The sequence below is a fragment of the Mustela erminea genome, chromosome 1 (assembly GCF_009829155.1).
Source record: "Mustela erminea isolate mMusErm1 chromosome 1, mMusErm1.Pri, whole genome shotgun sequence".
Classification (NCBI taxonomy): domain Eukaryota; kingdom Metazoa; phylum Chordata; class Mammalia; order Carnivora; family Mustelidae; genus Mustela; species Mustela erminea.
In genome coordinates this window covers 72,773,398-72,910,992 of record NC_045614.1, presented here as the reverse complement: position 1 = coordinate 72,910,992, position 137,595 = coordinate 72,773,398, and the positions used below count along the sequence as shown (strand labels likewise).

Genomic DNA, 137,595 nt, shown 5'->3' with positions numbered 1-137,595 from the left:
CTAAATTTTTCTATCTTTCTTTTTTTTTTAATTTTTTATTTTTTATAAACATCTATTTTTATCCCCGGGGGTACAGGTCTGTGAATCGCCAGGTTTACACACTTCACAGCACTCACTAAAGCACATACCCTTCCCAATGTCCATAACCCAACCAACCCCCCTTCTCCCAACCCTCCTCCTCCCAGCAACCCTCAGTTTGTTTTGTGAGATTAAGAGTCACTAATGGGGGCGCCTGGGTGGCTCAGTGGGTTAAGCCGCTGCCTTCGGCTCAGGTCATGATCTCAGGGTCCTGGGATCGAGTCCCGCATCAGGCTCTCTGCTCAGCAGGGAGCCTGCTTCCTTCTCTCTCTGCCTGCCTTTCTGCCTACTTGTGATCTCTGTCTGTCAAATAAATAAGTAAAATCTTAAAAAAAAAAAAAACATTCTATATAAAAAAAAAAAAAGAGTCACTAATGGTTTGTCTCCCTCCCAATCCCATCTTGTTTCATTTATTCTTCTCCTACCCACTTAAGCCCCCATGTTGCATCACCACTTCCTCATATCAGGGAGATCATATGATAGTTATCTTTCTCTGCATGATACACTCTAGTTCCATCCATGTTGACACAAATGGCAGGATTTCATTTCTTTTGATGGCTGCATAGTATTCTATTGTGTATATATACCACATCTTCTTGATCCTTTCATCTGTTGATGGACATCTAGGTTCTTTCCATAGTTTGGCTATTGTGGACATTGCTGCTATAAACATTCGGGTGCACGTGCCCCTTTGGATCACTACGTTTGTATCTTTAGGGTAAATACCCAGTAGTGCAATTGCTGGGTCATAGGGCAGTTCTATTTTCAACATTTTGAGGAACCCTAGTGGTTGCACCAGCTTGCATTCCCACCAACAGTGTAGGAGGGTTCCCCTTTCTCCACATCCTCGCCAGCATCTGTCATTTCCTGACTTGTTGATTTTAGCCATTCTGACTGGTGTGAGGTGATATCTCATTGAGGTTTTGATTTGGATTTCCCTGATGTCGAGTGATATGGAGCACTTTTTCATGTGTCTGTTGGCCATCTGGATGTCTTCTTTGCAGAAATGTCTGTTCATGTCCTCTGCCCATTTCTGCCCATTTCTTGATTGGATTATTTGTTCTTTGGGTGTTGAGTTTGCTAAGTTCTTTATAGATTTTGGACACTAGTCCTTTATCTGATATGTCGTTTGCAAATATCTTCTCCCATTCTGTCAGTTGTCTTTTGATTTTGTTCACTGTTTCCTTTGCTGTGCAAAAGCTTTTGATCTTGATGAAATCCCAATAGTTCATTTTTGCCCTTGCTTCCCTTGCCTTTGGCGATGTTCCTAGGAAGATGTTGCTGTGGCTGAGGTCGAAGAGGTTGCTGCCTGTGTTCTCCTCAAGGATTTTGATTTTTCTATCTTTCTTTAATGTGTTTAGTTCAAAAAAAAATGAGAAAATAATCAAAAATTGAATGTGTTCAGATTTCTTTTTTAAAAGATTTAATTTATTTAAATATTTATTTATTTATTTAAAGAGACAGCAAAAGACAGAGTATGAATGGGGAGAGGGACAGAGAGAGAGAGAGATTATTTCAAGCAGACTCCACGATGAGCGGGAGCCCAACACAAGACTTGATCCCAGGATCCTGGGATCATGACCTGAGCCAAAATCAAGAGTTGGACCCTTAACCAAAAGAGGCACCCATGTGCCCCAAATATGTTCCGATTTTAAGTAAGAGACACCTCTGCAAGAAATGGAGATAGCCTTTCAGATGTCATAATTTAGATTTTTCTCACAGCAACACAAGACCTTGTGCTTCTTCTTGTGCTTTTTCTGACAGAACTTTGGTGAGAATGGAATAACTTTCCCAATCCATTAGGCCATCTCGGGGTTTTGGAAATAACTAGCCACTGGGTCCTGGAAGTGGGCTCAGCCTTTTCATGATGGGTTTGCCACTTCTTCGGGTCCACCCTATAGGTGATGTCTTTGAACCTATCTCTCAGCCCAGACCTTACGTGACTCATGCTCAAGGAGGAGGACATACACACATTCTCTTTTACACACACATATGTAAATGGGGGGGGGGTGTCTCGATGTCAAATGTATTTCTAACTGTGAGTATAATCAAAGAGAGTTTTACTGAAAGTCACTATACTAAGCAATTTAACCACAACATGGCCAAATTAGAAATCTTCATTTCATTGACTTTCTTTCCTCTGAACTTCTAAAGATTTTCCTCCTCCATTTTCTCCATCTCAATCAATGGTACCATCAACCAACCCAGTTGCTTAAATCAAAGGCTAGAAGTTATCTTGGCTATCTTCCCTCATCTCTACATCCCAGCCCTCAGTTACAGAATAGATCATATATAATACATGCATGGCAAGTATTGGTTGGGAAACTTGTGTTTTGGACACATATACACATGCCCACACACGTAATGTGGACACTGAATTGCAATATGCTTTTATCTCCCTTTCCCTGAACAGGGAAAATGTTACAAAGAAGGTTTTTATACTCCACCCTCTTTAAGGAGCTTGGAAACATCTGGAGCGCATAGATTCTCACTCTCTTTTTTTGTATTTTTTAAATTGTTTGGTATCCTCCTTGTTCTGTTGTCTTTCCTTTTCTACTGCTATGAATCTACTCTTGTGATAAATAATTGATGGAAAGTAGGAGAAAAGAGAAAACACAGAAGAGACTGTATTTTGACTGTGTTATTTCTCTATCAATAGGTGTGAGGACCTAGTAGATAGTCCATTCTCCCCTCTGGATTTTGACAGCATTCCATTTACAGCACTTACCATTTTGACCTTGTGTTTCAACTACTGGAAAACAACTTTTAACCTTTCTAGTTATCTGTACCCTGGTTGGGGAGAATTCCTTCTATATTTTACCTCTGTGTTTCCACCCCACCCATCCCATCCCCCAAAAACCTAGCACAGTCCCTCAGAGAAAGTCTTTCGAGGGACTGCGTAATTGTAACTTCCTTTCCTCCCTCCCTTCCTTGTCTGCCTGCCTGTCTGCCTGCCTTTCCTCCACTCTTCCTCCTTTTATTTCTTAGTGAGCAGGAAAACTGCTTTAGAAACTCTGCTTTCAGCTGGAATTGGGTACAAAAGGGGCAAGACCTTTGGTACCTGCCATTGAATGGTCCGGTCAACTGGCCTGCAGAGAATGAAGTGCACAGTGGGCGTGAGCAAGCGGAAGAAAGGCCATGCTTACTTGTTCGGGTGCAAACAGAGTTTGTCAAGCGTCCTTGCCAGTGTTACAAAAGAAATCCCTTTATCGCATTCCCGTGGAGAAGTTTCTCTTCCAGTGAGTTTTGAATGGCTCTAATCTCCAACGTTATTTCCAACACCTATAAATTCGAGCAATGCCAACGTAATGCAGGTCCTGGAATCATGAATCAATGTTATGTGTTCGCAAAGGTCATTCATGTACCTTACTCCTCACAGGGAGTAGTTTCCTCTTAGAAAGTTCAACTTAACTGCTAAGGAACTAATACTTGTGGGAAGCGAGCCAATAAAAATAACGTGAAAGTGAATCATCTCACTCTAAACTGTGTCCATTCCCTAAAGGAGAAAACACTGGAGGTAGAGCCAGAGGAACCATATAGGAATGTATCGTTTTTATTTGCCAGATATAGGACTAAGGGCAGTGATTATGGCGTCTTTATGTCTCACATTACTCCAAGTACAACCACTGGCAACCAACAAATAATTTTTAATAATACTAATAACGTTATATCCGAGGGCAAGAAATACTCCAACACAGCCCATTAAAAGTAGCCTGTAAACCGTTTCTTGAAATTGCTTTCCAGCCAGTTTCAAACAGGACTCTATTAAACCATTATATGAAAGAGAAGACACTATGTCATAAAATGAGAATAAGTATTATGTCAAAGAAGGTTAGAGGCTAAATTTATAGTACCTAAATTTTCTTAAGAAAGCAAGTGATAAAATTCTACTAAGCACCACCCTTAAGTTACATAAAATATTCTCAGGTTAAAATCACATTTTGTCCAACAGCAATTCTTTATCTCCAGGGTGTGATAAGATTATATGAAATATTTTAACAGGGAAATAGAAAGATTGAAAATAATCGAGAACTGAAGTGAACTTCACCTACAAAAAAAAGTACAGTAAAAAGAAGTAAAATGTTTCATAAATGGAAAGTAAATGGGTTTGTCCTAGCTGAATTTATCTTTAGCTCACAGATGAAAATAAGATTGCTGTAATTTAGAACTTTTTTATTGTCATATGCTGGATATAATTTTTTAAGATGTAATTTGGGTCAGAAGCCTAATTCTATCTAAAAAATTTGGGGTTGTCTTCAATTGTTTAATCTGAAAGGCTCTGTATATACAAATGCTGATGTTACTAACTTTTTTTTTTTAAGTAGGCTGCACACCAAACATGGGGCTTGAACTCACAACCCCAAGGTCAAGAGTCAAGACTTGAATGCTCTTCCGACTGAGTCAACCAGGCACCCCTGAGGTTAGCAACTTTTAAAGGAAAATTGAGAGACAGACTCAATTTCTCTTAATATAGAAACTGCATAGGAATTGCATTTTCCCATAAGTAAGAGCAAAGAGTGAGAAATACAACATATAAATGCAACAGAAAAAAGAGTCTGAAATCTTAGAATTTTTCAGAACCCCTTGCAGATATAAGGGCAAGAGAAATCATGTTAAGAATTACTCCGTTAAGGGCACATGTGTGGCTTAGTCGGGTTGGGGTCTGCCTTTGGCTCTGGTCATGATCTTGGGGTCCTGGGATCGAGACCCATATTAAGTATTGGCGTTTTGGTTTTGGCTCAGGTCATGATCTCAGGTGCGTGAGATAGAGTCCCACATCAGGCTCACACTCAGTGGAAAGTCTGCTGGAGATTCTTCTTCTCCTTCTGTCCATCCCCCCACTTGTGCTCTCTCTCCTCCTCAAAACAAATACATATATCTAAAAAAAGAAAAAAAAAGAATTACTCTCTTAAAATCTTAAGGCAAGTCATATATTTTGTTTTGTGAAATAAGTTCCTTCTTGCATGACATTCCTCCCTTCTCACCCATACACACACACAAAAAAAAAAGCAGGAAAAGGAGAATGATGAAATTTTAGTTTCTTTACATTGAAATGTCGTCTAATCAGGACAGTTTCTTTGGTGAATATGAAAAGAAACAAAAACACAAGGTTTACTATATCTCCAATATTTAATTCTATTGAACAGCTGACTCAAGTTGAGTTAACACTAATAATTCCCATTTCTTTAATGTCTCTGAAAGAGAATTACATGTCAGCCTTCAACTCAATAGATTTATGTTTCAGATTCTTATTAACAGAACAGGAAAACCAATAGGAAAAATTACATCTGGCACACTCCCAAATAGACTCTCCATTAACACAGAATTTTCTAAGATAAGATTAGTTGTTGTTGGAGGTCCAGTGAAAGAAAATTCATGTCTTTACTCAAGAATATCCCATGTAACTTCTAGTAATAGCATAAAAAAAGCTATCTGAATTATTAATGCCTGTGGTCAGCAGTCATGTTTAGGGGCTTATCAAACCACAATTTACGGGGTTCCTAAAATAGTTATTTAGACTTAACACATTGTGTGTTACTGAACATGTCCCTTATTATTTCCAATACCCTGAAACAATTTGAAATGTATATTAAAGCTCAATGTTTTGTTTGTTTGTTTGTGGAGTCATTCTGGCCCAACCTGTCAAAATTTGAAGATCTTAAAAGCTGTTTCAATTCCAAGAAGGCTTTCAAATATCTGTATTAATCTTATAAGATTAATTTTCATCTTAACAGGAAGTCTCATTTTTTTTAGTGCCTAGAATTAATTAACTTGAACTTACATGATCCAGTAGAATTTAAAGTCTGGCAAACCATCGACACCAAGTCCTAAGGTTAAGAATTTAATTATAAAGTATCTGGCACCTAAAAGAGTACTCAATGAATACTTGTCAGAGGAGAGAATGGAGTGGAGGGGTACCTCCTGGCTAATAAAAGGGTGATATCGTTCTAATTGCAGCCAATGAATGCTCTGTTAGAAAATACCTAAGAATATTCAGATTCTCATTTCATTGTCAGCTATAAATGACATCAACTTCCATAGCTGGTGTAAAAAAGAGAAAGATTCCATTAAACCTCTTTGTACTATTTCTGATCGGTTTCACAGGACATTTAGCCCTGAGCAAGAAGATGAGCTGCCCTCAAGACAATAGGGCAATGAGCCTTTGTTACTATTGGATTTTCTTATTCTGTCTGTACCGCAAAAAAGAAACTTAAGCATTTTTATCAAACATAAATGTCTTCGACTCCAAAAGTTCAAAGGTTCTCCAAGAAAAGTATTCAATAATTACAGAGTCCAGTCAATTACAAGCTCTGGACCTAAAGAAGAATCAACACCAGGATTTCACAAGTGGTCAAGGACAACAATCATTATACTGCTTTCTGAGGAAACAAAAAACTTTCCTGTTCTGGATCCACACTGTGGAAGAGTCTTATTTGTCTCCAACGCAGTACCCAATACACGTAGTCAATCAGTTAACCTCGGTCAAGATACTGTATTTGCCAAGAGAGACCCTGTCAGTGTGAGTTCTGCATTGTTGAGCTTACAGCTGTATCTACACTGTGCCAGAGAGTTAGTTGCTATGAGAATGAACCTTCATCAGTGTATGGTCAGTCAGTTTAGAGGTACAAAAATTTATAAAACACATCAAAATAAACACAAGCTACACAGCTATTCCAGAACCCAAGAAAAAGAAGATATATAGATATAGATATAGATATCTGAATATGTATTCATATAGTCACAGAATGATAATGCTGGCAACAGGGAAGAATTTTAGTAGCTGACCATTGGGTTTTCTTGTAACTGCTACTGAGCTTGTTTTATGGAAGCTGTGGTATCTAGTGTCTATATTCAATCTCCTCAGATGCACAGCTAGTCACACCAGAGAGCATTTGCAGACAGGGAAGTGGGGATATACTGTAAAGGCATTTTCTAGAAAAAAATATGTTAAAATCTCACAACTCTGAAGGAATCAGACTGTCGTCTGTAAAGCAGGATCAGATACTGATTTTTTTTTAATAAAAATATTGAGAAAAACAATGTTTGGAAGCAATCTTAAGAGAATATCCACTCGTTTTTATCCCACAGCCTTCTGGCAGGAAAGGATCTTAAGCTATCAGCACAGATCTAAAAAAACAAAGAATAAGTGGTAAAGTCATAGAAACAGAAAGTAGAATAGAGTTAAAAATTTTATGTTATAAAATTTACCATTTTTAAGTGCACAGTCTTGTGACATGAGATACTTCCTTGTTGCTGTGCAGTCATCACCACCATCCACCTCCAGAACTTTTTTCATTTTCCAAAACTGAAACTATGCCCATTAAATACACACTCCCCAGCCCCTTCCCCTGGTTCCCGGCAACCACTGTTGTACTTTCTGTCTCTAGGAGTTGGACTACTCTAGGTATCTCATTATGTTATCTATATTTTACCACACAAATCTTTTTTCCCCTAGGGAAAAAATAGGAAAGTATTCATTCTTTTCCATTCCAGTTGCACTGCCCTGGCCAGGCCACCACTTTGTTTTCCGCGGATGACGATGGCAGCCTCCTAAATGGTCTCCGTCCCTGTGTCCCAACTCTGACCTATGGCCCACTCAACTCCTCTCTCCACACTGAAGTCAGCCAAGGGTTTCTAATTCCTATAGATCTAAATACAGAGTCCTTAGACTGCCTCCAGGCTAACATGGGGTAAAACACCAGCGTCCTTCCAACTCACTAAGATGCCACCTTGAAGGACTAAGGCCACCCACCAAAGTCCAAAAGATAGTCCCACTACGTGCCATGTGTTTGGACACTAACTGCAACTAATAGAAATACGTTCCTAATGATACACACTCAGGCTCAGAATGAAGGACAGCCGCAGACAAGGCTACCTGTCCTCATCCCGACCCGACAAGTAGGCAGAAGTCCTGCTCGAATGGGCAAGTTAGCTTCATCGAAATTGATCTGAACCAAAGTTGCGCCTCACCACTCCGCCCCCCCAGGAGCCGGCCTCATTTCTCTAACCATTCAACGACAACAACCACCATCGCTCGATACACCACTGCATCTTGGGAGAGGAGTCCCCCCCAGAACAGCAAATGTCTCCCGGGCACCCCATTTGGCTGAGAGAACGGGAGCTTCAGGCTCCCTTGGAGAGCTGGGCGGAGCAAGCAGGAGAGAGTCACGGCCCGTGGCTCCATTGCCCACTGCCGAGGCTCTCACTCCACTAGGCAGCTTGTTGGACTGGTTCTGCACTCGGAAAATCCTAGAATGTGAGCGCAGGGAAAAGTTCTGCTCCAGAAACGATTCTGTCAGCCTGAGAGGAGAAATCTGAGAGTTTCACTTCGGTGAAGGAGGGTTAGGACAGCGGGTCCCCTGCCCAGGGACCATCCCCAGCCTCTAACAAACCTCTCCTCATTCACAGAGGAGAGGATTTTTACATCCTAGGCAAAGATTCTATAGCTTTTAAGGGAAAGGAAGTGTCTGGAGGACTCAGAGAAAAAACACTGCTGGGACAATGTTTTTATAAAACAGCAAAAAAATTGTCTACAAAATATCTAAAAGGTATGGAGTGATATATCAGAGATAAGGGAGTTGTCCTGAGAGAGAGGTTCAGAGATTTGCAAAAGGTCCTCAAGTAGTCTGCAAGGTGCTGGTTTCTGTGTGCCTTAAGAGGGAGCTACCTGGGGGCGCCTGGGTGGCTCAGTGGGTTAAAGCCTCTGCCTTCAGCTCAGGTCATGATCCCAGGGTCCTGGGATCGAGCCCCACATGCATCGGGCTCTCTGCTCAGCGGGGAGCCTGCTTCCTCCTCTCTCTCTCTCTGCCTGCCTCTCTTCCTACTTGTGATCTCTGTCTGTCAAATAAATAAATAAAATCTTAAAAAAAAAAAAAAAAAGAGGGAGCTACCTGAATCTAAGAGATACCACCAGAAGGAGTAGGTAAACATATCTAAAACATCCGGGGGCACCTGGGTGGCTCCGGGGATTAAGTGTCTGAGTCTTGATTTCAGCTCAGGTCATGATCTCAGGGCTGTGAGATCGAGCCCTGCTCGGAGCCTGCTTAAGATACTCTCTCTCCCTCTGCCTCTCCCCACGAAAAAAATTTAAAAAATAAATAATAAAGCTTCAGAAGTACTGACATGTTGATAGCTCTCCAAAACGTGACGCTCTGTGGAAGAAGTCAGGCACCAAGGACCGTATATTATATGATTCTGTGACATGAAATGTCCAGAAACAGCTAGTCTATTGGCAAAGAAAGCAAACCAGTGGTTGCCGGGGACTGGAGCAGAGACTGAGGACTGAATATAAACAGGCATGGGGGGAGGTGGTCTTTTCATTCATTCATCCATTCATTCATTCATTTTCTTTTTAGTTGCCTTATTTATGGGGAAATATTATTATTATTATTATTATTATTATTATTATTATTATTATTTTAGATTCTTTGTTTGTTTGAGAGAGAGAGCAAGGGGGTGGGGAAGAAGGGCAGAGGGAGAGGGAGAAGCAGAATCCCCACTGAGAGGGAGCCCACTACAGGACTCCAGGATCCTGAGATCACGTGAGTGGAAGGGCCCTGCGCTGCTTTAACAGACTGAGCCACCCAGGCGCCCCTATGGGGAGATCTTTTCAGATAATAGAAATGTGTGGATTGTAGTGATGTGTGCACAACTCAGTACATTTACGGAGAAGCACTGAATTGGCTGTTTAACCATGGATAAATTTTACAGTAAGCTAAATCATAATTCAATAAAGCTGTCCAAACAAAACAAAACAAAAACAAATTCTAGGCAAGAAAAACAGAACAAATGGACAGAATGCCTTATCTAGAAGTTAAAATGGCCTAAAGGACTACTGCAAGTGAACTACAAAGAAAGAATAAAAAAATTATAATTGACAAACTGGAAAACAGTGAGGTTAATATAAAATTTTAGGAGCTATTGAAGACATTATAAAGAGATAAACCTATGAAAAAATGTAATTTAAAAAAATGTAATTTTAAGAAGGAAGACAAGCAAAACAGAAATTCTAAAGGAGATGTTAAAAGATAAATGGAGCATATTAACATCTTTAAGAGCTTGAGCAAAAATCAGTTTGAATCAGGCAACATCTGATGTAGCAGATAGGAAGGAACTCTGGGGATCTGTACAAAATGAAAGACTTCTACACCAGAAGGGAGATATGCTAGGCTAAAAAGTGGGTCTGCCATTGCAAGGCCTCTTCCCTTTAGTGGGGGTCAGTGGTCTATTGAGCAGATGACAGAACTAGTGTTGATCAGGTGACTCCTGACTGACTGGGTTAAGACTCCATGTCCGGGAGAGCTGAAACTGTTATTAAGTCTTGGTTTGGGGCGGGGGTTGTTTTTAGCATAAGCAATTGGGCTCTTATCTTGTTTTTTATATGCAGGATTTTTTTTTTTAATTTAAAAGAAAACAGAAGGAACACCCTCTCCTTAATGTTAACACTGATTCTCTCTCTCTCAGTTGATCATAAGTGGTTCTCATTTTCTCTCTTTTCCAAAGTTCTTACAATAACACAATCTTAATTATAAGACATCATCTGTGGGCATGTATTTTAAAAGGTAATGAATTTGAACATTTCAATGAAATGGATTATCTTCTAGAAAACAAAAATCAGCCAGAGTGTTTTAAGAAGAAACCACACACACACACACACACACACACACACACAATATGTAAATATAAAGTTTATAATTCAAAATGCTCTTATGTCTGTAACTATGTATTTTTTTTTAATTTTGGAGAAACAGGTCATTCCCGTAACATATAATGCTGCAGAGTACAGAAGAAAATGGGACACTAACCAACTTATGAAGATGACATAATCCTTTTACAAAAGCCTGGAAAGAGGGCACACAGAAGAAACATAGACCTGTTTCACTTATAGTGATCAATGAGAAAATCCTAACTAAAACCCTAACAGATCAAATTCAAGAGTATAGTAAAAGAATAATGGATCTTGGCCCAGGAAGGACATGGGCCAGCTGTGTGTTTGAAGGGCCCAGGATCAAGTGACTCCATCCCCACCACTTTCCACCTCCTAATTTAGTTGCCCCTCACCATCATCTCTTACCCCGATTTTGAAACCCTGACTGATAGGCTCTCTGTTACATTTTTGCCTACACTGTGTTAGTAACCTTTTTTTTTTTTTTTTAAGATTTTATTTATTTATTTGACAGAGAGAGAGATCACAAGTACACAGAGAGGCAGGCAGAGAAAGGGGGGAAGCAGGCTCCCGGCTGAGCAGAGAGCCCAATGCGGAGCTCGATCCCAGGACCCCGAGATCATGACCTGAGCCGAAGGCAGAGGCTTTAACCAACTGAGCCACCCAAGCACCCCTAGTAACCTTTTTTAAAGCACATCATATTCTATGTTGCAAACCCTTTTAAGCAGCACTTAGCTTTCGAAATAAATGCCAACTTTTCTGCCAAGTTGTCACAGGTTGTGTTTTAGGGAAGGCAGATGCTGAGATGGGTAGGCATGCAAAAGATTTCCTGGGGAGCAACACTGGCAAAAGAAAAAAGGGGAGGGAGCAGGATTGGGCATCAGTGACTGTGATGCAGACCTGACAAATTTCTACCAGTCCAACAGGGATCTTTGGAGCAAAGATTGCCTTAAGAGCAGAACTGCATAGGACAGAAACAGCCAAGATTTTCTACCACTGTCCTAGCCAGTCATTAGTCAGGGGGATGCCCCAGAAGCAGGGATCTCAATTTAGACGCTGAGGCAAGTATCCTGACTATATAAAGAACTCCTACAACTTAATAACAAAAAGACAATCTAATTTTAAAAACGGGCAAAGGACTTGAATAGACATTTAGCCAAAGCTACACAAATGGCCAGTGCAAAGAAAAGATGGTGAATATCAGTCATCAGATTCATCTTTTGTCATCAAAACCATAATGAGGGCGCCTGGGTGGCTCAGCCAGTTAAATGTCTGCCTTGAACTCCAGTCATGATCCCAGGGTCCTGGGATTAACTCCCACACAGGGCTCCTTGCTCAACAGGGAGTCTGCTTCTCCCTCTACCTCTCTACCCTGCTCATGATCTCTCTCACTCTCCCTCAAATAAATAAAATCAAATCTCTAAAAAAAAAAAAATAATAGAACAAAACAAAACCATAACGAAATACCATTCCACACCCACAGGTAAATAGTAAGGGCTAGTGAAGACGTGGAAACGTTGGAACCCTTACACACTGCTGGTGGAAACATCGAATGACACAGCCAGTGCAGAAAACAGTCTGGCGGTTTCCCAATACGTTAAGCATAAATAACTCTATGACCCAGCGATTCTATTCCCAAATTAATATACCCTCAAAGAATTGAAAACAGGTGTTCAAAGGAAACCTTGTACACAGATGTTCATGGCTATTCACAATAGCCAATGAACCAGCTTTGAAAACATGCTAAGTAAAAGAAACCAGGCCCAAGAGGCCGTGTATTCCTTTTATATGAAATGTGCAAACTAGGTAAATCCACAGGGCTTGGAGTTTGGTGGGGACTGGGGAGGGGGGCAAGAGGGATCAACTGCTTAATGAATAAGGGGTTTCCTTTTGTGGTGAAGAGAATGTTCTGGAACTAAGTAGGGTTGGTGGTTGTGATGAGGGAGCAGGAGGCTGACTGAAGACCAAGCAAAAGCTGGCATCTTGCACCCCCTCTCCACCCGTTCCCCCTCAGTAATATGTGTAGCATTCCTCAGGCACCCCTGACCTTATCAATAGCACAAATTTCCAGAGGCAAATAACTGAGTTCCTCAAACCCTAATGTCACCTTCCCCACCATAAATAAAACTGAAGGAGGCCCAGGTATAAGGGAACGTAAATATAGTTAAATCTCTTCTAAACCTAAATCTTACTAACAAAAACGATTGATAGCAGGATTGTGAAATCCCACCCCAAATCTCCCAACTATCTTGATGTTAACGGCTGGCCAAAAGACAACATTGAACAAGCCCCAAGGCCTCCGGTCGGGGCACCCTGTAGGCCCTCGTTAGAATATGAAAGTTCCATTAAAACTTCCCTTCCCCTCACCTTCCCCAACCAAAGAAGGGTACATAAGCTGCCATCCCTCACACCCCGGGGCAGCAGCTCTTCCTGCCCACGGGTCCTGTCCCCGTGCTTTAATAAACCATTTTGCACCAAAGATGTCCCAAGAATTCTTTCTTGGTCATTGGCTCTGGACCTCAGCCCACCAAACCTCACCTAAGTTCTAGAACGTCATGAGTTGTAAAATATCATGAGTGTCCTTAGGGCTGCTCTAAGTGTTCTGTCACTGATAGGAAATTTTATGTTATGTGTATTAAAAAAAAAAAAATTGCTGAGCCAGATTCAGAAAAGGCGAGAAGCAGGAAGCTGTCAGACAACCAGACACACTTCGCAGAGCCAGGCACCTGGCTCTTCCTTGAAGGGGGATCTTAGTGCACCTCTGTGTCTTCCCTTGGGTTTGTGATGATAATTGTTTCAATATATAAGAAGATCAGGGCGCCTGGGTGGCTCAGTCGGTTGAGTGTCCGCTTTCGGCTCAGGTCATGATCCCAGAGTCCTGGGAATGAGCATTAAGCATAGAGTTTCCTGCTCTGTGGGGAGCCTGCATCTCCCCTTCCCTCTGCCCCTCTCTCCCCTTCTCGTGCTCTTTCTCTCCTCTCTCTCAAATGAATACATAAAATTTTTTCAAAAAATAAAATAAAAGCGTAATTCAATGCAGCTCCTACGCTGCAGGGAAGGGAACCTAATTTTCAGAGCAAAAGAGAGTGAGGGGGCGCTGCCAGATTTAGAGGTTCTAGAGGGGAAGGGTCAGATTGTCACAGCCCAAGTGGAGGCCCCAAGGTCTCCAGTCTTAGAAATGTTTCAGCACAGGAATGAAACAAAGTAAGTAGACTGAGGAGAACCCAGACACACTCACAGAATTCCTGTAGCCCCAGAAAAGGGCAGGAGAGCAGCCACATTTTCCCTGTGTCCCAGGGAAGGGGACAGTTTTATCTGGAATAGAGTGGACCTCAAGGAGCCCTACAGTAAGGGACAGTGCAGCAGGACCCTGCTTGTGTCATCAACCCAGGACAAAATGGGTGCAGGCACATTGGGGCAGATGCCAGCTTGGACAGAAATGAGCAGAGAAGCAGCTCCCTCCCGTTGCAAATGCCCCAGAGGAAGGAAGAAGGAGGACTGAGCTCAGACCAGGCAGAATGGCAGAATTTTACCCCGGACGCAGATTTTCTCACACCCTGATGTAATTTCTCAAAAAAAAAAAAAAGTGACCTGACTTGTAAAAAAAAAAAACAGTTTTATTTCTTCCGTGACATATGGCTTAAGATAGGGTGCCTGCCGCAAAGGCAGGGAAGATTTTTCACACAATGGCCCCAGTCTACATTTATGGCCCTGCTGTCTGCCACTTTCTACCCCACACTTAATATTCCAGCAGTACCAGACCACCCCCTCCCTGCAAACACAAACAAGAAAGCTCTCATGCTTTCTTGGCATAGCTGTGACATTTTTTTCCCACTGGCCATTTGTCTTCCTATAAGAGGTCAGAGAGTCTATGTCACCTCTTGCAGAATCTGAGCAAGGCCCACCAGGGTCCCTTCTGTAGCCAATAGAATTTGGTGGAAGCAATACCATGTGACTCCCAAAGAAGCTTGTCAGAAAATACCTTGTAGCTCTTGCCTCATTGTCTGGGAACACTCCGCTTAGGAGCCCTGAGCTGACAAGTTAGGAACGCCACCATCCTGAGGCTGCCATGCTGTGCGGAAGACCAGGCCACAGGGAGAGGCCTCTGTTAGGCACTTCTGCTGATGGCCTAGCGGAGATCACATCCAATAGTCAGTGTCAATGGCCAGACTTGTGAGGGAAGATGCTTCCAGATAATTCCAGCTCCCAGTTGTGGGATCACCCCCACCCTCCAAGTCTTCCTAGTTGAGAAGCCAGATAGTATGATGCAGAGACAAACTGTCCCCCTTCTATTCAGGCTAAACGTGACCCACAGAATCTGTGAGCTTCATGAAATGATTAAGTTTTAAAACAGTTTAAGTTTTAGTACAGAGTAGTAGTAACTGGAATGTAGTCTTCTCCATTCTGAGGGATCAAAGTCCCTTTTTTTTTTTTTTTTTTTTTTTTTTAAGGTGGGGGAAAGGGATTGAGAGAATCTTAAGCAGGCTCCATGCCTTGAGGGGAGCTGACAAACCATGAGGTCATGACCTGAGCAGAAATCAAGAGCTGGACACTTCACTGACTTAGCCACCCAGTTGCCCTGAAGCCCTGTTTATTCTTGGCCCTGGCAAAAGCGTCCCCCGAACCCCACCACCGCCCCCAAAGTCCCTGCTCAGTTCCAGGGTCAAAATCAGTGCATTGGTCAGACTGTTGTAATATTCAGGTCCACACTGTTCTGCCTCTTCCCCCTCTAAAGTCAACACACGGTGTGAGCTGCCATTAGCGGCCAGGCCTGCCCAGAGTAGGAACTCAAAAGATACTTGCTCAAAAAGAATCTTATTCCTCAGCTTTACATGAAATACTAATTCAATGCATCCCCTGCTTGAAATTTGCAGGGAAGGAAACAGCTGTTTAAAGGACAAACCACGCCTACTTCGAAATGATCCCCTGGCTTTGAAAGGCTCCAGAGTAGCTGAGCTCTGTCTTTCTCCTAAAATGAAGTTGCAAGGGCAGAGAGCCTACAGCGTTTCTTGTCCCCGAGCCTGCATTTTGTTTGTTGCAAGTCTCCAAAGTACCAGAGGTTGTGCCTTTTCCAATGAGACAGTGTGGGTGGGGCCCTGAGCTGGTGTGGATGGTAAAGGGTCTGGACGGAGCTCAGAGTGGGTTTTTTTAAAAGGCAGTTCAGAGTATAGTTCCCATATGGCGCTGGCATTCTGCCAGAGAACATTCTGACCCCCTCTGAATGCCGCCTCTGCTGAGCTTCTTGCAGATGCAAGAAAGCACTTGTGAGCCACGACGAGCCAGATTACACTAATGTCAACTGTAAAAGTAAATTTTATAGCAGCTGTTATGGTGATTGTGATCAGAGTAAACTGGTAATTGAGTTTATGCTAACAGATCAATCTGCAAAAACACTGTGAGGACTGTTGGGAAAGAGAGTGTAAAAGGTGAAGCTCTGTGTACACAGCAATAGTCGTCAGGAAATAAAGGCAAGATCAATAATGGCACGCCTCTGAGCTTGACTTTCCACCCGAAGGCGTTCCAAACCGACAGCACTGAGCCCACAGTCCAAACTGACGAGCACTTTTATTTATTTTATTTTTAATTTTTTTAAGATTTTATTTATTCATTTGAGAGAGAGTGAACGAGAGAGAGAACACGAGCCCAGGGGGAAGGGGCAGAGGGAGAGGGAGAAAGCTGGCTTCCTGCTGAGCAGGGAGTCCAACATCCCGCTCAATCCCAGCACCCTGGGATCATCACCTGAGCCGAGGGCAGATGCTTAACCAACTGAGCCACCCAGGCGCTCCAACCAGCATTTTCAAATGTAAGGGCCTCTTTAGCCAGAGCAGCACCCCTTCGACTGAACAACCATTTTGTTGTTTATGCAGTAAAACTTACATTGACCCTGCCCCCCCCCCAGGGGAAATTACTTAAAAGCAAGTCCGGGAAACCAGTCCCAGGTAACAAAGCCCAAATACAAGGGTGGGTCAGGTCAGGTGGGGATCACAGCCAGAATGCAGGGATGAGTCGCGTCAGGTGGAGACATCCAATCAGTAGAGCCGCATACTGTCTCCCTAGCTAGCAAGGAGTATGGGCCCCGCCTTTTGGGCACCAATTCTGACCAAGGTGATAGGCGAGTTCAAATGTCTACTATAGGGTAAATTGTAATTCAGTTGATCACTTATGTGTGACCTAGCATGACTGTGCAGCTTTCTCGGTGTGTTACAATCTCATCGGCCACCTGGGTGTGGCCAGGCCCAACCCCATGGCCTTTGCTCTATAAAAGTTAGTCTGTGAGGCAGGGAGGGGTCGCCCTCTCTGTAAGGGGTGGGCCGGACTGGTCTGTGTGGCAGTAGGTTTGCTTCTTGATGCTTGGCACGAAGTAAAGCTGTGCTTGACCTTCACTTTGTATCAGTCTCACTCCTTTGACCATGGACCCATTATGGGGGGACCCAACACAAAGATAGTACTGTCCCCTCCTCCCCGACTTGAAAACAGCTCTCCCACAAAAATCTCCTAGAAGTGAGGGCTGGCTAACAATGTGAAACTAAGCTTCTATCTATTTTAGAGACAGAAAGAGAGGGCATGAGCAGGAGGAACAGAGGGAGAAGGAGAGAGAGAATCTCAAGCAGACTCCCCACTGAGCACAGAGTCCAATGCAGGGCTCCATCTCGTGACCCTGAGATCCAGGATCTGAGTGGAAACCAAGTCTTGGATGTTTAACTGATGGCACCACCTAGGCGCCCCTATTCCACGTTTTTTGGTTTGTTTTGTTTCATTTTTTCTTTTTCTTTTTTTTTTTTTTTTTAAGCAGAATCTTAGGTCTACTGTTTGTTCTGAACTCACTTGCCTAGTTTTTTACATTTCTTAGTTATTGTATGGAATATTTTTGTATTGCAAAAATAGGATGCTCCATATATAAAAATACTGCTTGCTTTAAAAAGCTGACACTCAGCAAAATCTGTTTTGGGTTTACTCATCTATTCCTTCTGTGTATCCCCTACCCCTAGGGGCTTTATACTCTCACCTTTAGTTTCCAGTCTTCTCTATCCTTCCTTTTGTTTTGATACAAAACAGAAAAGATCAGAGATCCTACCTGCACTGGAAAGGAAATCTTCTTACTCTGATACAGTAACTATCCCAGGCTTCTCCGAGTGAAACACTGTTCTTTTGCAAAGTAAGTGATGCAATTTCATATTAAAATAATATTTCTGCCACAGCAGGCAGATGAGAAAGTGGGGAGGATGGGGATGGGGGCATGAAGAAGTGGGGGGGGGGGAGTTTGAGAGAGAAAAACAAGAGATCTTCCCTGTAAATAAATTGTAAATGTCTAAGATTGGCCCCAAAGCTAAACCAATCAACCCCCCATCCATCCATTCTGTAAACCTTTGCCACACATCAACCAGGAAAAAAGAGATTCACTCTTATTTATATGAATTCATGTTTCTCACAAGAATAAAATGGGGTAAATACTGTTATCCTCCCCATTTTACAGATGAGGGAACTGAGGCACATTGAGATTCAGTGAAAAAAAAATGGATAGCTCATGAGTGCTCAAACAGGGACACGGACATAAGTGGTCTGAGCCTGTGTCTGCTCCTCTAACCATTGCACAGGGGAGCTGCTACCAATTTTCCTTCCTTTCCTTCTCCTTTTCCTTAGTCCTGGTAATTCTGCCTCCTATCTCTCTGCCCCAAATATCCACTGCTTCAAGGATCCAGAACCCATACTTATGCACTTCTCTCCTGGACACCATTACTGTAGGCTGGCTCTGTTCTCCACCCGTAAACCCCATCCCACTGCCCTTGGGACTAGCAATATCTGTTCTTCACTGCGTACCACATCATACCACATCAGACCTTCCAGCCCCCGCCCTGGGGGGAGGGGTAAAGGGACACATAGAGCCTGGGAAAGGGAGAGGGCCAAGCCTGAGAGAGAATCAGCTGAGACACACATACTTGGCTCTGGTGTCTGAGGAAGGGTAACTTATGCAAAGAAACTGGCAAGGGTGACACTGATCTTTGAGTGCATGGACTGACGTGGGTATCTCGGTAGGAATAATTCAAAACATTGAGAATTGATGGTGTTATCAGGAAATGAAAACACTGACATTCAAAACTTATCTACTAGTACTCTTAATTAAGATCTGTGCATTTCACTGCATAGCATTTTTACCTAAAAAAAAAAAAAAAATCCGTAAACAAACCTTGAATTCTAGTTAGTGATGTAACTGTGGATGTATTTAGGGATGAGATACTCTGAGGTCTGCAACTTTAAAGTCCTTTAAAAAAAAAAAAAGATAGTGGGACGCCTGGGTGGCTCAGTTGGTTGGACGACTGCCTTCGGCTCAGGTCATGATCCCAGAGTCCCGGGATCGAGTCCCGCATCGGGCTCCCAGCTGCATGGGGAGTCTGCTTCTCTCTCTGACCTTCTCCTCGCTCATGTTCTCTCTCACTGTCTCTCTCTCAAATAAATAAATAAAATCTAAAAAAAAAAAAAAAAAAGACTGTTTCTCTATCCCCCAAAAAAAGCTCTTTAAAAAAAAAAAAAGATAGTGATATAGGCTAAGTGGATAGATATGTGATAAAGGAGCTTCAGCAAAATGCTATCAACTACAGCATCTAGTCTGTGGGTAGATGGGCGGTCTTTGTGAGCTTTTGTTTGTTTGTTTTCTTTAGGTTTTTTTAAGTAGGTTCGAATTCACGACCTTGAGGTCAGGACTGGAGCTGAGATAAGAGTTGGATGCTTAACCGATGGAGCCACCCAGGTGCCCCAGGTATTTGTAGAATTCTTTCAACCTTTCTGAATGTTTGAATATTTTCATAATAAAACGTTGAGACAAAAATCTTGGTACAAATATGATTGTAGATAGCTAAAACATTTTTAGTGTTTTGACTATAGAAAAAGTCATATTTTCCAAACACACAAATGTATTTTGTGTGTCCTGATGACTTCTATATATTTTAACTGATTCCAAATTAGTAAGCATGCATGAAACAAACTTTTTGGGGTATTTGGTTATAACGTTCTACTCTACACATACAATTTCCACTTCGGGTAGCATGATATCTGCCCAGGCAGATACTCTTTGCTTGGCACCTTAAAAAAATGTACAAGAACTCAGAACTCAGGACATTAAAGGAAGACAGCAAAGAGAGACATCTCCGCAGTGAGGGGAGACTAAGAGTCCCAGTAAATTAAGGACATTAAAATGTATGGGAACTGTTAAAATGAGCACTGGTCTGATTAAAACAGAGAGTGAGTTTGGAGTATAAGAGATGTGACCAAATGACAAGGGAATGATTTGGGAGAGCCGATGGATGCTGAAAAGATAAAGAAGTCAAAAAGGAAATGATTTAAAGAATTAAATTTTAAGAAAACAACCAACACCTGATAGAAAAATGGGCAAAATATATAGGAACAGAAATTTCACCAGGTGAGGAATACAAAAGGCATTGAGTGACCTTGGGCCAGTGAGGGGAGCCAGCCCAGAGGATAAAGACAGCACCCCGTGGACTGCCCAGGAGAAAGGAGGGAAGAAGAGCCTCGGTAAGAGCTTTGAGCCATTACCTTAATCAGGGCTGGAACCGCTTGCTTCTAGACTTCCAAGTGAGATAATGAATGTCCTTACTGCTCAGGCAGCTTTTAGTTGGTACTTAGGTTACTTGCAGCTAGAAAACATCGCTGATATACTGGTACTATTTTGAGGTTATTTATGAAGACTTTATTGCCACATTGTCTGTGATAACAAATGATGGATACAACCGAAATACCAACTAGAAGGGATTGGTTAAATAAATTACGGTACATTCATAACTGGAGTAACACATAGTCATTTAAAAGGATGAGTCAACACAAGAGATTACATACTGTATGGTTCCATGCATATAAATTTTTAAAACAGGACAAATTAATCTAGGGTCAGCAAGGACTGTGGGTAGTGACTGGGAGGTGCATGAGGGAGTTTTGGGGGGATATGGTAGCATTCTGTGATCTCGATGTTGGTTACACAGATGTAAAGTTATCTTTGTGCAAAGTCAACGAGCTGTATATATGCTTTCATTATACATGCTTTTCTATATGTGCCTTCTTTTTTTTTTTTTAAAGATTTTATTTATTTATTTGACAGAGAGAGAGATCACAAATAGGTAGAGAGACAGACAGAGAGAGAGATGGGGAGAAGCAGGCTCCCTGCTGAGCAGAGACCCTATGCGGGACTCGATCCCAGGCCCCTGGGATCATGACCTGAGCCGAAGGTAGAGGCTTAACCCACTGAGCCACCCAGGCGCCCCTATATGTGCCTTCTATACCAATAAAATACAAAAAAGAATGAGAGCTTTGTATGTGCTAATTAGGGGATGATATGCAAATATGTATGCCCTAAAATAATTTAAAAACTAAGTAGACTACTAGATATTATTATGTGTAAAATGTAACACTGATGATCACATTTTTAAAAAACTAAATATATAAGTAAATGCTGTTCAAATTCCACAAATAAGTAAATGCAGGCGAGATCTGGCCTTCTCTGCACTGGTTAGTTCCTCCCTGTTCCCCCTCCTGTACGGATGTAGGTTAATCCACTGTGATTCCAACAAGCTCACCGTCTTTTTTCTCATAACCCAGCAGATGCCTGAGCCAGACACCATCATTCTCAATCCCTCCCCCTTCCCTAACTTACATGCAGTCTCATCATACACCAAAAACATGTGGGGTTTACCATTTATACCTATTTCAAATCTACCCAGGGCTTTCTGCCTCTACCTCAGACAAGGGCATCACTTTTCTGGAGTTATGATAGATAGCCCTACTTCTTATCTCCAGTTGTCCCCATCCTTCTCTTTAATCGCAACCATAATTATTGGTCAAAAAGACAAATTTCACGGTGTCTCTCCATGAAAGCTTAAAAAACTGCAGTGGGGGTACCCGGGTGGCTCAGCCAGTTAAGCCACTCCCTTCAGCTCAGGTCATGATCCCAGCGTCCTGGGATCGAGTCCCACATCGGGCTCCTTGCTCAGCGGGGACACTGCTTCTCTCTCTCTCTCTCTCTCTCTCTGCCTCTGCCTGCCACTCTGCCTGCTTGTGTTCTCTCTCTCTCTCTCTGTCTGACAAATAAATAAATAAATAAAAATCTTTACGAAAAAAACCTACAGTGGTTTCCCCCTACTCTTGGGAGGAAACCCAAACTTTTTGGGATGGAGTACAAGGCTGTCCTTGGTTGGAACAAGCTTACTGCTTCCCTTCGCCTGGGAGCGAGCATTCTCCCGCTCCTAATCTGTCCTTCAGACCTGCAGACCCTTCTCAGTTCCTCAGATGAGCCTCACTCAGCCTCCTGCTAAGACCTCACCCACCACCTTCTCTTTCCATCTCACCAGGTTCCGCACATCCTTCTAGCATTCCTTCTAGAAGGCCTTTGTGGAGGCTTACACTGAGTTAGGTCCTCCTGCTCTGTCCCCTGAACCCTCACACATCCCCTCGCAGAAGGGTCACTCACCACACCTATTGTGATTTATTTAGTACCTGTTTTCCACATAAACCGTGAGGATTATGGGTGCAAGGATGGTGTGTGCCCTTGAGCCACTGTATTTCCAGCATGCAGGCCCTGCACATAGTAGGAGCACAATGAATATGTTTTATTAGTGAAATAAATGACGGGATGAAAAAACACTTTTTAAATTATCCACAGTAAAACTAACTTCATCATAAATGGGTGCTTGAGTGGGCATTGCTCACGGCAAAGTCTTTGGGGAAAACCTTGAGGTCCTTTACAGCCTACACCCCTTTAAATGAATACATTCTCAGTGCATTCTCCCTTCAGTTGCCAAACTTTGCCCTCTGTACCAAAGGAGGGTGAGGTTTTCATTACAAGAGGGTTTAGCAACGTAGAGAGTTACTGAGCCTACTCACAGAGAGGGTAGGGAGGGAGTCTTGTTTGTTTCGTTTGTTGAGAAAAAAGAGGAATGGTTTCCGGTCTGTGGAGAGAAGAGAAAGTAGAAGGAAAGGAGGATCAAAATTGTGTGCCTCGGGCGCCTGGGTGGCTCAGTTGGGTAAGCAACTACCTTTGGCTCAGGTCATGGTCCCAGAGCCCTGGGATCGAGTCCCTCATTGGGCTTCCAGCTCCTTGGGGAGTCTGCTTCTCCCTCTGACCTCCCCTCTCAAAATAAACAAATAAAAAATATTTTTTTAAAAATTGTGTGCCTCACACGTGCCTGGCTGGACCCCAGTTCGGAGTGGCAGAGGGAAGAGCAGGAAGACAGCTGGGACAAGAGAAAAGGAAGCGAGCAGGACTGACCCTGGAGGAAATGTATAATCTAAGGGAAACCAGGGCCAGAATCCAAGGTGCTCCTGGCACGCAACATCACCAACATGGAGGGACATAAGGCAGACAAAGACCAAATGAGCTGCGTGTAAAAATACCTCCCTAATGGGAAGGTCTGGATTCTGGACTCTGCTCTGACATGAATTTGTGGTGTGGTATTACTGGAACCACCAAGCCTCCCTGGCTGCCAGTTTTCCCATTTGTGGGATGAAGGGTTTAATGTAGACTGTGCTTACTGATAGCTCAGAACCTTCGTGAATGCCGCTGTTCCATGACAATGCTTTTCTCCAAAGACAAAATGAAAGAACACTCAGAAGAATTAAACCCTTTCATGTCATGATCTCTACTAAGCATTTAACAATCCTAACCTTGGGTAAAGAGTTTCCCTCTTATAAGGCTCTCTAATCCCAGGTATGTTTTCATCTGGGACTAATTTCCCTATGGGATTTCAGTTATGTTTTCAATCATGATGGCTGCTCTTTGTATAATAGAAAGTGTCTAGGCTTTTGAAAGTTCTTTCACGCTGGGCTAGACAAAAGCTCTGAGTGCAGATCTGGAAAGCTGCCCGAGGATACATTGCTCAAACGGGGAGAGCAAAGGTTGGGGTGTGGGCTTCCTGCACAATCCTGGACTTAGTGCTAATATGGCCAAAATGCTGGCGTCACCACTCACGTCCATGTTTCCACAAAAGACGTGGGGATGTGTTCTAGGCTTCCAGACAGGCCAGGATAGAAGCATTTGTCAATTCTCAAATCCTTAACCCTCTGTTTTTATCCCTCAATGTGTTTTGCAAATATTTGAAATTTCAAAATAAAGTCCATCCATTATATTTCTACAAGCTGTTTCAGAAATATGAGAGATAGCCAATCCTTTCAAATGAAAAGTCTTCCCTTTCCCAGTATTTTTCACTTGAGTATACTGCCAGAGCACAAACCCGGATGTCAGGCGTGTGTGTATCTTGGATAACTTCAATTCACAGCAGTTTAGGTCCTAGAAGTATTTATGTATTCCCGGGTCTTGATGAGCACAATGGCAGCCTTTCCAAAACCTTGCAGTGGGACGTAATAAAACCTGAACTGTGGCCCTGAATCATTTCTACTTTCTTTTTTTTTTTTTTTAAGATTTTATTTATTTATTTGACAGAGAGAGATGACAAGCAGGCAGAGAGGCAGGCAGAGAGAGAGGAGAAAGCAGGCTCCCTGCTGAGCAGAGAGCCTGATGCGGGCTCGATCCCAGGACCATGAGATCATGACCTGAGCCAAAGGCAGAGGCTTAACCCACTGAGCCACCCAGGCGCCCTCATTTCTACTTTCGAATCTGTCTCTCCGCTGCTGCTGAATCAACTTGGGCATGTCTCAGGAGAAGAGCAGGACCCTGCATTCTCCTGGCAGACATGAGGAGTGACAACTGATTGACTTTTTGAGGGAAAAGGTGGCTGCTGACTCTTGCCCCAGCCAAGAGTGCCCAGCTGCCCCATTTAATCCCGCAGTGGGTAGGAGTCTGACCAGGGAGCACGGGTTTCAGAGCCACGTGTAGAAGACCAGGAAAGGCACTGGGGGGAAGTTCGGGCTCTCAGCTCCACAGCTCAGGAGACTGCGGCCTGAGCACAAACCCAACAGAGTGACCAGGCCCAGGGCAAAGACACAAACACCAGAAGCTAAGGGTGCGATCTTCAGAGTCAGACTGGCCAGGGCACCTGCACACTCTCTGCTTGCTATCAGGAAGATGGGGTCAAGTCCCTTGAGCCCTCTGGATCCCTGTCCCCACCTCCATAAAGAGCGCTGGTGCAACATATCCCTTAGGATTGCTTTGCAGATTAGATCCTCAGGGCATAAACTACCTGAGAACAGGAACTATATCCTGTTCATCATGGCTTATTAGGCACCCCGGCACTCTGCTTGACCAAATAGGTATTCACTGAAAGGCTGTTGAATGAGTGAATGCAAAATGCTTAGCACAGAGCCTAACTCATGGTACGTATTTAAGGAATTAATTTGTTGATTGAATGGTTTACATAAAGTGCTTGGGACTGGCCAATCACACAGCATCCAGTAAGTGGTCAATATGAAAAATGACACAGGGCTGATTTGCATAAGAAGAGCTCACCTAAGATGAGAAATCTAAATGGCAGGGAAACTTACTGTTGTCAACATATACTCTTTCCAGTAAAGCAACCAACTTGGGAAAGCAAGGTGAGTGAAAATGTAAAAATGAGCACTTTTCTCTTACTCTCAACATTAAATTTGAGGGTGGAAATCGTCTCCCCACACAGAACTTGGGATCTGAGGACTGAAAGTGCCTGCTCCCCATATAGTCTACATGTCTTTACATGTCTATTATCCGGAAGACTCTGCTCAAACAAATGGCTAAATTGTAGCCAGGACAGAAGCTTCCTGAGAGACCCATCAACTGGTCAGTGGAAACCATCAACGGACACTTTGTACCTTAAGATTCTTTGAGTCCCTCACCTCAAAATCCTCACCAATTCTGGAGGGTTGTATCCTAACCCTTACCCAATCCAAATCACAGCTCCTACAATGGACCCACCAGAAACCAAATTCCCAATCTTAGATCAGCTTTCACCTTGCCTTCCTCCTACCAGCCACCACCAAAGTTCTGTGCTGTTATGATTCTCCCTTAACCACGGTCAGCAATAAATTCAGTGTTATCTTTTCTTTTATATTTTAAAGTTTATTTAGTTATTTATTTGTTTTATCAAGTAATCTCTGTACCCAAGGTGCAGCTTGAACTCACAACCCTGAGATCAACAGTCACCTGCTCCTGGGAGTGAGCCAGCCAAGTGTCCCTCAGCGTTCTCTTTTCAATTGGTTGTGTTGGTGTTATTTAGGAGGTGGCACTGACAAATAGAAACACAGAATCTAGACATTACCAAAAATAGCCTCAGGGCATTTGATCCACCAAGGGCTAGAATCTTCATGCAGTTGACCTGACAGTCACTCAGGCTGTGCTCTGAGATCTCATGTGCCAAGACCCCCTACCTCTACTCTTCTGCTGGGACCTGTTCCATCTCTGCCAAGCTCTCTCCTTGTTAATTCTCCATGCGAATTATAGTTCTGCTTCTGGAAATTCATCCAAACTGTCTTCCAAGAAATCAACTGACCATCAGCCCTGTATCCTTACCGGCTCTCCAAGAAGGCAGCTGACCATACAGTATGATCTAAAATGGCAAAGGCTCAGAAATCTCCTGATGTCCTTCAAACAGGATTGGGAATTCTCAACCACCTTCTAAGAAGAGTGATTCTGTATCTTCTGCCTTTGGGGAATAGAGATTCTGTATCTTATGAAACCAGAAAAAAGATAATATATTTGTTCCTTCCTTTGTGTTAAGGTCTGGGGACCTCTCTTCAAATGTAAATGATTTTTGAATGGGCAACATTTAAAGTTCCTTCCATTTATAATTGCCTCACTCTTCACCCAAGATGAACTCAGGGAAAATTTTTTTAAGGTTTTTTTTTTTTTTTTTTAAGATTTTTATTTATGTGTTTGTCAGAGAGAGAGAGAGAGAGCACAAGCAGGGGGTAGCAACAGGCAGAGGGGGAAGCAGGATCCCCACTGAGCAGGGAGCCTGATGAGGGACTCCATCCCATGACCCTAGGATCATGACATGAGCCGAAGGCAGACGCTTAACTGACCAAACCACCCAGGCGCCCCTGAACTGGGAAATTTGAATTCTAAGTCAGCTTGAAAATATTTTATTGTTGTTCATTTGCTATGGACATAATGCATATTCATTATAGAAACGTTAAAAGAGGGGCGCCTGGGTGGCTCAGTGGGTTAAGCCTCTGCCTTCGGCTCAGGTCACGGATCTCAGGGTCCTGGGATCGAGCCCCGCGTCAGGCTCTCTGCTCAGTAGGGAGCCTGCTTCCTCCTCTCTCTCTGCCTGCCTCTCTGCCTACATGTAATCTCTGTCAAATAAATAAACAAAATCTTAAAAAAAAAAAAAAGTTAAAAGAGATAGATAAATTTTAAAAGCTTCTATCACCTAAACATTGCTACAGTTGATGTTTTTTTAAAGACCATTCCTTCTTTTTTTTTTTTTTAAGATTTTATTTATTTATCTGACAAAGAGATCACAAGTAGGCAGAGAGGCAGGTGGGTGGGCGGAGGGGGGTAGGAAGGAGAAGCAGGCTCCCCACTGAACAGAGAGCCCAACGCAGGGCTCCATCCCAGGCCCCCGAGACCATGACCCAAGCCGAAGGCAGAAGTTTTAACCCACTGAGCAACCCAGGCGCCCCTACTGTTATATTTCGAATAATTTGGTTTTCAATCTTTTGGTTATTTTTCCATTAACATGCAGGTATGTGTGTATGTGTGTATACTGATAAAGTCAATTTGCATATTGGGACCCACAAAATTGGTGGCCTAGCCCCCATCACAAATGTAAACCCAAGTCAGCCTGCACTTACAGGAACACCTATCAAAGAAACCCAATATATGCCAATCACAATCCTCTGACTGAACTGTAGCTAGCTTACCTTCCCCTGGTAAACAGGACCTACTAGCCTTACAAGGAAATCCTCAGTCTCCCATCATGCCCTATTTCCACGTTGCCTCTTCAAATGTTCTAGGAAACTTGCTCTTGCCTTAGATCGCTCAGGACAGAGCCCCACTGCTTGTGAGATGCTGCCCTCCCTCAACCCATGAACTGTTTTCCCCTGATTAAAGGACATCAAAGTCATCACTGAATTGTTTTAGTTTTGTCAATTAACAATACAGACCTATGTTATATACACAATTGTAAACCTTTTCATTTAATATATCTTGGCTATTTTCATATCATTATTTTCCATAACATTATTTTAATGGTTATACAATATACGACTACATAATTTACCTATTTCTGGACACTTTGGTTGTTACTCACTTTTAAACATTATATACTGATACTAATTTGTTGTTTATGTACATAATTAAACATATGTGTAATATACTACCTACCTTTAAGATGTTTTGATAGAAGTGAAATAAAGCCAATTTATTGTCTTGGGAAATTATGCCACTCCTATATTCCTATCTGTCGAGTATGACGGGGCCCCTTCCCCGATCTTCATGAATGTTGGATATTAGCCTACTGTATACATCTAACATCCATATCAACTACTAGACAAGAAACCGAACCTCTTGCAGTGTTTGAACTACCTCTGATCCTAAACATTTCTTCATGTTTATTGGTCATTTGTATTTCTGGGTGTACAAATTATCTTTTCATATTCTGTGCTCATGTTTTTGCTAGGATATTCAGTTTTCTCTACTAAGTTATCAGAGATCTTTATATAGGAAGATATAGGAAGATCTTGATATAGAAAGATTCATCATTGCTCTATGCCACATTTTATACAATTTCCTGGAGTTTAAAGGTGAGAGAGGTGAAGGATCAGGGTCCTATAGTAACAGAGGAAAAGTACAGCTCAGGAAATGTCCACAGTGGATCCTAGGGGGTCACAGGGGAATTAAAACCTGGTAATAAGTAGGAGAGAGAATGTGGAGAAGGAAGATGGAGAAAGGCAACACAAAGAGACCACATAGAGAGAAAGAGAATGTCTGAATGGATAACCCTGTCCAAAGGACTTGGTGAGTTCCTTTTGCTATATCTAAATGGTAATTAACCTTTTCTAAAAAGATTTTATTTATTTATTTGAGAGAGAGAAAGCAGGAGCGGGGGAGGAGGAGAGGGAGAGGGGAGGCAGACTCCCCACTGAGCAGGGAGACTGAACTGGGGCTGGGTTCCAGGACCCTGAGATCCTGACCTGAGCCAAACGCAGACACTGACCCTCTTAACCAACTAAGCCACTGAGGAGCCCCTCAAATTTTTAACTTACTCTTTACTGCATGTAGGGGAGCCAAGACTACTCAAAGATGATTTTTAGAAGTCGGGGAGGGGGTAACCCTAAAAATCTAGATAAGGTAGCAAAGGTTTATTAAGTTCCTCTTCCAAACAGACATGCTTCCCCTTCCTACAACCCTCTCGTGCTGTCAGAGGCCACCTCCTTTATTCTAGAGCCCCTTAATGCTCTACCTAGCTCGGGAATGTCCCATCTGGAAAACCTCCACCTGCCTGCAAAATGACCTTGCCCAATGCACACTTCTGTAAACACCTAGGGCCTATTTAAAAACAAAAAAAACCACCAACAAAGCTCTGCTAAGTTTCAGTCATCTTCAAACAATCCTGCCTGCGGAATCCTGTTCTGGGCCCTCCATGATCGTACAGAAGCCCTCCTGAACCTATCTGAATCCAAGCTTCCCAGACTCAGTGATGCGGTGGCTGAAAGGAAAGTAAGTGACCCTTTGCAAGCTCCTTTGTGCACCATTCACAGATTTGAGCTCAGAAGACTGTTTTGGTTGTTGGTTGCTCCTTTCTTACTCTATATCTAGGCTTTCTTTCTTTCTTTCTTTTTTCTTTTTAGGAATTTATTTATTTATTTGACTGAGAGAGGGAGATATCACAATTAGGCAGAGAGGCAGGCAGAGAAAGAGGGGGAAGCAGGCTCCCTGCAGAGCAGAGATCCCGATGCAGGGCTCGATCCCAGGACCCTGAGATCATGACTAGAGCCAAAGGCAGAGGCTTAACCCACTGAGCCACCCAGGTGCCCTGAGGCTTTTTTTTTTAAAGTAGGCTCCACACCCAGCGTGGACCCCAAAGTGGTACATGAACTCAAGACCCTGAGATCATGACCTGGGCTAAAATCAAGAGTCAGATGCTTAACTGACTGAGCCACTCAGAGGCCCCTCTCTTCAGCCCTTTATGCTCTGAGACCGAATGAACTCAGACCTAGGTGACATAATTCTTTCTGGGCAAGCGGATACATTGAGCTTTCTCTTCGGTTGGCATCTAGAGATCTTTATTTCTTACCCTTTGACATTCCATAGCTTAGTTCAGTGTAAGTGATTACCTGGGTAAAGTAATTAATACCAAGATATGAATGACCAACAGTCTCCCATTTCTCAGGATATTGGCACATCAAAGGTTTTATCAAAGCACATTAGTCTATATCATTGGTAGATCTGTTTTGGGGGTGGGGGCAAGCAGGAAAGGAAACTGTATCTGTAAATAGAAAGGAATAGAGTCCATCCCCACCTGACTCCTTCCCCTTCCCCATGAAATAAAAATGAACTCCCTGCCTAGGACTGTCCTGGTGCCTCTATGCTGTCCTCATTACAGTAGTCATTACCCTGACAGACATTGTGATCACATCTGGTATAAGCCAAAGCAGAAATGTGGTTTTTCTCAATTTTGTTTTCCCAGTATTTCTTTCTCTCTCTCTTCCCCAATCTCTCTCTCTCTCTCTTTCTCTCTCTCTCTCTCTCTCTCTCTCACACACACACACACACACACACACAGTGGAGGACTTTTCATAAATATCAGTTAAATGAAAAAACATACATTTGTTAGAACATGCATATGCTATAATCCTTGACTCACTGAAGTGGATGAATAACACTTTTAAATGAAAGCTAGTTTGCAGTGTAGGCATGATTTCCCTCCTTCCCCCAGCTTTGAGGGTGAGGTATATGTTTCCCACCCCACCCCCTGCCTCCACCAGGAAACTATAGAACTTTCCTCTTGAGAAATTAATATGCTCTGGAGAAAAGTTATCAGGAAACTGACATTTGGGAGTGCCTTCCAAAAAAACCTGTTTGCCTCCCAGTCACCCTCTGTGGCCGAGCCTTGCCATTTCACCTACAGCTGCCTCATTCTTCAATATGAACACACCGCAAACTTCTGAAAAAGCCTCCAACCTGAGAGACAACACAATGAACATGAAGTAAAAGCAACAACAAATTGAAGGAAAACACTCTGTACTTCATACCTTCAAAGAGTTAAAGAGAATAACAAGAAAGAACTCTTAGAAGGTGAAAACAGCACAGAATCAAAACAAAACACCAAGAGGAGTTGAAAGATAAAATCCAGAGAGTCGGCGTGGGCAGGCAAACAGAAATGAGGAATGACAAAGGCTACGTGAAGAGAAGTTTCAGAAAGAAACTACAGATAAGATGCAAAAAAACTACTTCTTGAAGCAATGAGACAAAAAATTTCATAGAACTGAGAAACACAATAATGCTGATTGAAATTGCACCAGTGAATTTAGAAAGGCCCATGGCAGGGTTATAATCATGAAATTTCAGGATCTTGGTTATAAAGAGAATCCCCAAATTTTCAGGGCGGAGGGAGAAAAACAGGTCATGTAGAAAGGAAAATGTACCGGGGAGACTCTAAGGCATTTTAACAGGAGAGATAACAAATTTGGCATACTCCAGGTAGAAACAAATTGCTAACTCCCATCGTCACTCAGAGGGAGAGTCGAGGGCTGGGCAGCCAGCTCAGGAATCTCCAACATCCCGCTTCCAGTTCTGAGTTCAAGTTCAGACTTGTTTACCTCCCTCCATCATGTACATCTACACCCCACCATGGGGAAGAGGGAAAAGTGAAAGTGGGCTGATTCTTCCTAGGTTACAACCTGAAATATAAAACAGTTTCAACTCACACTCTACTGGCCAGAACATGGTCCCCTGTCCAGAAAGCCCTGCAAGGAAGTCTGGGAAGTGTAATGACCAGCCTGAAAGTTAGACATGATTTCACCAAAGGAGAAGGGGAGAACGGGTGCTGGAGAACTAACAGAAGCCTCTTCACCAAACAGATTAAGAACTGAATCATATTTCTTTACATCACTAGATACTAATAACCTACAGAGCAACGTTTCCATAATTTCGAAGGAAAATTATGTTTACTCAAGAATGTCACACTAGTGGGGCGCCTGGGTGGCTCAGTCGGTTAATCACCTGGCTTTGGCTCATGTCATTATCCCAGGGTCCTGGGATAGAGCCCCACATCAGGCTCTCTGCTCTGCGGGGAGCCTGCTTTTTCCGTTCTCTCTGCCTGCCTCTCTGCCTACTTGTGATCTCTGTCTGTCAAATAAATAAATAAAATCTTAAAAAAAAAAAGGTATTAAAAATAATAACTTCTTTTTTTTTTTTTAAAGATTTTATTTATTCATTTGACACAGAGAGATCACAAGTAGGCAGAGAGGCAGGCAGAGAGAGAGAGGGAAGCAGGCTCCCCGCGGAGCAGAGAACCCGATGCGGGACTCGATCCCAGGACCCTGAGATCATGACCTGAGCCGAAGGCAGCGGCTTAACCCACTGAGCCACCCAGGCGCCCAAAAATAATAACTTCTTGAAGCAATAGCTAATTATGTTTACATGTTATAATAAGGCAAACCGATTACCAAACCATGATGTAACTATGGAACAGAGAGGAGGTAGGGGAGGAAGCCATGCATGTTTGGGGAGTATGGGGATAGTATTAATGAAGTAAATCCTCCTTTGTTATGATACGATAGATGAATTATAAAAATCAAGAAGTAGCAGAAAACCTCATTCATAAAAGGAGAAATGCAATATAAAAATAAGAATATTTTGACCTATCAGACTGGTGAAATCCCCGAAGTGTGGTAATACACACACTTGGCAAGGCTTTGGGGAGGTAGGTGCTGGCACACGTTGCTGGGAAAATTATACATTGGCTAGCCCATTGTGGAGGACAATTTGGCCATGCTTATCAAAATTACAAAGGCATGTGCTTGTCAAGATTTTATTTGAGAGAGAGAAAGAGAGAGAATGAGCACAAAATGGGGGAGTGAGAGGGAGAGAGAGAATCTGGAGCAAACTCTTTGCTGAGCAAGAGCCCAAACCAGGGCTCAACATGGGGCTCGATCCCACAACCCTGAGATCATGACCTGAGCTGAAATCAAGAGTCAGACGCTTAACCCCCTGAGCCACCGGGTGCCCCCAAAGGTGTATACTCTTTGAACCAGCAGTACCACTTATGGGAATTTATCCTAGAGATACACTTACATACGTGCAAAATAACATCTAAATATCCACTGTAGCATTTTTTGGTAAAGGAAATACTGGAAATAAGGCAAATATCCATCTGCCTAAAAAAAAAAAAAAAAAGTAAAGATGCTCTGTTTACTCAAGTGGCATGATTCATGAAATATTTCTTAGCCGAAAAAAGCAATAGGCGGAACAGTACATATAGGAGGGAACCATCAGGGCTGTTTCAGCAGTGTGTCTGGCTCTGACTCCTGCGTGGTGGTGAGTGTGCCCTTCCCTACCCCCTTATACTGCCAGGTCCACGAGACATGCTTTGGTCAATGAATGGGAGCAGAAATGATATGTGTCGCCTCTGGGAGGAAGGCTTTAGGGGCCAGTGAGCAATTTGTTATCTTCCTGCCCTTGACCTTGCAAGCATGGTGCTCCAGATGGGAGAGGCTCTGTTGGTTTGCAGTTCTGGATGAGGACAAGTAAAATAACCTACGATGGCCATGGAACACGAATGAGAAAGAAGCCGCTTGGATGCCTGGATTATTTATTCCTGCAACATGTCCTACTTTATCATGACTGATAGAGGATTCTGCACCACTTTTTGTATGGGGGGAAAAAAAAGGCAGAGAAAGTAAATATACCTTGAAACACATCTTGTTCTTTTCTTATATATTGACATGCACAGAAAACTAATGACAGTGGTCACCTGAGAAGAAGCTGAGTTAGGCAGGACTACAAGGATGGAAGAAAGGGGTAGGAGAGGTGCTGTATACCCTTTGGTGTTTTGTTCTCGAACCATATGAATGCACTACTTATTCAAACACTTTATTTTTTAAAAGGATTTTACTTATTTATTTGAGAGAGAGAGAGAGTAAGAGGAGAGAGAGAGCGTGAGTGAGCATGGGAGCAGAGGGGCAGAGGGAGAGGGAGAAGCAGGCTCCCTACTGAGCAGGGAGCCGGATGCAGGGCTCATCCCAGGACCCTGGGGTCATGACCTGAGCCGAAGACAGAGGCTTAACTGATGGAGCCACGCGGGCGCCCCTTATTCAAACTTTGATTAAACAAGAAGTACTAGCATAAGTACATTATTTAGAAATGTGGAAGTAAACAGATGAAATAGCAAAAGAATTGAAAGTGGTTATTTCTAGGGAGTGGAAGCTGGGGAGGAAGGTGATTGGTTCCCACTTGGCATCATTTAGTACCATACCATTTTAAAACTATGACTATGTATTATGTTGATTTTTTAAAAATAAGAGAAAAAAAACATGGAGAGTGACCATTTTAAGCATCTTATAAAGTGATATTTTGAGGGCTAAGGTTTATCCACCTCAGTCTTGCATTGGGAAGTGATATTTGAGTGGAAATTTAAAAACTGTTCCAAAGTGCCAATCTTACAAATTGAATCACATCTTTTATACTTGCAGGTCACTAATGTCAATCTTAAATACTATTTGGCATAAAATGTAACACAAAGATTGGTATCTGATTTCATAGTCTAGGAAAGAGGACATGTAGAAAAGCCAGAGGTTATTTTTGCTTTTGCCACGAAAGGCAACTTCTGCCTCTGAATACTTCCCATCTGCCACCACCACTACCCAGTTGTCTGCGTCAGAAATCTGGAAGTCTTAACTCTTCCTTCTCCCTGACCCTGCATTTCTTCAAATGCCAAGTCTGTAGGTTCTACCTTTACCTGGACCACTTTTCTCCATCTCTGCTGCCTGCATCTAACAGCTCACGGGGTCACTGTTCTTGTTTCCAGTTTTGCCCCTTCAAGGACATTCTCTTTGCTTCAATCAGAGTCATCTTTTATTTTATTTTAAATATTTATTTATTTCTTTTAGAGAGAGAGCAGGGGTGAGGGGTGAGGGACAGAGGGAGGGAAAGAATCTCAAGCAGGATCCCCACTGAGCACAGAGACAGACATGGGTCTTGATCTCATGACCCTAAGATCATGACCTGAGCCAAAATCAAGAACTGGATGCTTAACTGACTGAGCCACCCAGAAGCCCCCAAAGTGAGCTTTTAAAAAGACAAAGACAGGGGCACCTGGGTGGCTCAGTGGGTTAAAGCCTCTGCCTTCCGCTCAGGTCATGATCCCAGGGTCCTGGGATCCAGCCTCACATTGGGCTCTCTGCTCTGCAGGGAGCCTGCTTCCCTTCCTCTCTCTCTGCCTGCCTCTCTGCCTACTTGTAATCTCTGTCAAATAAATAACTAAAATCTTTAAAATAAATAAAAGACAAATACAACCACATCACTTGGCCTAACACTTCAATATTCTCCCATTGCCTTCAAAATTAAATCCAAACCCCTATACCAGAACTCTCTGTTACCTGGCCCCGTCCACCTGTTGGCCTCATCTGTCTTTACCTGTTGGTCTGTCCTCTGTTTACTGAATTTTCAGATATTCAGAGGAACCAATGGCTATTTTACTTTTGCCTTTATGTCTTCATGTATGCTGTTTTCTCTGCCTCAAACACTCCCCTGTTTAATTGGTACTCAATCTTGCTTCTTCCACAAAGTCTTACCTGGCATCCTTGTGCTCAAGTTGGTATAGCTCCCCTGTGTTCCAAGAGTTCCCTGTCTCTTATCAGACCAATGGGAGGGACTCCATAGAAGATAGGTGTTTCTTTATCTGACCTCTCTTCTGGGATGTAAACTTTGTTTCTTTTTTTTTGACATTGTATCCTCAGCTCTGGCACATGGAGGAGTTTGGGAAATACCTGTTGGATAGGCAAATGAACAAGACTCAAATCCAGAAACAAGTGCAGGTTGATATTTGATTTCCAGTCAAGTAGAAATGGAATAAATACCTCTGCCTTTCTTTGGTCAGCTATAATACTAAGTCTTAGTAATTTCATCTTTAAAACTCCCAAGTTCTCCAAGTGACCCAACTTAGCTGGTACCCCAGATATAATCAACAATAATAGTGCTTGGTGAAGAACTGGCACCTTAAGTAAAGGTAGGTAAGAGCAGTGTGATTTTTAAAAGAAGCAACAGATCCTTACACCCTCCCAATCTAAGGGACTCATGAAAAGATGCAGTTGGTAGACAAAACCTGGTGCCCAGATCTCTTGGATAATTAAATAAACCTTGATATGAACAGATTACAATTGACACCGGCTACTGCTCAATGTCTGGGGCTCTATTTGGTTCTTGCAAGCAGTCAAATCTGCCTTTCATCCATTACGTCTCTATTCCCCCAGGTAACTGAGATAAAAGGCCATATAAGTTTACAGAATGAGGCACAGTTTCTTTCAGCCAAAAATCTGTGATTTTTCATTAGACTTTCAATAGCAACATTGAAGATGGGCAATTTGATATGAAGCCAGTTGTACCAAGAACAAATGTCACCATTGGGGATTGTACATCGTGTAATTAGGAGGCAAAATGGTGACACACGCACTGGGAGCACAGAGCAGATAAAATGCTTCTCCGGGGCGGCTCAAGCAAAGTCTGCCCTGGAACTGGAGGAATTAATTTAACCAATACTTGCGAAAAAGTTTTCAGTGCCACAAAGTAATGAGAAAAGTAGAGGCTTCAGAGAGTTTTCTAAAAAGCTATATTTATTCTTTTCACTTTGCATTTGGAGTTTTCATTACATACATTCAATTGTGCAAATTTGACAGATTTTTAAGATTTTACTTATTTATTTGACAGAGAGATCACAAGTAGGCAGAGAGGCAGGCGGGGGTTGGGGGTGGACAGGCTCCCTGCTGAGCAGAGAGCCTGATGTGGGGCTCGAACCCAGGACCCTGGGATCATGACTTGAGCTGAAGGCAGAGGCTTAATCCACTGAGCTACCCAGGCGCCCCGACAGATGTTTTTAATATGAATTAACGTTAACTAGAAAAACAAGTAATGGGACAATATATAAGATAATAAAAGGTGGGGAAGAAAAACACACTTGTCTATTTATGGAAGATTCTTGGAAGGATGCCCAAGTCACTGATTACGAGGGTTTTCTCAAGGGAGGGAGCTGGGGCGTCACAGGAAAAGGCAGGAAGAGAATTTCACTACATCCTCCTCTAATCCTTCCAGATTTGGAACCATGTGAATTCATTAGTTTTTCAAAAAATATATATTAATTAAGTTAAAATAATAGGAATAAGGTAATTAAATAAGATGAAATGTAGTGGGAACAGTACATGACAATAGTTTATGTGCTTATCTGGAAAAATTTAAAAATTGGCAATTCTCTGTCAGACTTCAAAACAAGTAAAAATTTTTTAATCCATGAAATCCCAAAGTCTGGGAACTATTTCTAAATAATTTTTTCAACAAGCCAATCTTAAATGAATGCTTTCTCATTCTAGCTAAGGAAGACATATGTGCTAGTTTGACCCATCACTGTTGATGTTGACTCTGGTCACTGGGTTAAGGTATCGTCAGCTAGTTTTCTCTACCATAAAGTTCTTCTTTTTTTTAAGATTTTATTTATTTATTTGTTAGTGCACAAGAGAGAACATACTAGCAGGAGGAGCAGCAGGCAGAGGGAGAAGCAGGCGCCCTGATGAGCAAGGAGCCTGACTCAATCCCGGGACCCTTGGGATCATGACCTGGGCCTAAGGCAGACACTTAACCGACTGAGCCACCCAAGCACCCCACCACAATTATCCTTTCTACATAATTTTTGTGGAGACTTTGAGACTTATATCTTGCCCTCATCAAACTTGTACCCCTATTTTTAGCATTCAGTGATGATTGTATAGGACTGTCATTTCTTCTATATATATATTAGTTGGCATTCTAGTGTAAGCAAGAGCTTTTCTTTCTGCCTTATTAGTTTGCTTATTTCTTTAAATTATCCTAGACTCATGAAGTTTTTTTTATTTTATTCAAAGTGTTTAAGTGTATTACTGTTATTATTTATTTTTTTAATTTTATAAAATTAAAATTAAATTAATGTATTATTTGTTTTAGGAATACAGGTCTGTGTTTCATCAGTCCTACACAATTTACAGTGCTCACCATGGCATATACCCTTCCCAATGTCCAACACCCAGCCACCCCATCTCTCCCACTCCCCTCCACTCCAGCAACTCTTAGTTTGTTTCCTGAAATTGAGTCTCTTATGATTTGTCTCCCTCTCTGATTTGATCTTGTTTTATTTTTTTCCTCTCTTCCCCTATGATCCTCTGCCTTGTTTCTCAAATTCCACTTATCAGTGAGATCATATGATAATTATCTTTCTCTGGTTGAGTTATCATGCTTAGCATAGTACCTTCTAGTTCCATCCATGTCATTGCAAATGGCAAGATTTCATTTTTTGATGGCTGCATAATAGTCGTGTGTGTGTGTGTGTGTGTGTGTGTGTGTGTACCACATCTTTATTCATTCATCTGTCGATGGACATCTGGGCTCTTTCCATGGTTTGGCTGTTGTGGACATTGCTGCTATAAACATTCAGGTGCACATGCCCCTTTGGATCACTACATTTGTGTCTTTGGGGTAAATACCCAGTAGTGCAATTGCTAGGTCGTAGGGTAGCTCTATTTTCAACTTTTTGAGGAACCTCCATACTGTTTCCAGAATGGCTGTACCAGCTTGCATTCCCACCAACAGGGTAGGAGGGTTCCCCTTTCTCTGCATCCTCGCCAGCATCTGTCATTTCCTGACTTGTTAATTTTAGCCATTCTGACTGGTGTGCGGTGATATCTCACTGTGGTTTTGATCTGTATTTCCCTGATGCCGAGTGATATGGAGCACTTTTTCATGTGTTTGTTGGCTATCTGGATGTCTTCTTTGTAGAAATGTCTGTTCATGTCCTCTGCCCATTTCTTGATTGGATTTTTTGTTCTTTGGGTGTTGAGTTTGATAAGTTCTTTTTTTTTTTTTTAAGATTTTATTTATTCATTTGACACAGAGAGATCACAAGTAGGCAGAGAGGCAGGCAGAGAGAGAGAGAGGAGGAAGCAGGCTCCCCGCGGAGCAGAGAACCCGATGCGGGACTCGATTCCAGGACCCTGAGATCATGACCTGAGCCGAAGGCAGCAGCTTAACCCACTGAGCCACCCAGGCGCCCAGAGTTTGATAAGTTCTTTACAGATTTTGGGTGCTAGCCCTTTAACTGATATACCCTTTGCAAATATCTTCTCCCATTCTGTCAGTTGTCTTTTGGTTCTGTTAACTCCTTTCCTGTGCAAAAGTTTTTTATCTTTATGAAGTCTCAATAGTTTGTTTTTGACCTTGTTTCCCTTGCCTTTGGTGATGTGTCTAGGAAGAAGTTGCTGTGGCTGAGGTCTAAGAGGTTGCTGCCTGTGTTTTCCTGAAGGATTTTGATGGTTTCCTATTTCACGTTGTGGTCTTTCATCCATTTTGAGACTATTTTTGTGTGTGGTGTAAGGAAATGGTCCAGTTTCATTCTTCTGCATGTGGCTGTCCAATTTTCCCAACACCATTTTTTGAAGAGACTGTCTTTTTTCCATTGGACATTTTTTCCTGCTTTGCTGTTGATTAGTTGACCATAGAGTTGAGAGTCCATTTCTGGGCACTCTGTTCTGTTCCATTGATCTACATGTCTGTTTTGGGCCAGTACCATACTGTCTTGATGATTACGGCTTTGTAATAGAGTTTGAAGTCCGGAATTGTGATGCCGCCAGCTTTTCTTTTCTTTTCCAACATTCCTCTGGCTATTCAGGGTCTCTTCTGGTTCCATACAGTGTTATTATTTATTTTGATGCTTGTGTTGACCCAGATTTGGTTAGTGGAAAAAATCTTTTTTTCTTGTAACTATGGACAATTTAACCTGGCCTGATTGCATTTTATGACTGAAATTCTCTCATCTCACATTTGTTCACTGTATTATATAGTTTTCTGTGTCTCAAAAACACAGGTTGTTTAGTGCCTCAGGGCCTTTACACTGGCTATTCCTTCTTTCTGCAATGCTTTTCTATCCATCTTCCCATGACTGGCTCCTTTGATTCATTCAGGGTCCCCTCCTCAGAGAGTCTCATCTAACGTAAGGCTAATTCCTTTCTCACTTTCTTACTCTCGCTCTCATTCTCTGTCCTGTATTTTCAACCTCTCCCTCTCCACTGGCTCCTTCAGAGGAGTATTCAACATGTTCTAGCCTCTTCCACACAAACTGTTCTAACCTTTACTCATAAAACGAAACAAAATAAAAGCAAAAACAACAACAGAACCCCCAAACCTTAGGAATTCTTCCCATTTCTCTTTAGTTTTGGCTTTCTCTTCCTGTATGTCCATCCCTTATCTTGTCATTAGCCAACTTCTTAAAAAACATTGTCTACGTACTCTCAAGCTCCACTTCTTTGCCTTCCATTTATACTTCTACCCACTGCAAGCTGGGTTTATACTTGGAAAAACTGAAGTTAAACTATTCTCACCAGGGTTACCAACAATGACAGTGGTGGTTAACCCATAAAATACCTTTGTGTGACCTGGAAAAAAATGCCCCTCCTTCAAGGCACTTGGTTTCATCTGTCAGAAAATGGTCATGTTATGCATACCCATCTGCAATGTCCACAGTTCCTTGTGCCCACTGGCATCATGCAGTGCACTACCTGCACAACCATACTCAAGGGCTCTGCCAGGAGCCTCCTTTCTTCAGCTTTATCCTACTTGACCACTCCCAACCCCTCCCATGAACATCCTTCCTTCTCAAATGCTATCCTCTTTTGGCAACTGCAATACCATACTTTACCTTCTTGCTGCTATTTTCTTATCTTCCCAGGCTCCCCTTTTTTGGACCATCTCATGACTATTAAGTATATTTCAGAGTCCTTTTCTGGTTTGTCTTCCTTTATTACTTGACTCATCTGAGTGATCTCAATCACTTTCATTCAACAAACATTTACTGAGTGTCTGCTTGGTGCAGACATCTTCCAAATGCCAATGCCTGGCATTGTTCTGAGCACTGACCACTAGACTTTCTATATATGTGTTGATGAATTGTAATCACTTCTATTTCAGACCAACGTATCCAAATGCTTTCCTGAAATGAACTTGAATTCCAAATGAATTCCTCAAGCTTAACTTTAAAAAGAAAAAAAAAAAGATTTTATTTTTAACTAATCTGTACACTCAACATGGGGTTTGAACTCACAACCCTGAGATGAAGAGTTGCACACGGCAATGACTGAACCAGCCAGGCACCCCCACTTAAGCTTAATTTGCTCAGAGCTCATCATCCTTCTCTCCAGATCTAGTCCTCTTTCCCTGTTTCAGCAAATTATATTCATTCATTTGCCCAAGCCTGAAAGCTAGAGTCATCCTAGATGCCTACCTCTCTCAAGAAAGTAGTAAGTCTCACTTTTCTTTTTCCTAGGTATGTCTCAGTTTGACCCACTTCTCCCCTTGCTATCACCACCACACTGGTCTTCATCCTAGTTTAACCCACAGCCACTTCTCATATAGAATAAATACCGCAGCAGGCTCTTCCCTGGCCTCTGCCTCCTGGCCCTCCTCCTGAGAATGAATTTCATCTGAGGACTCTTCCTATGACACAGGCTGGTGATTCATTCCCCCCCAGCCATACTGAATTTCTTTTAGTTTCTGCACATTTCATTCTCTCTGGTCTCTGGGTCTTTGCCTAGGCTGTTCCCTCTGCCTAAAAGAGCTCACTTGTGCACTCCTGTCTCCTCACCTTGCTGACATTACCTTTTCCTTCAGGCTTTAATAGAGATCTTACTTTATCTGGGAAGCCTTCCCAGAAACTCATAATCTGGGACAGGTTTTTTTGTGTTTTGTTTTGTTTTGTTTTTTCCCCTGGGCTGCCAGAGTAAACCAGTAGCATTTACCACACCATTGGGTAACTATCTGTCCATTGGTCTCTATCTCCTTTTAAATTTATTATTTTTTAAAAGATTTTATTTATTTGACAGAGAGAGGCACAGCGAGAGAGGGAACACAAGCAGGGGGAGTGGGAGAGGGAGAAGCAGCTTCCTGCCAAGCAGGGAGCCTGATGCTGGGCTTGATCCCAGGACACTGGGATCATGACCTCAGGCAAAGGCAGATGCTTAAATACTGAGCCACCCAGTGCCACTCCTTTTAAGTTTAAGCATCTAAGAGGGAAAGGACCCAAGGGCACCTAGGTGACTCAGCTGGTTAAGAGTCTGCCTTCAGCTCAGGTCATGATGCCAGCGTCCTGGGATGGAGTCCTGTGGCAGGCTCCCTGCTCAGTGGGGAGTCTGCTTCTCCTTCTGCCCCTTCTCCCTAATCATGTTCACTCTGCGTCCCTCTCTCAAATAAAAAAAATCTTTTTTAAAGAATAAAATTTTTTAAAAATATAATAAAATAAAATTTAAATTTTAAAAAAAGTGGGAAGGGATGTTGACTTTCTTGTTTAATATTTAATCCCTGGGACCTAGCACAGTGACTGGCACATAGTAGGTGCTCAGTAAATATGTGTTGAATGAATGCATAATCGGATGAGTATAAGATATGGAATCCAAAAAGCCTGGCCCTGACTCCCCATAGGACATTTATAAAGTCCTTCTTTTTGAGTCTGTATCTCAATTTCCTCACTTGTAATATGAATATATGCACTTGGCCTGTGAACAAGGCAGGTGTTGCAGGTACTAACCACCCCCATAATTGAAAATTCTTATTTAACTTTTGACTCCCTCCAAACTTAATTACTAATAGCCTAGTTGACTAGAAGCCTTACTGATAACATAAACAGTCAATTAACATATTTTGTATTAAATACGTATTATATACTGTATTCTTACAACAAAGTAAAGGAAAATGTTACTAAGAAAATCACAAGGGGGGCGCCTGGGTGGCTCAGTGGGTTAAAGCCTCAGCCTTCAGCTCGGGTCATGATCCCAGGGTCCTGGGATCGAGCCCGCATCAGGCTCTCTGCTCAGCAGGGAGCCTGCTTCCCCCTATCTCTCTGCCTACTTGTGATCTCTGTCTGTCAGATAAATAAAATCTTTAAAAAAAAAGAAAATCATAAGGAAGAGGAAATACATTTATAGTACTGTATTGTATTTATTGAAAAAAATGCATGGGTTAGAACCGAGCAGGTCCACTTATACATGGATTTTTTTCAATAAATATACATACAATACCATAAATGATATTTTCTCTTACGATTTTAATAACATTTTAAAATCTGGCTTAACTGTAAGAATTCATTATGTATTCCTTCCCCCTAGAATTTGGATCCTGTGTTGTCTTGACCAAAAGATCATGACAGAAGTGATGCTGTGATAATTTGGGGGGTTCAGATCTTAAGAAACCCGTGATTTCCATTTCGTTTCTCTTGGGATGCTTGCTGGTGGAACCAGACAATGGGGAAGCTGCTTCTGGAGAGGCCCACATAGAGAAGACTCAGGCCTGCCAGACTGCAGCCCACAGCTGAGGCTCGCAGCCAGCAGTCATCACCAACTAGCCAGCCCTATGAATGGGACATCTTGGAAGTTGATCCCCCAGCCCTGTGGAACGTTCTCCGTGCTCGGGGGACCCCTCCTCTCTGGGACTGGCCTAAGCTGTTGATTCTGGGGCTAAATAATTGAACGTGGTTGTTTTAAATCTAAATTTGGGGGCGATTTGTTATGCAACAAGTGATAACCAGAGCAGATTTTGCTACCCACAAGTGGGAGGCGGCTGCCACACAGCGAGCAGCATTGGCTTTGGCTGTGGGACCTGGCAGGTGGCGGACGTCAGAAAGGCCTGCGGGAGGGTAGGACGTTGGTGGGAAGGGCTTACCAGAGCTGGGGAAAATGTTACCTGGAGCTAAAGGAGAGTCTAGTTACATAGAGAAGTTTGGCAATACTGTTGCCATTACCTCCTGTAATGCAGAAAATAAAAAGTGTATTTCATGAACTCAGTGACCTAGCTAAGGACTTTTCTGGGCTGTTTCCAAAGTCTGCCTGGCTTCTAGCTGTGCAGCCAGTTTTTACCATGATACCTGTGTACCCTAGTCATGTTCTCAGACACATCCTGTGCGTTCCTGTACAAAATCATATACAAATTATGGCTTCTCCAGGTCCTCGAAGTGTTGGCCCTGGCCCAAAGAGACTGGCTAACTCCAGCCTTCTAGGCTGCTCCCTCCTGTTAGGGAAAGTGACACAAAGAAGGCCAACAATGTCAGCACTGCCATCTTAGATGACCAGAAGCAGGTCAGAGGACCAGCTCCCTCAAAATCGGCTTTCCTCAGTCCTTCTGTACTGTCCCTTCTCTTCGCTCCTATGATTTTCATTACATATATGTTAAAACATGTTTATAACACAGGCAAATGTTACAAAGAATAACCAACCGTCCCCTCCACCATAACCACAATCCTGCTTTTTGTTTATATTTCCCTGTTTCCCTTCACAGTTTTATTCCATGTGGGTGTATCCCTATTGATATATTTAATTTTGCTTGTTTCTGTAATAACTGACAAGGAATTATACTGCATGCCATCTCTTCCACTTTGCTTTGTTCTCTCAACATTATGTTCATGGGTTTCACCTACTTTGTTTTTGTCTTAATCCTTGTAACCAATCTATAAAAGAATTGATAACTTATTATGTTCTGGCACAACGTGTTGTGCATATTGGGTGATCAGTAAACACTGTGTGATAATACTTTGTGGGGTATGTCCACAGAATCACTGACAGCTCATTACCATGCAGGTGTCCTTGTCACACGAGATCAGGAGTTTCCAGATGAGGTACAAAACTTTCAGGCAAAGGCAAAAACTGTATCACTTGGGATAAATCTTTGCAATACTCAGATACTCCCTAAGTCCATAAATTCATTATTTAATCTGACAACCTCATTTTTAAAAAAGATTTTATTTATTTATTTGACAGAGATCACAAGTAGGCAGAGAGGCAGGCAGAGAGTGGGGGTAAGCAGGCTTCCCGCCGAGCAGAGAGCCCGATGCGTGGCTCGATCCCAGAACCCCAAGATCATGACCCGAGCTGAAGGCAGAGGCTTAACCCACTGAGCCACCCAGGGGCCCCCTGACAACCTCATTTTCTAAGAAAAAAATTTTCTGGGTATCTGGGTGGCTCACTCGGTTAAGCTTCTGCCTTAAGCTCAGATCATTATCCCAGGATCAAGTCCGCATCAGGCTTCCTGCTCAGTAGGGACTCTACTTTTCCCTCTGCCCCTCACCTCACTCTCACGCTCTCTCACTCTCTCAAATAAATAAAATCTTAAAAAAAAAAAAATTTTCCTAGCAAGAAAAAACTAATAAAGCTTGAAAAGCCCATCTTTCACATCATCTTCCTGCCTAGATGTCTTCCCATTAGTGCAAAGAAGTGAGAGCAAACCATCAGTGAAGGAATATAGAAAATCTGTCTCATTCACTCCTTTAAGCATTTAGCTTAAGTATTATGGATAAATCTTTCCTACAATGTAAAGATGAAAACTAAAATAACTGTTAATCCTCTGAACTAATAGGCCTAGTATTTTCCTAGGGATCTTTGGCCAGTCACCACTGCTGTTGTAGCTTTTTGGTGCTCAACTTTAACTGCCTTTGGCAATCACCTCCTGAACTTAAAAAAACTGATGTTTGTGTCCCCAGGAGACTCTGATGATCCAGGATGGTGCTGGGGCACTCACATGCAGCAGAATTTGTAAGCCATAGTCCTAGGCCACTTTGTCCTCTTCCCATGGTGTCTAGCACGGTGCCTGGTGGAAAGTGACACTCAGAATGAATAAATAATGTTCTATTTGTCAGGAAGGAAAAGCACAGTCTCTAGTGTCCGCACCACAAACTCTCCAGGCGCCCTGGACAAAGACAACGAGGAGGCAAGGGGGGCGGAGAGGGGAAGTAGTGCGATCTCGCTGGCGTCCAGGTCTCTCTCTTGACTGACTCGAAAGTGTCCACCCCGAAGCTCAGGTACTGTCCAGCTACGTCCAGAATGCCTCGGAAAACACAAATTCACCACGAGGTTCAAGGGGTGCCAGACTGTCTCCTGTTTCCACAAATGAGGCAGGTGCGGGTACTTTGAGCTTCGGCCCAAGTCGAGTCGACTCCAGAGTCAACCTGAGACCCTCTCTCGGCTCCAGACTGCAGTGTGGCAGCTCTTCCCGCGTGGGGAGAAGGGTGCGAGTGGGAGTGGACAACATGACGAGCCGGAGCAGGCCTGTTCCGCGGGGACAGCCGTGCAGCCGCAGGCGCTAAGAGAGAGCAGCTGCACAGCCACCCGCGGGTGCACGTGGCGCGGCCGCAGCAGCTATTCAGGAGCGCGCGGCGGCGGGGGTGGCGGGGGCGGGGACTACAAGTCCCGGCATGCCTCAGGCAGGGGCGGGCCGGCGCAGGAGCCGGGCCCGGGGACCAGCCAGGCTCAGGCGTGCGCAGTGGTTCTCGGGAGTGGCGGGGCGGGTCCTCCCAGGCTGTCAGCTGGGGCCCGGGGCGCCCGGGCGGCGGTGGTCGCGGCCATTGGCGGAGAGGCGGGAGGGGCGGGGCCCCCGCGAGCCTCTGTGGGCAAAGCCGTGCGCGCGGAGGCAGGCAGGCTGCCGGCTGGGGAGGCACGGGTCGGGCTGGTGCGTTCCATCCTGGCCATGGCAGCGGCGCCGCTGAAAGTGTGCATCGTGGGCTCGGGGAACTGGTGAGCGGCGGCGGGCCGGCGGCGCGGGCTCCGCCTCCAGGAAGCCCCTCTCCCGGGCGGGCTAGGGCCGCGCGTCCCCTCCGCAGCGTGGGCACCGGGCACCGCGCGCAGGGAGGCGGGGCGGGTGGCCTCGCGGCTGGGCTGGGCACCGCGCACCCGGGGAGGCCGCGCCGAGACACTGGCCCGGGAGGCCCTGGGCCCGCGTGCCCGCGGAGGGCAGCAAGGCGAGAGGGTACTGCGCGTCCGCGGGCACCTGTCTGCGCTCTCACCGCGCGGCGGGCGCACGGAGGCCACCTGCTCGCCACGCCCGGGTGTTTTGCGCACCATTCTGAGAGCGTTCTCGGTTCTGGGCGGATCTCCTGGGTCTAGGAATCGGTGGAGACTCGAGCATTTTTGCCGTCGTTTCGGTATTGGGGAAACCGAAGCAAAGAAGGGCTAAAGGGCTCTTGCCACCCAGGTGGTGTACGGGACCGGTGCTGTCCTTCCAAGTGCGGGTTTCGCCCACCACCTCTGATAGTCCTGTATCGTAGGAAGATTATGTAGATAAGAAAATCCAAGTTCCAACAGGCCCGACTCACGGAGTAGTCCAGGGGCGTTGGGAATTCTCTGGAGGGCTGTTGCGAGGCTTCGCGTCTCCGCTGGGCTTTATTTGACTCGGACATTTATACAAGCGCTTTGTGACAGGCGCTCTTCTGAGCACTTTGTAAATGTCAGCCCTTTTAGTGCCCTTTATCAAACTTTGCTACTCTGGTGTGTTGGGTGAGTGTAGAGGAAAGTGGGGCCAGGTGGGTGGGAGGAAGTGGAATATAATAATAGCCTCTGATATTTTCGGTCATTTCCCCATTGTTGTGCACTTTTTTCGCACATCCGAAGGATTGGTATAGAATAGTTCAGAGTTGTGTTCTTTTAGCTTGTGTGTTAGATGGCTGGACACTCATCACAGTTCAGGCTTCGTGGAGAGCTGCCCCACTAGGAATGGGCCTAATGACTTGTCTTACTTTGTCTTACTCTTTGACGTAGCCCAAAAAGTTCCTGGAGGAAATCTTCATCTGTTTAAATCTTACCTGGCTCTCCACTTTTCCATCCGAGCAAGGCCACTGGCCTCTCCCTGTACCACACCCCCACCCCCAGCAGGCAAGGTAATGATTTACCTCATTACCTGTTCCACTCCTCTCTATCCAGTTCTTAAGAACAACCAACTACCCTAGGGCCTGGCATACTGCTAAATAAGAATTAAAATGAATGTTTGAAAATTGATCTTAAAAAAAATGTAATTCGATTAGGTAATCACATTAAAAAACCAGAAGATACCCCCCCCTTTCCATAAAGCAATGAAATACCTGACACTCACACTTGCTGCGCGGGGTATCTCCTGGAGGAAAACCAGTAATTAGTTTCTTCTGGCCTTTCTGAAGGAGTTCCAATGCTTACATATATTGCTTTCCCTCTCTGCCCTGCAAATACTAGAATATTATGTACTTTTCTGTAAACTTACCTTCTTGGTCAGCCACAGAACATTCTACACATATAGTGAAGTTGGTACCTCTGCTGCAAAGCTTCATGTGGACTTAAGGTTGGCTTTGCCAATTTTGATCCCAAGGTCACTTGAATGAGATTACTTTTGGCCATGGGACTGGAAAAGTACTCCTGTAGTACGTGTTTTTTTTAACATTAGTTTTCTCTTCTGTAAGGGGACACAGACCCATAGATGACAGAGCCTTTTCCTAATTTGCAAGGTGCAGAAGGAGCATGGCGTTGCCATGCTGGATTTAGGCCAGGAGCAGGAGTAGTGAAGTAAACTCCTGCCCGCCCCCCAGTTGGATTTGGCTGCCTTCCCACGGCTTCACTCTGATGTACTTGACTGGGTTTTCTTGGTCCACTCCAGCCCAAGGAAATGGAGTAGAGCTTGGCTAATGACCTTAGAGCCCAGCAATTGAGAAATGTGCCATCCTGATGGTTTGGGCTGTCTGCCCAGCTCCATTAATTATGGGAGCAGACAGGAACATTGTTGCTTGCACTCAAGTCCTAGAGAGAGGATCACGAACTTCCCAGAGAGATTTCAGAAGTTTGGGAAATGAAAAGAGCATGGAGAGGTTTCCTAGGGCTTGGGGGGTGTTCAGCTCTGGTCAGCAGTCATTTCCCCAATCTAGGCACAATGGTACAGAATCCCTGCCTATAAGGAATTTACCTTCAGGGCTGAGGTGAAATGGAAGATAGCTTCAGAAGAAAAGGAAAGTGGAACGAAATACCTGTCACAAGGTTAGTTAGATGTTACCTTTTAGTGTTGCTTAAAATGTGGGTCAGAGACCACCTGCATCAGAATGACTACTGAGGCTACATCATACTCCCTGAAGGTGGGACAAATTTGTCCTTACAGGACATTGGCCTTCTGCTAATTTTGAAATACTGTCTAGAGATGAACCTGCCCTTCCAGATTTGGTCCTTCATTCAATCAGGAATGTGAACTTGCTTAAGCAATGTTTAATCTTGAGACTCTGAAGTAGCTGAGCGTGGCTGTGTCAATAAAGGTGTTGTCGCATCTAAACCCAAAACAAAAAGGTGGCCTTGTGCTCTCATTTGAGTGCCCTCCCCCACGTAAATGCTTAATATTTGCAGTATAGATAATGAATCTAGCTGACGTGGCCAGGAGTTTCAGCCTGGAATGACATGGGGGTTAAAGTCAAGTTGTCATGCCCTTGTCATGCCCTTTGGCACTTCCTTTCCTATGGACAAGTCAGAGAAGAGGCCAAGAGGGGGCCCTCATGCATCCTGCCGAGTCCCATGATGCTTGGGGTGCAGGGAGATGCTTCCTGGCCTGCCTGGCTTTTCATGGCCCTGGGAACTCAGGAAAACAAGAAAAAACAAAAATAAATCTTCCGAAGTTCCTCCAGATATGAAACAAAGTTTCGTTACCCAAACTTTGGGAAAATGACCCAGACACAGGGCAAGATCCAGTTCTAGCACTGAAGCCTCAGGGCTGTGTGTACAGCCAAACCCCTGTGGTAGGGAGCATATGTCCAAGCCCCGGAATGCGTTTGGAGGCGGGGTGGTGCAAGAGGGGCTGGGGGATCCCACTGTTTGGGTTTCAGTCCTGGTCCTCTGTTTCATAAAGGCCTTGAGCAAACTGCTCCTTCAAGAATCATTGGTTATGATACTGGTACCTGCTGTCTCGGATTTTGGTTAGGATGAAATGACATGTGTTGGGGAGAGTGCAGAGTGACCAGCACTCAGTAGACATCGGCTACTGCTGTTGTATTTATTTGATCAACCTTGACCAGCACGGTCATTAAGTCACCAAATGGATCCAGCTGGAGTCTGACCAAGAAGCAGAGACATAGGAGGGAGAGAAGGTGAAAGAGTATAACTGATAGGCAGCTGGAGGAGTTGGTGGCGTTGTTTCTCTCTGGCCCGCGTTTTCACCATCACCCCACAGCTGTACGGATGGGCAGGGAGAGCTGTGGCCTGCTTGACACTGATGCCCGGAGCTGGATGTGGGTGACTCCCATCATCTTTTGCTTTTGCTCTGAACGCAGCATTGCGGCACTTAGCTCTGTCACCCTTTTGTGCTCCTCAGTTTCCATGGTACTGCTTGCAATATACCCACAGGCAGTGCTCAGAAGCATCCTGAGCCCCAGTAAATGAGTTCCTCTGCGGTCAGGAAGAGATTCAGAAATAATCCCTTCTGTGGCTGCAGGTGTCACTGCTTTGGGAGCTGGAGGGAGAACTGAATGATAGGGTTGGGTGGGAGCTGAACTGGGAAAGGATCCAGAGTCCCATGTGAACCAGAGTGAGAGTTTGTACAACTAAAACCCAGAAGAAGCCCTGATACATGTGCCTCTTTCCATCACCTCTGCCCTCTGTTCAGTACAGAAGGTTCCCAACTTTACAGTGGTTCAATGTACACCTTTTCGACTTTATGATGGTGCAGAAAATGATGGTGAGAGTGTGAACCATAATCTGAATTGTGAATCAGGCTCCTCTTCTGGTCTGGGGGCTATGCAGTGGATCCTCTGTCCTGATGCCTGGCTGGGGCTGCAGCGTCCGGTCAGACACCGATCACGGGGGCGAACAGGTGGTACAGGGACCGCCAGTGTTGGTCACTTCAGTGCAACATTCAGTCAATTACCTGAGCCCATCAACACCTGGATGTGAAATAGGCTTTGTGTCCAATGATTTTGCGTGACTGTAGGCTTATGTAAGTGTTCTGGGCAAGTTGCAGTAAAGCTAGGCTAAGCTACAGTGTTCAGGAGGTGAGGGGAACTAAATGCATTTTAGGATATTAGAAACTTAATGATGGGTCATATGGGATGTAACCCCATCATAAGCTGAGGAAGGTCTGTATAACAACCATGGCTGCTTTTGTAGGGGTGAGTCAGCAGCTCCCAGTTCTTGAGCCTTTCATCACTGTCATTATCATTCTCTAACCTGTCCTCCTTCCCTGGGGGAGGGGGGAAAGGTGTCTTTTTTTTTTTTTTTTTTTTTTTTGAGTGTCAGGTATGTGCATTACTTCACTGAAGCCTCCTAACATGCCTGTGGCAGTACTATTGTTCATCCCAATTTGCATGACAAGAGGGAGTTGGAGGGAAAACATTTCAAGGTTCATGGTTAATCCTTGGCGTGGAAGCCCAGATTCTTCTATCTCCAAGGGCCTTGTTTCTATAAATTCTTGTCATTTTCATTGAGAAGCATACTTAGACCTGCGGACAAATCTTATCATCACAGAAATATTTGAATATCCTGTGTCTTACCCTCCCAACAAAAGTTTAGTATAACAATATTTCCCTTAAGAAAAATCACATTGAGGGGTGCCTGGCTTGCTCAGTTGGTGGAACATGTGACTCTTGATCTTGGTTTGTGAGTTCAAGCCCTATATTGGGCGTAGAAATTACATAAAAACCTTAAAAAGAGAGAGAAAAAAGATCACATGGAAATGTCTTGAAAATTGTCACTTCCCTCTGGAACAGCCGTCCCTCCTCTACACATGGCAGATGATCACAGTTTACTATTTTTAAGGCAACTGATCTTCCTAAAATTAATCTAGCAGATTAATTGTTAGAAAAAGCTTATATCTAAGTGAAAAATCTCAGTCCAACTTCCACCCCTTAATCTCTGTGCTGCCTGGGTGAGCCCACTCTATTCTAAGACACCCCATTGGCTAGAGAAGTCTCATGTCTGCTCCGTCTTTGTGGCAAGCCAAGTAATGTCTCTAGGTCTCTCAATGGTTGCTGGTGGAAAGTTGTTTTGGGGGTCCACACCAGCCAGGTCTCCCTTCTCTTCCCTTCATCCCTCACCTCCATGCTTAGTGATACCAAAACTTACTGGCCTTAAACAGTAGTCACTTACTCGTTCATGATTCTGGGGATGAGCAGTCTGAACAAAGCTGGGAGGGTCTTCTACTGGTCTAGCCTGGGCTGAGGTCCGGTAATGGGTTGGCTGGACTCCTGGCCATAGACCACATCTTCTGTGTGTCTGGCAGTGGGCAGGCTTCTGCCAGGCTGAGAGGAGTGACCTGAGAGGACTGTGTGTGTGTGTCTCATTAGTCTGCAGGCTAGTTGGACTTCTCCATTTGGTGGCTGGATTCCCATAACAAGAGAGAGCACATAAAAGTACCTCCTATGAGTAGAGTCACGGTATTTGTCTTGTAGCTGGCTCACTTGACTTGCATAATGTCCTCAAGGTTCATCCACGGTGTAGCTAGCTTGTGTCAGAATGTCCTTCCCTTTTAAGGCTGAATAATATTTCATTGTGTTTATATAGTACATTTTGTTTATTCATCCTTCAGTGGACACTTGGGTTTCTTCCACCTTTTGTCTGTTGTGAATACAATGGTCCCCCTTGCCCACTGGGGATACATTCCAGAACGCCCAGTGGATGCCTGTAATTTCGGATAGTATGGGAAACCTTATACTGTGTTTTTTCCTAGATATACATACATGTGATAAAGTTTGATTAAGCACACTAAAAGATGAATAACAACTAAGAACAGCAGTTGTAACAATATGCTATATTAAAGGTTACGGCAGTACGCTCCATCACTCTGAAAATACCTAATTGTACTATACTCCCCTTTCTTGTGATGATGTGAGATAATCAGCTGCCCACATCATGAGGTGAAGTGAGGTGACTGGCAGAGGGGTTGGGACATGGCATTTGAGGGGGAGGGGTAGTGATAAGGGAAAACATGGCAACCGGAAAAGGAAGACAAGGGGCGACTTCTGTAATGCTGCTCTGACTGATCTGAGTCCCTGCTTTCCCTTCTTGAGGGTCCATACCCTGAAGTGGAATCGTCAGATCCTATGGTAATTCTAAATTTAGTTTTTTTGGCCAGCCACGGTATTGCTTTCCATGACAGCTGCACCATGTTCTATGCCCTCCAGCAATGCCCAAGGGGTCCAGTTTCTGCACAGCCTCACTGACACTCATTATTTTCCAGTTTTGTTTGGGTTTTTCTTTTTGTTTGTTTTTTCCCTGTAGTTACCATCCTAAGGGGTGGGAGGTGGTATATGTCTTTTATTAATTGCATGTTAATGTGGCATGTACAGTTTTGCATCCTGTTTTTTGTTAGATGTAACATTCTGTCACCAGCTTTGTCTTCTGCCCTTTGAATTCTGATAGGTGGAAAGGCTTTTTTCAACTTCTCCCCATCCTTTTCTCTGTGAAGTTGTACACATTGATCTTTTCCCCCTCTGTGGTTTCTTCCTTTGATTTTAAGCTGAGGAAGCTTCCCCATCCAAAGATCAAATAAACATTCACTGAGTGGAATCTGTATTTAAAATACTTCATTTTTCACATTTGCATCTAAGACTTTGGCATTTGATTGTACTTTAAAAGCCCTTTAACGCAAAGAATTACACAAAATGCTAACAGCGGTTCTCCCTGGGTGGTGAGATTATTCATAATTGTCTTTTCATCATTCTTGTATTTCTTGTTTGAGTAAAAAAATAGATGTTATTTAAAACAGAATTGACCATCCTCTTCCCTTGGTTCCGTAGTCGGATGAGCGCTGGAAGAGATTGGGGCTTGGAATGTAGAAAATCTGGCTGAACCCTTGCTGATTTCCCTCACTGGGACTTGTCTACTGCATAAAAAGAAGGAGTCACTTCTCTTGGGTTCCTTCTGGCCCAGAAAGGTTCTACGTTCTGTGGAGGAGGAGTATGGACTGCCAGAATTCCATCGGGTTTGTGGCTGGCTGGATGGAAATGCCAAGGGGGGCGCTGGGGTGTGGAGGTATATCAAGCTGGAGGTTAGGACCTCCAGCAGTTGAGTGTCCCTCCAGCTGGGACACATGAAGGGAGAGCAGAGTGTTGAAGACATACAGGCTGGGGTGTGACTCTGTCTTCCACCGACCACCTCTGTGCTCTCTGGGCTTCAGGTTCTTCACGTAAAAAATGGAGATAATAGAGGCACCTGGTAAGTTGATTCAACATCTGACTCTTGATTTCAGCTCAGGTGATGAGCTCGGGGTAGTGAGATCAAGCCTCCCTCCTATCAGGCTCCATGCTGGGCTTGGAGCCTGCTTAAGATTCTCTCTCTCTCTCCTTTCTCTCCCTCCTTAAAAAAAAAAAACAACTCTATCCCTCTCTGCCCCTTTGCCCCCCTCCTTTTTCTTTCTCTGCCTCTTAAAAAAATGAGGGTATTAGATGGATATTATAATATACTTAGTATATATAATATATAAAAAATGATAGTGATAATAAAATCTGCCTCAAAGGGTTGGCGAGCCATGAAACATCTAGTTAACATGGGTAAGATACTGAAAGTAATGTGTGTGTGTAATCATACTGAGGCATGTAAATGTATCAAATCAATAGGGTGTACATCTTAAACTTGTGTACACAATGTTATATGTCAGTTATATTTCAGTAAAAACAGCAACAAAAACCTGGCCCTGACAGCCCAACAGGCCTACCCCTTGCAGGCACGGCCCTCCCCTCTTCTCTTTGTTTTCCCCACCCTGCCCTGCCACCCATTCTCTTCCTTCCTCTACCCTGCTTCCTCCCTCCCTCTGTCTTCCCTCTCCCCTCCCTGTCACTCCCTTTTCCTTCCTTGACCTCTCCCCTCCCGGCCTCCCCGTGGCAATGTTGGCTCCAGGTTTGAGCAGAAGATAATCTCCTGGCCCCACCTGTTCTGCACCTTTGCTCCAGGGCCTTGAAGGCTCCGCAGTCCCTCCCATAGGTGAGGGCCTCTCAGCCCTTGGAGTTCAGAGTTCAGCCCAGCTGCACTTGCTTCCAGCTCTCCCTGACCTTAGTGTCATCTGCTTATTAGCCACTTTGGTCACCGTGGTGTGGTTACTTTTCTTTGTGAGCTTGCTGGAACAGCTTCATTCTGTCTCCATTTCCCCATCTCCAAGGTCTATGAGGGTGTTGGACCCGTGTGCCTTACTCCCTGTATCCCCGCTGCCCAGCAGCGTTTACACCTGATAGGTGTTCCGCATGCATTTTCAACACGTGATGCTACTCTGTACCAGGGCAAATGTAAAGGAGCAGGAAGTGTGGGCTTTGGAAACAGACCTGGGTCAGAACTGCTGGTGACTAGGTGGGTAGCGTGACTTGTGGGTGACACTCTTTGAGCCTCAACTTCTCGTCGGTAAAGTTAAAGGGGATAATGAGCACCTCTTTGGGGCTGCTGTAAAGATGAAAGGAGATCTTCAGTCCCGGTACACAGCTGGCCCTGGAGCAGGACTTCCTATCTGTGTGAACTTCTGAGCTTCATTTGGATGGCTTATAGAAGTTGGGAAATCAGTCTACATGATTTCGTGGGAAGTGTGATTTTATACTCCTCTGTGAAGACTCAGGACTGGTCCTGAGCAGCCCTGAGCCCCTCGCCCAGTTCAGCTACTACCTGGTTGTGTGACACAAGGTCAGGGTGAGGTCAATCTTCCATGTCTTAATGTAGAAGGTCATAAGTTTGGACACAGTTAAAACCTCTGTTTTCCAGGCTCTGCCCTTAACTGCTTTTGGCTCTGCTTCATACTGCGTTATTATTTGCTTTTTCTCCTTTGTGTAAAAGTTGACTTTAAAAGAAAACTTTCTGTCACTACTGTCAATACCATATGTTGGAGGTAACAACCACCAGGAGAAGGAAAACAAAACAGTGTTAATAGAAGTCTTGCCAAATCCTGCTACCTGCCCAGGCTCAGTGTCTGAAGCATTTAGAGGCTTCGTTCCGGAAGAAGGGAAATGAACACATGGTGGAGAGATGGTAACGACATAGTAGCACGCCCAGGAGACATTCTGCGCTCTCTCGAAGGCCATGGAGTTGAAGGGGCACAAGTGAGGGGTGCTTGGGTGACTCAGTGGGTTAACCCTCTGCCTTCGGCTCAGGTCATGATCCCAGGATTCTGGGATCGAGCCCCGCATCGGGCTCTCTGCCCAGCAGTGAGCCTGCTTCCCTGCTCTCTCTCTGCCTGCCTCTCTGCCTGCTTGTGATCTCTGTCAAGTAAATAAATAAAATCTTAAAAAAAAAAAAAAAGGGCACAAATGAGTCAGTGTCCTTCGGTGCTGTGTGTGGGGGGTGGCACTTGGCCATGGGGGGGTTACCCCTGGCACCCATTCCTCACTTTAGAAAACACTGGCCTGGATCCTAGACCTGAGATGAACATTAAAGAGCATTGCCCCACCTGTCATTTAGTAGATGAATGAGCTGGGCCAGGTGTGGAAATGGCTGTCCATGCCCTTGACCCTGACAGTGAAAGATCCATGCCAGGATTTGCTTGGGCAGTGGCAAAAAAGCCCCTGAAATGTGGAGGGTTCCACCAGTGGGGCCTGGCACTCCAGCCCCAACCATGACCAGACCATGTAGAAACCGCCTGCATGGACTGTAGCCAGTACTTTTATTTTAAGCTCAGTCTGATATCTGTGAGTGTTTTTGGACTGGCTCTCAGCAGGGCCCTTTTTAAAACAAAACAAAAACAAAAAACAAAACAGGGTTTGTCACTTACCACCAGTAGCCTCCAGGCCCTTCAGAAACACTCAGGTTCCTCCAGAACACTTGGTTTGCTCTGATTCTGTTCCTTTGTGTCAGTCAAAAGTAGTAACATGTGTCATGAGCACAGCTGGTGCCATTTCAGAGCCAAAAAGGAATTTGGGTGTGGATTATAGACTTCTTTGGAAAAGCAAACAAAAAAAAACCCAGCTTTTTTGGAAACATAATTAATATACAAAACCCACTGGACCTACTTAATGTATATAATTTGCTGGGAGATAGGAGTATACCCGTGAAACAACTACAAATCAAGTTGATAAAAATCTTTGATAAAGGGGCACCTGGGTGGCTTAGTGGTTTAATGGTCCTGGGATCGAACCCCACATCGGGCTCTCTGCTCAGCAGGGAGCCTGTTTCCCCCTCTCTCTCTGCCTGCTGCTCTGCCTACTTGTGATCTGTCAAATAAATAAATAAAATCTTTAAAAAAATGTTTGATTAAAAACAAAAATAAAAAAGTTAATAAAAACAAGAAAATAAATATTTATTTCTTAAATAGAAAGTTCTGCCTGGCGCCCCTGCCCTCTCCCCCATTTTTGGTGGCAGTAACACTCAGTGTCCTATCAGCTGTGGGCTTGTCATTTGTGGCCTTTGTTACGTTGATGTGGATTATACTTTCTCGGAGGTTTTATAAACAACCTCGGAAAAAAGGCGGGCAGTAAGGAAAATGTTTGGTTCAACATGAAGATTGTACTGAACAACAACCAAAATATTTGGTTCGGCTTGAAGATTTTACTAGATTGTCAAAGAGATTATAAAAATAGTGTTTAAAGTCCTGATCCCCCAAAACAAAAAGATTACTATGTAAGTTATTTAGAAAGAACAGGACAAGGCCTCGAAGGCACTAGAATCTTTTTGTTTTGTCCTTGCTAGGTTTGTCCTTGAATTAAATTCCATGCTTCTCAGAGTGCCTGGGCAGCCCAGTTGGTTATAAGCATCTGCCTTTGGCTCAGGTCACGATCATGGGGTCTTGGGATCAAGCCCCAGGTCCCTTGGCCTCCCTGCTCAGCAGGGAGTCTGTTTCTCCCTCTCCCTCTCCCCCTGCTCATACTCTCTCTCTCAAATAAATAAAATCTTTAAAAAAAAACAAAAAACCCTTAAATTCCGTCCTCCTTTCTTCTGTTCTGATCACCTTCCCTTATCACCTTATGGATGGATAGATTAAGCTTGTGCATCTCAACTTCGGCTATAAATTAGATTACTTGGAAGCATTAAGAGACGTGAGTCCCAGGCCATCCCGCAGACCAGTGATACCTGTGCCCCCAGAGTAGGATCCAGTGTAGATAGTTTGTTTTGTTTTAGATTTTTTTTTTTTTTTTAAATTTGACAGATCACAAGTAGGCAGAGAGGCAGGCAGAGAGAGAGGAGGAAGCAGGCTCCCTGACGAGCAGAGAGCCCGATGCGGGGCTCGATCCCAGGACCCTGAGGTCACGACCTGAGCTGAAGGCAGAGTCTTTAACCCACTGAGCCACCCAGGCGCCCCCAGTGTAGGTAGTTTCTAAAGCGCCCCAGGGATCAACACATTGAGAACGGCTGCTCTGCACAGCTGTCCAGAACTTTCCGGTGCCGTCCTCCCTCACAAGAATAGCACATATCAAAGCTCTGTGGCTTTACGTGAAATCTTACTCTATGCTGGCAAGACAGTTTGTAGCTAAATACATACTATTCTTCCAGTTCTCCTCCTGAGAATTGTAGAAAAGAGGCCAAGAGGGGTGCCTGGGTGGCTCAGTGGGGTAAGTGTCTGCCTTCGGCTCAGGTCAAGATCTCTGGGTCCTGGGATCGAGCCCCACATTGGGCTCCATGCTTGGCTAGGAGTCTGCTGCTCTCTCTTCTGCTCCTCCCTTCCCCACCCCTATAGTTTGTGCTCTCTCTCAAATACATGAAATCCTTAAGAAAAAGAAAAAAAAAAGGAGAGGCCGTTGTTCTTCCCAAGATCACTATCACCTTAATTGTAATCTGGGAAACAGCTGCTCACAGACTCCCAGGGAGGTAACAGCTCAGGCTCACAGTGTTCTTGGCATTGAGTAGCGCAACTCACACAAGGTCACAGAGAGCAAGTGTGATTCTGGGGAGCTGAGCAAAGTTGGGGGCGGGGGGAAGCCACTAGGCACTAGGAATCCAAATCTAGTAAATCAAGCAGGAAAATAAGCCAGAACCACCAGATCTTCCCCCGGGATCTTACCAGAACATACTTGCTTCTCTTGTTTACAAAGCCTTCTTACGGGGGAAGCCAAGCATCTGCAACCAAAGGCAAACCTGTAGCATGTGTTGAAATGAGCTAGTTCAGAAAATTCAGATGAATATTAGAACTGTTAAACATTAAGCCCATCAAACCTTGCTGTGTATCCTTTGGGATTCACTGGTGCAGAAAATGACATGACCCAAATAACGGGGGGAGACACCGTTACAATACATGTCAGGTCATCAGGGTCTGGCTCTGCCTCTTCTCTGGTTTCACCAGTAACTTCACTCAATCACCCATTTGCTCATTTATCTCCCGTTATCACATACTTGCCACGCACCCACTGGGCCTAATGTATTGGACTAGATGCGGCGCCGGTGAGCCAGGAGAGCAAAGGCAGTGCAGTGCCTTGTTTGCACTCCAGAGCTTGCCACCCCCCAGGGAGGTGAAGGAGGTAAGAGGAATCGCTTCCCCGTTGTATAAAAAACAGTTCCTCATTCAGAGTCGCCCCAGGCCCAGTTAGCGGCCTGTGGCCCTGGAGCGTGTCTACTATGGTGGCCCCGGCCCCGGCCCCAGCCCAGCTGCCCTTATCCAGGGGACTGGCGTTAACTAGTTGGGAGTGCATGATCTTCCCCTGTAGCAAAGCCTACGGACACTGATTAGTTACCAGAATGTGTCTGGTGAACAGAGATGTGAGAGAAACAGAGCCTGTGGGAGGCTAGAGGCCAGCTGGGTCACACAGCTGGGTCACACCAAATACCCAGACAACCGTGCCCTGGCACCCTTGCTCTGCTCCTTTTCTGGAACTCGGAGTCTTGTCTTCCCATTACGAATGCAGCTCTGTTGTAGTTCACTGAATACAGTTTATCCTATGGTAACTACATTTTAATCTCTGTGATGGATTTAAAATATAGCCTGGTTGCCTCGAAGGCTTAAGAGGACCCGCCAAGTATTACTTTCTTGTTTATATCTCTTAGGTGGGTTTCTTTTCTGCCTGGGGTAATTTCTTCCAGGATGGGTTGATGCTTACTAGTTTGAAGAGGTGGTGTTTTTGACCTTGTACCCAAATCCTAATCACAGCAGGGTGGGGGGAGGGTGTTCTTTCCAGGTGAAAACTAAGCTTGCAAATGGCCTGTGGCTGATACGACATCCCATCCGAATTATAAGCCCAGTGCTTGAATCAGAATCCGCACTTGTTTCTTCTGAATTAGAGTCGAATGCTTTTCTCTTCTGCCCAAGTGAGTTTAATTTTTTTCTTCTTCTCCGTTGTTTCTTTCGTAGGGGTTCAGCTGTTGCAAAAATAATTGGTAATAATGTCAAGAAACTTAAGAAGTTTGCCTCCACCGTTAAGATGTGGGTCTTTGAAGAAACAGTTAATGGGAGAAAACTGACAGACATCATAAATAATGACCATGAAAATGTAAAATATCTCCCTGGACACAAGCTGCCAGAAAATGTGGTAAGACTTCGGGATGGAAAGTACTTCTGGTTAATTCTGAAAGTTAACGTTTGACCGAGTTAGCACATGGGGCTTGGGGAAATGGGAAAGCTACTTCCCTCTTCTTTTTCCCTCTCTGCTACCAACTAGTTTGCTTGGTTTTGGTTTTCCTGACTCTGAAAATGGGCTTTGTATTATTTTGCTAGGGCTGCCATAACTAAGTATGATAGAACAGGTGGCTTAAACAACAGAGATTTGTTTTCTCACAGTTCTGGAAGTTTCAGGTCCAAGATGAGGTTGTCGACAGGTTTGGTTTCTTCTGAGGCTCTCTCTTGTAGATGGCTGTCTTCTTCCTGTGTCCTCACACTCCTGTGCCTTTCCTCTGTGTGCCCTACTCTTCCTTTAAAAAAAAAAAAAAAATATATATATATATATATATATATATATATATATATATATAAAATACATATTTTTTTTTACTCATTTGAGAGAGACAGTGCATGTAGGAGCTGGGGGAGGGGCAGAGGAAGAAGTAGACTCCCCGCTGAGCAGGGAGCCAGGCTTGGGGCTCAGTCCCATTACACAGAAATGATGACCTGTGCTGAAGGCAGATGCTTAACTGACTGAGCCACCCAGGTGCCCCAGTCTGCTCTTATGACAGGAATCCTATTGAATTAGGGCCCACCCTGATGTCCTCCTTTTAATGTAGTCACCTCAGTAAAGACCCTGTCTCTAAATAACAGTCTTATTCCAAGGTACTAGGGTTAGGATATCAGCTTATGAATTTGGAGTGGGGGGCGGGCGGCACACAATTCAGCCCACAGCATGCAACTTTCTTGGCATTCAAGGTGCTGGTCCCATCAGAGCTGGAACTCACAACCTTGCCTTCAGCTACTTGAGACCCCCCCCCTCCAAGTCCTAATAGTACCATGGACTTTCGTCTGCACATGAGGACAGCTAATGCACTGGTCTGTGATTTAAAATCAGAATCAAGGCCTAAATTACAGAAGGAGATTGAAGAGAATAGAAGGTCAGAAGACTGACAGTTTAAAATTTAGGCCTATTAGGTCTGAGAGGGAAAAGGACAGGTAATTGCCTGGCCTGGTTCCGGTGACTTGCGGGAGGTGTGTGGGGGGAGAAATGGGCAAGAAGAACAAGAGTGACCATGCCTGTTTGTCTCAGTGGAATTTGAACTTCTATTGCCAGATTTCACCCCTTGCTGGCTTTCTGTAATAGTCTGAAGACCAGACCATTGTGGTCTGATTCCCTGCCTGATGCCCTGGTTAACCAGACAAGCTCCTCTTCTTTGTTCATGAAGTAGTCATCTCTGCATATATTTACTCACCGGCCTTTGTGAGCATGTACAGTGCATGCAAAACTCACTGTTGCCAGAAACGAGAAGAGGAATAGGATGACGTCGCTTCCTTCAAGGAGGCCAGCAGGAGAAATGGATTTGTAAACTGACAAACGCCAGGAAGTCTGGATGTGCAAAGACCTTGCTTGCTGGAGGTCGCTCTTTGGTTTTTGGTTAGTGTTCATTAGTGTCAAGCACTGTGCTAAGTAGCTCGCATATCATATCTCGGCTAATGCTCTCAGTAACCCTCTTAGGTGGATACTGCTGGTTTTCCTGTTAGGAGGGTGGTTCTGATTTTGTAGGGAAGGATGCTTAGGAAGGATGTGTAGGGAAGGATGCTCAAGAGAAGTTAATGGACTTGGCGCAGGGTCACATAGCTAGAGGCTAGGCTTTAAATTTGATTCCTGGTAGACTCATCCCATGGCATCCGTTGTCTTCTAGACAATGATCACTTTCTCCTCTGTGTCCCTACACTGTGGGTCAGGCAGCATTTCTGCACAGTCATTCTCGGCATTGTTGGTGGGGAGAGAAAGGATCCCTATGGTTCTGAGTTTAGAAGTTGAGTTGTCCAAATACAAGAGGGGAAGAACAAAGGGAGTGGCTGTTCCACCGCAGTGGGAGGCTTCTGGGGGTCATCTCTGACCCATGCTTGGAGAAGGAAGTTCCTGCGTTTCAATTCTCATTGTTGTTGGAATCGAGGGCTGCTTCCCTTCCATAAACCGCATGCTTTGTTAGTACGTTCCTTCCACTCTGCTTTGTGCCAGTCCCTTATGTACCTAGATGTTTGGCCCCACCTGCCCCAATAATGTGAACCTGACTTTCTGGTTTTTGGTTCTTCCACTGCTCCTGGTGCAGTGCTCAAGGCGAGTGTAGGGAGGGGAACCTGCCAAGTGGTTCTGTGAAGCTGAAGCTTGTGCCGGGAGCAAGGAATCCAGGAGGGAAGGAGGCAGGGAAAGAACTGACCTAGAGGAGCCAACAGCCATTGCCACTCAGAGCCCAGTCCCCACAGTGACTGATTCTAACCCCCCTGTCCGCGGATGTGGACAGAAGGAGGAGAAGAAGGAGGAACCATCGACTCCTGGGACCCTGTTGATGCCTGAAGCCTTGTAGGTTCACTAAAGTGAATGTGTCCATTCTCTGGAGTGGACATTTGTGCAGTTTCCAGCTGTTTGTCATTGTGGGCCATGTTCCCAGGGGGTGGAATTGCAGAGTCACCTGGAGTTCACAGCCGTAGTGTCACTACGTCATACCGCTGGATTCCAAAGTGGTCCTACCAGTCTCCGTTTCCCCAGCTCGACTGATGGGTCACATTGTTCCACATGCTTGCCAGTGCTTGGCTGGAGACACCCAGGGTATTAGAAAGTTCTATTTCTTAAGCCTGGTGGAAGGTACAAAGGTGGTTTTTTCCCTCTATACTTTCTATAGTTTCTAATGGCACTTACATAATAAAGCGGAGTGATGGTGAAGTGTAGTGGTGGGGGATGTCTCGTGGCAGAGTCAGTACCTGGATCAGAGGGATGGGTTGTTCTTTATGCTGTATTACCCTTAGGCATTTTGTGAATGAGGTATTCCATATAGTTAGTTTGCTGTGAAGCATTTTTTTTTTAAGTTGGGTTTTTGTTTTTGTTTTAAGATTTTATTTATTTTTTTATTTATTTGACAGAGATCACAAGTAGGCAGAGGCAGGCAGAGAGAAAGAGAGGAGGAAGTAGGCTCCCCTGAGCAGTGAGCCTGATGGCAGGGCTCGATCCCAGGACCCCGGGATTATTACCTGAGCTGAAGGCAGAGGCTTTAACCCACTGAGCCACCCAGGTGCCCCTTTTGTGTTTTGTTTCATATGTTTATTTCAGTTTTTCAGCTATCTCATTTGATCCTTTAAAAAAATCAACTAGTGTTAGGTAAGACTCTTAACCATCGTGAAAGATGGTTAATTGTGAGGTCTGTCAGCGCGCTGATGTGAGACTGGGAGTCCTTCTTGCTTGGGGGTCCCCACACTGTTTCCCACTGGCCTTCAGGCCCATCCTTATCACACGACCCTCCCCACTTTCACCCCCAACCTCTTGTAACAGGTGACCTCTTGTCACCATGTCATCACCTGTTCGCTAAAAGCTGGGACAGTCTGGTTTTGCAGTTTTTTTCTGAAACTGAGTGAAAAGAACGCTTCCTGTTTCTTGCCACTGTCGGATATAAAATTGTGGATCCTGTCCTCGGTCTCCTCCAGGTAGAGCGCTCCTTTGCCCTCTGGCACCAGGATTTACGATGACAGCATCTTCTGTGAAGTACTGTTGTCATTGCTTCTCATCTTGCTTTCTAAGCCTTAGCCGTACCTTTTTTTTTTTTTTTTTAAAGATGTTATTTATTTATTTGACAGAGAGAGATCACAAGTAGGCAGAGAGGCAGGCAGAGAGAGAGAGGAGGAAGCAGGCTCCCTGCTGAGCAGAGAGCCCAATGCGGGACTCGATCCCAGGACCCTGAGATCATGACCTGAGCCGAAGGCAGCGGCTTAACCCACTGAGCCACCCAGGCGCCCCAGCCGTACCTTTTTAAAAACAACTTCACTGAGGTATGATTCACAGATCATAGAGTTGGCCCATTCAAGTGTACAGGTCAGTGGTTTTGAGTATATGCAGAGTTGTGCAGACATTACCACCATCAATTTTAGAATATTTTCATCAGCCCAAAAAGAAACCCTACCCCATGTAGGTGTCACTCCCTATTTCCTCCTGTCCCCTGCCCCAGTCCCAAGTAACCGCTGGTCTTTCTGTTTCAACAGACTTGCCTGTTCATATAAATCACACCATCCAATAGTTTTCTGTGTCTGGCTTCTTTGGTTTAAGATTGTGTTTCAAGGTTCCATCCGTGTTGTAGCCTGTGTCAGTACTGCATTCCCTTCCATGGCTGAGTAAGATTCTGTTTTATGGATGTACCACACTGTATTTTATCCACTTGTCCATTGATGGACATCTGGGTGGTTTGTGCTTTTCGGCTCTTGGAATTAATACAGCTGTGAACACTTGTATAATGTTCTGTGCAAACGTGTTTTCAGTTCTTTTGAGCAGTTACCTAGGAGTACCAATTGCTGGATCATGTGATATTGTTGAACTCTTCAAGGAGCTTCCAGGGTATTTTACAAGGTGACTGCACCACACTGCTCTAGCAGTGTGTGGGGGTTCCAACATGCTCCATAGCCTTACGAACACCTTTGTCATTATCCAGCTTTTTGATCCTACCCATCCTAGTGAGTGGTATTTGTGATTTTGGTTTTCATGTGCCTCATGGCTAACCGTGTTTGAGCATCTTTTCCTCTGCTTATTGGACCTTTGTATATCTTCCTCAGAGAAATCTGTATTCACAGTATTTGTCCATTTAAAAAAATGGGGATGTCTTTTTATTAATGAGTGGTAAGAACTCTTTTTTTCTTTCTCAAAAATTTTATTTTTAAGTAATCTCTACGCTCAGCATAGGGCTTGAACCCATGACCCCGAGATAAGAGTCATATACTATTCCTACTGAGTCAGTCAGGCGCCCCTAGAATCTTTAATACAGGGGTGCCTGGGTGGCTCAGTGGGCTAAAGCATCCGCTCAGGTCATGATTCCAGGGTCATGGGATCAAGCCCCGTGTCAGGCTCTCTGCTCAGCAGGGAGCCTGCTCCTCCCCCACCCCCCGCACCCTGCCTGCCTCTGCCCACTTGTGATCTCTGTCAAATAAATAAATAAGAACCTTAAAAAAAAAAAAAAGAATTCTTAATATATATTAGATACAAGTCTATTTTCCCAGGTAAAGAATTCAGAAGTGTTTTCTACTTCAAGTTTTTGCTTTCTTAATGTTAATCCTTTGAAGCAGGAAGGCTCCTAAGTTTGAGGTAGAATTTGTTTATTTTCCTTTCTTACTAACTCTTTGGATTTGGTTTCTTGCATAGGCCTGCATTGGCTGATGTTTCCTCCACACTTAGAATAGTGACTGGATTTTGGGGGGTCTGAGGGAGTGCCAGGGACAGTGGGCATGGTGAGGAAGAACAAAGCAGGGTGAAGAGTTTCCTTTCTGTGCTTTAAGTGATATCCTATGCGATAAAAGGTTAGGCCGAGACAATTAAAAAAAAATGGCCCCTTACTTTTGGGTAATAGGGTTGTGATAACAACTGTTAATTTTGGCTGCAGCCTTTTTCAGAATGAGAATATCAGGTCAGTGGGAGCCTCAGTATTAACTCCTTCCTCCCTGGGTATCACTTTTTGGGTTTTGTTAGAGAAGTCTTTGTCGCCATTGCTTCTCCAATGTAAATGTTCCTCGGAATCGCATGGAGAGCTTAACAGGGATTGCTGTGTCCATCCGAGGGTTTCTAAAACTCACCGGGTCTCTGATGAGGCCCATACATGGGCATCTTTAGCAGGTTCCCTGGGTGATGATGATGCTGTTGTTCAGGAACCACACTTTGGGCCCACTGGTCTACCTCATCAGTCTGTATTACTGGTGTAGTTTCGGGGGCTCCGGGTGGCAGACAGCTGTGTTTCTCGCAGCAACCTCACTGCTGGCATGTTTACAGAAGACTCATCAGATAAGATGGTCTGTGCCTGAGGATCATTTTTCTGAATATGGAGCCAAAGGATATACATTTCCCTTATGCTCTTGGCTGATACTGAGACCAGAAGACCAGGAGGGCACCATTATATTTTTGAACCTCTGCTTTGCTATGTGTGTTCCTCACATGCCATTGTCTTTCATCTAAATACTAATTCCGTGGAGAATGTAGGCGAGTGGCCTGTAGGTGTCCAGTTAGCTAACTGGTGATAGAGCAAGGCCAAGGTGTGTAGATGGTCTCCAGTGATAACTTGAGCTGGGGGGATGGGAAAGAACCTTTAGGCTTCTCCACATAGATTTTTCAGCTCTGTTTTAAATTATTTTCTCTGCGTGTGTGTGTGTGTGTGTGTGTGTGTGTGTGTGTGTGTGTGTGTGTACCAAGAGCCCTGGAGTCCTGGAAGTCTGAACATGAAGAGGACCAACCATGGTGCCTTGGTTCTGACTCCATTTTTCATTGTCCTTGCCTATGAAAGGCAAGCCCCTTTGTTCCCAGTTGTCTTTCCCAGCATATTTCCGGTTCTTTCATGGTGGACACCCTCAAAGATTTTGACAGGAAGTGTGTGAAATAGGTCAGCATTTATAAAACAGTGTCTTGGTTTCGTTCAGAGTAAAAGATAGGCAAAGACTTAGCTAAAGGTTCTATTCTGAAACAGGGTATCCAGTTACTGGCTTAGCTGTGGAGCGCTCGGTTGTTACTATGTGAGAGGAATAGTGTTCTGTGAATGGACCATGCGCTCAGTAGAAATGCAGCTCGTTTGTTGCACTGGCTTCTGTGGGTTAAACCCTCAGCACTCCACCAAGGAGAGCGGAAGGACATCTCTGTGTACCGTGAGCCCCCGCTCATCCCCTTCTGGAGAGCTGTCATGTTCCCAAGCAACGGCAGGTTCTTTGATTTGCTGAAGAAGGAAATGGAAGGGACAGGAGGAAATCGAAACCAGAGGGCAGCTTCCTTGTATGTTTTTTAAAAAACGGGACCCAGGGATGGGCAGACTCCTTAAATGGTAAGAATTTATAGAAAGCAAGTAGATTTTTCTGATGTGTGATCTCTTTCATTTGTTTTGTATCATTTTGAAGCACTCTCATGCATATTGCTTAATCTGAAAGTGCTCTGTGACGTAGCTGGGTAGGAAAATTACACTTATACCCCTCCGTACATGGGGTAAGTGAGGTCAGTGAAGATAGGTCTTTGTCCAAGTTCACACAGCTGGTCATTTGCAGATACAGGACTCAGACATACATCTTTCCATATTTGCTTTTCAGTTCTGGTGTCTTTCCTATTTCACCATGTTGGGAAATGTCCCAGAAGGGTGGAAAGGGAGATGCCTGCGTGTGTGCATGTGTGTTGGGGATGGATGGTGAGGAAAAGGAACAAGAGGTCTAGAGAAGAAAAAATATTTTAACTAAAATTCAGGCCATCTGGCTCTGTGTCCGAATGTACAGAGCAGAGATCCCCACCTAAGTAGGGCTAGTTGCCCATGGTGGAGTGAGGGTCAGTTTCTACAAAGGCTGGGAGGGGATTGGATGGGACCACAGGCAGATAACCCTAAGAGCATAGAGGGCTTTGCTAGTCAAGGACAAAGCCGCTGGGGATTGGAGTCAGGAGGCTAATGGAATAGGATAAGAAATTGCTCTTCTGGGGATGTAGCATCTCCAAATGTGAGGGAACTGATAGGCAGATAGATGTTTGGTGACTCAGCCTAGATTACTAATCCAGAGAAGCCCCTCTGAAGAGGAAGACAGCTTCTCCCCTGCTCTGAGGAATGTGACTAAGAGAAGTGCCAGTAAACTTTGGGTTATGATCTGCTGTTTGGGGGATGACTGTGCTGCCATTTAAACCAACTTAATCTAAAATAAGGGATGATTTGGTTCAGAGGACTAAAAATCCAGGTAGAGCTGGGTTCAGGCACAGCCTGAACTAATGGCTTAACTGAGGTTCACGAGGCCCTGTGTTTTCCTCGGTTTCTCTGTTCTGCCTTCCACAAAGTTGGCTTCATTTCACAAGGGAGCCCCTTGACAGGACTAGGTTCTCCCCCTCACATTTGTAAAAGGGTTGCAGCTGTTCCAGACCTCACAGTGTCCTCCCATCCTGTTCAAGGAAAGACCCTTGTAGCTACTGGAGAAGACTAAGGAAGCAAACATCTTCTTGGCTCTCGTTGTTTTTTATGTGCCCACAGGCTTGGGTGGAAAGACCATCCTTGGAGTGGGGGAGGGCCCAACTCCACGCACACTGCATGGTTAAAATGGGGAAGCAGTAACTTCTGAAATGAAATTTCGGGGCACTTTTGCCAGAAAGGAGAATCCAGGCTGGGTAAATTATAGAAGTCTTCCATACCAACCAAAGGGATAAGGGGATGAAATAATTCCAGATAGATTTCCCTGGGCGATTCTTTGAGGGAGGGAGTAATGCTTATTAGCACATGTATTAAGAGAATAGACTAAGATAAAAGGAGAGACATAATAATTGCTTGACTTAAAGAACAAAAGGATTTCATTCCCTCTCACATAATAGTGGTCTAGGGCGTTGCTTCACACTGTTAACTCTTGGTCCCATCTTTCTTCCTCATGTCCTGTGTCATCTCTTAGGTCTGGGTTGTCACGGGTTTCAACAACAAAGTGGGGAGAGAGTGTAGAGGAAGCAGCTGTCTGTTTTAGGGGTTCTGTGCCATGAGTGCTCTGCACCTCCCCCTCACACTGTGTTGATGAGAACTTGGTCCATGGCCCGTGTCACTGCAGGGGCTGCTAGGAAATGGCGGTCCCTAGCAGGTGACCAGTGACAGGCCTTCAGCTCTGTGATTATAGAAGGCGGCAAGAAGGAATTTTGGTGAGGAGTGGGCCGTCTCCATTGTAAGGGCGTATTCAGCCAGAGCGGCCCCACCCGGATTGAACAGCCATTTTGCTGTTTATGCAGTAAAACGTAAATTGACCCTATCCCCTCCCCACCAGGGGAACTTACTTAAAAGCAAGTCCAGGAAACCAGTCCCAGGTAGCAAAGCCCAAATACATGGGTGGGTCAAGTCAGGTGGATATCACAGCCGGAATGCAGGGATGAGTCGGGTCAGGTGGAGGCATCCAATCAGTAAAGCAGCATACTGTCTCCCTAGCTACCAAGGAGTATGGGCCCCATCTTCTGGGTGCCAATTCTGACCAAGGTGATAGGCTAGTTCAAATGTCTACTATAGGGTAAATTATAATTCAGTTGGTCACTTATGTGTGACCTAGCATGACTGTGCAGCTTTCTCTGTGTGTTTCAGTCTCATCGGCCACCTGGGTGTGGCCAGGCCCAACCCCATGGCCTTTGCTCTATAAAAGTTAGTCTGTGAGGCAGGGAGGGGTCGTGCTCTCTGTAAGAGGCGAGGCCCCGACCGGTTGGTTTGATTCTTGATGCTTGGTGCAAAATAAAGCTTTGCTTGACCTTCACTTTGTATCAGTCTCGCTCCTTTAATCATGGACCTGTTATTGGGGGATCCAACACTGGGGACCCAACACCATCAAATGCCCAAACTAGCTTTCCTAGGAGGCTTAGCCATCCTGAATGATGTTCCTGTGGCACATAGCAGTGCCTCCTCAGGAAAGAATCTTCCTCCAGTCCCTTCATTTGGGGAACCAGGAAGGCTTTCAAAGGAGTTCAGTTAGAGTTCGGTTCAGGTATATATGACAGAAAATCTGTCATAGCAGTGACCTAAACGTTTGCTTTTGCTTCTCTCCTGTAAAAGACGTTCATGGTATAAGTGATGTGTTAATGGTGTCAGGGACTCTTTTTATCCTACTCTTCTGTCATCTCGGCATTTGGTTCCTCCTCATAGTCCAAGATGACTGTCTGAACTCCAGACGTTCAGTTTTCTCTGGCAAAAGAAAGAGGAAAGGCCTCAGAGGGCATTTCCCGGGAGTCACACACAGCACTTCCATGGACACCCTGCGGGTCAGAACTTAATCACTTGGGGCACTTAGCTGCAAGGGGGGCTGAGGAACTAGCCTTCCTTCCAGGAGTTTATGAGCTTTACACTGGGGCCTCTTGTGCTAAGGAGGAAGAGGAGAACTCTGGACATTGGACAATAATAAACAGTCTCTGTGAGAGACCACGTGCCCCCCTCACCTCTGCCTGCAGATGTGTGTGCATTTCTCTGCCCGTGCTAAATTCTAAAACCCATTTTCATATTTATCTGAAGGAAAGAAACCGCCATCAGCGCCGACGTATTAAGTGCATACCAGGTGCAAAACACGATCTGTATCACTTTTCATGAGCGCACTCTCCCAGGGCATTACCCAGCAGAGTTTAGCGTGCGGCTGTTGACAGAGGTGTGGGCAGAGTGGTGGGAGCCAGAAGGACTTCCTGGAGTGCCCAGAGTTTAGCGACGGCAGGAAATCTTAACCTCCCCGAAAGGGCAAGGGGACAGACCTGTGTCACCAAAGCAGCCTGACCAGAGCTGAGAGGCCTGGAAGAAAGGCTGCCTGTCAGGAGGTTATAACCGTGGAACGAAGCCGAGCCAGCACCCCTGTGAGCCTGGGCCAGAATGACCCCTGGAGGGTGATAAATACCCTGACCTGTCTCCCCTCACACCCTGGATCTCCTAGCAGTGTCCCACTTCGGCTGAGTCCCAACTGGCAGGCTTTAGAGAGCAAGGGCCCCTAGGGAAAACAGTCCAGGAAGGCAGCTCCCTGGGGAACACAGCAGGGAGGAGAAGGGCAGAAAGTGGATTGGGGGTTTGGGAGAGCAGCACAGAACAACGCACACAGTATTACGATTCCTTTTCCCAAGTAGGGAAACTGAAGCATGGAGAAGCTAAGTCACTTTCCCAGCTGGGAAGCAACAGACAGGACCCTCTTAGCTTCAGATGTGTCCTGAAGGTGAAGGCTGAGCACACGGCACACTTGCCTTTCCTGTCCGCTGCCCAGTGCTCTGCACACAGTAGGCATCTATAAATGGTCAGTGATTGAAATCATCCAGAGAGGCATATGTGGGCATACGAGTAACCGTTTCCTTTTCCTTGTCTCGTAGGTCGCTGTCCCAAACCTTAGCGAGGCAGTGCAGGACGCAGACCTCCTAGTGTTTGTCATTCCCCACCAGTTCATTCACAGAATCTGTGACGAGCTCACCGGGAGAGTACCCAAGGAAGCGCTGGGCATCACCCTCATCAAGGTAACTGGCCCCCTGACCTCAGGCAGAAAAAGCATTGCTGCACTTCAGTTACGGGGAAATTGTATTTCCTCTCACTCCCGTTTGTTGGAAGTAGGAGCTGAAAGGGAGGCTATGGCACTTTTTTGTTTTTTTTTGTTTTTTTGGTTTTTTTTTAAAGATTCCTAGAAGGTAATCGATGACACATCCCCGGAGCTTCCCTGAGCTCAGCTTCAGGCGAGGGCTGCTTTCTATCACATCACCTTGGCAGTGATGTGAGGATGGGCTTCTCCGGGTGAGCCTTGCTGCCAGAAAGAACCTGTCCAGGACACGGGTCTCAGCCTGCGTCCTGGGAATCACCGGTGGTTTGTGGTACCGGGAAATGCATCCTTGTTTGTTTCCACTCTGGGTACATGCTCGAAAGGGAGTTTTTAACCAGAAGTTCATAGGCTACCCCCACACGTCCCTAGACAGAATTCAGGAAGTTCCTGGCTTAAATGTGGGGGAGAAAAATTATATTTTTGTTCGTTTTAACTTCTAACTGAAATGAGCATTTTCAGATGCCAGCCACAGGCCAGACTTGGAATAACTATAACATTAGCAGGACCTGTGGCTCTGTTGTTGACAGAAATCCCAGGTGTTTTCCTTCCACTTTATAACGCCTGCAGGTATCTCAAGGTAGCATTTACCCTGATCATGACCTTGAAACTGTGGTCATTGGTAAACCTGCCAAATCCTCTTTTTCTAATTGCATTAATAAAACAGCGCATTTATGACTTGTCATAGATTTGTGTGATTTCCTTTTTAAAAAACGTTTTGATAACTGTTTTAGTATAATTGGCTTCTTGGGTCATCTCATGCATTTTGCTTTATGCATATGAAATTCTGAGAGTGAGTCCATAAAACTTCACCAGACTGCCAGAGGTGAAGGCCACATCATAAAAAAAGGTTAAGAAGAACCCTTTGGAGAGATTTTGTTCTCTAAAGCGGTTCACAGATGAATATTTATGGAAGCAGACTTGAACAACTCACATGTCAGTTATAAATACAATGGATAAATAAATAGTGGACTTTATTTTGGAATACTACATGGTGGTAAATAGGAACACACCAGAACGTTCATGCAGCCATATAGGTGAGTCTTTAAAATGATAGTGGAGCACCAAGTGGTACCTCATGGGTGAACGGTACAGTTGCACTTACAGACTTTCAGAAACAGGCAATATGGTGTAACAGATTATTAGGAATATAGCCTTATGTGGCAAAACTTGGTCAAGAAGAGAAGGGAACAGTGCATACAGCCTTGGGTAGTGGTTCACCCTGGTCGGGGTGGGGACCAGTGGTGAGAAGGAGTATGGACTAGGGGAGGAACACACGAGACTTCAGTGGTACAGGCTGTGTTCTGGGTGGTCACATGTCCATTTTCTTCCCCCTTTTGTTGTTAGGCAGACACGGTATGTATGTTACCTTGGAAGAGCTGTTTCTCAAGTTGGGTATCCCCACTGGGTGCCTGTATCTGCATTAGTAACAGAGCAACCATGTCATGAGTTTTCATTTGGTTGGTTTTCCTCAAACTTGTCGACATCCTTACAGGGCATAGACGAGGGTCCTGAGGGGCTGAAGCTCATTTCCGACATCATCCGGGAGAAGATGGGCATTGACGTCAGTGTGCTCATGGGAGCCAACATTGCCAGTGAGGTGGCTTCAGAGAAGTTTTGTGAGACCACCATTGGTGAGGTTACCTGGGTGGGGAGGCCTGGGGAGCCCGGATACGGTGTTTCAAAATGTACATTTGCGATTTCTGGTATTTTCTGTACTGGACTCTTCCTCATGTGGATATTCAGTGGTATAGGGATTTAATGTAAAGGAGGTCATTCTGTGGAACTGAAGTGTTTCAACAGCTTCCAGAATGAAAGTAAAGGCCAGGAGACCATTTGGACCTCCCCTGATCACATAGTGAATTATCAAACACAAAAATGCAGAGTTGCTTATACTGAAAAGCGGGTGATAACATCCATGGAGTGGCTCCCCTGGCCTTAGAAAACCCAGATCTCTCTCTTTTTTTTTTTTTTTAACTCTCAAATGCCAGTATCTGATCCTCATTGGATTCCAGTGCCATTGAAAGCTTTGGCAGCACATATACTAAAACTTGTAACGATAAAAATTGATGGGAATGAGCCCTGTTTCAGGTGAGTTATCTAAAACTCTGTGAACAAGTTACCTGCCCCAAGGTCACATAGCTAGTTTAGAACCCAGGCATGAACTTGGTCATCTTGTTTCCTAAATTAGAAAGCTCTTTCTACTCTTACACAACATAGGTGTTGTGAAAATTTCTGCTTCTTTTAAAAAGGGTTGTGGAATTCTCGTGTGCCCATGTACCGTATGAAAAGATAGAGGGACGTCTGGGTGGCTCAGTGGGTTAAGCCTCTGCCTTCGGCTCAGGTCATGTTCCCAGGGTCCTGGGATCAAGCCCTGCATCCGGCTCTCTGCTCAGCAGGGAGCCTGCTTCCTTCTCTCCCTGCCTGCTTCTCTGCCTACTTGTGATCTCTGTCTGTCAAATAAATAAATAAAATAAAATTTAAAAAAAAAAGGAAAGAAAGAAAAGACTGATAGAAAAGTAATATTGCTATATTTGCAGATGCTTAGAAAGATTTCAGTTTATTTACTACTCCAGAACTTCCTTCTACCTTTGTCAAACATACCAGCAATGTGAATGATTTCTCCCTGCAGCTTTGTAAAGGGAGGCCCTGAGAGAGGTCAGGCACTTTCGAGTAAGATAGAATGCATGGGAAAAAGCAGCTCCTGGTTCTTTTTTTTTTTTTTTTAACTTTATTTATTTGAAAGAGAATGAGGGAGTACAGAGGGAGAAGGAGACTCCCTGCTGAGTAGGGAGCCCAACACAGGGCTTGGTCCCAGGATCCTGAGATCATGACCTGAGCCAAAGGCAGGTAGATGCTTAATTGACTGGGGGTTAAGAGCCCGGGAGCTCTGGATTTTTCTAAATGCCTGCAAGTTAGGACGGTTTTACTTCTTTTGCTTATTTCTCTCTCTCTCCTTTTTTTTTTTTTTTTTTAAAGATTTTATTTATTTATTTGAGAGAGAGGGATGAGAGGGAGGGGAGAAGGTCCAAGGGAGAAGTAGACTCCCTGCAGAGCTAGGAGCCCCATGCGGGACTCGATCCTGGGACTCCAGGATCATGACCTGAGCTGAAGGCAGTGGCCTAACCAACTGAGCCACCCAGGCGCCCCTTGCTTATTTCTTTTTATTTTTAATTGGCATTGATATGTGGAAAATAGGTATGATCAAAAGAAAACCATTTCTTACATTTAATTTCCATTGTTCTTGTGTCTGTAAACTATTAATTTATGTTTATAGTTAAGCTATGTACGGCTTTATAATTGTTCTATTTGTTTAATATATAACATAATTTACATACATTTTCGCAGCTGGATAGTATTCCATCAATAATCCCATATATCTGTGCACTTAAAACTTCTTTCTTTTTTGAGAACTGCTATCTTATGGAGAACAGAGGTATTGCTAAATAATACAGTGAAGAAAACAAAATGGACTATAGTCAATCCAGGTTGATACTTATAAAAATGACATATATAGACAGAGGTAAGAAAATTCAAACAGTATGAGAAAGTGTGTCGTTAGAATTAAGATTGTGATTTCTGGAGTTTGGGAAGATGGCAGAGCAGGAGGAACGTGAGCTCACCCCATCTCACAGGTACAAACAGGTATCCTCCACATCCAAGTCAATAAATAGAGAGGGATCCAGAGATGGGCAGAACAAACTTCGCGGCTAATACAGAGAAGAAGTTGCATCTGACCAGTGAGGAAGGTCAGAAAGGTGGAGGGAGGCTGCCCACAGGAGGGAGAGAGCTGTGTGCATGGGGAGGGCAGAGAAATTAGCTGTTGTACCAGGGAGCTCCCACGGGAACACTAATCCCCAAACATTTGGCTTTAAGAACGAGAGGGGCTGAATTCCATGAGTCTGTACAATAAGTGGGAATTGGAACCTGGAGCTTTGGAGGTCAGCTGACTCAGTACTGAGCGAGCCTACAGGGCGAGTGATGGCAGGGTTGCTACCCTTAAAGAGCAGCCTGAGCAGAGAGGCAACATAAAAATAGCAGTTCAGGGGTGCCTGGGTGGCTCAGCGGGTTAAGCCACTGCCTTCGGCTCAGGTCATGATCTCAGGATCCTGGGATCGAGTCCCGCATCGGGTTCTTTGTTCAGCAGGGAGCCTGCTTCCCTATATCTCTCTCTCTTCCTGCCTCTCCATCTACTTGTGATCTCTCTCTGTCAAATAAATAAATAAAATCTTTAAAAAAAAAATAGCTGTTTACACAGTGTTGGGGGACCAGTGGGAGACAGAGCTGTTCATACTGACTTTGGAGCATGTTGGTGGACTTCTCTGAAAATGAGGGAACTGCCAGGTGCCATTTTCCACCTCCATCCCCCAACATAAATATAGAGCCACCTTTGGAAGGCAGGGCTGCACAAACATTTGTAGCCTCCGCCCAGCATTCAGGGCAAATTTTATTAAAGCTGTGTGCATGCCCTGCCCAGTCACTGGGTGCACACCTGTCTCCTTGCGTAGCACCCAGACACCATTGCACATTTTGCCCAGCCTCATGACCCTAGCCACGCAGCTTTCCAGCCACAGTGGCACTTCAAGAGATCCAGCATAGGACTAGAGTCCCAACACACATTTTTTTAACAACACCACTTCGCTCCCAAGTTCCCCAGTGGGTACGTCCTCTCAGAGCAGATCTGCCTGCGTCCCATGAACACCACAGAGAGCACAGCCCTCAGCAGGCAGGGAATCAGTGCCAATGTCCACACTGGAAGGAAAAGTGATTCAGACATGACAGCAGGACCTAAGCAACACACACAGGATACTCTCTTGAAGTGAGGGGTTCTGGGGAACGGGATGTGCACCACAGGGACTTTAGGACCTCCTCTGCATAACATCACTAAGTGAGAAGATGTTGTTTTCTTCACTCACAGAGACAGACACAATGAGGAGACAGAAATTTATCCCAAATGAAAGAACAGGACAAGGCACAGCCAGAGATCTAAGCAAAATAGTACCAGTAACTTGCCTGATAGAGAATTTAAAGCAGTGATCCTAAGGATACTCACTGGACTTGAGAAGAGTGGAAGATGTGAGGGAGATGCTTAATGCAGTGATAAGGAATAACGGAGCAGAGATGAAGGGCTCAAGAAATGAAATGAGAAACATGCCTAATGGAATGAGCAGTGGGATGGAAGAAACAGAGGAAGGAATTAGTGACCTGGAAGATGGAGAAATGGAAAGTGCTCAGGCTGAACAAAAGAGAGAGAAAAGAATTACGCAAAATGAGAATAGACTGAAGGAACTCAGGGACTCCATCAAATGTAGTAACATTTGTATTATAGGAGTCTCAGAAGAAGAGAAGAGGGGGCAGAAAATTTATTTGAAGAAATAATAGCTAAAAACTTCGTTACCTGGGGAAGGAAACATGTCCAGCTCCAGGAAGCACTGAAAACTCCATCGAAATCAACAAAAGCAGGGGCCCGTGGGTGGCGGTCAGTTAAGTGTCTGACCCTTGGTTTTGGCTCAGGTTATGATCTCAGGGTCATGAGATCAAGCCCTGCATCTCGTTCTGTACTCAGTGTGCAATCTGCTTGAGATTCTCTCTCTCTTTTCCCTGTGCCCCTCCCCCCGCCTGCTTGCTCTCCTCTCTCTAAAATAAATAAATCTTTTTTTAAAAAAAAATCAACAAAAGCAGGGGTGCCTGGGTGGCTCAGTGGGTGAAAGCCTCTGCCTTCGGCTCAGGTCACAATCTTAGGGTCCTGGGATTGAGGCCCACATAGGGCTCTCTGCTTGGTGGGGAGCCTGCTTCCCCCTCCCTCTCTGCCTGCCTCTCTGCCTACTTGTGATCTCTCTCTGTGTCAAAAAAAAAAAAAAAAAAACCTTTAAAAAATCAACAAAAGCAGACCCACACCAAAACATTGCAATTAAAATTGCAAAATAAAGTGGTAAAAAGAAATCTTAAAAGCAGCAAGGTAAAAGAACTTGGGCACCTGGGTGGCTCAGTTGGTTAAGCAACTGCCTTCAGCTCAGGTCATGATCCTGAAGTGCTGGGATCGAATCCTGCATCAGGCTCCCAGCTATGTGGGGAGTCTGCTTCTCCCTCTGACCTCCTCCTGTCTCATGTTCTCTCTCACTATCTCAAATAAATAAAATCTTCAAAAAAAAAAAAAAAAAGAAGAAGAAGAAGAAAAGATGACACTTAAAGGGGAAAACCCATAAGGCTAACAGAAAACTCTTCAACAGAAACTTGGCAAGCCAGAAGGGAGTAGCATGATATATTCAAAGTGCTGAATGGGAAAAATCTGAGGCCAAGAATACTCTATCAAGCAAGGCTGTCATTAGGAATAGAAGGAGAGAGAAACAGTTTCCCAGACAGATAAAACTAAAACTAAGGGAGTTCATGATCACTAAACCAGCTATGTAAGAAATTTTAAAGGGGACCCTTTGAGTAGAAAAGAGAGACCAAAGGTGGCCGTGTAAGGTAGGAAACAAATGCTGGAAAAATGAGTATTTCTGTAAAAAAAAAATCAGTCGAGCAACTCAAGAAAAGAAAGGATATAAAATACAACATATTCCTAAAACAGGAAAAAGAGGAGAAAAGAATGTATTCAAACTTAAAACAACTATCAACTGAATATAGACTACTATATGCAGAAGAGGCTATATATAAACCTAATGATAACCATATATCAAAAACTAATAAATATGCAAAAAATAAAGAAATCTAAATATATCACTAAGGAAAATCAGCAAAAATATGAAAGAGAAAGACAATAAAGGATCAGAGAAAAGCTTCATATATAACCACAAAACTAGTAATAAAATGGTAATAAATACATAACTATAATTACTTTAAATGTAAATGGACTAAATGCTCCAGTCAAAAGTCATAGGGTATCAGAATGGATTAAAAAAAAGACCCATCTATATGCTGCCTCCAAAAGACTCATTTTATTTATTTATTTATTTGAAAGATTTATTTATTTATTAGATGGAGAGGCAGGCACAGAGAGTGAGAGAGAGGGAAGCAGGCTCCCTGCTGAGCAGAGAGCCCGATGCGGGACTCGATCCCAGGACCCTGAGATCATGACCTGAGCTGAAGGCAGTGGCTTAACCCACTGAGCCACCCAGGCGCCCCCAAAAGACTTATTTTATACTTAAAGACACCTGCGTATTGAAAGTGAGGGGATGGAGAAGCATGTATCTTGCAAATGGTTGTCAAAAGAAAGCTGGAGTAACAGTACTTAATATCAGACAAAGCAGACTTTAAAACAAAAGAGTGTAACAAGAGACAAAGAAGGATACTATATATCTTAAAGGGGATGATCCAACAAGAAGATATAACAATTGTAATTACTTATGCACCCAAATATATAATAATACAGTTAATAACAATCACAAAGGAACTAATTAGTAATGATACAGTAATAGTAGGGGGCTGTAACACACCACTTACATCAGTGGACAGATCATCTAAACAGAAAAGCAACAAGGAAACAATGGTTTTGAATGACACACTGGAACAGATGGATTTAACAGGTATATTGAGAACATTTCCATCCTAGAACAGCAAAACACACGTTCTTTTCAAGTACACATGGAACATTCTCCAGAATAGATCACATATTATTAGCCCACAGAACAGGCCTCAACAAATAGAATAAGATTGAAGTCCTAACCATGTATCTTTTCTGACCACAACCTTATGAAACTGGGAATCAACCACAAGAAAAAATATGGAAAGACCAAAAATACATAGAGGTTAAATAACATGCTACTAAATAATGAATGGTCCACCAGGAAATCAAATAAGAAATAAAAAGATAAATGAAAACAAATGAAAATGAGAACATAAAGGTTTAAGACCTTTGGGATGCAGCAAAAGGAGTCCTAAGAGGGAGGTAAATAGCAATACAGGCCTATCCAATGAAGCAGGAAAAGTCTCTATTAAACAACCTAAATTTAACACCTAAAGGAGCTAGAAAAAGAAAAACCAACAAATCCTAAAAAGAGCAGAACAAAGGAAATATAAAGATTAGAGCAGATATAAATGATACAGAAACCAAAATGATAGATCAATGAAACCAGAAGCTATTTGAGGGGGGAAAAATAAAATTGATAAACCTCTGGCCAGACTTACCAAGAAAAAAGAAAGGACACAAAATCTTAAATGAGGGAGGAAAAATAACAGCCACAGCAGCACAGAAATGCAAACAATTTGGAGAGAATATTATGAAAAACTACAGGCCAACAACCTGGAAGAAATGGATAAATTCCTAGAAACCTATATAAACTATCAAAACTGAAATAGGAATAAGGAGAAAATGTGAACAGACCCATAACCAGCAAAGAAAGAAATGGTAATCAAAAAAGTCCAAACCAAAGTTAGGACAAGATGGCTTCATTTATTTTTTTTTAATTATTATTACTTTATTTAAAATTTATTTTAAAATTTTACTTTTTTCTTTGAGAGGGACCACACAAGCAGGGGGATCAGCAGAGGGAGGCAGAGAAGTAGACTCCCTGCTCAGCAGGAAGCCTGATACGGGACTCAATCCCAGGACCCTGGGGTTATGACCTGAGCTGAAGGCAGACACTTAACTGCCTGAGACACCCAGGCACCCCTGAGATAGCTTCATTTTAAAGACGAGTTGATACAGAGGCTCCTGAGTGGCTCATTTAAAGCCTCTGCCTTCGGCTTGGGTCATGATCCCAGGGTCCTGGGATCGAGCCCCACATCGGGCCCTCTGCTCAGTGGGGAGCCTACTTTCCCTCTCTCTCTGCCTGGCTCTCGACCTACTTGTGCTCTCTATCAAATTAATTAATTAACTTTTTAAAAAAGACGAGTATATACATAGTCTTCTCAACCTATTCCAAAAAAATAAAAGAGGAAGGAATAGAAAATTTCCATTCTATGAGGCTGGTACTACCCTGATACCAAAACCAAACAAAGATACCCCTAAAGAAGAGAACTACAGGCCAGAATCCCTGATGAACACAGACCAAAAATTCCCAACAAAGTACTAGCAAACCAAATACAACAGTACATTAAACAAATTATTCATCATGATCAGGTGGGATTTATTCCTGGGTTGCAAGGGTGGTTCAGTTTTTGCAAATCAATCAATGTGATCATACCAATAAGAGAACTCACCACTATTGTTCAACATAGTATTAGAAGTCCTAGCCACAGCAGACAACAAAAAGAATAAAAGGAATCCAAATTGGTAAAGAAGAAGTAAAACTTTGACAAATTGCAGATGACATGATACTGTCTATAGAAAACCTGAAAAAGGCTCAGTTGGGCGGCTGCCTTCAGCTTAGGTCATGGTCCCAAGAGTCCTGGGAACAAGTCCCGAATCCCGGCTCCCAGCTCTGCAGGGAGTCTGCTTCTCCCTCTGACCTTCCCCCCATCATGCTCTCTCTCACTGTCAATCTCTCAAATAAATAGATAAAATCTTAAACAAACTGAAAAATTTCACCAAAAAACTGCTAGAACTGGTAAATAATCTCAGTAAAGTTGGAGAATACAGTATCACTGTACAGAAATGTCTGTACATGAATAATGAAATAGTAGAGAAACGAAGAAAGCAATCCCGTTTGTAGTTGCACTAAAAATAAGATACCTAGGAGTAAACCTAACCAGAGAGGTGAAAAACCTATATTCTTTTTTTTTTTTTTTAAAGATTTTATTTATTTATTTGACAGAGATCACAAGTAGGCAGAGAGGCAGGCAGAGAGAGAGGAGGAAGCAGGCTCCCTGCTGAGCAGAGAGCCCGACTTGGGACTCGATCCCAGGACCCTGAGATCATGACCTGAGCCGAAGGCAGCGGCTTAACCCACTGAGCCACCCAGGCGCCCAAAAACTATATTCTGAAAACTATTATGACACTGGTGAAAGAAATTGAAGATGACACAAAGAAATGGAAAAGCGTTCTATGCTCAGAGATTAGATGAGCAAATACTGTTAAAATGCCTATACTACCTAAAGCAATCTACATGTTTAATGGGGTCTCTATCAAAACACCAACAGCATTTTTCACAGAACTAGAACAAACAGTCCTAAAATTTGTACAGAACCATAGAAGATTCTTAACAGTTGAAACAATCTTAAAAAAGAAAGGCAAAGCTGGAGGCATCACAATTCCAGACTTCCCAGTTATATTACAGAGCAGTAATAATCAAAACAGTATGGTATTAATACAAAAGTAGGCACATAGATCAGTGCCATAGAATAGAAAATCCCAAAATAAGCCCACCATTACATGGCCAAGTAATCTTTAACAAAGCAGGGGGGAAGTCTCTTCGGCAAAAAGCTCTGTGAAAATTAGAGAGCAACCTGCAAAAGAATGAAGCTGGACCACCTTCTTACATCATATACAGAAATCCATTCAGATGAGTTAAAGACCTAAATGTGAGACCTAAAACCATAAAAATCCTAGAAGAGAGCACAGACAGTAATTTCTTCCTAGATTTGTCTCCTGAGGTAGGGAAAACAAAAGGAAAAAATAAACTATTGGGACTACATCAAAATAAAAACCTTCTGCACAGCGAGGGGAATAGTCAGCTAAACAAAAAGGCAGCCTACAGAATGGGAGAAGATATTTGCAGATGACATATCCGGTAAAGGGCTAGTATCCAAAATACATAAAGAACTTACGGGACTCAACATCCAAAACCCAAATAATCCAATGAGAAAATGGGCAGAAGACTTGAACAAACATGTCTCCAAAGAAGACAGCCAGATGGCCAACAGACCCATGAAAAGATGCCCAATATCACTTATCAGGGAAATGCAAATAAAAACTTCAGTGAGATACCACCTCACACCTGTCAGGATGGCTAAAATCAACAACACAAGAAACAACTGGTGTTGGCAAGGATGTGGAGAAAGGGGAAACGTCTTGCATTGTTGGTGGGAATGAAAACCAGTTCAGCCACTGTGGAAAAGTATGGAGGTTTCTCAAAAAGTTAAAAATACAGGGTGCCTGGATGGCTCAGTCAAACGCCTGGCTTTTTTTTCCGGCTGAGGTTACAGATTCAGGGTTGTAAGAGTGAGCCCCGCATTTGGCTCCATGCTGAGCTGGTGGGATCTGCTTGAGATTCTTTCCCCCTCTACTCCCCCTCCTCTCTAAAATAAATTTTAAAAAAGAAGTTAAAAATAGAACTACCCTATAATCCAACAATCACACGCCTGGATATTTACCCCCGAAATACAAGAACACTAATTCAAAGGTATACATGCACCCCTATGTTTATGGCAGCATTATTTATAATAGGCAAGATAGGGAAGCAACCCAAGTGTCCATCGATTGATGAATGGACAAAGATGTGGTGCATATGTATAGTGGAATATTACTCAGCCATAAAAAAGAACGAACTCTTGCCATTTGCAGCAACATGGATGGAGGGAGCTAGAAAGTATAATGCTAAGTGAAGTAAGAGGAGGACAAGACCATATCATTTCACTCATCTGGAATTTAAGAAAAAAAAAGCAAAGAGAAAAAATGAGAGAAATCAAGAATCAAGACTCTTGAATTACAGAGGACAAACTGATGGTTACCAAAGAAGAGGTGTGGGTTGGGGGGATGGGTAAATAGGTGATAGAGATTAAGGAGAGTACTTGCGACGAGCACGGGGTGATGTATAGAAGTGTTGAATCACTATATTGTACACATGAAACTAAATATAAAACTGTGTTAACTAACTGGAATTAAAACTTCTTAAAAAATTAAAAACAAAAATCCACAGCGTATCTTTTTTTTTTAAAGATTTTATTTATTTATTTATTTGACAGAGAGAGATTACAAGTAGGCAGAGAGGCAGGCACAGAGAGAGGAGGAAGCAGGCTCCCTGCAGAGCAGAGAGCCCAATGCGGGACTCGATCCCAGGACCCTGAGATCATGACCCGAGCCGAAGGCTCAACCCACTGAGCCACCCAGGCGCCCTCCACAGCAAATCTTAAGGTATCCACTAAGATACCTTAACCTAAAACTATTTAAAAAATTAAAAACAAAAACCCACAGGAAATCTTAAAGTGTCTACTAAGAAACTCGAGATTGAGGGAGTTAATAGTGATTTACCCAAGATTCTATAGCTAGCTATTGGTGGAGTCAAGATTTGGATCAGGACTGACTTCAAGCTCTTGATCTCTAGGTACCATATACTAGTGTCCTTTTTAGTTGGTTCCTAACTCAATGTTGACTTGGGTTCATTCCTGTGGAGATAAAGGAACAAGGGCTTACCCAGTTTCAGGTCCCACCTCTGGAGCTCCTCAGCATGGAAGGAGGCTCGTTTTGTTCACATAGAGATCATAGGGATTTCGGAAAATCACAGACCAGCAGAGCAGAAAGGAACCTCTGATACCACCCCAGACCATCCATTGCTTAACAGATGAAGAATGAGTTACTTCACAAGATCACACAGCCAGGGGTGCCTGGGTGGCTCAGTGGGTTAAGCCTCTGCCTTTGCCTCAGGTCATGATCTCAGGGTTCTGGGATTGAGCCCCGCATAGGGCTCTCTGCTCAGCGGGGAGCCTGCTTCCCTTTCTCTCTCTCCGCCTCCCTCTCTGCCTACTTGTGCTCTCTCTCTGTCAGATAAATAAACAAAATCTTAAAAAAAAAAAAAAAATCACAGAGGCAGAAGGGAATGGTCTTGGGTCTGCTCTCCACCTAACCCTACGTTACTGAAGACATTGTGAACTTTGCTGGCTGATCTCATTTATTCAGCAAATTGTTTAGCAGATTGGAGCCATTTATATAAAATCAGGAGATTAGTCACTTTGAAATAGATATAGTCTGACACAGTACAAAATAGCCAAGAATAGGTCTGTTGTGTAAACATCCTTCAGCCTTGGGGCACCTGGGTGGTTCAGTGGTTTAAGCCTCTGCCACAGTATGAAGTAGACAAGGATAGGTCTGTTGTGCAAATATCCTCCAGCCTTGGGGCACCTGGGTGGTTCAGTGGGTTAAGCCTCTTCGGCTCAGGTCATGATCTCAGGGTCCTGGGATGGAGTCCGGCAGGCAGCAGCAGCATCATCAGGCTCTCTGCTCCACAGGGAGCCTGCTTCCCCCTCTCTCTGCCTGCTGCTCTGCCTGCTTGTGATCTGTCAAATAAATAAAATCTTTAAAAAAAAAACACAAAAAAACCCTTAAGCCTCAATTAAATGGCCAGCCCCTCTTATCATAAAGAAGCATTAAATTTCTTAACTCATTTTCTGTGCCAACATTTTGAACAGTAAGAAGTAAGGGAAAATGTGATCTGTTTTTGTCACAGGAATTGTTCTATAAAAAAGAGGAAAACACATCAAATTTCCACATCCATTCCCCATACTGAAAACATAGTGTTCCTACATAATTGCAATAGCATCCTTTAAAAAAAAAAAAAAAAGAAATAGTAATTCCCTTCTCTCTTCCCAAAAGGAATCCCTGTTAGCAGTTTCTAAGTATTCTTCCGGGGGGGGAGAAATTGTATGTATACCTGCCTATATATAGGTTTTATTCTCTCACAGTTAATTCTTTTAGCCACCTGTGATTCTAATGTAGCCTGTGAAATTACATAATCACTTTTGTTAAAAAAAAATTAACTAGTTGTTCCAACTCATTTTTATTTTGCCAATAATAAATTGGCAATCAGTCTTGGCAGTCGGTTGGAAATGGCTGGTTGCCCTAATCATTCTATAGGGCTGAGATCCCATCTCTAATCCTTGATTGAAACCTGTGTCTACCCATAGAATCTGCTAGAATTTTTATGTACCTGTAAGCCATGTTCATTGTCGGGAAACATTTAGTGGGGCATATTAGGCTCTTTTGTTTTGTAAAGACAGATAAATGCACAGAAATTATTTCTCTTTCCCTCTGGCTTCTGTTTATCCAGTGAGTCCTGCCTTCTCTGTAGATTGGCGATGTCTCTTGGCAACAGGTCACTCTTGGCAACAGTGACCTGAATTAAATTAAGTAAAATATTGAAAGGAAACTAAAACCCAAAGGTGATATTTTCTAAATTGTTTTATAGAACCTGAACTTAACCAGGAGGAAATAACATAAATAATGTTATAACAACTGGCTTGCCCTCTTAAAAAATGCCAATGTCATGAAAGACAGCGAAAGGTTAAGGAGTGTCCCAGATTAAAGAAGACTCCAGAGACGTGCCTGCCAAATGCAGTAGGATCCTGGGTTGGGGGAGGGAAGGTTGCCATGAAAGACAGCATTGTACTAATAGGAAAGATTAGAATGTGAATTGTATATTAGATAATTGTACCAACATTAAATTTCCTGCATTCGATAATGGCGCTGTGGTTAATCCAGATCTCCTTCCTTGATGACATTAGCAACCAACTCATTCTTAATTATGGTAGGTTCAGGAGTTTCCACCCACTGGAGTCTTTTGTGGAGGGAGAAGAAAAAACAGCCTTGTTTTTCAGACACTTGTAAAAACTCTAACTGGCATGGTGAACTGTGGTGCCCCCTTGCGGTGAGAGTTCCCTTCATTCTTGGGACTGACTTGAAGAACTGGAGACTTTTCACTGTCACCCCACAAATGCTTTTCAAAGCCTGTTACATATCCAGCATCTGCTAAGTGTCAAGGATACATAAGCTCCCCGTGGAGCTTCCGAGCACACAAACAAGTATGGAATCACACACACACAATGGAAGGTTCGAAGGTGTCATATTACATAGGTTGATTATCTCTAAAACTTGGCATGAAACAGAAGGGACAGTCCCTGTTTGGTTCATATTGGGTGTGGGGCAGCCTTTCCCCGTGGCTGTTGGGCATTACCCGTTCTGGACCGGATGGTCTGGGTCCCTGCTTCCCTCCTCACTACTTGTGATTGGTAATAATACAGTGAGTGCTTTCCTTGCTGTGACTTAAAATAATCATTTTTTTTTTAAGTACAAATGAGAAAAAGTGAGATTGCAGTCAATCAAGCCCACCTCTCTCAGGGACACTGTTTAATTTGCAGCCGCAGAGGACCTGGGAGACCGACCCCACCTGTCTCGGTGGCAGATGGAGAGTGCCCTTCTTCCTGCCTGTGTTGCCTGTCCGCTCACAGCAGCAGCTCGAGCCTAGCTGCAGACAGCTGGATTAGCGACCTCAGCCAGGGGCTTGTCTGTGGAGGTCCGGATCGTCCTTTGTGTTGGAGGCACTGAGCACTGACCCGTGGTGAGGGATGGAGGAGGAAGACAGTAATGATGTCATGATGTGGAGGCCGGGGGCTGAATTACCCAACCCCGGTGATGAAACAGGGTTGCACAGAGTCACCCACATGGCCTGGTGGACTGTTTGAAAAAGGAAGAGGACAGTTGGCTCAAACGGACACAGTTCTAATGTTTGGAGAACTCTACTAAATAAGCCGTGCTTATAGAATAGGAGTACTATTACAAGCAGTGCTTGTAGAATAGGAAGTGTGTTTCTAAGGATTGGGTGTAGAGATTTGAAACATTTTATTATGGACAGTTTCTTTAAAGAAAGCAAAAGGAGAGGTGGAACAGGGTCGTGAGCCCCAGATATCCGTCATCCATCCCGCTCTCCCCGGGATTATTTTCACATTCTGTTACTTACGGATGGAATCGTAGTGGTGGACAGTTATCTTTGTCGTCTTCACTGGAAGAATGCAGCTGTGTGAGTTTATTTGGGTTTTGCTGGTTTCTCTTACTACCCCTCTGCCCCACCCCCAGGAGGAAGCATAGCATAGAGAGACAGAACATGGGCTCCGGAACCCAGTGGAAAGCACTCACTGTATTATTACCAATCATAAGCACCTGGGTTAGAATTGGGCTCTGCCTCCTATGAGTGGGTTGATCCTGGGCACGTCGGTAAACCTCTCTGGGGCCCCCTAGGTCTGCAAATGGCGAACCTCAGTCATGAGCATGTGTCAGCTCTCCCCATCATTATTCTGTGGGACTTCTGTGCACTCTAATAGGCTCTTTCACACCTTCTTCTTATTTAACCCCACAACAGTCCTGAGGGTGCTATAGTATTTCACTCCTGAGGAAGCTGAACCCGCAGTAGGTGAAATCAGTTTGCAAGCTTGTCCTCGGGAGTCAGCTGGGGAGCACGAAAAGCCACTGATGCGGGTTCCACCACGGGAGACTGATTTAATCGGCCGGGGATGTGGCGGGGTTAAAGATCCCCAGGTGATTGTAATGCGCAGAGACACATGTGGGAACAAGCTTGGGAACCTGGAGGCAGGCAGAGCCCCAGTACCGTAGCCCTCAGTAAGCCTTCTGCCATTTGTGTGGCCACTTGACTTGGGAGACTAGATGTGGCTGGGAAGGTTAATACTCTGGTTTCCAGAGCCGAGCCCCACCCTTGCACCCTCGTGGATCAGAGTGTTTCACACCAGGCTTTATGTGTAAAGTTCTATTTGTGTTTTAGTTTTAATCCCAAATCCCTAAACAAAACAAAACGAGACAAAGGAAAAACTCCAGAGCCTCCATCCCATTCCAGGTGCCGCCCCAGGGGACAGAAGGTAGCAGTACTCTTTGAATGCATTTCCTTCCGTCTAGTCTTTCGGTCCATGGGTCCATGAACGTAGCTATTGATGTTTGTGTCAGTTCTCTACTGCCATAGTGATGCTAAGTATGGATCACAGAAGTGCAGTGCACACGAAGTAGGCACAGCTAACACCTGTGGTCCTCTGGGGACAGGATGCTCTCAGCCAGGGCTGCTGGGCTGGGTGGCTCCGTCCTTGTGTGTCTCATCTTCCTGCCTGGCCCAAAGGGGGAGCCGGGGAATGTTCGGGACACATTGAAGGCAGAGGTAGAAGGACACCAGCCCCACCTCTGCATGAGTGGGCTGGGAAAATCCCCGCGTCATGTCTGCTCCTGTCCTGTTGACCAAAGCACATGACCGAGTCCAAGGTTAAGGGGTAGGGAAATATGCCCCATTTGCTTTGAGTCCAAGCACTTCATGGGATCGAGCCTAACATGAGTGGAAGGGAATGCGCTCTTTCCCAGGGGAAAGGACAGGGGGTGGTTTTGAACGGGAATCTATTACAGATGTAAACCATGGACGTTGCCTTCATGAATGTTGATGGTAGCAGAAAGTTGGCAACAGTTTTAGGTGTTAAACATAGAAAAGATACTTAGGTAGAACAGAACACACATACACAGTGAAACACAAAGCAGATATTTAAAATGATGTAGCAAATGTCACTGAACATTACTTGTGCCGCAAAATGGGGAAAAGCAGATTATGAAATGTTAGTTCCCAGTTCTGAGAAGAACTATGTATATTCATATTTGAGTAGGTTAAAGATGCGTGCCAAATTGCTAATGATCATCTGTGGTAGAATTACGGAATATTTTTGTTTTCTATTTCTACTCCTGAATTTTCTGCATTTTCTGTGATGAATATACATTACTTATGGTAATACGGAAAACACTCGAAACTGTAAGAGTAGGCATACTTACTAACTCCCTTTTTTCCTAACCTGTCAACAGGCAGCAAAATAATGGAGAACGGCCTTCTCTTCAAAGAACTTCTGCAGACTCCAAATTTTCGAATTACTGTGGTAGACGACGCAGACACTGTCGAACTCTGTGGTGCTCTTAAGGTAAAGTCGGCCTTGTTATTTCTGCTCAAGGAGAGGAGCTAATCAGCCGCGGTGCATTATCAAATCTAATCCTGAAAAGTGGGCTCTGTGTTCTGTGTGCCTACTTGAGGGAAGAATAGTGAATTGAGAGCCTTGTTTATCACTTCCTGTTTTACCCCTGCCTGTCCTGGGTGGTTGGACTTCCTCTTCCACTCCACTTGGCTTTCATTTGTAAATTGGGGGGTGGTGGTGTGGAGTGTGGTGTTTTGTCTTTTGGAAAATTGGCAGCATTAATATTTAAAAAGCTCGGAGAGTACCTTGATTGTAGAGTTTTCAGGGGAGTGAAGCATTGTTGGGTGTTTTTTTCCCCCTGTGAATTCATACATTTCTCTTACACACTGTCTTTGAGTGGGGAAGGGACTTACCTCTCTCTGAATTACACTACTCCTTCAGTTCGATGGCTTGATTGGTTCTTTCTTTTTTTTTTTTTTTTTAAGATTTTTATTTATTTAACAGACAGAGATCACAAGTAGCTGGAGAGGCAGACAGAGAGAGAGAGGAGGAAGCAGGCTCCCTGCTGAGCAGAGAGCCCGATGTGGGGCTCGATCCCAGAACCCTGGGATCATGACCTGAGCCGAAGGCAGAGGCTTTAACCCACTGAGCCACCCAGGTGCCCCTGATTGGTTCTTTCTAAAGGGAAAGTAGTCTGCTGACAAAGGCTGCACTAAGGATAGTTTTATCTTTGTCCGCAAAGGGAAATGGGCCAATGAAAGAAGCAGCTTCTTGAGGCCAGCGACTTGGGAGGTTAGAGGGAAGCGTTTCCACGTGGGCGCCTGACCTGTTCCATTCGACCTGTGGAAGTCTTGGTGGTGGGGCCCTCTCTGATGCTGGGAAACAGCCAGTGGGAGCTGGGCTGCACTTCTGATCCTTTTCCCAGTGGAATCAGCTGCCTTCTCAAAAAAAAAAAAAAAAAAGCCTCAGTGTGAATGAATACCCTGCTTTGAGGCACTTTCGAGTCTTGTCTTTTGTAGGAAAGCTGCTTTTCAGGAATTTGAGCACCTCAGGAAGGAAGTCGGGCAATCTGGCTTGGGTTTAGTCTTTGTCAGGTAAAAATTGCGGAGATAGAAAGTATGCTGAGAAGACGGGAATCCAACGAATGCCTTCCTGCTCTTTCTTTCGATTGTACATACGTCCTTTTTTTCTCGTCAGAGTTTAAAACCACTTCGTGGAATTCCTATCTCATGTTTGTGTGGTCACGTGTGCCTGTACAACGAGGATTTTATGAAGGAGAGTCAGTGAAAGGCTCAGGCTCCCTTGGGGGCAGCACACGGCCCTGTTTCTGAAAGTTTGTGGGGGGCATTTTTCACGCTCTGGGCAGGCTGCATACACAGTTAGGACACTGGCTTTGGCTGCTTTGTGTGGTTTTTCTTTTCTTTCTTTCTTTTTTTTTTTAGGTTGAGATTTTCATGTGTTTTTAATAGTCCTTCATTAAGCTAATAACCACCTGACAGCAGGGGCATCATGAATGCCTAATTGCTCAGCACCAGCCTGTGTTGGTCCAAAACAGTGGTTAAGTGACTGGATATTTCTGGTGGTGGATGGGGAAGCTTGTGAGATCCTGCCCACAACAAAGGGGGCTTGGGGGACAAGAGAGATTCTAGATGGAGAGTTCTGGAAAAGCTCCAGCTAATGGGACCTTATGATGGTTTTGTGTCTGAACGTAGATTGGCTTTTCATTTTTGTTGGCAGGAGACCTTTAAGTGGATCCTGTTACCAGAGCAGAGCCTGGTTCATGGGGGGCGTGGTGGTGGGGGGCAGAGACAGATGGGGGTTGAGGACCATTTATCATCCTTCCTCTGGCTATCCTTTGAAACAGGATCAGTTACCATCCTGCCTGTCGGCTTGCATCAGAGCTGGGATTTTTGAAAACTGAGAAACTAGCATTTTTGGCAGTAACTTGAGTCTAACCATTCCATCATACAGATAGGGAAACAGAGATCCAGAGAGATTAAATCACCGAATGTAGCAAATACTGGCACAGTTGGAGTGTGAAGGCGGGTTCCGAGAATCTTAGTTTGGTGTTCTTTGGTTCCTGTGTACAGCCCAACTATTTTGGTTTGTGTCCAGTTGAATAAAATGAAGTCCTCGCTTGTCAGAGGCTGCCAACCAAGGACGAATGGGACGTCGTCTCTTTTATTACATAATAGTTTGTTATTTTTTTCTGATTATAAAAGTAGTGCACATTCATTGTGTTTCACAAAACAAAGGATGCAAAGAAAGTTAAAGTCACCAAGACTCCATACATCCTAAGATCACCACTGGTTGTTTTTATTTTTTCCTATACCATTGCAGTCTTTTTAGCGAGTATAGGTATGTATATGGCCCCTTTTTAAAAACAGAAAACTGGATCTTAACTATTCAAATAGTTGGACATATTTTACTCTTTCGCCTTAAATTAACAGTCTTTGGTAATCTCCATTCTAGGAATCAAAGAAATGTACACTCTCCTTTTGGTGCTCAAAACCATGAGGGCATTTGAATTACCAAAAAAAAAAAAGCAAACAGCTCACTACAAGGATAAAACCAAAAAGAAAATGTAAAAACTTTATGCAAAATCATTTTGCTGTAGTGCGTTTTACTGCCTTCAGAATCTCCTTTACCCCTGACCTCTGTTAATCTCCAGTAAGGGAATATCTTTTTTAAATACAACTTTATTTAATCCTAAATGACATACATTAAACTGCATCCATTTAAAGTGCCTAGTAGAGTGGGGTTTCTTGTTTTGTTCCAAAAATTTCATTTATCTGTTTGTCAGAGAGAGAGAGTACAAGCAGGGAAGTGGCAGGCAGAGGGAGAAGCAGGCCTCCCCACTGAGCAAGGAGGCAGATGCTAGACTTAATCCCAGAATCCCAGGACCCTGGGATCATGACCTGAGCTGAAGGCAGATGCCCAACCAACTGAGCCACCCAGGTGTCCCTTAATATAGTGGGGTTTAACAGCTGTGTGCATATACCCTGAAAATCACCTCCATAATACAGAACAATTCCATCATCCTTAAGGGATTCCATATGTCCCTTTTCAGTTCCTATCCCAGCCAGGCAGCCACTGATCTGCCTTTGTACACTGGAGTTGGCATTTTCTAGAACTTTCATAATGGAGTTGTCCAGTGTATACTCTTCTGCATGTGGCTTCTTTCGTTGAAGGTGTATTTTTGTTTGTTTTAATGTAAATTTTAAGTGGCAGTCCTCAGAGCAAAGCACAAAAATCATAACTGTACAGCTCAACTTGTGTTAAAATTTTTAACAGATGCTTTATCGGGATTAGGTTTCATTAACAGTGACCCAAAATAATAGTGGCTGAACACAGTAGAACTTAATTTCTTTCTTATATAAAAGTCCTGAATCCATGTGATAGCTCCATTCCACAGAATCTCAGGGACCCAGTCCTTCCTGCTCACAAGGGTAGGTGCTTATCCTCATGTTCCAAAATGGCGATGAGAGTTGTAGTCATCATGTCTGCCTTCCAGTCAGTAGGGTGGAAAAAAAGAAAGGATAAAGGGCACGTGATAAAGGAAGATAAAAAAGAAAAGAAAAGAAAAAAAGATAAAGGGCATGTCCTTTTTTTTTTTTTTTAATATTTTATTTATTTATTTGAGAGAGAGACAGTGAGAGAGCATGAGCGAGGAGAAGGTCAGAGAGAGAAGCAGACTCCCCGTGGAGCTGGGAGCCTGATGCGGGACTCGATCCCGGGAATCCAGGATCATGACCTGAGCCGAAGGCAGTCGTCCAACCAACTGAGCCGCCCAGGCGTCCCAAGGGCATGTCCTTTAAGGCAGGTTCTGGAGAGTCACAATGGTAATGATCGGCTTCATCTCAGTGGGCAGTACTTAATCCTGTAACGGTACCTAGCTGCAAGAGATGTTGGGAAATGGTTTTGTTTTTTTTTGTTTTTTTTTTTCTCTCTTGGTTAGCCATACACTTGTGTGAAAGTCAGGGACTGTCTGACTCAAGAGGAGGAGAGTAGAATGGGGGATAACAGCCACAGGACATTCCCTGTGCTTCTAAGTTTCTCCCAGTGCTTTGGCTGAGATAAATCCCGTGGTGAAGCACAGCCTCAGGCCTAGTGTCTAGCCAGGGCCACACTGCTGGATTCCACTAGGCATATGTGGCCAATTACATTTACATCCAAATTAATTAAAACTTAAAAAAAAATCAAGAGTTCCGTTTTGGAGCCACAGTCCCCCCATTTCAAAGACTCGGTTGCCACATGAGTCTTTGGGGTGTCTCCGTGGCTACTGACTCTGTTGGATGAGCAGACAGAAAACATTTACATCATTGCAGAAACTTCTGTTGGACATCACTGCTGTAGGGTGCCCAGCCTGGTGAGCTCAGTGTGGGCTTGAACATCAGCCTGATCTGTAAGCTCTGACAGTGCCTGGCCCAGGGTCAGCCTACACTCTACAGTCAGAGTTCTCCCTTAGGCCCACAGCCCTGGGAGCTGGCCTTGGGTAGAATCAGATGGTGTGCTGCCTGTACAGGCAGTAGGGACTAATGCCTGGGTTTCACTGGAGCCCTGCCTCCCACGTGGTGAGAGTGTTTGCCTAAGGCACAGGTAGCCTGGACCCTGCACCGGGAGGCTTCTCGACTTCTGCGTTCTTTCTGGAAGCTAGGAGTGGAAGGAGTGGCGTCCTATCCAACCCGCCCGGGTTCAGAATTGCAAGGACAGACTTTCAGAATTGCAAAGACGGCACTTGAAGGCGAATGATTGCCTCTGAGTATTGCCATAACCCAGGAAATGGGGAAGGGCTTAAGCATGTCTGTCTTCTGAAAATCATGGTATTTTTAGCTCCAGAATAGTTTAAAGCAGATTTAAATGCACAGTGGATAATGATAACTTTCACAGCTGAGCGATCTCAGAGGACATCTGCTCGGATGCTATTCAAACGCGATCTGACTGGCTCAGTGTGTTTATTTTTCTTTTGACAGTGATAAGTGGTAGAGGGAGAGAGAGAGGGTTTCAAGATCCATCATAAGGCAATTAAACTGGATCAGTGCCCAGGGTCCCCTCGGAAGGCAGGCATTTATCCTGCAGTGGCTTCCTGCTCCTCTCTAACACCCCCGCCCCCACCGTGGGGAGGTCAGCCATCTAGGGGAAACTGAGGTAGTCCTCATCTGTGTGCCCTTTGGTGAGGGGGTCACAGAAGGGCCAGAAGAGCTGCTGTGGTCCCAGGCCTTGGGCACCCTCATCTGTCTTTGCTCTGAGAGCAGTAACTGAAAGGTCAGAAGCATTGGTCTGCAGCTCAGGGCTCGTCCACACAGCTCCTGCTTGGATGCTTCCAGTGACTGAGAGCTCACTCCTTCACCTCCAAGTCCTTTGGTTGGGTGAGGTCAGCTCTTCCTGTTAGGAAGTTCTTACCTCAAATCTGAGGTGGCCCCTCTGTGCCTTTCATTCACTGACCTAGAGCACCACCCTGTGATGACCTTCCCCTCTGCCCCCCTCCCCCCGAACTCTGGAGCCAGGCAGCCTGGTGCTAAAGGTCCCACTGTGTGACCTTGGACCAGCTACTTAACCCTGTGTGTGGGAGTTTCCTCCCCTCTCCCTGAGCAGAATCACTGTGCCTGCCTTGTAAGAATGTTGTGAAGATTAAACCAGTTAATAATACTGGAAGCACTTAGAGCGGTTCAAGAAGGTCAACTGTCATTTTTATTATCCCCCTCCCCCACCAATCGGTTCTTCTCCTAACCCTACCCTTTATACCTCCCAAGCCCACATGCAGGCCAGAGAGGCACTCCCCTTTGACATCTGATTGCAGAGGGTTCAGGAAGGTCTCCGACCCTGTGGTGTCTGGGAGTGGCTGGGCCAAGTTTGCTGTACCATGGAAGGGGCAAGGCGCGGGGAACAGAGTGGGCCCAGGGATCTAGGTCCTGGGACGGCGTCACTAACCAGCAAGGTGTTCTCAGTAAGCCACGGAACCTTTGTAAGCGGGCCAGGAGGCAAGGGACACACGAGCCAGGGCTGTCAGGAGAATCTAGAGGAGACCATGTGCATGGTGGGCGCTCCATAGGCATTCATAAATAATCCCTCTCTCTCCTCTGTGTCTAGGAGCCCCTTGTTGGAAGGAAGGAAGTCGTATCTCTCATTTCAGTCCGTAGACACGCACTGAGGTTGGTTGGTCAAGTAACCTCCAGAATGGGTTACGTTGTGGTGAAGGGGGCACGGGATGGTCCAGGAGACAGCAGAGAGTCATTTCAACAGTCTCACCCTTTGGATCCTAGGCCTTGGCATGTTGCCATGGTAACTTCAGTTTAGCCATTCAGCAGGCTCATCCAACAATTGGCCTCATGGCCTCTGTGCTAAGTACCCCCGTGCCCAGGTATCTCTTTGTTGCCTTGGAGTTGTCCCACTTACCAGCTGTGAGCAGGCCCACAGCTGCACCAGCTTTCCTGGAGGAATGTCACCACCTGAAGGGCCTTGAAAGAGTCTGTCCAAGCCCTGAATTTTATCCCCAAGGCACAGAATGCTCAGAGAGGTGGAGTCATTCTCCCAAGGTCACACAGCAGTGAGATGAAGTGAGAACCAGAGGCTGGAGGCCATCTGGGTTTCCGAGCTTGTGCTTCTAGTGTCTCCCCTGGTTTCCTTAGTCTGGCTTTTCTGCCAGGAGGGGTGTCTGGGTCTGTTTGGAGCCAGCCCTTGGGTGTTCTGCCATCTCCCCTCATCTTTGCATTGTGCTCTGCCTGGAAGGTTAGGGGATTGTTTCACCCCTCCACATCTTGGCTCCTTTCCTGCGGCCTCTCCCCTTTCCTCTCTTCATGGGAGGCTGCTGGAGCCTAAGAGTGTGCCAGCCCGGGAGCTGCCTGCTTCCTGTGTCACTGAGCACACACAGCAGGTACTTGGAGAGGGAAAGACGGATGCTGTCGGTGGCTGATGAAACCCACAGTGTCCATTGCTTGTGTGGGCAGGAAGGAGCTGGGAGGCTTTTGCGGGTACAGACAGAAGTTAGTACCATAGGAAAACATAGGCCAGATGGGCCGTCTCGGGCTCTGAATGCAAAAGACCCAGTTCCTCGTCAGCTCTACCCATAGCTGTGGGAAGTGGGGTCTCCCTGGAGTCCAGCCTTTGTAGGGGGGAGAGAGTGATCCACCTGAAAGCTGCTTTGTTGGTCTGCTAGAACAGCTCATAACCTCATGAGGAGACCCTCTAGAGCACAGAAGGAGAAGGAATTCATCTAAAATCTGCATGTGCTCATGCCAGCTTTCTGATCATTTTTTAAAGAATTTTTTTTATTCTTCCCTTTCCATGTCGGTAGCCACTAGAAGACTAGCCAGCATCCAGAGTAAGCCCTGGGATTATTCCCGAGGAAGAGAACAAGATAGACTGTGGGCCCCTCCACCCCTCTCCCCTGTTCTAGCCCTCTTCATTCTGCCCTCGAAACTTGGAAGGAAGGGTGCTGTTTTATTGGTGTATTGGAAGTAGACAAAAGCTTCAGCAGGGCTCAGTGGTTTGGCATTGTTTTTTTTTTTTCCGTTTTCATCTGCAGTGGCTTTGTGTCTTTGGTCTCCTGGCGAGTGATAGCTGTGCTCAGATGGCCACTCTGTTTCTCGGGGTGAGCCTGGCCACATCAATACTGGGTTTGATGTATTTTATTAGAAATGGCATATCAACCAGAAAAGACATTTTTTTCTCCCCGGTTTGTTCTGCTTCTAACCTCCTCCCTCAAATTTTATAGGCCTGATGTTTTGAGAGATGCTCTTTCATTAATAAAAAAACACTTTTTGGGGGGGGGGGAAGGAAAAGATGTGCTTATTTCATTTCCTGTTCATTACCAGTTAGCTTCATATTTTAAGATCCCTCCAGGCACAAATTCCTAAGTAGTCATCAAGTAGTATGGAAAAATGCTAGTGTGGTTAGACAAAGGGAAAATACTTGTATTTTCCCTGGCATCGAGTGTGTGTGCTCAGTGCAGGAGCTAGTAACGTGGACAGGGCTAGGAACCTGGCGACTTGACCGAAGTCCTTACTGAGTGGGCACATGGCAGATACGACTTGTCATATATGGTGGTTTGGTTTTACACAGGCTGTGAGGCCCCGTTGAGAGGCCCCCACCCCAGTGCAGCCTTCCCTGCTTTGAAATGAAGCTTGTGGCTCCTCCCACCACTCCACACGCTCTCGTCCTGGATGCACTTCGTTGTTCATTATATGCCAGCTCTCTTCATCAGCTCATTGGGGACAAGCTCTGTGTCCCATTCTGTCTTGGCAGCGCCTCCCTGGGGGCACCCTCAGCCCCCAAGTCCCCCGGCACTGTTCTCTGGCCCACAGCCCGCAGGGCATGCTTTGGTACACATAGGTTGAAATGACAATCAGATTTTTAGCGCCTCTTGCGGGTTACCACTTTCCGCCCAGGTTAGAGGTACGTGCATCCGTTTTATTTTCCTGTTAGGTCAGAGGTTGACAAACTTTCTCTGAGAGGGCTGCGTAGGAAACACTGTGGGCTCTGTGGCCCATATGGTCTGTGTCTGTAGCAAGTAGTGAAATCTTCTGTTAGGAGCACCCAGGCAAGGTCACCTGGGTGGCTCAGTGGGTTAAAGCCTCTGCCTTTGCCTTAGGTCATGATCCCAGAGTCTTGGGATCAAGCCCCACATTGGGATCCCTGCTCAGTGGGGAGCCTGCTCCCCCCAACCCCCGCCACCTGCCTCTCTGCATACTTGTGATCCCTCTCTCTCTCTGTCAAAAAAATAAAAATCTTAAAAAAAAAAAAAAAAAAAAAAAAAGGCACCCAGGCAGCCACAGATGGTGTGCAAACAAGCAGGGGACGCCTGGCCTCTAGGACATTCACAGAAACAGGCAGTTCACCCTTAATGTGCTGATCCCCAAACCAGATTGTCAGCTTCTGAAGAGGCAGGTCTCAGTCTTACCTGCCTTGTGCGTGGCAGAGGGCCACGTGAGAGTGGGAGCTCGGGGACTGGGAATGCTTATATAGGGATAATTCAGTGAAACAAAAGGCTGAAGCTTGAGCAGCACATTTGTAGACGACTGACCCAGCAACTCCACTCCCAGGCACACCCCCAACAGAAATGACTGCCTGTGGTCACGCAGAGCCACGCACCGGCCTGGCCCCAGCAGCAGCATTTGCGGTAGCCTCAGACAGGAACTATCCCCTTGCCAATCCGCAGAACAACTGGAAAAAATGGTGGTGTATTCATATGCCCTGAGCGTGGGGTGTGCTGCACAACTCATGGGTCCCTGAACTCTACCTCTGAAACCAATACCACACTATATGTTAGTTAATTGTTTCAGTAAGATAAAATTTAAAAACGAATGCAGCAGTGAAAATAAAGGTGCTCTAGGTAGAAATACAGCTCAACCTCACAAACACGATGTTGAATTGAGAAAAAGATGGACATAGGATTGCATACGAGCCTGTTCATGGCTCGAATGGAAAGACAGGTGAAGCAAATCTGGGTTGTGAGTACCTTGGTGAGGGTGGGGACTGGGAGGGGTGAGAGACAGCGTCTGGGGCACTGGTTACGTTCTGTTTCTCAGTCAGGGTGCTGGTTCCAAGGGTGTGTTCCATTGTGAGTACGTTGTGAGTACGATCACCAAGCCGTACACTTAGGACCTGCATACGTTTCCATGTGAATGGTATAATTTAATCAGGCATTCGGTTTAAGGGGGGGGAAAAAAAAGGCAGTTTGTCCAAACAGTATCTAGCAGAGCCTTCAGCCAGCCATTTTAATCCTCTGGCTGATGCTCCCCAGCTCCTGCTTCCTGCTAACCCCAGACCTGCTTCCTGCTAACCCCAGACCCTTGGTCCTATAAACAGGAGCGTTGAAGCCTGGTGCCTTCTTTGCCTCTGGCCATCAGGGCGCAAGGGTAGAAGCTGGGGCTGCGTGGGAACCGGTGGAGCCTTCTGAGGGTGGGCCAGGTAGCCCTGTGTGTCCCCCCCCCCGCTCTCCCCCACCTTCTGGCAGCCTAGATCTGTGGCAGGCATGTGACAGGTGTCCTGGGGCTTCCCTGTCTCCTTCACAGAACATTGTAGCAGTGGGAGCCGGGTTCTGTGACGGCCTCCACAGCGGGGACAACACCAAAGCTGCCGTCATCCGCCTGGGGCTCATGGAAATGATCGCCTTCGCCAGGATCTTCTGCAAGGGCCAGGTGTCCACGGCCACCTTCCTGGAGAGCTGTGGCGTGGCTGACCTCATCACCACCTGCTACGGAGGCCGGAACCGCAGGGTGGCTGAGGCGTTTGCCAAAACCGGGAAGGTAGCCCCTGGCTTGTCCTCCCCTGGCACGTGCACCCTCACTGAGACCCCTGGGCTGGGGTGAGCTGCGGTCCCCTGGAGGCAGAGGCAGGCGTTTGTCGTTTGCTGGGCGTATCCCACTGCCACTAGGCTGCTTTGGCTTTAAAGTACCTTTGCCTGAGTGCTTCAGCTTGCATGTCTCTCCATGGCTTGTGCGGAGGGAGGATGCCAGCTCCCCTCTGCAGTGCTCCTCTTGAAATAAGAGATTCTCTGGTCTTTTTTTTCCTGAAGACTTACTTATTTGTGAGACGGAGAGAGCACGTGCACATGTGTGCATGGTGGGGTGGGGGGAGAAAGGCAAGCACACTCTGCCCTCGGCACGGAGCCCAACATGGGGGCTCCATCTCATGACCTGGAGATCATGACCGGAGCCGGAACCAAGAGCCAGACACAGAACTGACTGCACCACCCAGGCACCAGACTCTCTAGTCTTTACAGTAGCGATTTCTGCTTGATTTTAAGACCATCGAAGAATTGGAGAAGGAGATGCTGAACGGACAGAAGCTCCAAGGACCGCAGACATCCGCTGAAGTATACCGGATCCTGAAACAGAAGGGGCTGGTTGACAAGTAAGTCCCCCCTGCCCCGCCCCTGCTGTCCCTGGGACCAGAGGGCAGCCACCTCCTGCTTCCCTCATGACCACCGTCCCAGTCAGTGCACTTGGGCACAGCTGTGTGCAGAACTCCGCTCAGATAGTTCCGCCTTTGTGTGATGTGAACATCTGTGGCAGGAAACCTCTTCCTGCCCTGAAAATGAGTGTTGACACAGAACCAACCTCAGCTTCAGGGAGAGGAACTCAGTTCCCCTTTTTTTTGAGAGAGAAAGCACACACACTTACGAGAGCTCGCAGGGGGTAGGGGAATGGGGGGGGCAGGGAAGGGGGAGAGAAAGAATCTTAAGTGGGCCCCATGCCCAGTGCAGAGCCTGACACAGGGCTCAATCCCACCACCCTGAGATCAGGACCTGAGCTGAAACCAAGAGTTGGACACTTAACTGACTGAGCCACCCAGGTTCCCCAAGAAGAACTTAGTCTTGTAAAGCAGGTTACAAAACACGAAGGTTGAGGTTCTGGTTTATCCTGCAGGGTGTTCGGTAAGAACTGCATGTCATAAGTCTTGAACTCAGAACAGAAGATGATCTTGTTGTTTTGTTATAAAAAAGATACAGTCTTGTTAATAAAAGGTCAGACAGTTCAGAAAAGAAGAAACGTGCAAGGTAGCCCAGAATGCTCCCGCTAGAAGCGACCTGCGTTCAGGTTTGCCCAGGAACTTGGCAGTGTCTGTGTCCCGTGGATGAACGGGTGCCTCTAGCCTCCACTGCCCTTCCGGGATGGTCATTTGCTAAAGGTGGGCCTGGGACAGCCTGATCAACTGCCCGATTGAGGGAGTAAACCCTGTCGCCCCGCCAAGCCCCCAGCCTCTCTGCAGCTGCCCTGTGGCCCTTTATCTTGCTTATTTTTTGCTGAGCCGCCTTCCATAACCACGAGGCCGGCGACACCATCTAGTAACTGCCTGCGCAGCATATTCTGCGTATCCAACTCTTTTCAGGAGGGAGGGAGAGGTTTGCTTGCCTGGGAGAGGAGGGGGCTGGGCGGCTGCATGGACGCTGCCAGGTGTGGTCAGTCCAGGGCGCACACTTCCCCCTGAGCCAGTGATGGTTAGAGACGTGGCTGCTGGTTCTCTGGTGTGTCTCCTTCCTCCTCTTCGGCTCAGTCCAGATGTCTGCTGGTCCGGACCACCCACCTTTACCTCCCCTACACCCAGCTCTCCTCTCCTCTGCACGAGTACACACTGGTGAGCTGTCGAGTTCCCTATAGAAAGTTGAAAAGGAAGGAGGACAGGACATTCGTCTTCCTTCTTTAATTTGCACTTTATTTTTCTGAAACAGCTTTCAAAACCAGCCAGGCAGAGATGGAAGGCATAAACAGGCCTCCAGAGGAGGAGAATTACCTGTAAATTGTGGCTAAAAGGAAAACACCTCTGATGGGCCTGGTGTTCCTTCCATACTTAAGGGCAAACAGTGGAGTGCTTGTCTGTGGTGGGGCGACTTGACTGAACCTTAAATATTTATCAGTTTTCTAAAGTCTTAAGAAAACATTTGGGTGTTTGTGGATGCTGATGATCTCCTAATCACGGTTTTCAAGTGCCATCTGTCTGCTGCCATGGGGCGTATTTGATAATGGACAAGTCTGTCTCCATCGTGGAACTTGGGGAGGCTATGGATTGGAACTGGTGTTCTGGAATCAGTACCTGTGCCTGTTTTAGAAAAGCAGGTGTAATCAAGCAGGTGAACCTCGGCTCTGAGCAGATGCCCCTCCTCCGTTACGTCCCATTTTCTTTCTCTTGATTAGAAATGGAACAGGCTGTGCCTGTGCTTAATGAGGTCACTGCCGGGTTGGAGGGAACACCTCACTTCCCACAGGCTGAGGCGCAGAGTTCTGGGGGGCTCTCCCCCTGCACTCACCTCCTAGAGCTGCTTAGCCAAGTTCTGCCATTCTCCCTTGCTCTTTTTCCCTTTGTCACCCCAATACTCCGATCTCCTCTCTTCCCACCCCGCCCCCATGGCCATGGAAAGCGCAGTGAACCGGAGGGCAATGTTCCAGCCACCTGGGGGCTTCCTAGCTATGTGGTCTGGGTCAGGTCATATTTTTATCTGTGCCCTAGTTTTTTCTCTACCCACCAAATCAAACCAGCACACCTGATGATTGCCTTCTACCTCGACTCTTCTGATTCACTCCTGCTCATCCGGAATGGGTCCTTAGGTTGGCATGTGGGATAGTGCCTCTCAGTTCTGTGAGGAACTTTCTGTCACTGTCCTGGGACGCCCTACAACCCCTCCTTCAGCTGAAGCAGACCTCCCTTTGCCCCAGTACCCTCTTCTCAGAGGCTTTTGTGCATGTCTGCCCTCCTGCTGTTTGGCCTGCCTAGATGGCCCCCTTAATAGGCGTGTCAGCCCTGACCACCCTTGAGGTGACTGGGTCTGTCCTCAGACCCCCCTTCATCCACCTCCTCCAGACGCAGATAACTCTCCCAGCTTTGAACATCCTGTTTACAGGAGTGGTCGGCAAACTTCTGTAAAGAACTGCATAATAAATATTTCGTCTTTGCAGCCCACATACAACTCTCTGGTGTATATTCTTTTTTTTTTTTTCTCCCTTATATGGCCCTTGAAACATACAAGAATTGCCCTTAGCTTGCAGGCAGCACAGAACAGACCACAGGCCAGGTTGGCTTCTTAAGCTGTGGCTTGCGAACCCCAGGTATAGAGCATCCTGCTGCTCAGGAGCTGTGGGCTTCTTACGTAAATGTGCAATTTACTTAAAGTCTGCCAGATTTGGGCAGGCGTGGGGGGAGAGGGGCACATGGCTCCTGTTTGAAAAAAAAGAAATTCGAATCTTAGTAAAAGGCACCCAGTGAAAAGTGAACTCTGGAGCCCCACCTTCAGTGCAGGCAGTTTTCTGAGTTTTTAGCATATCCCTCCATTTAGGGGATGGGTGCTGTGCTCCACGATCCGCTCTGCTTTCCTTTGTTGGAGGATAGGGTCTGAAGAATGTGCCACAACTGCACCAGCAGATCTCTCACATAATGGCTGCAGAACATTTCACAGTGTGGGAGAACCACAGTTTATTTAAACAGTCTCCTCCTAATAGATAGGCACGTCGTCTGGGCTTCTCTGCTGTTCGGAAATTTGCTTTATTACATTTCCTTGTGCATGCCTCTTTAGGGGCATGTGTGAGTATCGGGTGTTTGCATCCGTTCGCCGGGGCAACCACAACAAAATACCACAGACCAAGAGGCTTACACGGCAGAAATTTCCTTCTCACAGTTCTAGAGTCTGGGAGGCTAAGATCAAAGGGTCAGCACGTGCCTTCTCGTGAGGCTCTCTTCTTGGCTTGTTAATGGCCGTCTTTCCCCTGGGTCTTCATGTGGTCTTCCTCTGTTCTGTGTGAGTCCTAATCTCCTTGCCTCATAAGGACGCCAGCCATATTGGTTTGGGGCCCACACTTTATGAACCCCTTTTAACGTAATTACCTTTTTAAGGGCCCTTGGTCCAAATACATACAATCCTGGGGGTTAGGACTTCATTGGATGAATTGGGATCTGGGGGCACTCCTCAGCCCAGAACCGTGTTGTAACCTTCCTGAGGGCTGGGACCTTGCTGATAATACTCCACATCCTGCCCCAGGTTGAAGACTGACACATCTGAAGTCCTCGGTGTCCATTAGTGGGATGGCTAATTGACTGGCTCATGCCAATATTTTTCAATGAAATAATTGTCTTTCACCCTCCTTTCACCTCTAACCTCATTTAGAGAGTTTCCCAAACTGATCTAACTGGCCTTACGGCATTTTATGTTATAGAAAATAACACTTAGATGGGCAGTATAGGCTAGTGCTTGAATCTTGGCTTCAGAGTTAGAAACTGTGCCTCAGTTTCCTTATCTATGAAATGGGGATAGTGTTACCCATCTCACAGGGTGGTTGTGAAAAATCAACAAGTAACTTGTCCATAAGATTTCCGCCCCCCATACACACACACATACTCCAAATCTCTTGTTAGCATCCCATCTACACACTTTGAAAGTTGGGAGCATTTCTGGCTGCAAGAGCAATGCCCAGTTTAAAAAGCCTCAAACAGTAGGGTTATTTTTTTCATGAAACAAGGATTCTGGAGGTGGACATTATTGGTGTTGATGCAGTGCCTCTCAGTAATCCTGTCAGTCTTCCCTCAAAACCTCAAGATGGCTGCAGCAGCTCCATGCATCACATACACAGCTTCACTCAGTGACATGGAGCAGGTGCAGTCTGGGGAAGCAGAATTTTCTTCCAGGGCCTCTCAAGGAGAAGACTATTTTCTGCAGCAGAAGTATTGGGTCTTACTCTCTAGAATTTGCTTCCTTGGCTAATTCTAGGAGAAAGTAAGGCTGGGAAATGGAGCGTTAGGCCGTTTGCAGTGTTGGTAAAGAGTGAAGGGATTTGGGAACAGCTTCGGGTGGCCCTTCATCACCTGCCACCCTGCTCTGGGAAGACACAAATTGTTCTGATCATGGGATCAGGAAAACTAAGCCATGGAAAGATGAAGGGGCTAAAATCTGTGGGCTCTAACTCCCATTCCCAGTGTTCATTCAACAGTATTCGCTGAGCACCTGCTCTCAATCTGTGCACTGTGCCAGGTCCCAAGGATGCAGAAGTGAATAAAACACTTGGGGCCCTGACCTCCCAAGAGCTTCCTAGGACCTAGGGGCTGTCTTGTGGCTGTGTGTATAAACTGTCACTTAACTGCACACTTCTCACATGACAAGTGTTCTACTCTGCAGGTTACCTGTAAGTCACTTCATACAATAGGCTTTAACACAACATGTCATGCCCAATTGAAAATTGCCCAGAGCAGACAGACTGTGGATTTGACTGCCTACCTGACTCAAAAACAAAAACAAAAACAAAAAACCCCAAAACATTCTGTACCTTATAAAACCCACAGTGATAGACATATGACCTAACAGGGCTGTTTGCCATTCGTAAGTTAAGTTGTCATTATAGGATTCCAGCTAGTTAATTTTCAGAATGGCCTTTAAGACTCTATTGATCTTGTCGCGCGCGCGCGTGTGTGTGTGTTTAGAAGCCTGATTGAAATTAACTTTGTTATTTCCATAGTGATACCTGCTGTTTAAAATACTTGCTGAGCCAGCTGGACCCTGGGATAATGCTGTCCTTTCTCACGGTGGATTATTGGCCCACACCTTTGTACCCTCAGCCATTTCAAACTTTTTGTTTATATCCATGTTCACAGCCTGGAAGAAAAGGCAAAATAAACCCAGCTTCCATCTTGAGATCAGTGCTTTGCTAATTGTGGGTGCCCACGTTGATTCTTGGAGGAATGTTCCAGACTGGAACTATTTATGGTGATACGTGGGCCGCCTCATTCTTTATCCTTGGATGATCCCTTTTGGAGAAGGGAGAACGATACCTCCTTGCAATTTTTTATTCTCCAGTCTCTTAAATTATTGACAGAAGCTTGGACTCATTCCAGACTTGCCCAAGAGCCGGAGCTACAGCTCTTCATGTGAATGGCCGCAGATGGCCCTGCAAGGATTACCGTGGGACTTGTTTGGAGGTTGTCTACACCAAACAAGTAGGCAGAGGATGGTCTGGGTCATAGCAACATCTTACAACCACCGTGCAGAGGCTCTCTGCCCACCAAATGATAGAGGAATATAATAGATGGCGTTCACTTTGTTGTCCAAAGTAGCACACGCATCTGTAATCTGTTAGGGAGGAGAGGAAGGCTCATTTGTTCTGTGAGGTAAACCAGATGGCTCAACTTGCCTTTGTTCACATTTCCTCCCAACCAGGTTCCCGTTGTTTACGGCAGTGTATCAGATCTGCTATGAAGGCAAACCCGTTCAAGAGATGTTGTCCTGTCTCCAGAGCCACCCAGAGCACGTCTAAAGTGGATGGTGCAGCGTTGTGGGGAACGTGTTGCTTTCTGATCAGTCTTTTTCGGTCAGATGGAAACTGGGACTGGGCAACATGACGTTTGCTTGACCATAATCCCATCATGGGTGAGGATGAATTTTTACCAGTTCATTTTTGAATTGCAAGATGCAGTTCACTGGCTGAGATGTGGTAGGCATCAAATAGACACATGTATGAATGTGTGAGTCTGTGTTCATTTCTCATGCTGTGGATATTTCTATGAACCAAAATTAAAGGTCCTTTTTAAAAAAATTACTTTCTGAATTTTCCCACCATGATAGCTTAGAAGATGGGAATGATCTCAGCTAAATTTTTTACGTCCAATTCATATGCATTTGAGTGAAGGGATTTTATTTTTTCCTCATTCTCTTGAAGTTAAAACTGAACCAGCATTTCCATGGTAGAACGGAGGAGTGAGTGTGTTCAAAGATCAACATACTGTAACTTAAACTCTATCTCAAAGCCAGCATAATTAACTACTTTGATTGTGGGTTGATCTTTTTTTTTAACAATTAGAGATTTTTAATTGGGTGATCCACTTATGTATCTTCCTCTTCGCAGTTTTCTGCATTTTTAGCCTCTTTTCTCATTTGCTGCCAGAATGTGCTTTCGTATAGAGGCTCAGCAGTGGCAGAAGGCAGAAAACGCATCTAGGCTTTTCCTGCTGTGACTGACACATTCTACTGATTAATGACCCTTGTGTGATGCTTTTTCTTGGGTAGTCCTTTTGTGCAAACATTTCCTCTGAGCCTCACAGATCCACTGAGATGGGACTCCCATGATTCCTCTTTCGAGTTGCAGTCATGGTACCTGGTCACCTGGCAAGTAGGGGGAGAGCTGAGAGTGAAGTCCAGTGTTCTCCACCCTACCGCGGTGCCCAGACCTCAGGCATCACCACGCTGATCCGATCTCCCATGATCCGATGGGTCATGGGAGATGCCATGTGCAGCCTTTCCTGAGACTCGAACAGGGCTTCGTGCCACTGAGACTGGCGTGGGCCGTTGTCGAGACGGCTGCCGCTTAGTGTCGTCCTCACTCCGTCAGCTTCCCTTAGAGTCTCAGAAATGCAGGTTTCCAGGTCCCATCCCAGGCTTCTCAACTGGGGTGAGGTATCTGTCTATACTTCCGTATGCCTTCCATGTGTTTCTGATGGTCACTACAACTTGAGAACCACGACTTCAGAAAGTCTGCTCAGATTGGCATTTCTCAAACCATGTCCCATAGGACATGAGTGTCCTGGGATCCCATGGTGGTCGGGGTGTTCTCCGGCAAGATCAAGTCCATTTGGAAAAAGCTGCCTCTGCACAGCCCTCTTGAAGGCTTAGAATGTGTGTTAGTATGTCCGTAGAACTATCTGGCAAGTTCCAAACACTGTAGACGACCAAGGTTTCTTTGAGAATCTTGCCGAGTCTTTAAAGGAACACTGTTCTAGGCCGTGGTGACCTGAGGACGGCCCAGGTATACCCTTCACTCCTCGCAGAAGTGAGGATGAATGACTACCCACCTGTGGCATTGTTAGCTCTGAACTTTCACAGTTCAGGCCTGCAATGAATCTTCGATGAAGCTTTAAGGTGACACGGTCAAGTACAACCAAGTGGAGGTCAGCCTCGCTGAAACGCACATTATGTCGAATAAGTGCTTTTAATTCTACAATTAGAATGGGAATTACTGTATCTTCTTAAATGAGATTGATTTCAGGATAGCATTATAGTTATCTTACATAGCACTTGGAAAGTGGTAAGGGAACGTATGAATGTCACTTACATATTAATGGATTTTCAGTCACTTTGTGAGATTTTGACTTTTTTTTTTTTTTTTAGTTTTCCAGTTGGGACTTTTTTTTCCTTCTATTCCTGAAATGATTATAGAAAAGATTTTTGTGGGAATTTTAAAAACTCAATCCAGAACATACGGGGGTAATTTAAATCCTCATACACTGAAGTCTATGAAAGCACACAAAATCTACAAATTTCACTGATCTTTCATGCCACTCTTAAGTTAATCAATTTTTGCTTATCTCATGATTAATCTTTTTAAAAATTTGTACATAGATAATAAAGTGTTACTTTTTAAGATACTTAAAGGGCTGTAAGCTAATTGTGTCTATTAAGTAGGGTAACTAGATGTGAGGAATTAGGATTTTGTTTTACATACGATCTCATCTGCATTCAGCTTCCTGCTCTAGGTTTCCTACTTGTTTTTTCTTCATGAGTGTTCTCTTGCTGATCTGAAGTCTGCCGACTGTACCTCTTGAACGTAACTTATGATATTCTGCACATTAATGGAAAATGGCAAATTTTATGAGTTTGTGCTCTGCTGACTGTAGATATTTATTACTCTCTGAGTTATCTATTTTTGTAACCACCTGTGGTCCATCGTTTGATTTTAATTCTTATTTCTTACTAATTATGGTAAAAGGGAGGGAGACATCTAGAGGAAAAGCTTAATTTGTACTAGTTCAGCCAATCTGTGAATGTAAAAACTTCACTGTTGCCTTGCTATAATCCAGCCTACTATAATGTGGAACAAGTATCTGTCTTGACATCCATCCTAGCAGGTGGAGTTGAGCTAAACAACTGGTCTTTCATTTAACTCTTAAAACCTGGCCCCATGGCATTGGCCCACAGAGTGATGAGGTGCCTGTGTACGAAGGGATCTTTCGTTTTTCCACCACTTCCAATCTAAGAGCCTTTTACTCACATGTGTACTTATCTGTTTACAGACTGTAGATGGATATAATTTAAAATCTTGATTTAATAAACCTCTAATGCCCCAAACCTGTGCTGCTGGCTCTTTTTTTCTGGCTTAGTTAAGAGCTTTATTTATCTAGGTCAGCTGCTTTTTTGCCTGAATTGTGTTGCATTAACAGTAATAGAAAAGTAATTTTTAAAAGAAGGTTTCCTCTCTAATCCCACTCCTCAAGCACATCTATTTCCATTCGTTTGCATTCCTTCCCATGGCTTGGTGGTATTTTTATATAATCATAATCGTAGGATCCGGCCTTCCAGTTCCAGCCACACAATGGAGGAATTTTATCTTTATCTTTTGTTTATCTTTCCTTCCTTCCTTCTTTCTTTCCTTCCTCCCTCCCTCCCTCCTTTCTTTCTTTTTTTTTTTTCTCTTCCTTTCCTTGCCCAGGAAAGGAGAGCACAAGGAGCAGGAGAAGCAGACTCCCTGATGAGCAAGGATCCCTGCTCACTACTGGATCCCAGGACCCTGGGATCATGACCTGAGCCGAAGGCAGAGGTCTAACCCACCGAGTCACCCAGGCAATCCCTGGAGTAGTAAGTTTGAAATCCACACCACCACCACCTCAAATACCTAGAAGAGCTAGGAAGACACAACCAGCATCCCTTTTATATGCTAGGCTGATCTCAAAAGAATGTGAAGGAAATCCCCTGGAGGCTGAAATAATTAGGGATTGACAACCAGATCTGTAAAGCCCCAGGGTAGCTCTCTGGCTTCCAAGAGTGAGTGGGAGTACTCTCCATTGTCTGAGGGTTTGGGCTGGAAAGGTTAATGCTAGAACTAGAACCTGCAGGGGAAGAAATGCGCCAAGAAAACCCATGGATAAGCACAACCAAGGAATGGGTTCCAGGTGGAGAAAAAGGTCTCTGCTAAAAACTTGTAATTTTGAGTCCAACGCCACAAACAGGTTTTGGGTTTGAATTTTGATATCCAGGAGATCACAAGCAAAAAGCAAAGAAAAAGACCATGGCCTAGTAATGCCAGTAAAGAACTGGCAGAAGCAAACAAAAAACCAGTGCAGAGACGCACTCTGGATCCACGCTGCACAGGCCGCCTATGAATAAGGTCTCACTGAACATGCCTTTTAAAGTTCAGAAAATACAAACAAGGGCTGGCCAGGGTGCCGAGAACAGGGAATCCTGATGCAGTTTTGGTGGGAATGTAAGTTGGTACAGTCACTGTGAATGGCTTTTAAGGAATACAGAGTTTCCTCAGAACACTAAAATTAGAGTTACCATATGTTCCAGTAATTTCCTTACTGGGTATTTACCCCCCAAAATGAAAACACTAATTTGAAAAGATAAATGCACCCTTGGGGTGCCTGGGGGGCTCGCTCAGTTGAGTGGCTAACTCGATTTTGGCTCAGTCATGATCTTGGGATCCTGGGGAGTCTGTCTCCCTCTGCCCCTCCCCCCACTCATGTTCTCTCTCAAATCTTTTTTTTTTTTTTTTTTTTTAAACAGAGATCACAAGTAGGCGGAGAGGAAGGGGGGAGGAAGCAGGCTCCCTGCTGAGCAGAAGGCCCATGTGGGGCTTGATCCCTGAGCCAAAGGCAGAGACTCAACCCCCTGAGCCACCCAGGTGCCCCTCAAATAAAGAAATCTTAAAAAATAAGTGACTCAAGTTACGGAAGCAAGCCATGTTACCCTTGGTTTGGAGGGGAGGTTTGTAATGGGGCGAGTGGGAATGGTATGCAGTCTAGCTCACAGGATTACTTGCAATGGTCAGTGAAAAGCAGGAAAGCTTACCAACATTCAAGGAGAAAACCCACATGATCCTATTAATAGCTGCTTGTGACAGATGCCATTCTGCATGTTCATCAAATTAATGTTTTTTTGTGTGTGTGTGAGATACACAGTTAAATTGTATTTCTCTGCAACCCAACAGTTAGGTGAGGCGGTCTGGCCATGCACAGGCAAGAAAGAAATGGCACTTGTTGGATTCTTTGCTCTTGGGTATGCTGATTGGATTATCAATTTCCAGAATGACTTGGAAGCTATCTGTCGAAGATAGTGGATGGATCCTCTTTCAGCCTGGATTCCTACAGGACTGGGTAGAGCATATCCCTCCCCCCCCACCACCACACACACCCCTCGGTCCACATTGTACTGTAATAGGTACAAAAATAAAAACTCAACTGTCATTTACACCCCCAAGAGCTGGGAGCTGTTGTTAACAGCACTAGCAAAACTTAACCGAAGATGCTTAAAAAAGATGTTAGTAGTTAAGGGCTGGGGCATGCAGAAATACCAAGAGATGTGGGAGAATATCCACCTGTCATTACAGCATCATGGTTAGTATCCTCTTGGGCATCTTCAGTTTGGACCAAGAGGCTGTGGAATGTGGGTGGGTAAGCCTGTGGCTATATTGGTTCCTCTCCTCCCCAGAACTAACTAGTTCAGTCCAGACTTTGTGTACATAATGGTCCCTCTTTATCCAGAATTAATGCCAGGAAGGTCCAGGATTTATACTCCTGCTTGCTTACTTTAAAATATTTTTGAATGGCTATCACAGTCACTCGTACAAAAATAAAGTCTATGGTCCGTTTCCCAACTAGCCACTGTTAACTAGTTTCTGTTGTGCCCTGCTAGAATTTTCATTTTATCTGTTGATTTTTAGAAGACTATTTTTAAGTAATCTCTACACCCAGTGTGGGTCTTGAACCCACAGAGTGGAGATCAAGAGTTGCACACTCTCCCGAGGGAGCCAATCAGGTGCCCTTCCAATTTCATTTTATATATGCAAATCTATATTCTTACTCCCTTTCCCATTTTTCTACACAAAATAGAGATTACTAGAGACATTGTTCTGGACCTTGCTTTTTTCACATAATATTCTGTCTTGACATTTTTTTATTTTTTTATTTTTTTAGATTTTATTTATTTATTTGACACACACAGACACAGCTGAGAGCTGAAACACAAGCCAGGGGAGTGGGAGAGGAAGAAGCAGGCTTCCTGCTGGAGCCGGGAGCTGGGTATGGGGCTTGGTTCTAGGACACAGGGATCATGACCTGAGCTGAAGGCAGATGCTGTAAGGACTGAGCCACCCAGGCCCCCCTTGACTGTCTTTTTTCTTAGGATTTTACATATTTATTTGAGAGAGACAGCAGGAGAGAACGGGAATGGGGGAGGGGCGGAGGGAGAGGGAGACGCAGACTGCTAGCGGAGCAGGGAGCCCTGCATAGGGGCGGTGGGGGTGGGACAGGCGGCGTTTCAATCCCAGGACCCCCGGGATCAATATAAGAGCGAAGGCAGAAGCTTAACCGATTGAGCCATCCAGGCATCCCTTGACAGTCTGTCTCAGTGGCTTGTTTTAAACTGCATTTTTAAAACTTCCTATTTTGAAATAATTACAGACTCACAGGAGCTGCAAGGGTAGTACAGAGAGATTTCATGTCCCCTTCACCTAACTTTCCTGCAGATATCAGCACTTACTTTTTGAAAGCATAAGATTAAAAAAAAAATAGTAGTAAAGCACGTTTAGCACTTTTCTAGTGCTTTATATATATGAATTTATTTAATCCTCAAAATGTACCATCCCCTGATACAGAGGAGGAAACAGATACAAAAGCCAAGGAACCTGACAAAAATCAGAGATCATCATCAATAAAGGCGAGACTTGAACTCAAGCAGTTCGGCTTAAGAGTTTGCATTCCTAGCTTACAGGCTATACTAGCTCCTCAGAGGAATGGCTGTTCACAGTTTAGCAAAATCAAAGAACTCTTTCTGCCAGTTTGCCCACATGTCCTATGTTCGTGCACGTGTAAGATTTTAAAATACTGTTCTAAAACTTTCATTTTTTAAAAAGACTTTATTTTCATTTATTTTTTAAATGTTCCTTTGTCTTTTTTTTTTTTTTAAAGATTTTATTTATTTATTTGACAGAGACCACAAGTAGGCAGAGAGAAAGGAGGAAGCAGGTTCCCCGCTGAGCAGGGAGCCCCATGCAGGGCTCCATCCCAGGACCCTGGGACCATGACTTGAGCCGAAGGCAGAGGCCTTAACCCACTGAGCCACCCAGGCTCCCCGAAAGACTTTTTTATTTTTAAATACTTTCTTAATGGGGGTCTCAAACTTGCAACCCTGAGATCAGGAGACACTGAACCAGCCACGCCCACCTACAGCTTTCTTTGATAGTCTTAATATTGAAGAATATTAATCTCCCATATCCTTTAAATATCTGCATCATATTTTATTTATGACTATTCCATAATTTATGACAGATGAATATTTAAATTGTTTTCTCCATTTCTCTTATTACAATAATTGCTGCAGTAAATACCCTTGCACATGGCTCTCTGCTCACTTACATGAGGAAATCTAACAGATAAAGCCCTAGAAGTGGGACTGCTGGCTCAGAGGTACGTGTGTTTGATATTTTAACAGGCACCGCCAAATTAACCTTCAAAAGGATGGCTTCAATTCATGCCTCTGACCTCACTTCCTCTCCTAATTACTACCATAACCTCCGTCAGGGATTCCTTTATAATAGAGACCTGAAGTAAACCAATAAATCCAAAAACTGCAATTCTGCGTTCAGCAAGAACTTAGAAGTCTCTTGTTTCACAGGAAAACGTAAAATTTTGTTGTTCAAAACAACAATTGTGTTCAAGTAGCCAGCTTAACTAATAGTTGTAATAGTTGTGGTTCCAAAGGTTTATATATGCACAGAATGGGTCATTAAGTTAGCCACTTACAAGGGATGTTGAGAGAAGAAACATTAATAAACACCACACATTCACTGTTCAAGCCAAACCCCAGAAGGTTCTTATAAAACAAACAAACAAACAAACAAACACAAGAAACAAAAACAAACAAAAAAGCTGAAAGGGTAGGAAGATGCACCCATGAGAAAATTCTGGCTTCCAGTGAGCTATGACACCCCTGTCCACTAGAGGTCACTCTTTGGGAAGGACTTTTCCCCAGGCTGCTGTTGGCCTCCTGCAAAAAATGGCATCGCTCCTTGTTCCTGGGATTTTTGGTCAAGTGTTTAGAAGGTCATACATTTCTTATGAATGTGACAGCTGAGTCTGTGCTAGGCATTTGTCCATTGTCTTTGTTTTGACTTTTTAACTCAAGACCGACCACATATTTTGGTGCACGGTTGTTTTACTTACACCCTGGCCTGTATCCACTTACTCGTCTATTTGATGGGACGTTGGCATTCCACAAAAGCAAAAATACCTGCTTCCTGCTTTTTCTTTTCAGGAAAGACCCCAGCAACATACTGGGGGAAACACTTCTGGAGAACGGCTCTTTTATGCTTTAAAGAAGTTTCGGCAAGGAGGGAGGTAGATAATGAAAGAAGAAACCTCTTTGCCTCCTGAGTTTCCCTCTCGTTTGCCTTTGATGGTATAATTTCCATTTAGAGACCATTTCTTTAGGAAGCTAATGAAATTTAAGCTTCAAGGACCCTTTGTTGTGCGGAGTCCCTTCTATGGCCCTGTACCTTTGTTTTCTTAAATTTGTGTTCTTTTTCTTAAAGAGAGATCACCACCTGCCCCCAAGTTGTGAGAGCTGCGGGCCCCGTAAAATGAGTCCATGTCAAGTTTTGAGACTTTGGAGTCAGGTGGGGATTAAATTTCTGGATCTGTGTGACTTTGGGCAAGTTACTTCACCCCCTGGCCTTCGATTTTCTTAACTCTAAATAGTGTTGGGTTTTTTGAGAAGTCAGAAAATATGTACTTTGCTTTTCACAGTTCCCTGAACACATTAAGGAACTTCAAGAGGAAAAGAATGTGGGGAGAAAAGACAAATCCATACTTGGTTTGAATCGCTTAGGGCCTTCTGGAGAGAGATGTCTGGGGGCAAGAGAACATTCTAGACTACAGATCAAAAGGGTAAGGCACTTACAGAGTCAGAGTAGAATGAAGGAGGTATCTGTGAGGTATGGAGGGAAGGGGAAATCCAGCACCCAGAGGCAGCTATTTTATTTGTTTTAATTTTTTTAAAAATACTGTAATTATTTATTTGACAGAAAGAATGAGCACAAGCAAGGGGAGCAGGAAAGGGAGAAGCAGTCTCCCCACTGAGCAGGGAGCCCGACATGGGGCTCAGTCCCAGGACCTTGGGATCATGCCCCCAGCCAAAGGCAGACACTTAACCGACTGAGCCACCCAGGCACCCCAGCAGCTATTTTGAATAAGATAAAACTGAAGTGTCCAGCAGAAGACCTGGACAGAAGTTCACATTTCATTTCTTCAAGGAATTTATAAATCTCGCACTCTGTTCTTCAGGATTTACTCATTCAGGGACTCATTCTCATTTTCTTTTTAGCTTTATTGTGGTGTAACTGACAAACAATGATTGTATATATTTTGGGTGCAAACGTGATGATTCTGTTTACATATATATCGTGAAATGATTACCACAATCAAGCTAGTTAGCTTATTCATTACTTCATATAGCTACCTTTTTACTAAAGTAGTGGTGAGGAAAAAACGTAAGATCCACTCTCTTAGGAAATTTCAGCTATATAATACAGTATTATTAACCACAGTCCCCAGAACTTAATCGTCTTATTACTGATTGTAATTGGTACCCTTTGACCAACATATCCCCATTTCCCCTCCCCGCCAGTCCCTGACAACCACCACACTACTGTTGGCTTCTACGAATTCAACTTTTTCAGAGATCATAGAGTAATCGCCTTTCTATTTGGCTGATTTCCTTTGGCATAATGTCCTCCAGGTTTATCCATGCTGTTGCAAATGGCAAGATTTCCTTCTTTTTGTGGATGAGTAATATCCAGGCACGTGTGTGTGTGTACCACATCCTCTTATCCATTCATCTACTAACAGACCCTTAGTTCGTTTCCTTATCTTCGCTATTGTGGATAACGTTGCAGTGAACATGGGGGGACAGGTGTCTCTTCAGGATACGGATTACATTTCCTTCAGGTATATACCAAGAAGTGGGATTGCTGGATCCTACAGCAGTTCTATTTTTAATTTTTTGAGGATCCCCATGCTGTTTTCCATAGCAGCTGTACCTTCCCAGCAACAAGGCACAACCTTTCCTTCACAATCTTGCCAACACCTCTTTTCTCTTTCATAACAGATAGCCCCACTAGTGTGTGAGAGGTGCTATCTCATTATGGGTTTGATTTGCATTCCCCCGATAATTAGGCACATTGAGCACCTTTTCCTGCACTGCACGCCTTGGGTCCTGTTCCCATTTGATTCCGCAGTCAAAGTAAGGAAGCTGTTGGGAGTCCATTTAAAATGAATTGTTGCGAATGCCCAGAGGAATCACTTGAGGGCAGTACCGCACAAGGGTTATTCAGCCCAAATCCCTGAATCAACACACATTTACTGAGGGCACGTAATGTGCTAAGGGAGCTTGTTGGTAGGGCATTGGCTAACCCTGGGAAGTCAGGGAAGGCTTTCCTGAGGAGGAGACACTGAAACCACATGTCAGGATGCAGTAGAATTGAAGAGGGGAGGGAGGGGTGTTCTTAATAAAGGGAACAGCAGGTGCTAAGACCCTGTGATGGCAGAGAACCGAGTGAGGGAGGGTCAAACAGAGAGTAAGGTAGGAGCTGAGAGAGGAGTGCGATGTGGAGGGAGATCAGGGCTGGAGCTAAATTTCTAGAGTCTGTTAACATTTATTCAGAATCTACTATGTGCCAGTCACTTTCCCATAAGTTACTTCATCTCAGGGCACATGGCATGAAATCTCCTTTACAAAGGCAAGGGACATGGCTACCACCCACCTTTCCTCCAGCCTCCTCTCTGTCCCAGTACATCCCCTACTCCACTGGCCCCAGAGTCCTGCTTTTCCCTCAGTGCATAGGTCTCCTTAGGTTGAATGTTACTGATCTTTTTGTGTATGTTTTCTGTCTTCCCAATTAGACAGTATGTCCCTGAGCCAGAAGGTTCTGCGGATACCTCAAGTGTGTCTGGTATCTAGCCCAGAGCTGATGTCTAGGGGGCATGCTATTCCCCTTGGCTTCTGACGATAATGTTGACAGCATGGCACAAGGTCACGGTAATGTATAGACTGTCGTCATGGCTCCAGTTCTCACGCCCCCCTGAATGCCCTTAGCCATGAGGCTTTACAAGATGGCGTCTATTTCCCCTTCACTTGAATCAGCGCTTGGCCTTGTGACTTGTTTACCAATGCCACGTGGCAAAGTAGTGTGCCAGGGTCAAGCAATATACTTACTTGTAAAATTGGCTTTCTCCCGGGCCTTGGCTCTCTTTAGTCTCATTTCTGGGAGGTAATATGAATCATATTTTAAATATTTTTATTACACAAAATAGCTCAAATTCATTTATTTTAACTGCAGTCTAATTTTCTGTTATATGAATAAACCCCAATAGAGTTATCCTTTTCCCTACTAATGGCATGTGGGTCATTTGGAGGTTTTTTACTAATTCAGGAAATCATGAGAAAATGTTCCTATGCATGCCTCCTGTAAACATCGGTAAGACTTTCTCAAGTGTATATACTAGTAAGTCAGGTGGTATACACATTTCAAATTTGCTGAAATACTGTTAAATATTGCAAATATTTAACAAATATTTGAATTTTTACCAAATATTTTGAATCAATCTATTCTCCCACGAGCAATCCATGAGAATGCCCACAGCTCCCCATTTGGCATCAGCGTTGTCATCCTAATGTTTGTAGTTTCTTTGCCAACCTGGTGGGTCTGAAATGGTATCTGGTTAATATTTAAATGTTTGTTTCCCTGATTTCCAAAGAGGAGGAGCCTCTTTCCGTGTGTATATTGGCCCTCCTGGTTTCCTCTTTTTTGAATCATCTGTACATATCCTCTATTTTCCTGTTGGGTTGTTTGCCTTTTTTTTTTTTTTCCTTTTTAAATAGACTTGCTCCTATGAGTTTGTATATAATCTTTATATGTTATATATTCTATACATAACATATACCTATATAACATAAAGATAAAATATAAAGAATATAATATATAGTGTATATAATACATAAATAATATTGCATATTCTTTATATGTTTCATTGCTTATATGAACTGCAAAGATTTTATCTCAGTAATTACTTAACAACTTGATTGACGTATAGTTCACATATCATACAATTCACACATCTACACTGTGTAATTCAATGTTTTTTTCAGTAGTCAGTTTGGGAACATTTTTGTGACCTCGGAAAGAACCCTGTGCCCTTATTTCCCCAACTCTCCAGCCCTAAGCCACCACTAATCTACTTTTTATCTCTGTAAAAATGCCAATTTTGGGCATTTCCTGGAAATAGCATATGTATAACCCATGGCCTTTTATAACTGACTTCATTCAGTTAGCCTGTTTTTAAGATCCATGTAGGTCAGAACTTTATTCCTTTTAATGGCCAAATAATATTCCAAAACACTTTTGTTTACTGATTCAACAGTTGAAGTAATGTCTACTGGAAACCGTTACTGATTACAAAAATTGTTCTGATTTCTGCATATCTGATCTGATTTTACTCCCCCATCCTCCTCCCACACATGACAAGAAAAATGTTTTTGTATTATTTAAATTCAGTTAGCCAACATACAGTGCATCATTCGTTTTTGATATGATGTTCAGTGATTCATTATCTGCGTATAACACCCAGTGCTCATCACATCACGTGCCCTCCTTATAGGAAAAGTTCTTTTGACCAAGATGATGAAAAGGTTTATCACTGACTTGGAATTGTGCTTTACTGGTGAGAATCCTTGGTCCGATCCCCATAGAGAGAAGTTCTAGAAACCCTAGTTATCCTAAGTGTGGCCTGTGGATGACAGCATTGCGTCCCCTGAAGCTTAGTAGCAATCAGGCCCTTTCCAGACCTGCCTGAATGAAACTCTGAAGTTCAAGGAGACCAGGTGACTCATTTGCTCATTCAAGTTTGAGAAGGGCTGCTCTATACCACTATGTCTTCCCTGGCATCCATGTTGAAACCACCTGGGAGGCTTCTAGATCAGTGCCAGCGACCTGTCCACTTTTCAGAGGTTCAGATTTCACTGTAGAGTGGGTCCTGAACCCTGGGCTGATTCCATTGAGCAGCCAGGCCTGCAAAGCTCTGACTACACATATCTTTTAGGAGCAATCCCAACTTTTTTCTGTAGATCACTTGAATTTAGGAATATTTATTCTACATGCTTTAAGCCATCAAGATGGCAATTGTGCCTATTTTTTTAAAAAGATTTTATTTACTTGACAGAGAGGATGAACGGTGGAGAGGGACAGAGAGAGAGGGAGAAGCAGACACCCCAGTGAGCAGGAAGCTTGAGGGACCTGATCCCAGGACCCTGAGATCATGACCTGAACCGAAGGCAGACTCTTAACCAACTGAGCCATCCAGGCACCTGGGCAATTCTGTTTAGCAAAACTGACCTGATGGCTCTCTGGAAAGGGTCCCCATGTCCCTTTTCTAAGGAACTGGAGTGTGATGGCCAGTCCAGCTTCTGCCCTCTGACCTCCATCTCTGAGTGGGTGTTCAGAGCTCTGCTGACAAAGATGGTCTGTGTTTCGAAGCAAACACAGCTGAAGCCCCTGCGAAGGGAGCGCTGCCAAGGATGCACTTGTTGTTCTTGGTTCGTTTTCAGTATCCAGTTTACAAACTTGCTCTGCAAGGAACAGTTTACAAACTTGCTCTGCTTACTCCTTTAAGCGGTGTTTACCCAAAAATGGCGTCTCCCTTGCTCCTGCCAACAGATTAAATACAGGAAGAACAAACATCTTGGGTAGACACCCAGATTTATCTCTTTTTAAATAAACTCAGTCCTGATTTTATCTTCGCTAAGGAAGCTGTGGCAGCTACAAGCAACAAGCAGACTGAGTCTCCCTCCCCCCAAACCAAATCCTTTCCCTGGGGATTTGCTCCCACACACTGGCTTCCTAATGTGTGTCTCTGTCCCTGTCGTGTCATGGGGATCTCATGGCGATAGTGACGATACCCCCTCACTGGCCAGAGCGGGCAGGACAGTCTTCACCTTGCATTTCCATAAAAGGTTTCACCACATCGCTGGGGATTTGTCTACGCCTCCTGGCCATTTATAATCCTGTCTTACCTCTGTGTCACCGAACGTCCCCACAACGCCCCAGCTCCTTGGCCGAGGCCACTTTTCCCAGTTAAAGGAAACAGGAGGGAGGGGAAGGAAGGTATGTTTGTCCAGTACATCCTGCCATTAGCCGAGTCCCAGACACACGTGCAAGGTCCTCTGAATTTTCCATCTACACCCGTTTCAGCCACCTCAGCACTACGCCGCCTGAACTTACTGAAAGGAGTGACTGCACGAATCAGAAGCCCTGAGGTTCCTGAAATCCACACCACGCTGGACGCTTACAGGTGTCGCATAGCTTCTCGGGTTCTCTACTGCCAAGCTGTTCATTTCATCCATTCTCTCATACCGGCCCAAGGAACCCTGCTTTATTTTCCACACACCAAGTGTTACACCTCCCTTGTTTGTGATACTTTTCCCAATTCCAGCTCCAGGACGTCGCCCTATTCCTTGCAGCAGATTCCTTGGAGGTTTTTAATCCCCTAGAGAGTTCTCGAACTGGGGCCATTCAAGGCATAAGTCCCAGTCTCCGAGAGGACAGAGCTTGTCCGACCCAGCATTTCAAAGCTCCCTCCTTGGGGCCAGCTCTCTGTTTCCACAGGAGCCAGAAACCCTGCCCAGTGGTGTGGGACCTGGGGCCTGCCGACGGCAATTACTCGTGTTTTGATCCTTGCCGAAGACTTTTACTTCATTTGCTGGTACACTGCCTCTCTGATTACATTACAGGTCTGCACCCGTGTGTGTGTGTGTGTGTGTGTGTGTGTGTGTGTGTCCTTTATAAACGTCAGCCTGTGCTTTTCTTTCTGCCAGTCCCTGCTTACTCCCCTATCCTGCCCTTCTCATTTTTTTTTTTTAATTAGAATGCCAGTAAATAACTCAGTAATGTAAACCTCACGTTCCTGCTCCCTGGAGGTAGGAGCTTGTGCATGGTATTTGCCAGTGATTTCCACTGAAGGGTGTTGAGCAATTTGCAGCACGATTTGTCTTCCCTTCAGAAGAACATACCACAACTTCTGAGAAGTCTCTGATGTCCTTTGCACACTCCAGCCACGTGTGCTCTGCTGACAAGGATTTTATGTGAACACCATCTTTTTTTCACTTTGGTGCTTGTATCTGCAGAAGAGTCTGTGTTCTTGTCAGTTCAGAGGGATGACTTCTTTGGTAGTTTCTATTCTAGAACCTTCTCAAACAACAACCTGAACAATGTGTGTGTGTGAGAGAGACAGACAGAGATATAGAGAAAAAACAAAACATTGTCGCATGATTTCATTTGTTCATTCTCCCTAAATGTCGAGGTCTTTCTGTCTCTCCTGCTGCCTCCCCTACATGATACTCTCTCTCCTTCCCCCTCCTGCTTCACCTCTTCATTTCTAACTACCACATCCAGTTCCAACCACCTTAACTGACCTTAATACAGAACATTACATATAATTCCAAATTAATTGAATTTTATACACTTTAGTATTCTCTTATTAAATGGCAGCAAAATAGAATAATTTCCTCTTTTCCATTGAAGAGGGGGAAGGTGTGGTAACAAAAATGCTTTCTTTTTTTTCCTCAAAAACCTTAATGCCATATATATGGTTTTATTGTCAAAATTTCAGTCGCCCTATAGGATCCCACCTCTCTCATTTTACATTAAATCAAGAGCGTTTCCCCATGCCATTAAGCATTCTTAGAAAGTGTATGTGACTATCTGTAAGCTGATGGCATTTTAGTGTTTGTTTTTTTTTAATTTTAGGATACACAACTTAATTATATCCATTGATTGAATTGCCAGTGCTAGAATTATAGAGTTTCAAGGGCATATTTTAAAAGCTCTCAGCAAAACATTTGCCATGCGGTCCCGTCTAGCTGGCACTGAGCAATATCCTGGAAGAAGACAACTTTGTCATCTAATAAGTGAGAACAGCATCTTGATATTTTAATATGCATTTCATGGATGGCCAGTGAAGACTCAGGGATAGTAGCATTTAGAAAAGGAAAGGACGTTTACTTGCAAAAAATAACGAGACACGCAGAAGGACCTGCTCATCATAATAAAAAACACAGACGGGTCATTAAAGCCAAACACCACAAAATTAGCAACGGCACTGAATTTACAGTTGGCATGTTCATGACCAAAACCCAGTAATTTTCTTACAGGGCTATCATTTCTGCAAAAATTGTGGCCAGTCTTCAGACTGCAGCATTGCAAAAGTCAGGGATAAAGTTGTTTGCATTAAGCAGTCAGCAACTTAATGCTCGGGCCTGTTCATGTACATGGGGGGCTGAAGTTAGGGTTAAAAGTGTTTATTGTCCCTCAACCATGGGACTTAATGGAGGCAATATGTGTATAAAGGATGTGCAGAAAATACCGTGTCTTCTTTTGTAACTGCATATTTTTCTGTCTTTTGCCCAATTTATTGAAGAAAGAGAAAATGAAGGAAGGAAAGAAAGGAGGGAGGGAGAAAGAAAGGAGAGAAAGAAAGAGAAAAGGAAAGAAAAGAAAAAGAAAGCAAGCGACAACACGTGTTCGTAATGATGTGCACAAATTGGAGGGTTTGTGCATGGCTACTGAGAATGTAAGATGGTGCAACTGCTTTTGAAAACAATACAGTGATTCCATGGTAAAAAAAAAAAAAAAATACAGTTACCACAGGATCTAACAATTCCACTTCCTCAAAGTTGAAAACAGGGGGAGCTTGGATGGCTCAATCTGTTAAGCGTCAGATTCTTGGTTTTGGTTCAGGCCATGATCTCAGGGTTGTGAGATCAAGCCCTGTGTGGAACTCTGCCCTCAGTGCGGAGTCTGCTTGGGATTCTCTCTTTCCTTCTCCCTTTGCCCCTCCTCTCCCTCTCTCAGATAAACAAATTGAAAGCAGGAACTCAAACATATTTGCACACCCATGTTCATAGTGGCATTATTCACAACATTCAAAAGATGAACCTTGAAGACATTATGCTGTGTGAAATAAGCCTCACCTAAAAGGGCAAATGCCATCTGTTTTCACGTGAGGTACCTCGAGTAGTCAAAGTTAGAGATGAAGAGGAGAACGGTGGTTGCCAGGGCCTGAGGGGGGAAAAATGGAGAGTTGTTTAATGGATATAGGGTTTCAGGGTTACAGGATGAAAAAGTTCTAGAGACAGATGATGTGGTTGTACAGCAACATGAACACACATAATAGCACTGAAATGTACCCATAAAAATGGTGAGAATGGTTAAGTTTCATGTTATGTATATTTTACCCCAATTTGAAAAATACATTGCAGGGCGCTTGGGTGACTCCGTTGGAGAAGTGTCCGATTCTTGGTTTCGGCTCAGGTCAGGATGTCAGGGTTTTGAGATCAAGCCCCATGTCTGGCTCCACGATGGGTGTGGAGCCTGCCTGAGATTCTCTCTCTCCCTCTCCCTCTGCACCCCACCCCGACTTGCGTGTGCTTTCTCCCTCTTAAAAAAAAAAATCACATTGCTTATATTTTCTCAAATTACTTTTAATAGGCTGGGGGTTTCTAATTGTGCCATGGGTTTTTAGGAATGATTCTGACTGAAAATCAACAATTCCTATCCACAATTCAGGTTCACCTGTTGGTAGTGGGAGGTTGGTAGCTGGGGGCTGGAGACCTGGTGAAAACGAAATTAAGGTGAGTTACGAACAGGGACAGACCCTGAGAGATAGAGTTGGGTGGGTTTGTTATGCTCTTTTGAGGATAAGGAATTACAGATTTTCTTAGGGTACCTGTTCCAAGTACTGTTGCTGTGTGACAATTGTCACCAAACTTTGTTGATTAAGCAACAGCCATTTTATTTTCTCATGGATTCTGTGAGTCGGCAATGTGGGCAGGGCTCAGGCTAAGCGGTTCTCATGGTGTTGACTGAGATCACTCAGTGGTACTCAGCTAGGGGATAGGTTGGTTTGGGTCCAATATGGTGCCTTGATAAAGAATAGCTGGGTGGCTGGCTTCAGATGGGCCTGTGAACCGGATAGCCCACACTTGCCCTACTCGCCTTGCGGTCTCAGGGTTGTCAGATTTCTTCCATGGAGCCTCAGACCCCTGAGTGAAGGTCCCAAGAGAACAGGTTGGAAGCTGTATGGCTTTTCTGACCTAGCCCTGAAAGTCACACAGTGTTACTTACACTGAATTCTTTTATTTTTTTAAAGATTTATTTATTTATTTGAGAGAGTGGGGAGGGGCAGAGGGAGAGGGCAAGAGAGAATCCTCAGGCAGACTCCCCACTGAGCCCAGAACCCGTTGCGGGGCTCCCTCCCAGGACCCTGAGATCATGACCTGAGTCAAAATTAAGAGTCAGTGCTGAACCGACTGAGCCACTCAGGCACCCCACACTGCATTCTGTCAGCTCCAGTACAAGGTCAAGGAGAGAGGGATTACAAGCCATCTCCCAATGGCGGAGTGGCTAGGTCATACCGATGAGAGAATGTGGGATGGAGATATTGTTGTAGCTGTCTCCAGACAACACAGTATACCCTGCTGCTAGAAAAACACAGTAGACTAGAATTAGGAAAACCCTGGAATGGAAGAAGGGCAGGACAAACAGCCGGTCTGCGACCTCCTGCATATCTGCTTAGGTCCCTGTCTGGCTCCCTGTCTTTTCCTCGGTCTTCCTCAATTTTCTCTGGCCCCTGCTCTTCCTTCAACCCCCCACCCCACTTCTCCGCCTGTGACATACGGCCTCTCCAGCCTTTCTGAAGCTTCCCCCAAAATGTCTTCGTTCAAATTCCTGAGAGCGACTCTGATTGGCTCAGCTCTATTCCTCAGCAAACTGTGATCCAATCATGGAGAGGCTGGGGCCAGTTGGAAGTAAAGGGAAAGGGGGCCGGGCAGCTGTCAGATCACAATGCCATTGGTTCCAACACCAGGCTGTACCCTTGAATCACCTGGGCAGCTTTTAAACAACAACAACAACAAAACTCATGGGGGCGCCTGGGTGGCTCATTCAGTTAAACAACTGCTTTCGATTCAGGTCATGATCTCGAGGTCCTAGGATGGAGCCCCACATCGGGCTCCCTGCTCAGCAGGAAGTCTGCTTCTCCTTCTTCCTCTCTCTCTGTGATCTCCCACTCTCACTTTCTCTCAAATAAATAAATAAAATCTCTCTCTCTCTCTCTCTATATATATATACACACTCTTGACTTGGGTCGTATCCGGAGGATGTTCTGATTTAATTAGTTTGGGGTGAGAGACTGACCACAGGCATTTTTAGATACATGGAACCCATGCTTCTCCTGCAACCTGGCTGTAATACTCTGGGAATGACAAAGGTGTGACCCCAGCTTGACCAGGGAGTATCGGCTACCACACAGGGAAAGAAAAACAGGTTTTTCTTGTTTTTCATCTTTGAGTACTTGTGTGTTTCTTTGTTTTTCACAAATAAAATCTCAACGAATTTGTGACCTAGAAAGCAACCCAGAGACAACCAAATATGACACATTCATTTAGATACAGAATAGAGTGATCAGTTCACCCTGGTTGGCCTGGGACTGTCCCATCTTTAATACAGAAAGTCCTACTGCGTCCCCAGGGAAATCTCCCAGTCCCGGGCAAACCGAGAAGGTTGGTCACCCTATATGGAAACTCTATCCCCGTTGGCAGTCACTGCCCATTGTCCCCTGCCCTCAGCCACCGGCAGCCACCTAATAGCTACTTTCTGTCTGTATGGAAATGCCTGTTTAGACATCTCATATACATGGCAGCCTACAGTGTGTGGTCTGTTGTGTCTGGCTTATTTCACTCAGGATAACGTGTTTAAGGATCATTCACGTAGCTCGGATCAGTACCTCATTTCCTTTTATGACTGAATATTCCATGACATGAAATGGCATATTCATCAGTTCATGGACATGTGGGTCATTTCCATGATTAGCTATTATGAAAAATGCTGCTATGATCATACATGGAAAGGTTTTTGTGCGGATGTGTGTTTTTAACTCTCTTGGGTATTCTCTGAGGACCGGAATTGCTGGGTCATATGGTAACTTTACATTTAACATTTTGAGGAACGGCCATATTGTTTTCCACAGCAGCTATGCTATTTTGCAATCCCACCAACAGTGCAATAGTTGTGCCAAGTTTTCCACATACTTACCAACATCTGTTATTATCTGTCTTTTTAATTATAGCCATCCTGGTGGATATGAGTGGTATCTCATTAAGGTTTTGATTTGCATTTTCCTGATGACTAATGATGCTAAACATCTTTTCATGGACTTATTAGCCATTTGTATGTCTTCTTAGGGATACGTGAATTCAGAGCCTTTGTTTGTTTTTTATTTTTTTGGAGAGATGGGGGCCAGAGAGAGAGAGAATCTTAAGCAGGCTCCATGCCCAGCATGGAGCCCAATACAGGACTTGATCCCATGACCCCAAGATCATGACCTGAGCTGAAATCAAGAGTCAGATGTTGAGCCACCCAGGCACCCCCCCACCAGTTTACTCATTTTTAAGTTGACTGTGTTATTAAAATTGAGTTTAAGAATTCCTTACATATTCTAGTTACAAGTCCCTTATCAAACACATGATTTGCAAATATTTCCTGCCGTCCAGTGGATTTTCTTTTTTTTAAAGATTTTATTTATTTTATTTTTGAGAGAGAGTGAGGCACCATGAGTAGGGGGGAGGGGCAGAAGGAGAAGTAGGCTCCCTAGTGAGCAGGGAGCCCAATGTGGGACTCCATCCCAGGACCCCAGGATCATGACCTGAGTCAAAGGCAGACACTTAACTGAGCCACCCAGGTGTCCCCTTTTCATTTTCTTGATTGCATCCTCGCAGCATGAAATATTTTAAATTTTGACTAAGCCCAATTTGCCTACTTTTTCTCCTCTTGCTCGTGCTTTTGGTGTCATACCTAAGAAACCATTGCCTCTCCAGAGTTGGGAAGATTTAAGCCTGTATGTTCTTCCAAGAGTTTTGTAGTTTTAGCTCTTGCTTTTAGGTATTTAATTCACTTTGAGCTCATTTTTGTATATGGCATGATGTAAGGGCTTACTTCATTCTTTTGCATGTGGCTCTCCAGTTGTCTTAGCACGATCAATTAAAAAGACTTCTTGCCCATTGAATGGGTTAGCACCTTTGTCGAAAACAAACTAACCACAGATAAATGGGTTTCTTTCTAGACTCTCAATTCTTACTTTCCCTCCTTCCTTCCTTCTTTTTTAAATTAAAAACATTTTTTTTAAAGTAGGTTCCATACCCATGGGGCTTCAACTTATGACCCTGCGGTCAAGAGTCGCATGCTCTATCCACTGAGCCAGCTAGACACCCTCTAGACTCTCAGTTCTATGTCACTGACCTATATCTATCCTTACGCCCATACCAACACTGTGTTTAGCTTTAGAGTAACTTTAGAAACAGAGAAGTGTAAGTCCTCTAGCATGGTTCTTTCTTTTTGATTGTTTTGGCTATTCCAGGTCCCTTGAATATCCGTACATGATTCTCACTCTCAGAATCCAGTGGTAATCCAGCCATGTCCACTGGCACCCTGCAGACTTTCTGCCATCAACTCGCAGGGCCCTTCATTGGGGTAGTGCCAGCCTGTTCAAGGCCATACTTTGGAGGTACCTCTGATCCTCTGGCACCTTCCTTAGCTAATGCTTGAGGACTCAGCCAAGGAAACTGCCACTCTGCTTTCTCCAGCAGTCATAAGTAAGATTCTCAAATAAAACAAAACAAAACAAAACAGGAGAGACTGGCCATTCTGTGATCATTTTAGCTTCTCTCGTTGGGCCAAGGATTCCGGAGACCCAGTTTTCTGGTCAGTTTCTATGTTTCTATGCTAAATGGCTCCTGGAGAACATGCATGGGTCTCTCACCTGCTTTACAGGTGTCTTAGAACAAGATAACCCACCCAGGGCCAGAATAAAATATGTGGATATTTTGGGTAGGCTCATGATTTGGCATTCCCTCAAAGTGATGCTCTTTAAATATTTGCTTAGCGGGAGTGGGAAGAACTGATTTTCTATCCATACACAGGCCCAAACAGCTCAACTCACTGCATCTCCCTCTGCTGGAGGGAGTCAGTAGGCTCAAAACTTGGGGCAAAAGAGATTCCCTCTGTCTGATGGCCTCCCTCTTTCTCCAGTTGTCTGTTGGGGTTTTCTGAACCAGATGAATATTTTTAGCCTCAATTACAAAATTATGTTACTTGTATTTGTCAGCTTATCACTTACTATCATCTCTCTGAGCCACGTCTCCCTCTTGTATTCATTTCACTGGATTCTCCCCACAAGCATACACTGCAATGTGTACTATTTCCTTGGACATGACCTTACCTTAGAAAAGTCCAGAAACTTGTGCAATGTGTGTATGCATTTGAAATGCACGTAAATGGTAACCCGACTTTAGTGGCATCAGAATTACCTGGAGAAAGACCCAGATTCCTGGACACCACCCCAGACACGGATTCTGCAGATCTGTGTGGGGCTGGAGAGCCTACATTCATAACAGTGGGATGCTGAAGCTACCGGGCAGCGGGCCATACGTTGAATAGCACTAGTTTAGATCTCCCTCTGTTTTTAAAGTTTAATCATTCAACCTTTTATTCTCAAGATCTGTCTGTATTATTGTATGTGCCTTCAGTTCATTCATTCTGACTGATCCAAGAACTCCATGGTCTTCCTCTCCTCAACAGCTTACTCTTCCACTCTCCTAGCGATGGACACCAACACCCTCTTTCACACCTAGGATGCTGCAATAATGTTCCCTCTTGTCCTTGTGGATGTAGGAATGAGTTTCTCTGAGGCTGCTTTCCAGGGGCGGGGAACGCAGGACTAGCAGTACACCTAATTTTTCTAAGTACTTCAAGACTGTTGCTTTCCAAGATGATCAAACCAGGCTCACTCCCATAGGTGAAGAGTCCATAAACTTCTTGGAAGGCATAAAACATTAAAAATTTTTTTTAATTTTTTAATAAACATATAATGTATTATTAGCCCCAGGGGTAGAGGTCTGTGAATCTCCAGGTTTACACACTTCACAGCACTCACCATAGTCACATACCCTCCCCAATGTCCATAACACCACCACCCTCTCCCAACCCCCCTCCCCCTGGCCACCCTCAGTTTGTTTTGTGACATTAAGAGTCTCTTATGGTTTGTCTCTCTCCCGATCCCATCTTGTTTCATTTATTCTTTTCCTACCCCCCAAATCACCCCCCACACTGCATCTCCACTTCCTCATATCAGGGAGATCATATGATAGTTGTCTTTCTCCGACTGACTTATTTCACTAAGCATGATACGCTCTAGTTCCATTCATATTGTCGCAAGTGGCAAGATTTCGGTTTTTGAGGGTTGCATAGTGTTCCATTGTGTGTGTATGTGTATGTATATATGTATATATACACACACAATGGAATATATATATATAGGAATATATATATATATACACACACACACATATATATATATACACCACATCTTCTTTATCCATTCATCGGTTGATGGATATCTAGGCTCTTTCCATAGTTTGGCTATTATGGACATTGCTGCTATAAACATTTGGGTGCACGTGCCCCTTCGGATCACTACATTTGTATATAAAGCATTTTTAATTTCGATAATCGGGGGCACCACTGAGGTGGCTCAGTGGGTTGAACCCTCTGCCTTCGCTCAGGTCATGATCTCAGGGTCCTGGGATCAAGGCCCACATCGGGCTCTCTGCTCGGCAGGGAGTCTGCTTCTCCCTCTCTCTGCCTGCCTCTCTGCCTGCCTCTCTGCATACTTGTGATCTCTGTCTGTCAAATAAATAGATAATAAAAGAAATCTGTCAGTCCCTGTAAACAGCAAGATGAAAAACAACACCTGGTTTCGGAATTTTACCTGATGACACTGCACACTCCAAAAGCACTGGGCAGAGATAGGTCTAGGCTGGCAAGGAGTCCACACGCAGGAATGCACACCCACGCACACACCCACCTGCCTGCCCCCAGCCCTGAGGCATGGAACTGCATCAGCACAGGCAGAAACCATTTTGATGTCCTTGTCTTCCCTGAATGTGAGCTCCCCACACAGACCAGGGAATGATTCAGGATCTGCCTCTGATCACTGCTCTCTGAAGCCCATGGGACCAGAAGTTGCTCCAGGGTTGGAGGGAGACCCGGAACTCTCTCGAAAGCTCAGGCAGAAGAAGCTTGGGACAACCCATTCTCTTGATTATCTGATCTCCCTCAGCAGGATTTGCTTTCCTGTTGATACCTGATGTTCTCAACAACAACCATAAAAATAGAATCTTCATAGTAGTTGTGCCTTTAAAATTACCCACAAAATTCTTTAGCAGATGCCTTTGTTGACCTTAGCTATTCTTCTAAAGCACATCCCTTTTTGATACTTACAGTTAAACTGGGCATGATATTCAAATGACACAATCTTCCTTTCTAAAGGAGTAAGGGGGGGTGGGGAGGGTTAGTGGAGGTGTGATAATTTGGGCAATCCTCCAGACAACAGATACTTGTGTTGATGTGTGGTTATTATGTTTCTTTATAATTCAGTTCTGTCCTGAATTATGTTTGAGATGCCATGACCAGTCTAGCTACACTGAACTGCTCGGACTCTCTGGAAAAAATAGTCCGTTGATTTGGAAAATAGCAAGTAAAGAGACTTTAGAAAAGAAAGTTTTATCAAATGTCAGAGAAAGTACATAAATATTCATTCAAGTATATATGAGGGTCTTTGAACTGATGTGGTATTTCGTGGGGGTACTGTTTATTGCTTTGTCCACATTTTGTAAAATGAACTATTGATTTAAAAACACGAATCTTAAAAGTCACACTTATCAACTTGGCCAATGACCCCAAACTGGGAGAATGGGCAAAATAAAAAATTGCATGGTGCATATTTAAATGATTTCAACATATCAGAAGGCTGAGCTGAAACCTGCAAGATAAAATGGAAACTGCCCCTGTATTTAAGTATAGAATGAAGAAGCCCACACAGGTACGGGACACCAAGCGCCTGGCATTGTTCCCATCCCTGTGAAAAAGGGTTGTGGCAGAAACCAAGTGAAATGACACAGTTTTAGCAGAAACTTTTATGAGAAAAAGGAGTCACGATCCTGATAAATAGCAGCCCCTGGTACTCTCACAGTCCCCATGAGGGTGAGGTAGGGATCAGGCCCTCCCTGCACTTAATTGGATCCCGGAGCCTGGCTGGCAGTTGGTGCCCAGTGCACACTTGGTGAAGGAATTAAGACATACTGAACTGAACACAGGCACTCCACTGTCAGGGGGAACACTGAAAATTAAGGTCCATCCTGAGGAAAACCAAGATGGTGAATCCGGGGTAGGATTAATTGGTGACAAAGAGGCAGGACAGATTGTGTGGGATGATTTGATGGGGATCTTAGAATATCCAGAGGGCAGTCGGGGGAAACAGCAGAATTGTGTGCCTTGGTCCAGAGCCCAGAAGTGCACTCCTGGGTAAGAGAGAGGCAGGTTCAGGTTTAATGTAATAACCTTCTCAGGGCGATAGCCGTCTGGCGACGGAAGATGGACAGCCTTACCTGGCAGTAAGTTCTTTCCCATTGGAGAGTTCCAGCCTCCCTTGACAGGTTTGAGAGGATCCCTCTATTGAGGGAAGAATTTTATTTCCCCCCAAATAGTACTTATTAGGTTCCCTGAAATACACGAAAACATGAAGAAGCACACAAAAATGGCCCATAAGTCACCTCCTTTGGAAACTACCACAGGTGAAAAGGAAAATGATGGAAAGGCATTTAAAATGCTATTTTAAATTCTACTTGTTCCAGTTTAAACTGTAGTGGAAATGGTGGTAGTTGTTTAACTGGAGCCAGGTTGTGGAAGGCCTTGAATATCCAGCCCCCAAATAGCTAGATTCTATTTTGACGGTCTCCAGTGGCTTCTTGTTTTTTTGTTTTTTTTTTTTTTTTTTTGGGCCAGCGCTGGCATTCAAAAGCTGAAGTGTTGAACCAAAGAAGTTGTTTTGAGAAACATATGTGGGTTTCTTGCATCAAGAAAGCTATATAATCCTTTCTCACCAAGGATTATATAGCTTGAAACTCCATCCCTTCTCAGGGTGGAAACTTCCAGAAAGAAATGAATCCCATTTATCGCTAAGCTGGCTGGGTTTGTTTCTTTAAACATAAATCTCTACAACTTCCACCCAAAGCTGTAGTTTTAGTCTCAGAATTGGGTCTATAAAGTCCGACAAGTCTTCTCCTAGGGCTGTAACTAGGAGCCCATTTATTAGGCCCCTGGCCGCAAGCCTTTGTCACTCAGTGGAGCACGGGAAGGGCAGCCTTTACAGCAAGTCCTCCAAGAGAGCAAACCTTAAGGTCAGGACTTCTTGCCTGTGGTGCAGAGTTATCGCTCTGTCAGCTCATGATAGGGCTCCTTCCCTCTTCTGGCTCTGTGCCTTGTCCCTATCTTATCCCTAATCCCATGCTCCCTTGGGCCACAGTGATGGGTGGAGTGGTAGGCCCCTGACTCAAAATAAGCCAAACCACATTATTCCATCTCTTACCACCATAACTGCCACAAAGATCCAGCTCAAACTGGGCCAAAGGCAAGAGGGGCTAAAGATTGGAGCCTGAAAATCATGAATGACCACGTTGTCCAGAGCTGGCAGAAACCCACCACAGGGAATAAAGACAATAGGGCAGATTGTTTCTACAGTTGTTTTTGTAAATTGTGTTAAAAAAAAAAAAAAAGTTTTTACAATTGTTTTTACAATGTAAATTTACAATTTATAAAAAATGGCCACAGAAATATTTCTCAGCCCACATGCTTTTCTAGAATCTGGCTACTCCCTATCAAGAGGTGGAGTTTATGACTGTCCCCAGTCTATGAGACGAATGTGCCCCTGTGACTGCCACCACTGCTAGACGAAAGCAGAGCGATACTATCTGACTCTGGGGCCAGCTCACAGAGGCAGCACGGCTTCCTCCTGGCTCTCTCTCGGAGGCCTGTCCTTGACATCTAGCTCCCACACTGTAAGCATCCACATGGACAGACCCACAGAGAAAAACATCTGGAGCCCTAGCCCCAGGTGACCTCCCAGGTGACAGCACTGACTTGCTAGTCTGACTGAACTCTTAGAAGCAGATCCCCCAGCCCTTAGTTGAGGCCATCAGTTGATACCACAGGAAGCAGAGATGAGCCTTCCCTTCCAAGCCAAATCTTGTCCAAATCTCAGATTCATGATCATAATAAATGATTGTCATCATTTTAACTCCTAAGGTTTGGAGCGGTTTGTTACGTAGCAATACATAACTGGTACACTGGGGAAGATGGAGAGTGACAGTGGTGACTTCGAGCACTTAGTTCCGTCATCTGTGAGGCCTACCAGCACCTTCTCGATGTAATGAGAACCTTGCAAAATCACCTTTGTCTAAAATCATTGGGTTTCTGTCCCTTGCTGTCAGAATAATCCTGATTAATACGGTGGTCATGATTAAGAATGGGTTCTGCTCAGATAAGAAGGATGTCTGACACCCGCAGGTTCTGTTCCTCCTAGGACACTCAATTCTAGACTACTGAATTCTAAGATGAACAAAATTGCCCCACAACCCCCACCCCTGCCTTCAAAAAAATCTGTAATGTCGGGTTTGCCAACTTTCATTTTGTTGCATCGGACCATTATTTTAAAACGTCAACTACTATCTACTTTTACTATTATTATCTTACATAAAAAAGAATATTTAAAAACGTAGGAAGGACAGAATCTCAGAATAAAGAAGAGTCCTTTAAATTGAATACATTTGGTGTCATGCAAATACTGATGGTGTCAGTATTTGGTGTCATACCATACTGACGCTTTTCCCCCCCTTCTCATTCACTATGGCACAGTGCAAAGTTTATCATAGCCGCGTATCAGTCCCTGATGCTTGGAGACTGGAAAGTGTGCTAAGAACCACTGGGAAGGGGAAGCAAAGCTCCACATAGCACAGTCTGCCCTCAGAAAACTCACTTTAAAGAACCCCAGCATTGGGGATCTAGAGGAGACTGCCTCCGTATGGCTGTCCCTGCCTAGCCGTGGTGTTTCCAGAGTGGTCCTTCTCCAGACAGACTTACATGTTAATAGGTGACCTTGTTTCATGAAGCAGTATTGAATATTATGGCCAGGTATGCAGACCGGAGAATCAGAAGGAAGCCAGGTTTAAAGTGTCAACCACTTTATTTATATTTTATCTATTTTCTTTCTTTCTACCTATCTATCCATCATCTATTTACTTATTTATTTAGTGCTTAGGTAATTTACACCTCAATTTCCCCTGACAGCTAGATAGGAATGTCTTAGTTTGAATTTCCCAGAAACAGAACCCGAGACTAGGATTCTCCTGAAAGTGACATACCTGGTATTTAAGAAAGAAAAGAGATCAACATATGGGGAGGGGTAAAGAAAAAAAGGAAAGAGGCAAACAAGCCATAAGTGACTCTTTAGGACTGGGAACAAACTGAAGATTGAGTGAGGGAGGAGGGTGGGGGATGGGCTAGATGGGGGATGGGCTAGATGGGGGGATGGGCATTAAGGAGGGCACTTGTGATGTGCACTGAGTGTTGTATGCAAGTGATGAATCACTGAATTCTGTGCCAGAAACCAATATTGCACTGTATGTTAACTAACAACATTTAACTTAGGAAAATAAATGAACTGATATTGATTTACTGGGGGCAAAAAAAAAAAAAAAAAAAAAAAAAGAAAGAAAAGAAAGTGACATAGCAGGAAGGATTCCCAGGATAGATCCGGAGGAGGGGAGGGTGGGACAGGCAGGGGGAGAGGGCCAAGCCAAAGTGCAAAGCAGGTCACATCCTACTGGGGCTCATTCTGGCTCACTTCCATGGGAGTTAAGGACTTGTTAGCGGAAGGGTGCTTGGAAACCGCCAGGTATTTGCAACAAGGCTTCCGGCAGCCTGAGGGCCACTCTAGGGCAAATACACTGGGTGCCGGCTGGGGGCTCGAGTGCTCGGAGTGATGGAGAAACCCAGGATGACATGCAACACTGACGGTTCCAACTAGGGGGTCTTGGCATACTGACATGGCATACACACAATCATTCCATGGTTGTGCCTAGCTCTGGGTCCCTACTAGTTCACAAGGAAGAGGAGAAAGAGAAGAGGAAGAAGAAGAAAAGGAGAAGGAGATTCTTGTGGGCATTTTGAGAAAAATTGATCTGCTACAGGTATCCTTCTAGGTAGCCAGCCCTGAAGGGGAAAGGATAAAAATTCCAGTAATTTGGGGGAAATTCATTATATGTGAGCACACTGAAGGTGCCTGATGGCAAATAAATTGTGTACCTTTGCTTAGCAAGGCACATTCCACGTTTTTTTCTGATTCATACTCGTGCACAGAACACTCTTGTAGGGACTTCCCTCCGGTGAGTTCAAAGCTTCCAGAAAACCCTTAACCCATCACAGAGTTGGGGTGAGTGACATCCACCCACTTCTCCAGGGCACCTCCCTCCCCCACACCATAGTGCCTGTTGACTTGGATAGAGCCGTGTTCTTTGAAAGACACAGTGTTGATTATCAATTCAGAATTCTTTGAGGCATCTTTCCTGTGAGCCGGGCACAGTGATAATCAAGCCTTCATCCTTCCAGGATGCTGCAGGAGGAAGAGGCTCTGGCTGCCTATTCTGGAGTCAACCTGGTTGGTTGTATGGGTTTGAGGACGTCTGATGGAGCCTGCCCCAGCCATGGGTCTGGAAAACAGTCCCTCTGTGACATTGTAGCTGTGGCCTGGCAATAACCTTTCCATGGTCCACTTGACATGGAAACCAAAACTGCCCTGTGGCTGGCATGTCCCAAAAGGCTCCTGCCCCTGGGCAGACTCCCACTGCCTGCCTATCCCCACCTCTCACTGGGCGGCATTCCAGAAGGTGGCTTATAGCTTCCCAGCAGCTGCAGACCAACTTTGGCCTGGCAGAACCAGAAATTCTCTGCTATCCAGTGGGTTGAACCACACCTTCCCCAACGAGATCTAAACATCTTCCAAGTTTGGTCTTCCTTGGGTATGCTCCCTTGGCATTAGGGTACCATATACTTTCCTTTTATCTTACAGTTACTCTTTTATCTTAGTGAAATTCTCCTTTATGTAAAACTTCCTCTAGTCAATCTACTGTATTTTTCTCTCTCCTGGTTGGACCCATACGGCTATATGCATGAAGTGAAGTTCATTTTTACAAAAGGAAAATATCAAGAAAGAGCCGTCAGAGTACTCAGTTCTGATTAAGGGTCAAAAAAGTGTAACTTCAATTTTCAAATAATATGAAGCTCTCTTGCCAGCAGTTTGTGTTAAGTGCTTTTAGGAGCAAACAGTTGTTTTTAAAAATGATTTATTGGAGCCCAGATTCATCCTTTCAAACGTTGGTTTGAAAACGGATAAATCTAAATCACATTAGAAATAGATTATGTCAGGTAAGGATCTGTGTGTTTCATATGACAAAAATCAAAATGAAACAAAACCAACCTCCCCCTCAAAACCTCCCAAACCTCAAATTGCCTTAACAGTAAATGGATTGTGTTGGTTCATATAATGAAAATACCCAAAGGAAAAGCTAGCTTCAGGAGCAGTGTGATTCAGGGCCCGAATGATGTCACCATGGAAAATTCTTTCCTTCTATGTTTTTAGATTTATTCTCATACCAATTGCCCTTCCTCCAGCAGCTTTAGGCCCTCCTCTCTATGGCAGCAAAATGGCCCCAGTAAACAAACGTCTTCTCTCACTAGTTCTGATCAGGTTATATTCCTTTTCCTAAGCCAGTCAACATCGTGATTTAAGCCAATCAGGGCCCAGCCCTAGAACCAAGGGTAGGATCAATCCCATCTAAATCATGTAGCTGAGAAAAAGAAATGGTTTCCTATGGGAAATCCAGGATAATGTTTTAAGGAAGAAATAGATGCTGAGTATTTTTAATTAAGTAATTAATTAATTAATATTTAAGATTTTTTTAAAAAAGTAATCTGTAAACCCAATGGGGGGCTTAAATTCACAAACCCAACATCAAGCATTGCTCTACATCCCTTATGCTGAGCAGTTTTTAAAGATGGCAAGTGTCATCTGTAGACACATGGTGAAAATAAAACAGTAAAGCAAAGAATCTGTGGCTTCAGCTCAACTTCCAGAACTTTGAAGAAACGGATATATCTTAGGGAAGAAAAACTAGAATAGTAATGTACAATATGAGAAAAACACTTCAGAATGCCAGCCCTGAAAATCCTAGGAATCTAATATATCAACATGTTTTATATACACTGTGAAAAATATAAGTCATTCACAAGGTCACCCCAGTTAATTTGGTGCCTCTGTACAAAAAGGACACTCCTGGGGCTCCTGGGTGGCTCAGTGGGTTAAGTCTCTGCCTTTGGCTCAGGTCATGATCTCAAGGTCCTGGGATCGAGTCCCGCATCAGGCTCTCTGCTAGGCGGGGAGTCGCTTCCCTCTTTCTCTGCCTGCTGCTCTGCCTACTTGTGATCTCTCTCTGTCAAATAAATAAATAAATAAATAAATAAATAAATAAATAAAGGCACTCCTGATCCAAGGCACTTTAATGCCAACCGCCAGGAAATTTATCCAGATCGAAAATACCTACCATGTAAATGGTGCCTCTCCAGATAAAGATTCCTTTGTGCAGTGCACAACTGGTACAGCAGTACGCACAGTAACCTGTACATCCCAATGGTTCAAAATTCCAAGGGCAGGAATAATATATCTTCTTCCAGCCCTAATAGCTCCCACTAGGGGCAGTGTTCTCAGAGAATGTGTGCTTCCCAACATGTTTTCTGGTATCACTTCACCTCCTGTGTTTGGAGAATACGGGGAGAGGAAAGAAGTGTCAGAGACAGCTTCAGATCAGATAAGCTGGCTTTCCTTCCAGTCGCAGGCAAGCTACAACTTGTTCTTCTCCCTGCATGTCCAAGGGAGCGTGGCTAATGTGCTTCCAACAGGAACCCTAAAGCACAACTTCTTTTATCTATTTGAAATATTTATGATCACTCATTACCATAGTATTGTTAACACATATTAATATACAGGACATCATTCTTTTTTTTTTTTTAAGATTTTATTTATTTGACAGACACAGATCACAGGTAAGCAGAGAGGCAGGCAAAGAGAGAGGAAGGGAAACAGGCTCCCTGCTGAGCAGAAAGCCTGAATGCAGGGCTTGATCTCAGGACCCTGGGATCACGACCCGAGCCAAAGGCAGAGGCCTCAACCCACTAAGCCACCCAGGCACCCCACAGGACATCCTTCTAAACTGCAGTGTGAATATCATTCCTCTTTGGTTCTATACATGATAATATTTCCATACAGACTTTACTACCTGCCCCCAGGATATTTGGAAATTCTTGACATTACTTTCACCAAAAGTCCACTGGCTTCCAGACTTAAATTTCATGTGACTTGTTCCTTGCCATACTGCTGTAAAAACGAACTTTTCCACAGC

General features: G+C 44.4%; 1 protein-coding gene across 1 annotated transcript; it reads left to right on the top strand.

Moving 5' to 3' along the window:
- Window positions 1-46,129: 46,129 nt before the first annotated feature.
- On the top strand, window positions 46,130-108,216 carry GPD1L (glycerol-3-phosphate dehydrogenase 1 like). Its single transcript, XM_032320654.1, has 8 exons — window positions 46,130-46,402; window positions 59,847-60,024; window positions 70,930-71,070; window positions 72,640-72,778; window positions 88,576-88,688; window positions 98,693-98,926; window positions 99,427-99,533; window positions 105,316-108,216. The coding sequence occupies exons 1-8, from the start codon at window positions 46,356-46,358 to the stop codon at window positions 105,410-105,412; spliced, it is 1,056 nt and encodes a 351-aa protein (XP_032176545.1). The 5' UTR covers window positions 46,130-46,355; the 3' UTR covers window positions 105,413-108,216.
- The last annotated feature ends 29,379 nt before the right edge of the window (window positions 108,217-137,595 follow it).

What these genes read in the sequence shown, in the direction of transcription:
- GPD1L (XM_032320654.1), top strand. Translation starts at nt 46,356, where the DNA reads ATGGCAGCGGCGCCGCTGAAAGTGTGCATCGTGGGCTCGGGGAACTG. An exon ending in ATCGTGGGCTCGGGGAACTG is followed by an intron (nt 46,403 to 59,846) that starts GTGAGCGGCGGC and finishes TTTCTTTCGTAG; the next exon opens with GGGTTCAGCTGTTGCAAAAA. An exon ending in AACTCTGTGGTGCTCTTAAG is followed by an intron (nt 88,689 to 98,692) that starts GTAAAGTCGGCC and finishes TCTCCTTCACAG; the next exon opens with AACATTGTAGCAGTGGGAGC.